The following is a 144179-nucleotide window of genomic DNA, read 5'->3' on the forward strand; positions in this document are numbered from 1 at the left end:
CATTGACAAGGATGAACTAATGAATCCCCAAATTATTTTGTCCTATGGACTCTAATTCTACACTTAGCTCCTAATTATTCCTCTAAAGCCCACTCCATGCCACTATAGCTTTTTTCATCGAAACTTAAATGTGGAATATAGGATTCTGCAATTCAAAAAGCTTTGAGGAATAGAAATTATTTAACAACTATCCAATCGTAAATACGAGAATTCATTTCTACTTCAAACTTTAAAAATAATTAGTGTACTAGAGTGAATTCTGCGAAGGAAAAATTGAATCAATCACAAGTATTGATATATTTCAATGAAGAATTCTCTCTTGGCAAACTAAAATCTAGAACTTCAGCATTTACCCAAATCTAATGTTCTTCTATTGTATGAAAATGGGGCGAATTGTGCACAAAAATCAAAATTAAATTTAAGCTACCACAAAAACTCCAAACTCCAAAGCACTTAAATGAAAATTACTTTAGGGTTTTCCATAGACGTTTTCATTGAGTTTGTGTTCTGTGATTAAAGTTTGGTAAGACATGAAAGACAAAACTCTAGAGATCAAAGGATTAAACTATCAGAACACAAAAAAAAAAGATTAATGACATAATAGAAATATGTTTAAATTTAAACTATGGGCATTGATTTTAAGTTTTTTTGCATTAAAATTCTTATGCCAACAATGCTGAATTTTTTAAGTCACTAATCCATTTTCCAAAACTTGCATCTAAAATTTAAGATACAAACAAAAGAGAAAGGAAAAGAATAGAAATATGCTCCATAACGACCTTAGGAACAAGAAAGAAATGATGAGCGAAGCAGAGGGTTGAAAAATACATACTTCTAGCAATGATATAATCATTTCCTGTGTTGTTGTCAATTTTGTAGGGAATGAATTTGATGCAAAATTTTCAAAAATACCCATTGAAAAAAGACACTAAAAGACCCAAATTCAAATGCACTCAAACTCAACATTGATATATCAGATAACCTAAAAATAAACCCCTCTGTTTAACTAGAAATTGTGACACTGATGTCAACAATTAGATTTCATCAAGATATTAAGGACAACACGCTCATTCAATAACATTAAATGGTATTAATGATAAAATAAAATGCAGTGACACCAGGGCAAATTTTTAATTTTCATGATAACAGTTTATTTTTTTTCTATATTCTTAAGTTTAATAATATGAATTTGATACTTTTACCTATATTTTCACTAATGGAGCGATATTTTAAATTTCTATGAAACAGTCAAGTTAAATTTAAAGAAAAATGTACAACCATTTGAAAATATGAGATTAATAAAATAAAATAAAACTGGATAAGTCTAATAACATGATTAAAATTTTGAATTATAAATAAATTGATAAATATTTGTAGATTTCAAAAGAAAGTAATATTTACTATTATTTTTTATTTAATTATGTTGTATATGAATAATACAAATAATAATGTATGAACTAAATTTCTACTACTTAAAATCATCTGAGTTCTTCTTCATAAACTATCCTAAATAATAATTTTGTTTAAAATAAGAAATGTATTTAACTCTATATTTGATTAAAATATCTATATTTGAATAACATTTTACAAATTACAAAAATAAACATCAATTAAAACTGATTGTTTTTTTTTTTTTTTAAGTTTATCCACTTATCACAAATGTGGAAAAGATAAAATTGAAATTAATGCATTCATTAATAGAGGTGTTAGAAAAATGATTGTTTTTTAAAAAGTCTATCCACTTGTCACAAATGTGGAAAAGATAAAGTTGCAATTAATGCATGCATTAATAGAGGTGTTGGAAAAAATAGTTGTATTTTTGTTGAAGAAAATTGAATTTTTTCATTGCCTTTTTCATCATGAACCAATAGAATTTTTTAAAAATTGTATTTTTCAATTCCAAAAAAAATGCAAATTAATAAACCTTTTGCAAACATTAATATATCAATAAAATTTTTAGATTATGTAACTAATATGGAACCTCATGATTCCATTAGTTTCTTGAACTAATAATCAACTAAATCAACACTAGGATAAATTGAAAAATAAACTTAATATAAAGTCATACAAAATGATATGATAAAGTAAGAAATTAGTAACTTAACATAAAAAGAGCATACATCAAATAGTAAATTAAATGAACCAAAAAAATATTCTTAAAAATATGTCTTCAATATTCCTTCCCACCTTATCCAAACATGTTATACCAATCGAGAAGCGTGACTTCTTAGACCAAGTTGGAAACTCACTTTTATAAGTAAGGATTTTGTAATACTAGAGTGAAGGTTGTTTGTAATGACATGTTTAAAATCTAACATTTCTAACTAAAGAGTGGTGTTATTAGGATTGGAATTAAAAATTATATCCTTTATTTTTAAGACAAAAGGGGTAGTTTTGTTATTTCCTATTTCTCTAAGAAGGCAATGGACAACTTACCAATCTTCTTTTTTAGTTTGTATAGATCAAATCTATGAAGATTGATTGTCTCCTTGAGTGTGCCATTTTTTTGAGACCAAGTTCAACTAGGGACAACCCATGGTTTATGATCATTTAACGTGACTAATAATCTACTTCTTTAGCAATTACCTAAGCTCTTTTGACAAATTATAATTTATTAGAGTTAATATGCTCAATAATGGATACCCTAAGGATGACCTAGCTGGAACACTCTTAGTAGGTAAGGAAGATCAGATGAACGAGGTGAGAGTATCCACATAATGATTGACTCTTCATTTTTCTTCTTAGAAACTTTAGTTCTTTTGGACAACATAGAGACATTGAACTAGAATTGTAAATATCACCTTTAATTGTTGAGAGACCCATATTAATTCTTCTTGTATTAAAATCCCATTATTTAATCTCATATTCATTCTTATCCATATTAGGATGGGAAATTTCTAACACAAGGTTTTCAATTTGAGGGTCTACTAACATCCTATCCATTTGTCTTTCATTCTTGCGCTTGGGAGTCTCACCTAACATGTCTATAATTGTATCAGCTTTAGTTTCTATGATTGAGGAGTATTATTTCTTCTTCTTTTCATTGGATTTTTAAAGCCATGGTGTGGACAAAATTCTTGTATGACTTTAATTGACAAACTATTAATACCATAATTAAATGGCAAGACAAAATATTTGGATACATGAGTTTGTGGCTCATCATCTATCGAGGAGACTATATAACTATTTTTTCTTAATTGGTTATACAATTGAGTTTCCTCATCATTTCATTTTTTTTTCAAAAGTGTTCTTCTCTTCCTATACACTTTATTAATGCTCACTTTAGACACAAATTATTAATTTATGAGTCTTCTCTAGGGCCCATCATTATCTCCACTAGATTGTGAATCTATTCAAAAATCTCCTTGTGATATCACGTCCCTAGCTATTTTTTGGAGTATTTGGAGGATAGAATTTTCTTCTTTGGGTATTCCTATGTAAGATAAAGAACTAGAATGAGTTTTTGACAAAATTATGTCACCAAATTCATGTGATTTGGATCATAACCTTAGTAGTTCTAACCTTGATATTTCTTTCATCTTCATTCTCTGACCATTGAAAAGGAGGTAGAATAACATTATGATATGAATTATCAACTATACATGTCATATCATCTTTAATACTTTCATGAACAAAGGAAATGACCCATTTGGGTGTTCTTGTGTAAGATGGAGAACTAATATGATTTTTTACTTTATTGTGTCACCATAAATACGATTTTCTTAGAGCCTTAGCAATTCTAACCTTGATATTTGTTTCTTCTTCATTCTCTAGACATTGAAAAGGAGGTGGAATATAATTACGATGTGAATCATCAATCATAAATTTACCATCATCTTTAATATTTTCAAGAACAAAGGAAATGACCTCAAAAGAAGCTATTTGATCTAAAGTCAGCCTCATAAAAATTCTTGTAAAAACTTGATTTTCTTTAACACAATATTCTCAAAATTCCTCTAATTTTGGTAGAGAACATATTGGGTGGATTCACTAAATATTTTTCTAAAATTTCTTTTACTATAAAAAAGAGTTCTCATAGGTAGATAGTGAGGACCAAAATTAACCAACAATTTACTAGAAATTTTGAAAGTTCCATTTTTTCATGAAAATGGGACAACCCATGAGAAAAGAGTATTTCATCTTCCTTGCCTAAACATATTTAATGTTTACAAATTTCATTTGGCAAAGAGGAAAACAAGATCATTCAAGAGGCATATCTAATCATTTTTAAGGGTATCTTCTCAAAACCTTCAATTCTCAATTATGATTATAACTTTTGAATTGTATGTAGAAACTGTCATGTAATTTATTAGCAAGGCTTTAGCCTCCTCACAAAATATCTTCTCAAGGCACTCCTTAATAATTCTTTTTATTGTCTTAAAGAAAGCATCACGAACACTTGAAAAACATTTCATACCTTCTTCTTTTGATAATTGAGGAAAACAAATGTAAATAAGGGCACCCTCTATGATGTTACTTAAAGTCCTAAGGGATTGGATTATTGAGAGGGAGGGGAAATCAATAATCAAATTTTCAACCGTTTATACCTTTAACCAGCTAGTAAGAAACTTGGTAGAAGCACATAAAATAATTCATCACATGAAAACATCCACAAATTTGACACAAATATTTTGGTATCATAGAAACTCGACTTGGATCAAAATTGTATTAGGGATTAGTACTCATAAATTGTGTACTCTTTTGAAGTACACCCTATTAGGAGCTTAACATTGTTAGAAGTTACAAAGAAATTGTTAGGTGTCACCATGTTAAGGGATTTATCTATATCCTTGTTAGAAGCTTTACCCTATTAGGGGTAGCCTTGTTAAAAGAATTTGAACACTAGCTAAAGTATTACCTTGTTAAAGGATTTACATCAAAAGACATGTAAGGATCAACCTGGTTAAGGGATTTTGACTGTTGTAACTATTAGGGAACAAAAATAATAATGATCTATGTAATAAAACTACCTCTTCCTGATTATATCCACTAAAGATAAACCTCACTTCTCAACACTCCCAACTTCTTCCTAGTTGGATTGCACCTTACACTTCTTCATTGCACTTGCTTGACCATGATCAACAACACAAAATTTTTCATCCTTTACATGTATATATTATTTTTATAATTACATTTCCTTAATCAAACCCTAAACATGTTATTGATATGAAATTCAATTATCCCTCTTAGATCAAACCACTAAAAGAAAGACAATATGTTATGCTACATAATACAGTTACATGGTCACACCAACTAATTTGTAGAATTTTGTGCTAGAGGTCAACCACTTTTTTCTCTAGAATCTTCTCGATATACTGTCCTCAAACAATGTGATGCCAAATCATCACCTCTAAATGTTCATCTGCATTACTAGATCACTAGTGACTCATCCAAAGCCACTCCAACCTTGATATTGGTCGCCAATCATCATCTCACTAGTTGTTACTGAAGAACTCATTCTTCTCTAACTTGTTCATCAAACTTGTCATTGCTTCACTAGCCACCTTTCCATCTTGGAACTACTTTACCTTTAATGATAAGGAATTTTTATCATAATGACATCAACGTTACTATCTCATCCACATTATATTATGATCGCTCCAATTTATCCAACATTGATTTGAAAAACCAATCAAATCACCTATTGCTTGTCACTAATTATTCTAGTATTTGTGTTGTGATTTTAGTGATAATCTCTCTCTTCACTTTAGCAACAACATTCACCATATGCAGTTCAAGAGGCATGCCTAATGCTCTCTTAATGATCACACCCATTTATCCTTACTACAAAACTCATTTCATCATTATTATGCTCAACAACATATAGGGAACACTAGGTTAATAGTTGACATCAATAAAAAAATGATAATTGATCATCATGCTATCAAATTTGTATCATGGCATTACTAGTTAACAAAGCTAGTCATCACACCATCAGTTATATTAGTTACGCCAACAACTATCCTCTTGTCTTAGGTCTGGCCAAGATGGTCTATTGATAAGAAGTACATAGAAGAGTGTAGAGAATAGGTGAAATTAATTATTAGTAAACTCTATAAGTTTTTCATGTAATGAGTCACTTATCAACTTCACCCAATTAACCTAGTTCTTATCACTGCAAATAGTAAGAATAAACTAGTGTATCAGTTCCACAAAATATATAGATCTAGGCATGTCAACCACATGGAACAATATAATAATGATATCCATAATTTCTTCTCAAAATTATTATTATTTTATTCAAGGGGTCAATTTAGACTTCCTTGACTAGGGAATTTTTAATATTGTTAAGGCAACAGGCTACCTGAATATGGAAGAATTCTGACTCTAACTATAGAGACAAATTTACTCCTTCTTACCATCGAGGATACATATCACAAGAGAAATATATTCATGTCAATTTTATCTATCAAATTTTGGTCATAATTGCAAACCTCACAAGAGTTGGAGTGATAATATTGGGTATAGGTGAAGACTAATTTTGGACATGCAATGGTAGAAGGATACCACTCGACTTGAGACAAGGGTGACTCTATAATTTTATGAGTAATGGAGTAATAATGTGATTTATGAAACCTTATTTTGATGTCATTCCTTACTTATGGCCCCACCTTAGAATCTCTTATGTGATATAATTTGATTTCAATGGGTTGAGAGGCTTTGGAAGCCATGGGAATAGAATTTTAAAGTACTAGGGTTTTTAGAAAAGGGTGAGAGTTGAAGAAGGAATATAATGGAGGTTAATTGCAATAAGAAAAAGTGATTATGAATTCCATTTTATAAATTTCACCTTTACCCTTTCAACAAAAATAAGGAAAATTTAAAAAATCTCAAAAAATTTAGTCAATACAAGAGAGCTCATTTCAAACCTTGTTTTTGCATTCTCCTTTAAGTGTTTCTTCAAATTTTCTAAAATTAATAAATGTTAATGATTAAGAAAAGGTGGCATATACATTTGTGCCTAGAGAAGTTAATCACTTTACTTCACCAATTGTAGTACAACATTGAAATTTGATTTAAAAAATAATAATTTAAGTTTGGTCAATTAAGTGTTAAGAATTGGTACTTTGTTGACATCACCATACAAGTTAACAATCATGAGGTTGCTACCATTAATTAGAGCATGGGGCTATCACATCATTTAAGAATCATGGAATAAGAGAGTTGTGTGCAAAAGGAAAAATAAAGTATGATCAACCAATAGAAGACTAGTGAAGAACCCATTGACATAACATTGTCAGGGATCAGGTATCAAGTGGAACAAGAGATTAAGAGTTATAAACTAATGAGAGGAATTTCTACTAAATGGTGATAGAGAGGTAAAACAAGGATTGGGCCCCTTTATACATATAAAAAAAACTTGACACCTAAAAGAATGGGTTAATTGATCGATCAATCAATTTGAGAACCAATGAATGTGGAAAGATAGGGATGAGGAAAATTAACAACTTACAATGAGATAATTAAAATTTGACAAAGAAAAAAAATTAACACATGTCAAACCAAAGTATGTATTACACCATCAATCCTCTTCACTTTACTATTAGAGAACGACTCTTCTGTGACCAACAATTTTGAGAGAGATTAATCATAGAATTGCACCTTTCCACCACCATTCTATAATGCCCCACCAAGGGATCCAAAATAATTAACCTAAAGTTTTTATTAAGTTTTCCAAACATTTTTTTTTATTTAAAGAAAGAATAACATACACATCAAACATAAACTAATGGAAGCAATAACATACAAGCATACACGAGCAAACATAACAGATTACATTCCTTAAGGATCCCAAGATGTTGAGTCACATTTAATTTTAAATTAATACTAAGTCTAATAAATAACACATCCACATGAAAGAATAATTAAAATTCCAAAGTCCATTTAAATAATATACATTTATTCCAAATGCCACTTGGTATTAAAATTTAGAATGCTCAATCATCCACTGTACATGTCACACGGTATGAAAGGCTAAAAGAATATACATTTGTAAAAATAGAATTAAATTATCCTCCTCGGATCCATGATACAAGGTACAATACAATAAAAGAGACCATCCATCATAAAAGATATAAACATCCATCATAATGATACAAAGATAGAATAAAAAGGAAATGCAGACTTGAGGAAACTCCAACCACGATAGCAATGAACCAATCTCAATGGTAAGAGTAAAAAGCACTACCACCTGACCGTGTGGAACCTAAATGGCCCACTCCCACCACACTGAGGAGATAGTCTCAAGTCCCAAACAAGATATCAATCCAAATATCAAAAGTACTCTCTAAGTCCAGAAGTCCTAAAAGTAATCTAACTCAAAGGTTCCAAGATAAATCGACATCTAATCCTAGAGGCACACAAATACACATAGGAAACCTACTATGTTAGTGGGAAAGTGTCATCACACAAATCATGCTAGAGTTAACCTAGTAGTCTCTCAGGACCCCGACCCCCTAGTGATCCCTATGCAGCCACTAGTATCCTCTCATACTAACAACGCATATTATAGATGCAAGGTCACAACCGAGCATTCTCTCTACTCTCATCCTAGTCTATACTAGCACTTGAGGCATGGGAGAGAACATGCAACAACTCTTATTATATTCATTTTATTCCCATTTAGTGTAGTGCTTTCACTTATTAAACAACTTACAATGGGTTACCCTAGCAACCTCAAGGCCCTGGCCTCCATTGCAAGCCACTTCCCAACATCACATACAAATAACCTACCCTAGGCTCATAAAAGTATAAATCAAAGAATCATATAAAATCACCTCAGCCCTATACAAGTGACTAGAAAGCATCAAAAGATAATTCATTATAACACATTAGTTCTCTATGAGCAACTAGAAAGCATCTCAAAAATACTGATCGAAGACTTAAAATGGTCAAGTCAATTATGTCATAGCATGAAATCACCAAGAAGAAATGATACAAACACCTCAGTCCTATAAAAGCAACTAGAAAGAATCCAAATTCAATTGATCGAAGACTCAAAATGGTTATATCAGATAGGTCACACCTTTCACCTCAGTTTCACAAGAGAACACTGGAAAGCAATAACAATCAATAGATCAACACACATCATAGAGCATACTAGACACATTACCATGTTTGAGTATAAAAGATCAAAATCAAATCATCATAACCTTACAAACTTAGAACTCCTAAGCCTTTGGTAACATCCTAAGATTAGTCAACAATCTAGTCAACTCAAACCCAAAACATAGACAACATAGAGATAACAAAGTGTAGATTTCATTGTTTGGTTTGATTTGAAAACACATTGTTGAGTTAATAGTAAGGTTTTAGTTTTCATTTTCTCAAAGTATTATAATTACTAAGGTTTTCAAATTATAAAATTTCCTTAGTATTACAAACCATTTTCATATATATGAACCATATAAACACATCCAAGTTTATAAAAGAAAACATTAATTCTCCTAAATAAATTTCTTTGATTTTTAGTTTACTTCAGAATTATATTTAAATAATAAAGTAATAAATAAAATTTTCAAATAATAAAATTTCAAATTTTAACAATACTTGTTAAAATTATTTATAATAATAATTATCAATTATTACCATAATAATTTTAAATTAATTAAACTTTGGAAAAATTTCCCAAAAAAGAAACCTACTAAAAATAGAAACTTCCAAAAATAGAAACCCGCTAAAAATAGAAATTTTCTAAAATGGAAACCTACTAAAAACAGAGACTTTCTAAAAATAGAAACCTACTAAAAATAGAGACTTTCTACAAATAGAAACTTGCTAAAAATAGAGACTTTCTAAAAATAGAAACCTACTAAAAATAGAGACTTTCTAAAAATAGAAACCTACTAAAAATAGAGACTTTCTAAAAATAGAAACTTGCTAAAAATATAAACTTTTCTAAAATAGAAACCCACTAAAAATAGAAACTTTCTAAAATTAGAAACCTGCTAAAAATGGAGACTTTCTAAAAATAGCCCTGACATAGAAATCTGAACCAACCAGTCAAATTCTATAAAATGAAATTTGTTTTCTTTTTAGAACCCAAAAATTGATTTAACAATTTCATATACAATACTATGATCCACAAGCTTGTCTGGAATGATAATGGCACAAGATCCTTTCTCTACTTCATATAGAATCTTAACAAGTTGGAAAGAGGATTTACCTGTGGGCTTGACCCCAAAAAGAGACGACCATTTAGCAGGGCTAGTTAGACCCACTTTGGGAACCAAAGGAATCTTGACCACCACCTTGGGGAGAGCATCTAGGTCCCCTTCATCTTTCTTTGACTGATCACCTGTACCAGAAGATCCCTGACTGATCTCCTTTTGCAACCCATGCTCCAAGCCAGCGATCTGATTCTAACATTCTAGAGGAAACCCACCCTTCTCAGAATTCAAATTTTGAAAATCACTCTTCCCTCCCTTTCCAGTGCTCACCATCTTTCTATGAAGGTTTTCTAAATTCCTACATGAGTGGTTCAGGCTAGGCTATAAACTAGGATAAAAGCTCAGTCTACTTTATCAACACACCTTTGGAGAGACAGAGGAAAATTGCTCGTATCCTAGGATGTGGTGTTGGGTCTCTTCGAGCAAGCTATCTTGGAATGCCATTGGGGTCCAAACCTTCAGAATCCTTGTGGAAAGGTATCATTGACATATTTAATAAGAAGTTGGTTGGTTGGAAAGGTGCCTCCCTTAGTCAAGTAGGTAAATGTACTTTGGTGAAATCTACCCTTCAAAATCTCCCTACTTATGCTCTCAGCCTCTTCGAGATCTCGATTAAGCATGCTAATAGAATGGAGAAGTTTCAAAGAGATTTCTTATAGACAGGTGTTGAAGATAATAAGAGATATCATCTTATTGCTTGGGACCATGTCTATCTCCCTAAATGTTATGGTGGTCTTGGCATTAGAAAAATTAGACATCTCAACAATGCCCTATTAGCCAAGAAGATATTGGCACATTTTTCAGAGCTCAAGAGAATGGAGGGACATAATTGTAGAGAAATATCTAAGAAGGTAGTCCCTCAATTTTTTGTTTAGTGAGGCTGAGATGCCTCAAGGATCTTACATATGGAATGGGAATCTTAAGGCAAAATTTTTGGCCAAGTCTAAGGCAAAATGGAAAGTAGGCAATTGTGAAAATATCTTTTTCTGGAAAGATAATTGGCTATGCCAGGGATCTCTTATTGACCACCCTAACTATGGGAGATGGATAGAATTGTGTATATGAAGATTTGGCCTAAAAGTTAGAACCTACAGAGCTGGTCAAGGATGGCAAGACTCATCCCTAGTTTCCTAGGACCTCAAACCTTTGATGATTACTTTAAATGCTATGATCCTTAATAACAAGAGGGATGAAGTCATTTGGGAAGACAACTCAAATGGGAAATTCTCTGTTGCTTCAAGTTACTTCTCAATGTGGGACAGAATGGAGAAACCCATCTAGGCTAAGGCATGGATTCCTAGTCTTACCCCAAAAATTAACATATTCTTTTGGCTTCTTCTCCAAGACAATTTCTTACCTTGGATAACTTGGCAAAGAGAGGTCAGATTATCCCTAACAGATGCAACCTTTGTAAGCAAGATTTGGAGATGGTTAACCACCTTTTTATTCATTGTCCCTACTCTTCCAAGGTTTGGAATCTTTTGACCAGGGACTATGGGGTTAGTTGGTGTATCTGGAAAACATCTAAGATTTCTTCAAAAAATGGAATAGTGTGCACATCAGAATGAAGACTCGAATGTTATGCTCCTGGTCTCTTCCTCATTTTTTTTGGAGAATATGGAAAGAGCGAAATAATCATATTTTCAGAGACAAGGAATCCCCTACTTTTGTTATTGTCGAAAAAATTGAAGGATCAATGAAAGAGAATTTTGCCATCAAAAAGGGAGGAGACATAGAAGAAGAAGGAAACAACATAGAAAAGAAAAAGGACGAGGATAGGAAAAGACAAGAGGTTAGGTGGCTTTTTCCCCCTAAAGGCTAGCATAAAGCCAACTTTGACGGGGCAGCCAAAGGGAATTCTGGTCATGTTGGCTATGGAGGAATTATCAGAAACAATCATGGGGGTGGTGTTGCAGCTTTTTCTTATCCTCTTGGGACTCAGTCGAACCATTTTGTTGAGGCCAATGTAGCTTATCACATTGTTAAATTGGCCCTGGCTTCTGGGATCAAGAACCTTTGGCTAGAGGGGGATTCTTTAAATATTATTAATTGTTTAAATGGTCAATCTTTGCCCTCTTGGACTATTGCAAATGTGGTGAAGGAGATCAAATTTGACTTGGACAAATTTAAATAGGTCCACATAAGCCATGTGTATAGGGAGGCCAACTCATCCGCAAACTGGTTTGCAAACAAAATGGTAGTCAAAAACACAGTGACGACGTGGCATAATGACAATAGCTTTCTTGAGGTTGCGAAAGATTTAATATTGTTGGATCATATCTAGGGAAGTACAAAGGCAATCCAATATTAATTATGGAAAGATTTGTAAGATTACACGTCAAACAAGGCATAAATGAGAATCATGCGAAGGTATTAACTTTTCATCATATCAAGTACGTGTGGCACACTTTATGGGTCAATTTTCCTTCAAACATTATATTTTCCAAATGTAAAAAAAAATTGGGGGTTCAAAATTTGAAGGAAGATGAAGTTTGTGAGAGAACATGGAGTAGGTGCAAGTTTTTCAAACTAAAGGACATTATGGCTGGAGAAAGAAGCAGGAAGGAGCCAATGGGGGAGGCAGAAAATTGGAGGAATAACTCGAAGGTTTGGCATAAGCTGAAGAAGGGTGGTATTATGAGATTAATAGAAAAACTCCATGGATTTGATAATGAGATCACTAAGATTATGGTGAATTCTTGGAAGGACGGGTGTGTTAAAATCAATGGGGTTACACATCAGGTTAATGTGAAACTAATTGCCCAGGTCACAAAGATCTCCTTTGAGGGGATAATTTTCTTAGAGACAAGAAAATGTCGGCTAACATAGTCAAGGACTTTGTGAAGGATGAGGATGAAAGGAAGAAACTCATGAAGACTGAGACATACTATGAGACAAAGTCGATTAAAAAGATTTGGAGGTATGTCTTAAGGGTTATTATCAAATATATATCTCTAGATACTAGATTCGATAGGGTCATAACACATCACTTCGTTCTATTAAATCACTTTAGGCATGGAATAAAGATTTCCTTTCATTTTCATCTTTTGACTTCAATGAGCAAGGGCATTGAGGGTTTCAAAAAGAAACCCACTGCAAACCCAACCCTTCATGAGGGTTTGTTCCTTCTGGTATATGAGTATCTAAAGACTCAGACCAGGGGCAAATCCCTTAGTGAAATTGAGGATGTTTCTAAGGAAACTGAGAGCTCATATTCTGAGGAAGTTCAAAGCATAAATTCGAAAGATGAGGATACTTCCCCCTCTAAAGGCAAGAAGTCAAAGGAAGGGGAGAAATTTTCTCCCTCTACTAGCATTGTTCCTAGCAGAAAGAGCCCTCGGGGCTTAACCTCCAATCCCCCCAAGTCTAAGGAACAAGAGGAGGAAGAGCATAGCATTGAAGAAGAGGAAATAGAGTAAGAGGAAGAGGTGAAGGGGGAGGACAGTGAGAAGGTTGAGGAGGATACGAAAATTATGCCAGGGAACCCCAAGAAAAGGAAGGCTAAGGAGGATTCGCTACTAGAAGAAACAAAAGACCAGACTCCTGCGATCTTGGGCCCTGTCCCTTCTATTTCTTTGCCTCAAGGGAAGATAGTTTCTCTGGTGGAAGATAGTGGGGAGATGGTTCTGAAAGATAGGAGGGGGTCATGGAGAAATTTCAACTCTAAAATGATGAAGATGGGGATTGTTAGGGAGATGATGAACCCCTAAGTGATGGAGGATAAAGATGGAAAAGTCCATTTTGATGAACTGCATGATCCGACTCTAGTTGCAATCTCTGACAATGTAAGAGAATATGGGCTCAATCTACTCAACAATGCTAAAAACAACATGATAGATAACTTTCACTCTATCAAGTGGCTATTTCATGAGACAAAAGAGCTCAAGGAGAAAATGAGCCAGAAGGATGGCCATAAGAGAAGCAACGACCAGGGACACCATGCTAACTAGGAGTATCAAATCTCAATGGTTGAAAAAAGAGTTCTAAGGATGGAGACTTCTAATCAGAACTTGGCTAATCAAGTGATTGCAACTTTGAACACCCTAAATGAGAATATCAATAGTTTGGGTGAATCACTAAAGGAAGTTGGATTTGGTAGGGAAAAAGAAGATAAGGCCAATATGGACTTTGGGCAAGTTGAGGGAGAAAAGAAAGAGACCAGGGGATCGATAGATGATCAGAACTAGGACCAAGTGGGCACGGACAATCAGAGGGCCAATGAAGCTACAGAGACTCTGCAAGTTTTAGATAGGGAGAACTAATAGTTTTAGTTTTCATTTTTTATTTTATCCTTATCTAGTGTTACTGGCTTTTGTTTCCTAGTGGCGGACCTATCTTTTGGTTTTGGATTTTTATAAGTAGATGCATAGTAGTTGGACTTTAATTATTATTTCTATTTCAGATATTAAGTAAAAACTTTTGGGTTTTAGGATCCCTATAAAACCTATTTTACTTAATCAAAAATAATTTTGTATACAAAACCTCAATTTAAAAATAAGGGTTTCAATTTAACTCTTTCATTGATGTATTCAAGAATTGAGAAAATAAATCTTAACATGAGGGTTTTCTAGTTTCCAAATTGTATACAAATGTTTCCTTAGAATGATGAACAACCAAATCCAACACAAGGTTTTCAATCATTAAATTGCTTACAAAAGTTCCAAAAAATGAAGAACAATAAATATGCAAAACAATGGTCTCAACACAAATTTTTTTTGAAAACATAAATACAAGACACGCGAAGAAGACAGGAATTCAATAGATGGAAAACCACTGTACAAATAAACCACAAGATCCTACCTAGATCTGATGCTAAAACAACAATCACATGAAGCACGCAAAACAATCCCCTTGCTCTGAAAACTTCCCTCTTCGAAATTACTCCTCGAAAACATGTGTAATTGCATAATGAGCTCTAGATCTCTGATAAAGAGTTCCCTCTTAATTTGGGGCTTTGATTGTGCAATCGTACAATCTTTCATAAAGAGTTCTCCCTTAATTTGGGGCTCTACTTGTGCAATCATGTGAGGGAACTTGCTGATCAATTACTGTTTACTACTTGTTATCTTTTACCTTTTCATGCACAAACTTTTAGATATTAAAATATCTTTATTAAGTTAATTAGCTTTCCCACTTTATTTAATTTATTATATTTTAATTTCATGCATACACTTTATGCAATTTAATTAAAATAAACTTTATTAAATAATTGTTTACTCTCTCTTTAATTAATTTATTATATTTTAATTTCATGCATAAGCTTTATACAATTTAATTAAAATAAACTTTATTAAATTATGTTTTCTCTCTCTTATTAAACCATGAGACGCCTTAATAATATATTTATTAATTCAACTAATAATATTATTAAGAGTTTATTAATTAAAATAGAACTCCTAAATAAATTATTATTAAATTAAATAAATATAAAGTACAAAAATTAGAACTACAACTTTATCTTTTTCATGCACATTTATTGAATTATAAAGTAACTTTATTTAATTTCACTTGACTTCTCTTTTTAATTAATTTATTAAATTTTAATCTCATGCACACTTTATGCAATCTTAAAACTTTTAATAAATTCATATCTTTTCACTTCTTAATTTATTTTTGAAACATTAATTGATAAAATATTTATTAACTTAAATAATAATAGTATTTAGCATTTATTTAAAAATGAACTCTAAATATATTATTATTAAATTAAATAAAAACTATCATGTTCTAAAATTAAACTTATAACTCTTATCTTTAAATTTAATTCTTTTTATGTAATTAATTTCTCAATTAATTAAATATAATTAAATATTAAAAATACCATAGTAAATTTCCATTAAATTAAATCATTAATTTAATAATTTAATTTGACATAATTAATGGAAAAATCACCAAAGACTCCTGAAACAATATACGAAAATTCATCATAGAAAAACACATACAAGATCAAACTAAAGGGTTATAATCACAAATTCACATCACTTGATGAATTCAGATGGGTAAACTAACTTAGATACTTGTCCTATTTTTCTAGGACAAATGGATTTAAAGGTTAAGATTTGGACTTAAGAATTTATCTCCCCTCTCTTACCATTGAGATAATATGATAGGGTATGCTCATCCTGGCAATTCAAGCAAGTCGATACCTAGTACCTACAATCTGAATAAAATCCACGCATGTACAAACACATATATATGCTAAACTAAACATGCAATGGCAAGAAGTGGTACATCATGTAGATCTCGAGTAGTAGGTGATTATGATTCCCTTCCTTAACCACATCAAAAAAATCATACATAAAGAAAATATACACGCACACCATACACATGCAATATGGGGTAAGTATCCATAAGAAGACACATAATATTCCATCTAACTAATCATCGTCAATTACTAAAATCATTGAATAATCATTATGCATACATGAAATATAGAGTACCAGGTAATCTCATCATAAATCAACTAAATCTAAAACAATATTTGATAATCTCAAAATAATGCTACTAATCATCAAGTATAAAACTGGCCTAAAAGAGTTTAGCAAAAATAACAAAATGCAAACTAGGTGCACGCACTACACATTCTCTTTATGCTTTGTGAACTAACCTCTATAAGAGGTCATGTGACAAGATTCTCTTAAGTAAATAGACCACAAATCCTCTAATGCATGTGTTTCCAAGGATGTAAAGAGAGTATTTTTTAAAATATGAATCAAAGGAATTTTCTTTGTGTTTTTTTTCTTCAATCCCTTCATTCTTCACAAAAATGAATGGTCTTGTCACAATTGCAACATTTGGCCTTGAGCTTCTTTCTAGGAGACTTAGATCACCCTACAAACTTAGATTAAAAATTCCCCTTTATCTTGTCTTTATCCTTCAATCTACCTCTATAAACTTGGCCCCCTTTACCATCTCAAACACTTTCTTTGCATTTATATAGACAATAGAAAATTAGCTGCATCATTCATTTTGAAAGTAGTTATGTTATTTATAATGATCATTACTAAGTGGTCCCGCAAGTCCAACAAAGAAAATAGATAAAGTATGTAATGATCCTTGTCCTAAACCTTCACAATGACAAAAAAAGAACTGATAAATCATCATATTGAATGCATTTTTATGATCAGTAGTCTGATCGTCCTTTATCTTCACAAATAAAAACTTTCTCAAGAACAACTTGTTTACCAAAGAATACCTCTAACAAATGACTCCAGGTTATCAAAAATCCTAGTTAATGGCAGCCTCTAATCAATGCTTACCTCCACCCCAATGAAACTAGAATCCTAGAAGAGTGCAAAGGGGGATCTTACACTAGTGCCAAGTAGAGGAAGCAATCTATGTAGCTAAACCAAACTCATTCCATACGAGTCTAGTTAAGTAATTTGCCTCTTAATTGTCATCTTTACTATTGGAAGCATGGATGAAAGCATTGAATTCTTGATATGGTTAATTAGTCATAGTTCACTAGTTAAGGTAGTTAGGTTAGGTTTCTTCTATGTTTAAATTAGTTTCTAAGAATTGAGAGTTTGAAGACCTAGATTTGCTAAATTATTGCCTTGTTGACTGATGGATGAAAGGTCTAGATGTGTTTCCATCTTACAATTACATCAAGGTTATGTGAAAGTCCTACTAAAAAAGAGATTAGCCAAAATACCCTCCCAACTAACCACTTGATAAAATATTTGGCCACACTCCTATGCACTGAAAGGAAGCCAAGACATGGAAAATATTTCTGGCTCCAATCTAATAAGGAGAGTGAATGTGAAATTTCTTTGAACCTTTAATTATTACAATTTTAGATTCTCATAAAAGTAATTATAAATTTTCAAGACAAAGAAATCAAAACCATAATACAATATATATGCAAGAAAAGATTTATGGCAAAAATCCCCACACTCCAAAAACACAAACAAATTGTATTATTTGGAAATTAAGGTTATAGTCAGAACATCTAAAAGTGTTTTTAAGGAGTCTTCATCTATAATGAGATTACAATGGAATTATAGCTACATAACATTATGTCAACATAAAGTATCTATGAACAAGAAACATGGGTCCCCATGACTACCATGTATCATTCCCACACTATTTTCATGCATGAAATAACAAAATGGAGAACATGTTCAAATCCCAATTGACCTACTATGACGATATCACTATCCTCAACATGCAATGAATCCAACACATCACTTCATGCACATTTTCAATCCAAATGGTATGTGAGGAGTTAATTTCCTCTTGCTATGTGAAAATAAATTCCAATCAACATACTTATAAGTACAAATTACCACTTGCTACATATACTCACATTCCCAAACATCACAGATAACCTCTTATGTTGAATTGTTTTTGTCTCTTTGACATGCATGGCACTTAGATCATGTGTAATAAATGCCAACTACTAGAAATGACTCCTAACTCTTACAAGAAATTAGTGGTTCTCATAGTTATGCTAAGAAACTATAACAACCAATATAGTTACATGTCATAACTTGTCATAGTTTACTCATTCAACTAATGAAATGATACACAAGAATATAATACAATATATCTTCTCCAAAGGCACCAAGTACATTAAAAAATGAAACTTGTCATAGTCATTAATCTCTATGTAGGATGCCACATTACCAAGAGATTCGCCAAAATGACATGATAAAGTAAGAAATTGACAACTTAATATAAGAATAGAATACATCAAATAATCAATTAAATCAAAATAAGGACTCTAAGATAGATACACTTTGATCTCAACATACCCTAAGGTGAATTTCATTTAGTCTTGATAGATGTAAATTTGTAGAAGCCTTGGGTAGCTTTGTATTAATTCAAAAGAGAGAAATAACTAATAATTAGTAGAGGATTGTGGTATAATTAATGATACTAGCCTTTAAAGAAGAACTCAAGAGTGTCATGAGGGGAGAATAGGATGAGGGCTTTGATGAGGATATAGAGGACGAGGTTGCCAAAATAGAGGGTAAGAAGAGGAAAAAGCTTGATCCTAGAAGCTCGTCTGGGAAGAAAATGAAGATTAATGAGGTTGATTCTGAGATGGATGTAGATTTTGAAGAGGAGTTGGAAGAGGGTAATGGGAAAAGTGGCATTGCTAGTAGGGTTTATAAACAAGGGGAAGAATACAGATAGGGTTTCTATAAACAAGGGGAAGAATACAGACAGGGTTTCAAACATACCTTCTAATGATGAACCTTTGATTAAGAGGATGGAGCAAAAAGGGAAGAAGGCTCTTTCTCAAGGGAAGGTGGATGTTAAAGGGCTTGAGGAGACTGGGTATGAAAGAGAGAATTTGGGTGGGAATGAAGATGACCTTACTCATAACAAGGTTAATGATGACTAGGGGTTTTTGAAAGGGATCTTTGGTAATCCAAGAATTATGAAGAAGGACATCAATAGTTTGTAGTAGCAGATGCAGGACATTTTGAGAAAATTTGACCAGCTCAACAAAACTACTAGAGGGGAGAGAACTCTGTGACAACATATTGATAGACTTTCTGAGGTAATTGGTAATGCTTAAGGGGTTAAGAATCTTATGAAATGTGTTCCACCCCTGGAATCCAAGAACAGAGCTTTTGATCAACTGATTAAAGATTTCCAAAAAAGTTTGGATGGTTTGGATAACACAATGGTTAATATGGAGAAGATGGTTAAACAACTGGTTTATCAGAATTCTTCTATTCTAAAGGCTATGGCAAATGACATTAATACTTTTCTGAACAAATTTGAACAAGGGAAAGGTCAAGGCTTCAAGGAAGTGAAAGATGACCATGGAACTAGCAAGCGCACCGCGGCCAACTCAAAAAAGATAGAGGTTGTCAAAGCCAAAGAAATGGATGATTTGAAGGCCTCTATATAAAACATGAACATCATTGTAGACTAGGCAACTGAAATACTGAAGACCCTGTAGTTGATTTCGTTAGGAACTTTTTCTTTCTTTTTACCATCTTTTCCTGCTAGTTGTTTTTTGGCTACTAGTTTTAGCTAGTTCTACTCTTAGGTGTTAATGCACAGTTCTTCTAGGTTTTTCAATTTTTGTTATCTTGTTACTATGTAGAAGGTTTTGAGTCCTTTAAACCTGTTTTTATTTAATCAAAACTCAAAGAGTGTCAACATTATTGGTCATAGATATTAAGATCATTTTTTTTAGGCAAGACAAAAATAATATAATCCATCATCCATAGCCATGGAAATTAACATCAATTCGTCTAAGAAGAATCAAAGATAGTGTAGCCCATATTCATAATTGATGATTTCAATTGCATGCAAAAGGGTTAACAAATCTAAGAGGGACAAAAGTAGATAAAATTAATTTAGAGCCAAGGAGCATGGGGAGAGAGTGTATGGTAACATAGTAGCTCTAAGTTTGTCCAAATCTAGTTATATGTCAAAAATAAGATTAATAACAAAGATGAATTTTTGTATCTAAAAACATATTTATATTAGCAACTTTACTCTTTAGGACTAAAAATCATACTTTTAGAAGTTTCTAAAAAATAAGTTTTATTCTCCTTTTTTCAATATAATTTTATATTCTTAATTTTAATTTGTTCACTTTAAAAATATTAAAAATTAGAAATTTGCAAAAAAAAAAGATCTTGCTAACATAAACATGTCCATAATATTAATGATTTTATAGCCAACTTGAAATGTTTGCTAAAAGATTTTCTTTTTTCATTTCTCATCAATTTTTTGAAATTCTCAAAAATGGTACTCAAGTGGCTGTGTTCTGCATACTCCATTAAATTGTTCCATGGTTTTCTACAACTCACTAATATTTTTCTTTTGAGTTAGTTATTTTGTTGCCTTTGAGGATGTATGTTCTGGATGTATCACAAAACAATGTGTGCTTTGTGGGAGCTTATGAAGTTCAAATGCATTGAGTTTTGAGTTGCATTTTAGGAGTTATTTTTCAAATAAAAACAAAATCTCGATACATTGAAATTGAAATTGTTTTAATGGCTAAATTTTGGCATTGTTTCTAGATCTAGTTGTATAGCACATAGTGAATATTAGATTTGACAATGGTTTTTTTGTTTTTTGTTAAGGAGATTTGAACTTGTATCATATATAGATAGAATAAAGAAAATAAGTCTTTTTAAGATCAAATTTATGAAAACTTTGCTTGCTTTTTAATTTTATTTTTCAATTCAGTTATTTTATTCAACCATTTTAGTGGCTTCAATTTATAAAATAATTTAATTGTTTTGTCACCCATAAAAAATACTTATAAAGGAGGTGTTATAAAAAATATTAAATATTTGAAATCCTTTTCAATTAAGCTCAATTGTTAATAATTGATTTTTTATGTTTAACCATATTTATTTTAATTAGTTAAAATATTACAATTTCATAATAATGAGATAGTTTAGTTATATAGAGAAAATTGTTATAATTTTTTATTAAAATAAATAATAATTTTATTTTCATTAAAATATTGTATGGAGCTTTTAAACAATTGATAAAATTTTAAATTCTCTTGGTCATTGTATAGTGAAGTATAGATCAACAATTACTGAAAGTTTAAAAAACTAAAGTTTTTAAAGCAATAATTTATTTATTTATTTTATCACCTCTTCCAAACGTATCTTTCAAGCTATTCAGTTTTTTTGTATTTTTGTATTCAATATTTCTGAGCTATTCAGTTTTTTTTTGTATTTTTGTATTCAATATTTCTGAGCTATTCAGTTTTTTGTATTTTTGTATTCAATATTTCTGGAGTAACATATGTTGTAAGCTTAATAGACATAATTAATGAACACCATTTATTTTTGTTTAAATTAACATTTGTGACAGATTTTCTTCCCTTTACAAAATAAATCAAATATTTCCTATCAGCTTTTTGTTGACGTCTAGTTATTAGTAATTTCCGTTTTTAGTAGATTCATAGGGTGCTCAGATAATAGACAATAATGGTGGTTGAAGAAAGAGAGCTATACAGGAAGTGTTATTTCCACTCAATGAGATTGGACAGAATGCATATTGATTTTTTCAAAATAAAGAATCTTTGAAGAAAATTTAACAAATCCACGTTTTTCAGTTATCGTGTTGCTTAAATTTAATAATTCATCTAAAAGTTACTGCAGCTGTTGCTGTTACTGTTTTAGACTTCAGTATTTTGTAGGATCAATTATCAATTTCTGGTGCTAAATTCACTTTGTTTACGCAGACTATCTGGAATTGAGTCGTATGGTTTCCAAATTGCTTACCATCACTTTACCTACAATAGAGATCATTTAACCTATGCTTGGTTTATACTTTGAATAGCATGCTTGATAAGTTTCATCAAAACGGATGGCAAAAATAGTAAGAATATTAGAGTGCTAGAAAAAACGATTGGCAATGAAGTTAAAATTTAAGCTACTCTTGACATTATTACATGTATAACAGTGACCCTAGTTGAATAATAGATGCATCTCTGATCTCTCATACATTTTTCACATTTCAACTCTCCAAATATAAATTGACACCAAACCTGTGTGCTTGGTACCATGCAAGTAAGATACATGAGAGTTATTTTATTACTGAATAAGATAATCATTTGTGAATAGCTCATCAACTCTTACTTGGGAAGCCTGAATACAATCACCACAACTGCCATCTCTCAAATCATCGAGAGATGCACTCACACCAGAGACTGGGTTACGAGATTGTATCAACGTTGTCAGAATACCTTCAGTTGAAAGCCAATCAAGGAACTTTTGCCATGTATTTGGATCCATCAATCCCCAGTTTCCTTTTTTGTCCAGTAGATATTTTGATAAGTAATCCATGGAAGCTAGTACCATTGGCGGTTCAAGTGGGTCAACAGATGTGGGATTCTCTTTATTAGCAGTCTCCTGCAAATATAAAAGAAAAGCAAATGGAGATTTAAGCCCTTTCGATGCAAATCAGCTAGAATGAAAGCAACGTAATTTTTCAATTCCATGTGCCCAAATGATTTCCATGGTGTCTACATCTCCAACTTTCAATAGGTAAGAGTAAATCTCTACCGTTTTCTTTCACTAAATAATTGAGACTATACTATATGAAAATAAAATAAAATATACATAAAGAGGACATCATATCACTATCCTTGTGTACTCGAGCATATTTCACAGGCAGAAAGAGTGGAAAATATCTCTGATTGCACACCAAACTTATTATCAATATCATATCCCCTAAGCTTTGTGGCACAAGTATATAGAAAACATGGGAGTGGAAAATATCTCTGATTGCACACCAAACTTATTATCAATATCATATCCCCTAAGCTTTGTGGCACAAGTATATAGAAAACATGGGATGATACGACCATTGGGTACACAATGCATGACTCGAAAACTTGTGACAGTGAGTCTCTGGAGACCCAATTTTGACTCAGACTTAGTGACTAAGCAAAAACTCAGCAGAACTCTCCAGAACTTGGCTAGGCGAGCTAATGGGTAATTTCCTCAGCTGCAAAATAACCGACATGTTTCCGAAGTACCCGGTGATGTTTTGAACTGAAACAATGCTAACAAATTCACTTCATTTCTGAAATTGGCTAAGAAATTCGATGGTGTATGGTACAACTGACTAGTTGCTATGCTTTATTGCATCATCTAATCATTATTATTGACTGATTTCAGAATTACCTCAGCTGTAAAATAGCTAATGAGTTTCCTGAGTAGTGAGTGATATTTTAAACTGAAATAATGCTAAAAAATCCACTCCATTTCTTAAATTGGCTTAGGTATTTTATGTTGTAGGGTACAACTGACAAGATGATATGCTTTACTGCATCATCATTATGTTATGCATGATTTCTGAATGATGAGACTACAACATCTATTAATAAACTAGAAATTCAGATCATAGTAAAGAAGGTTTCGAAATGCCTTGCCATTAATAAGATATCAGGGATGATAGAAGAAATCCATCTCCAGTGTCAAAGGACAGAATCAACCAAATGGCACCTCTCCATTTCCATTCCATGATTTTCTGCTATAGGGGACTGATTAAGCAAAATATTCTCATCCACTTTGGATCCTAGCAAGTATGATTATTTTTTGGTAACTAATAAATTGTTTAGCCAGGTCAGCATATGAAAGCCTGTGCAACCTTGTCTAAAATACTGGTCTTTAATACTTGAAATTTCTAATTTATTTAATCAAGTGTCTTAAGAAGCTTGAATAACTGAAACTTTAGAATCATCTCTTTTTTTATTTCATTTGTTGCTTACATATCAAGTCTGAAAAAAGTACTATGTATGGATATTGCAGTTAATGAAAGGAGTTGCTATCTTATGGATCTGATTTTTATATGTCAATCAAGCATACTAGAAATCTTACGAATGCAAGTGAGCTTATATTTATCTGCCACCTGCACCTTGAAGCTGCACTCCATGGTGTTTGGGGACAAAGATGGGGGAAGGACAGGGATGCATTTTAAGGACTGCAGTCCAAACGGCCATTTTTTGGGGATAGTGGAAGGACACACACACATATATATATATATATATATATATTTTGAGAGAGAGAGAGAGAGAGAGAGAGAGAGAGAGAGAGAGAGATGTCAATAACTGATGGCAACAATACCAAAATGTAAACAAATCATGAAAGTAGTAGTTAAACTTCAACAAAGTAGTATAACAGCAGTCTCAGACATCAGAATACTGTGGGTTAGCAGTATTCAAAAGTGTCAAACATCAAAATACATCAATCTATGAAGCTAAGCCTTGTTTGGGATATCCATATCCAAAGAACTATCTATGTTACCATTACTGTCTACCTGAATTGGATCATCCAATGGTACCTGTGTTAGAAATATTAATTTCTACTTAGAATCAGTCATCCATCATTAGATGTTTCTAGATTATTAGGTTTAGGTTTAGGTTGTGTCGGCTGAGGTATTTTCCAGAAGCTTGAGTTGGCTGTAGCATTTTCCAGAAATATGTAGATATTTTGTCTTGTTGGCTAATGTTAGATTTCTTTAGGATATTGTACGCTTGCCTATAAAAAGGCACTATGTATTCATTTCAAATCACGGTGAATTGAATACAATATATTTCTATTGTGCCGCAGCACATTGTGTTTGGTGTTTTGTATTTTCCTGTGTCTCTGCCCATCCAATAGTTTGGTATCAGAGCAGATTTAAGATCTTGGTCTACCTCCTTCAGATTGGTATTAGAGGCTGGTTGGATAGAAGATTGGAGAGAATTTCAGATTTTGATAAAAGAGCAAGTGGTGTGTTGGTGCTGCTAAATGGTGGAGGATTGTTTGTGTTATGAGAAAGATAACTGTTTTGAAGAAGACCACACAAGAAGTGTTGAGTAGGAAAGAGGGCAAGTCGGCAAAAAAGGTATGGTGTGAATTCTTATAATTATTTAATTACATTTGAGAAATTATAACAGCAGAAGAATATTGTGAGGAGTCTAGCTGTCTAAAAGTTTGTTTCAAGTTGTTTGAAGATTTAATTCTGGAAGTAAAAAGGTATTTAGAATTTTCTAAAAGATAAGAGTAAGTGTGTTAAATTGTTGATTTCAATGGGAAAAGCTGGTAGAGTTCAAAAAGAGAAGACAAATAAGTTAGAAGAAGAATTAGTGATGGTGAAGAAAGAAAATGCAAGATTATTGTGTGAAAAAGATATTTTGCAAAAGGAATTGGAAAAAGTAAGAAATGAAATGGGAGAAGAAATCTAAATTGTTTAATGAAATTAGTGTCCATATAGAGGCAATTGAAGAGCTAGAAGATAGGCTAAAATTTGTGAAAGAAGTACATAATTGGCAAGTGAAGGAAACATGTAAGCTTAGAGAGAAAAATAAAGAATTAGAAGAAAAGTTAAATTTGTTTGATGATGTTGAGAAAAAGAACAAAGTTTTAAAAGAAAATGTGAAGAAATTGGAAGAGAAAAATAATATGTTAAAGAACGAATTGTCTACTTTGGAACAACAGAAAGAATGTTTGAATGTGAAACCATTTGTATGTGATGTATCTTGTGACACAAATGATTTAAGTGATTATGGGATTCAGAAATGTGATTTTGCTAAAGCTGAAAGTGTTTGTGATAAGAAAGTAAATGACAAGAAGTTTGCAGATTTTGTTTGTTATGATAATAATAGTATTGGTTTGAAGATTATGGAAAGAATGGGTGTCAAAGGTAAAGGTTTAGGAAAGGATGAACAAGGATTAAGAAATCCGATTGAGATTACAATTAGGCCAAAATATGTAGGTCTTGGATATAATGCAAGCAGTGGAAAGATAAATAAAGGTTCAAGAGGATCAATTGAAAGCATAGAGATTGTGCAATGTTCACACTGTAACAGGAAAGGGCATACAAAGGATAGATGTTGGGATATACATCCTTGTAATATGTGTGGTTTGAAAAATCATTGTGATAAGACATGTTGGAATAAAGAGTGCAATAAAGATTTTATGGCAGGTTGCATCAAAATGGATTGTGGATGGAGCTATGGATCAAAGTGGCAAAGAATTGCAAGAATGATTAGAGGTTTATTGAGGTACAAATGTTCAAGTATAAGAAGGAATGCAGCAGCATTGGGAAACAGATTAGAGCAAGGCATCAAAGAGGCAAAAGGTCATTAGTAAACCTTGTCACTGGCATTTGTGACAGATGAGGCAAGATTATCAAGATTATCAGTGGATCCTGTGAAAAGAGGAAATCGTTGGCAGCCGTTTGCTTACAAAATGTTTGTAGAAATTAAAGGCCATAGCCTTGGAAGACACTACTCATGCATTAATAGATATGAAGATTACATGGCACATTGGAATTTGTATGTGACAAAATTTGATAGTAGAAATTAGGGGGGAGTGTTAGAAATATTAATTTCTACTTAAAATCAATCGTCCTTCATTAGATGTTTCTAGATTATTAAGTTTAGGTTTAGGTTGTGTCAGCTGAGGTATTTTCCAAAAGCTTGAGTCGGCTGTAGTATTTTCTAAAAATATATAGATATTTTGTCTTGTCAGCTAATGTTAGATTTCTCTAGAATATTGTACACTTGCCTATAAAAAGACACTATGTATTCATTTGAAATCATGGTGAATTGAATACAATATATTTTTATTGTGCCGTAGCACATTGTGTTTGGTGTTTTGTATTTTCCTATGCCTCTGCCCATCCAACAACCCTGACCATTCCTAGTTGCACATCCTTGTCAATCTTCCAACATTTTTAGGCTTAACGTCCCAATGTACTATTGGAGTTGGCCAATACTAAGTAGTTTTTCAATCCTAAAGTGGTAAGGCACTATGAACTATAACTGACTGTTCACCTCGTTTCGAGGTAATCCTATTTCTCTTAATGGAGTGGATGAAGCCATAGGTGGATCATTACCTCTTTGCAAGAAAGGATCTAGTAATCTATTTGAGTAAACAATTGGAAATTTAGTTCAACTCTAGTGTCATTCCCATGAAGTTTTCACCATCCAACAGTTTTTTTTGTGCAATACTGGCTCCATCCATCCTAACATCCAATCTACTAAATGTACGATCAAAAAACTAAAGCTACTGCTCTTGAAGAATGGTTCCTCCATTATGCTATATATTTTATAAAGGGATTTCATAAACTCCTCCATCACCTCATTGTCCTTGGAAGGAAGCATTTGACCTTTTCTTGGTGCATAAAACCTTGGATTAGAGCATGGGTAGCCAAATGAAGAGAGGTGTTCTTTGTGTTCCACCTCTTTGTGACAATAGACCTAATATGCTCCTCATAGAATTTCAATCTAGGATCCTTGTTACAAATTGCTTGCTTCATTTGAGCAAGAATTCTATTAAAAATTTCATAGATCTCTCCAAGGCAAGGAAAGTCTGTTTCTGCATACTTGACTTCACCCACAACAAGTGCTAGGATAGGGTAGATATGCCTACAAGAAACCATCTAAACTTTAAAAATTCTATGACATTAACACTATTAATAATGAAAGGAAAAACAAAATACAAAATCAAACAATTTTGCTTTACATATTGTTCCAAATTATTTAAGAACTCTTTCTTTTACCACCTCCCTTTCTCGTCTTTGACCGATCTCACTTTTTCAAGTCTCCAAAAAACACCATGGATTGTAGAGTATCTTGCACTTCCAACATCCTCTCAAACAAAATAAACTAGCTAGCATATCTAGTTTCAACTAGTTTGAGTATCTTGCAAGTAAAGTAGTTACAAACATTTGCATGTCTCTAGCCTCTACCACTGCTACCTTCCCCCAATCTATTTCACTAGTGTCTTTCAAAGCATTAGTCAAAGCATGTACACAACACAGAGTCCAAAAAATATTTTTGTACGCACTCTCAATCATAACATCTAACTTACAAACACAAGCTAAATTTGTTAGGACCTACACAACTTCAGAAGACCCAACCACCTCTGCAAAAGGGCAAATTGGAAATCAACATCTACACTTATCTGAAAACAATAAATAGCTCTAAGAAAGTATGAACCAAAAAGGTATATAAAAATAATATTAGTGAATAGTCAATCTTGAATACCAGTCCACACATCTATAACAGTAGAACAGCCAATCCTAATCCATGTTTGTCTCATCTCCTCCATCAATGTACTGCATTTTGAATATTGTTTGTTAAGGAAGAAGGTACATGATTAATGCTCGCCAAGGGAGCATAAGAAGGTTCGATTGCCAATGCATCTATTAGCTTTGAAATAAGGAGACCTTGCAAAATGAATTGGAATAGCATGGATGTAAAAAAATTGGCCATCAAATCATCTTCTTGCCCACTTTTTGCCATATTCATTAACCCTACCACTATATTTTTCTCACCTTCAGCTGAAGTGGGCTTCCTCTTCCCTCCATTACAACTCTATCCAACCAACTCCTATAGTGAGTTGTACCAATTATCTTGTCCTTACTCAGTCCAACCAACTTTTTTATTACAACCTATTGTTCCAATGTTATATCCTCACAAACTCCAGCATCATGTCAACACACCCAATAGATAAGGTTCTAACTTTGGCGCCAACATCCTTTTGAATACTTTGATTATATCTTACCTTGGGTTATATGTTTATGTGTGTGTGTATTCGTATATGTGCAATTAATATATGGGCAAGGTACCATGGCTCATAATTAATTACATATACATATATGTGTGTGTAATCTTTTTGTTTATATATATATATATATACTTTTGATAATAATAAGACTTGGGCCTTTAAAAACAATAATATAATTCTTTCATTGCAATTAAAAACATTTGATATTATTATCAAATTGTAAGTTGGCTTGACCACCTATCTTAGCTCATGATCAAGTTTGATTTTAAAAGGATAAGAACTTTAAAATTTATTCAACAGTTTTATTATTGAGAACACTGACTGGTGAACTCCCAACATGGTGAACACATTGGAAAATCCACAAAAAGTTTGTGCTAAACTTTGGCAAGGAAGCCGCATAAATAAATATATTTGGAAGGGAGCTGAGATATGCTGAATAGCCATCTCTTCACTCACAATGAAGGGTGGCGACAATGTAGTGCCTTGTCATCTGCTACGATGGCAGAGATTGTAGATGGAACAACGATTTTTGAGATAAGACTTGGGAAACATATAAGCAATGAGAATGGGTTTTGTTTCCTTATTCGCATGGGGATTTTCACATTATTTTCTAGGCTTGGTTTAAAAACATGGAGTCGAAGCTCATTCTTGGAGCTGAAGCTTTTGATTTTCCATTATTTTCCTCTTAACTTCCTAATGGAATAAGATTCACAGAGTTCTTTCATTTTCTGAGCTGTGCTGGAGGAAGTTTAGGTAGCAAATTTGTAGGTGTTCTTTCTTGGAGAATATTTGCAATATCTTTAAACTCTGTAAGGCAGCTGTATTTTTTTCAACCTTGATAAGAGTAAATGTATTTATTCATTGATTAGCAAAACCCCATCCTTTTTATGTGGTCAGTCCTATGAAAACAATCTGACTAACTCCTGTGAACATAGGTGCAAATTCAGACTGTGAATGCTGTAGTTGATTGTAGGTGCTGTCCAGACCATGCTGCTTCAATACTATAGAATTCTCAGAAGGGTAAATTTGTGTTTGAGAGCAAAGTAATCTTTCAGCTGTTGAAGAATGATTAGAATTTCAGGCTATTACTCAATGCATTGAGACATAGTTGAGAAGATTAATAAGACTGGCAACTCCTTAAAGTTTGAGTAAAAGCTACCCCAGAGAATAGGCTCTTCTTTCAGAATTTTATTTTTAAAAAGATTAAAAGAGGTTTTCCTATAATGGATTTCATTAGAGATCTGCTGCGATAATTAAACTTGCTGATTATAGAACTACTCTATGAACCCATTGGAGTGGATGGAGAACAACCTGTGCAAGCAGCTCATGCACATGCTTAAGTACAGATGTGCAAACTGATTGAGTGCATGGCTTGAGAGATTGCAATGTGCATATCAGAAATTGAATAATAGAACTAAAAGTACACGAGAACTAGGGTAGGTGGTCAAATGTTTATATGCTAGACAAGGGTGTCTAGACATAAAGGGAATTGTTAGATAACTGAGAGGGGGGGTGAATCAGTTATAACCAGTTATCCTACAGATCTTAAAAACACTTTTCACCAACTTAAACACTTTTATCTTTCAGATCATAAGTTCGGTAACCAGATCTAACATCAAAATATAAACTGATATAAACTTTGCATTAAATTGTCATCTTAATATACCAAGTATTAGAGTTATCTTTTAGCTTATACTGATTTGTAACGATATACAATAAACATGAAATAAACTTGTAACATAATAAGTATTAACACAATTTGACACAAGTATTTAACACGGAAACCCTATAAAGGGAAAACCACTTGGGAACCGACAACCCAAAATTTTCACTCTTCTAAAGTGAGTTCTGTTAGGAACTAACCTTGTTAAAAAAAATTCACTCTTCTGAAGTGAGCTCTGATAGGAGTTAACCTTGTTAGAGGATTTTCACAAAAGACCATCTAGACCTTGTTCACTCCTTGAAACTTCTAAATAGTGGCCTTCTCTAAAGGACATATAGAACATTCAACATAATGTCACCATATAGGATTTCAAAAGATTGTTAGGTCCACTCGGTTAAGAGACTTTCTAATACAATAATTAGAGACTAACACTAAAATGATTTGTTAGGTTTTAGAGCTAACTTGCTTGTTCAGATCTTTATGTCGCTCAATCTCTTTCCTCTTTCAACTTCTCGTTGTTTTTTGGCTGATTCGCACATTGACTTAGCACTTCATTTTCTTGATCTTCACAATCCAATTCTACTCAATTCTCCTTATGTTTATCACTTCTTCAACTTCTTCAGCAACATTAGCATCAATCGACAACAATAAACATTGTGGTCAACCTTTAAATAGAAAACTTTTTCTGTTCCTCTAAAATCGTCCAGGTTTTTTCTCTTAATCACAATCATCAGATCTTCATCAAATTCATATTCATTGAATCTAGATGCTCAGGAAATATACTTCCACCTTGAACTTTGTGCTCCATTTTCAATTGTTAAATCTCCTTCATCAGATCTTCTTTGAATTTCTCCAATTGTTGATCTCATAACTAACTTCATCCTTATCTTCAAAACTTCACGAACAATATTTATTTTCATCAAATGTCGACCTCAAATTAAATCTTTGCTTCCTTTTCACGCTTGGTTATCATTACATCTTGCTTGGTCAACACTATACTCCGTTAACACTGAAATTGCTCAGTTGACACTACACTTTCTTTACTTCTTCATCAAGTGCTTAGTGACAACTATAATAGCTCAGTTAATACTATGGTTCTTCATTCACCGACCAAACTGTCTTGGTTAGACATAATCTCAACACTTAATCAAATCATATAAAACAATCAAACCAACATTATACTGTCAGAGCTTAACTCATTCAAATGCCCATTTATACCATACACTTTTCAACACTTACATCATCTTCATACTTTCTTAAAATCCTCTTTATCAATCAAATGATATGGCACTCTATAGAATTAACATAATGTCTGACCAACTAAGGCTTGACATCAATGACAACATAACAACCAATATGACTTTTTCATATACATTAATAACACTATCAGTTGGGACTAACTATCATCCCCTTTGGAATTGATGGAAACACATAAGATATTACAGTACATAATATTACATCATGAAACAATAAACATCAAATGCCAACATGTCTTTAGCTTTCTAACTTCATTCAGTTCCTCTACAGTCTTCATGATCCTGCATCAAGATCTTTAGCTCTACCTCAGTCCACTTTGACAATCTCTCCCCCTTTGGGTGTATTGCATCTTCAACAGTATCAACTTCATATCAATAACTTGTAGAACTCTCCTATTCCTTATAGGTTCTCTCCCGTGCAAATTATCTCCCCCTTTGACAACAATCTTGTTTCATAATCATACTTCCAATCACTCCCCCTTTGATAGCAATGCCAAAGGTAACTATAAGTTTCAATGAGAAAACTTATAATGCCTTTTAATCATACCTTGTATCTTGCATGTAATGATCTCATGTGCTTCATTACAATCACTTTGACAACATCAAGAAACAATCCTTAAAGAGCGAACTCTTGTATGAACTCCACAAAGATATTCTAATAATCCATGAATTGATTTAACATGCATCTTCTCCTAATGAATCTTGGATAGGGGAAGGACCCCTAACTTACTTCTCAGATACTCAAAAGCATCCTTAGGCAATGGCTTTGTGAATATATCTACAATTTTCTCCTTTGACTTCTCATACTCCAATCTTACTTGTTTCTCTTATACTTGCTCCCTCAAGTAGTGATACTTGATAGATATGTGTTTGGTTTTTGCATGCATCAAAGGATTCTTTGATATGTTAATAGCACTTGTGTTGTCACAATAGATAGTAATAGGTTCGGTGACTTCTTGCATACCTTCCAATGCTTGTTTCATCCATACAATATTTGAACAATTAATAACAACATACTCAACTTCAACAGTAGATTGTGATATACAACTTTGTTTCTTGCTCAACCATATAATCAACCTTCCTCCTAAAAAGAAAGCTCCACCACTAGTGCTCTTTCTAAGCTCAAAATCACCTTCTTGCTTTTACCATAGTATATAGTCTTCTATTCCTTTTAGGTATTTGAATATCCTTTTAACTATAGTCATATGTGTCTCCTTAGGATTAGATAAAAATCTTTCGACTATTCCAACTGCATGTGCAATATTAGGTCTATTGTGTACAACATATTGCAACTTTCCAATCATTGATTTGTATTGTGTCTCATTCACTTCGGTAGTGTTTTCTTCCTTGGATAATTTACATCTAGTGACCATAGGGATTCCAACTGACCTTGACTCATCCATGCCAAATCTCTTCAATATCTCATTTATGTACTTAGATTGGGTCACATATATACCACCTTTTCTTGATGAACTTGTAAACCAATGAAAAACTCAATCTCACCAAACATAAACATCTCAAATTCTTTGCTCATGTGATCAACAAATGATTTGCACAACAATTCATTACCACCAAATATTATATTATCAAGAAATATTTCATCTATGACTTTGTTTTCAACTTCACTTCTCAAGTACAAGTTACTATTATCACTTGTTCTAACAAATCGAATCTTGATCAAATATGAATGCAACTATGTATACCATGCTCTTGGTTCTTGCTTCAACCCATACAGTGCTTTGTTCAATTTACATACCAAGTGCTTTTGATTTGGCTCCACAAATCTTTCAGGTTGTTCAATGTAGACCTCTTCTTTTTGTATTCCATTTAGAAATGAAGACTTAACATCCATTTGATAAAATTTAATTCTCTTGTAAGTTGCATAAGACAAAAGTGTTTGAATTCCTTCCAATTTAGCTACAAGTACAAAGGTCTCTCCATAATCAATTCCTTCTTCTTGGGGATAACCTTTTCAAACAAGTTTGGTTTTGTTCCTCACAACTTCTCTTTTCTCATTCAATTTGTTATTGAATATCCACTTGGTTCCGATCACATTTTTGTCTTTGGGTCTCGGTACCAATGAACATGTATTGTTCTTCTCAGTTTGATCTATTTCCTCATTCATAACATTGATCTAGTCATCATTATCAAGTGCAACTTTCACAGTTTTTGGCTCAAATTCAGCAATCAAACATGTAATGTCCTTCACCTTACTTTTTGTCATGATTCCAACACTCTTGTCTCCAATTAATTTGATCTTGTGAATGATTCCTTCTCACATACTTTGCTAAGATAGGTTCAACTCTATGATCTCCAGCATTATCATTTCTCGATTAGGGCTCAACATTCCGCTCGGGTAGTTCTATCTGTGACTCGAACAATGCAAGTTGTTGCTTGGTAGTTCCCTGTTGTTTCTCAATGTACCATTGTAATGAATTATTTGGTGCTCGGGTTCAGTAGAAGATATATCATTATAGACATACACAAACTTGCTGTAATTCGTAGGTTCCTTATTGCTCTCCTCATCATTCTTATCTGCAAACTTATCAATCTAACATTTGCATTTGCATTTCCATTCATTGTGTCAATCACTTTGTTCAAATATTTGTAAGCCTTGCTCCTAGTAGAGTAACCTAGAAATATTCCTTCATCGTTTTGAATCAAACTTCCCATTCCTTGCATCTTTATGAATATAACACCTACTTGCAAATATTTTGAAATAACTTACATTCAGTATGTGACCATACCAAAGTTCATATGGTGTCTTGTTTGTTCCTTTCTTCAACTTAACTCAGTTGAGGGTGTAAACAACAGTGCGTACAACCTTTCTCTAGAACATTTGTGCAACTCCCTTTTCAATTAGTAGTGTTCTAGCACAGTCAACAATGGATCTGTTTCTTCTCTCCGCAATCTCATTCTGTTGTGGTGTCCTTAGTGCAAATAAGTGTCTCTTAATTCCATGCTCAACACAAAAGTTAGTGAATTCATCAGACATAAACTCACAACCTCTATTAGATATCAAACATTTTAGTTGTTTACCACTTTCTTTTTCAAATCTAGCCTAATACCACTTGAACATTTGAAAAGCATCATATTTCAATTTCAGAAACATAACCGTCATCATCCGAATATAATCATCAACAAACCATATGAAATATCTATCTCCATATTAGCTCTCAACTTTCATAGGACCACACAAATCAATACGTACCAACTCCAGAATGTCATTAGATGAATGTGTCTTACTTGAAAAACTACACTTAGTCATCTTACGAAGTTGACATTGCTTACACAACATTATCAGGTTTATGCAAGTTCACTAAGCCTCTCACTTTCTTCTTTCAATTCACTTTAACCGTACCCTCAAAATTTACATATATAGTCTCTTATGCCACAACCAAATATCTTCAATTCTAGCAAATAAGCATGTACTTATAGTAGAATCTAGGTAAATAAGATTACCTTTTTTTTTCTCTCGAGTACTAATCAAGTTTCCATCATCATAGATCTTCACCTTTCTATTCTGAAATTCCAATTTGTGAGCTGTATTATTCACTAGTGCAACAGTCAACAAATTGTACTTTATTACTTGGACCCAATAAACATCATCACATCTGATTTTATCATTTAGCATTAATTATTCACTACTTTTCATAGGACATGTAACATCATTTCCAAGTTTAACAGTTCCTCCATCATATTCCTCTAGCTTATCAAACTTAGTAATATCACCAGTCATGTGATGTGAACATCTACTATCAATAATCCATGTATCATTTTTTGTCGAGTTTTTCCTGTAGGATGTAAATGTACTAACACTATTTGTAATATCTATGTGTTCCAAATTACATTCTCAAGGCATATGCATATGATATTTAAGAGGCATGTCTCCATAGAGACATGTCTCTTCAACTCTCACTAGTTATCGATAACATATGTTTACTTTGATTAAGAATGTGATGATAACTCTTATATATATATTCAATAAGTTTTATCCAAAAGAAGCTACAAAACATTAAGACTCCCTCTTAGCTATAGAGGATAAACACATGTATTACACCATTGGTAATATTAGGTATGGAAAAAATATATGTTTGTTCCGTTGATATCTATCATTTTGATATCACAGTTGATATTACGAGTATTGGCCTCCCAGAATATCAATGATATTTAACAAGTACTGAAAAGGTTTTGATATCACATCTAATATCAAGAGTATTGGCCTCCCAGAATATCAACATCTGATACTCAACAAGTACTCAAAAAGTTTTGATATCACATCTGATATCAAGAGTATTGGCCTCCCAGAATATCAAAGATATTCACCAAGTACTCTTTGAGTAATGGCCTCCCAGAATGTTGAGATGCAAGACATTCACCATATACTCAATTTGATCTCATAATACAAGTTATTGTAAGATCGTCACCTTACAATAACTTCTGCAAATACAAGTGACATCATTTGGAAGTCGTCACTTCCACATGATATACAAAGGGGGTAGGCCCATTAAAATGACATAGTCAAGAGGCATATTCGTGAATCGTTGTCCTCTTGTCTACTACAATTTATTGATCGTGAAGAATCATCACAACATGATTTACTCCCTCTTAATCAATATGACTGAGATTGCCGAAGGTTGACAGAATCACATTCTCTATCTTCTCCCTCTCTTTCAAGGTTGCCTCTAAAATTTCAGGCTCCCTCTAAACATCAATCTTGAGAGCTCTTTTACCTTTGAAGAAGTTTTAGACTCCCTTTGAATATGATATTAATTCTCCTTTTCCTACAAGAACATTCTTGGAAAAGATCAAGGCACATAATTCTTATAACAATAAAAATACTTTTAATAATTAATCTCAAAAATTATAAGAATGTTAAAAAATTATTGTTGACTGAACCTTCATATTTGAAAAATACTTTCTTAGAAAATATTATATTCACTTCATAAAATATGAATAATTTCTCTAATAAATATTTATACATCTACAATAATATATTCACAATATTATATACAAATGTATAATATTAAACATAGAAATGAATATTCATAAAAATGAACAAGAAATATTTAAATACATAGTATACCTTCCACGAACCTTTATTCACGAGGCTTGATGCTTGATGTCGTGTCACCCTAATTTTCCAACTTGACATGCTCCATTCTACAATTTCATGTTTCAATCAAATTAATTTTGTGGTATGCGCATGTCACACTCCTTTTATAATCCTTTTAAATATCAACCCAGGAAAATAAGAAAAGAATATAAAAGGGAAACCACCATAGGGATTTGACCCAAGTACGATAACTATGGTAGGACCATCACACACACTGTCAGACACTATACACATGCATAAATACCACAAATGAGAGGGAGAAACACTTCAGGTTTGTCATCTTATGTTCCATGGGAGAACAGATGGTTCTAATGGCTACTAAAGAGATTCTTATGACAAATGTTGATGATCTTTTAGAGCATTTAATTTGTTGATTTCCGCACTTTATGCAAAGTTAAAAGAAACCTAATATATGTCTGGCCATCAGGAATGCATTCACACCATTTTGCAAGGTTTTCTATCAAGTCAATGCAATCTCTTTTATTCTCCATTAACTCAAGAATCATTTGTTTGATCTAGCCATTACGTAAATGTATGTCTGCAAAATATACACAATAAAAAATTCTTCTTAATGTTGTTTATATCACAGCTTTCATAAATTATAATTTTCTTCCATGCTTCAGGTTTTTCCACCAAAAATGATGATTGTGTGCTCCATCCTTTGTCATTGTCTTGATAATTAGTCCTTTAGACACAAAGATTCAACTACAATGATTGAGGAATGCTCCTGCAGAAGAATGGGCAAAAATGTGCACTTGAGGCACCCACTAAGTTACCAAAAAATCTCCTTTGTTGCATGCATGAGTCTTCTAAGTCCAATGCCAAGACACCAAGCTCTTGTCTGGAGAGAATACATTCATTATCAAAGTATACCACCACCATCGAACAAAGCTTCTACACAACCAACTAGGTTAAGAAATGATTATTTGCTAGTGGCATATATATTTGGATGGTTCTTTCTGGAACTTCTAATTCTGTGCACGAATTAATGATGACTACCAACCCCCACTAGTCTTAAAACAACATGCTCCACTACTCAGCCAGATCCCAGAGGCGTTCATCCTGCTCTGATACCATGTTGAGTTTTTCCTACAGGATGTAAATGTACTAACATTGTTTGTAATATCTGTGTGTTCCAAATTACATTCTCAAGGCATATGTATATGATATTTAAGAGGCATGTCTCCATAGAGACATGTTTCTTCAACTCTCTCTAGTTATCGATAACATATGTTTACTTTGATTAAGAATGTGATAATAACTTATATATATATATATATATATTCAATAAGTTTTATCCAAAAGAAGCTACAAAACATTAAGATTTTTAATAACTTGAGAAATAAGAATTTTTCCTTCCTCATACCTTTCCTCATATGGATCTTCTTTAACAACATATACCACTTACTCACCTTCATTCTCATCATCAAAATCTGAGTCGGTGTGCTCCTCCTCAACAATAAAACAATACTTCTTTCCTTCGTCCCTGTAGTCCTTGTAATCCTCGTTCTCTGTGCATTTTTTCTCATTGTCATTCTTGTCACTCCTATTCTTGTTAGGACATCTAGCAGCAATATGAGCAACTTCACTGCATTTAAAATATATCACAAGCAATTTATCTTTGAATCCTCCTTTACCTCTTAATAGCCTCCTTGCTACTAGTTCTTCAATCTCATCCATCTCTTTCTCATCTAAATCTGAATCACTCTCATCCTTGCTACTCTTCTCTTTCTGAATTTCCAATGGTTAGTGATGTCTTAAAAGAATTCTCTATCTTAGGTGCACTATCATCAAAATTACTTAACTCAAATGTAGTCAATCTACCAACCAAACCATCAAGAGTAAGATCGTTATAGGTATAGCTCTAAATTCCTGAATAGTAGATACTCTTATAGCATAAATAGATAATAATGTTCTAAGGACTTTACTTACAACTTCTTCATTACTAATGAATCCTCCAGTAGCTTTGATGCTACTCACAATTTCTTTGATTCGGCTAACTTATTGAACAATGTTTTCTCCTCCTTTTATCCTCGTAGACTTTCTGCTTTGGATCTCAATACATTTTGATATCCACCATGCACAAGTATCAACTTATTGCATATCTCTTTAGAAGTAGCATAGTTCTTGACATCATCAAACTCAACATCATTTAGTGCAGAAGCAATCTCAATCGTTAGACTATTTTTCTCTTTCTTCTGGTTCATCTCCTCAATTGTCATAGGAGGGTTTGGAGGGGTGTATAGGTTGTCTAGAAAATATAATGCATTGTCTCCAATCCTTGATAGATGCAACCTCATCTTACTTTTCCATGAAGAGAAGTTCTCCTTGTTCAGCTTCGGTACCTCTCTCTTATACATCTTCAGATCCTTAGCTTAAGTCCCTTCAAACTTTTCCTTGAAGAACTCAACTCTAATACCAATTGTTAGATAACTATGGGAGAGGGGGGGGGGGGGCGGGGGGGGCGGGGTGAATCAATTAGAACCAATTATCCTACAGGCTTTAAAAGAACTTTTCACGAACTCAAACACTTTAATCTTTCAGATCATAAGCTTGCTAACTAGATCTAACATCAAAATATAAACTCATAAACTTTGCATTAAGATGTAATCTTAATATATTGAGTATTAGAGTTATCTTCCAGCTAATACCGAGTTGCAACAATATACGATAAACATGAAATAAATTTGCAACATAATAAGAATCCAGACTATTTGACACAAGTACTTAACATGGAAACCCTACAAAGGGAAAAACCACCTAGGAACCGACAACCCAAAATTTTTACTCTTTTGAAGTGATCTTTGTAAAGAGCCAACCTTGTTAAAGATTACATACACATTGTTAATGTGACCTTGTTAGAGGATTTTCACAAAAGATCATCTAGAGCTTGTTCACTCCTTGAAACCTCTAAAGAGTGGCCTTCTCTAAAGGACTTACAAAACACTCAACAAAATGCCACCATATAGGATTTCGAAAGACTATTAGGTTCACTCAGTTAAGAAATTTTCTACTACAATGATTAGAGAGTAATAGTGAAATGATCTATTAGGTTTTAGCACTACCTTGCTTGTTTAGATCTTGGTGTCGCTCAATCTCTTTCCTATTTCAACTTCTCATCCCTTTTTGGCTGATTCACACACTCCACACATCAACTTAGCACTTCCTTTGCTTGATCTTCACAATGTAGTTCTCCTCGATTCTCCTTCTATTTATCATTTCTTCAACTTCTTCAGCAACATTAACAATAATACAATCAGCAATAATAAACATTGTATTCAACATTTAAATAGAATTCTTTTTTCGTTCCTCTAAAATCTTCCAGGTTTTGTCGCTTAATCACAATTATCAGATCTTCATCAAGTTCATATTCATTGAATCTATATGCTCAAGAAAAATACTTCCACCTTAAACTCTATGCTTCATTTCCAATTGTTAAATCTCCTTCATCAGATCTTCTTTGAATTTCTCCAATCATTGATCTTATAACTAACTTCATCCTTATCTTCGAAACTTCTTGAACAATGTTTATTTTCATCAAATGTCATCCTCAAATTAAATCGTTCCTTAAATTGTTCTTCCTTTTCATGTATGCTTATCATTATATCCTGCTTGGTCAACACTAGACTCAGTTTACACTAAAATTGCTTAGATGACACTACACTTTCTTTACTTCTTCATCAAGTTCTCATTGACAGTTATAATAGCTCAATTAATATTGTGATTCTTCATTCACTAATCAAACTACCTTGCTTATACATAATCTCAACACTTGATCAAATCATGTAAAAAAATCAAACCAACATTATACTATCAGAGTCTAACTCTTTCTAACAATCCATATCTTTGATATTGTTGATGTCAGTTTTGTACCACTACATAACATATAGCAATTGAAAACTTGATATGGAATATCAAACACTCAATCCCTCTCTTGAAAAGTAAATACTCATGAAGACATGGGAAAAATTCCAATGTTCCTTACACTTGTGGATACTAACTCAGTTATATTAATGTGATTTGTTGGTTAATCATGTAGGCGGCCTTACATTGTTTATTCAAAGATTGTCAAACTCTCGTTGTGATGATGATGATGATGTCTGGCTTTGTAAAGTATATAAGCACCAAATAATGTTGATGGTGATGATGATGGAGGTTATGTCTGCCAATGATGCTTCTACTTTTCTAACTTTCTTCTCGATTGAATTCCAACTACTATACTACGTGCTGCCTTACTCTTACTCCTATGAATGGAAAGATTAGAAAATGGATAGGGATCAAATTTGATGAAAGCTTACCAGTGGCTCTACCTCCATGATTCAAGGGAAAAAGATTAGATTACCACGCAAGGCTTCCTAACCAGCCACTAGGATGCTAGTGGCCTAGTTTGTAGATCCCTATCAAACATCCACTAATATCACCATGCAACTATCCATTTACTCTTACTCTTTAACAACTTTCTTGAAATAATATCTACTTTAACAACTTCAATGAAATTTAACTCTAACTATTGGAAGTAGAAACCATGCAATAACACCAAGTGTTCTTAATCACCATGCAAGCCACAACAATGATCAAGAGGAGCAATTTTGGTATTATCTTAAGCAACAATTTTCTTCGACCCTTTACAAATGGAGAGAAAATGGCCTTATAATAAGGGCCAAAATTACAACCAATGGTAGAGATTAAGAGGCAAAATTGACGATCCAAATCAAATCCCAAAAAATCCTAATTAAGGTTGTCATCCCATCAGCAAATGAGAAGATGCCACCTCATCAATGGACCAATGAAAAAAAGGAAAAGTGGCAACCAATGAGAAGGCACCAAAATGGTAGCCAATAAGAATCAGACACCTATCCTACCCAAATGAAAGGAGAAGTTTCCACTTGGGCTTACATCAAATGATCTTCTAATATAATTCTACCCTTTTCTTTCATCTTCTTAGCTAAAGCAATGAATTTGGCTAGCTCGTCATTAACTTCCTTCATGAGAGGGAAAGGCGTGTGCTTCATCTTGAGCTCAGCTGAATTCATCATGTTGCTTGCTGCTTGCAATGTCTTCTCATGATCCTTCTCATATTCTCTCATATATCCAATAAAGGCATTGAGGGAGGCGAGGGTGCCCAAATGCTTCTTCTTGATAGCAACCTTCCCCAACTCATCCAATCTCAATCCAAATTTTTTCTCATTGATGTTCTCTTTGATATCTTCAAAATCAAGTGCAGCCCCAACATCGCTCATCGTGGTTGAAATAGAAGTGTCAATGAGTAGGCTGTGTTGTGCATCTCATTTTGTATCTCTTGAAGTATCCTCAATCTAATGGTCAAGGCAACAAACCAAGACTCCACCATACTCATTCCTCCTTCATTTACCAACTTCGCCCTTTACAAATATCTCTCCAGTAGCTCGATAAATGCCTATAGCCTAGGAATTGCTAAGTCTTTGACTGGAAGGAAATCCTTTCACTCCCCTTCAAATGTTCTGAATTTGTCTCTAATAGCCACCAATGATCAAGAAATTTTGCCCATCTTGAATCATAGTATGGATCCAATCCTTGACTTCGTGCAACTGAGCCGATATCTCTTATTTATTGCTCCCACTGTCTTGCGGAAGGGCTTCTTGATGCAATTGTTGGATAGGCTAGCAATCTCTCCAATACTTGTTTTCGGCCTCCAACTTAACTATCATCTCATTTGCCTTCCTTAACCTTTCTCTAATTGAAACCATGCCTTCCTGGATCTCCTTACGTTCCATGTCATTCATGATTCTTCCCAAGTTATGCTCTACTATCTCATACTCCTGAGCTACAATCTCGTTCATTGCCTTGCTAACCTTTGGTATAGCAATCTGAATTTTTTGGTGACCATCATCATCGTTCTTGATTACCTTTGCCACCGTTTTTGCAATTTGTTTCTATTTTTTGCTATCTTCCTTTTCCACTAACCCTTGAATATCTTCAGTTGTTTGGATAGTCACCACCTTGCCTCTTGGCATAAGCATTTTCCTTAACCATAACAGTGCAGTGCATCTTCCCAAATCTAGATTCGGTCCGACTAGCAAAGCATCACCAACAACCTTGGGCACCTGGCTTATTTCCTCAATATCAATTGGCATATCCTCTTCTTCACTATTAACTATCACATCATCTCCATGTTGGTTCTTCGAGAGTGAAGAGTACTCGATACTGTTATTGTAACCACTTGATTCCAAATCAGAATTCAACTGTACCGTGGCCCCTTGTCCACTTGTATTATCCTCTTGGCCTCTAGCCTCAATTATGCTCTCCCTTGATGGTGTTGCATTCTATCTCTTTGCTAGAGGTTCATGATGTTCTTTACTTTTCTCAACCTCCAAATTTCTTTTCTTGCTCTTAACTACTCTTTGTTGCTGGCTACTGCCTTCACCTTTCTGTCCGACCGACTCCACTGGACATTCCTCCAGTTTCATCTTCTCATTAGTAAGGCATACCTTCCAACTCTGTAATTGCCTTAACTTCTCACTATACCACGACTCAGTGTGTAGATCAACTATCTTTGTAACTACCTCTAAGGAAGGATCCTGATGATCATCCCAATTCACTGGACCCAATTCTGTTCCATCCACTGTATCATAATCTTCTCTTAGCACATTTTCATCCTCTTCCAGTTGATCGAGAATATCAAGGCCTCTCCATTTGATTTCCCTCATCATGCCCACTGACAATCTTGAGAAAGCTAGCTTCCTCACATGAAAGTCATCTTGTGTATTGGCCCAAAAATCTTCTATAGTAGTAATATGTTTGAATGCATTCTCGTGAGATGCCTTGATGAGACCAGTAGGATCGAATCCTTGTCTTGTTGTATACCATCCTAGATGATACCATTCTAATTCTTTCTCCACAATTGCAAAGGTGACGGGATTGGGGCGTATCATTGCCTATTCCAAATGAGAAGGTAATCATTGTCTTATCTTTAAGTTTCATCATTTTGTCATAATGCTCAAGTTACCTAACCAACTCCATCAAAACTATCTTGTCGAGTGGGTACCTTGGAAGTCTCTTGGGACAAACTGTACTTCCTAATATTGTAATATATGTAAATTGTGAAAACTGGATAAACCAACTCCCATACTTCTTAACTTTTACTTCCGCTTCCATTGAGAGCCTTCTAGCAAGTGTTCCTTGTAATATCCTTACCATCTTCATGGAAAAGGTGTCATAAAACATCTTATAATCTCGGGTATTGTGCAAATGAAGTTGTGGATAGCACTCATGCACCAAACATTTCCCCAGTCCATTGCCAATCACTCCTAAGGCCTTAAGTCCAGGATTTTCATATAGTCTCGCAATCAGATAGAAAAGATAAGATCCCATATAGAATTATTTTTGATTTTGCATTGTCCTAAGTTGCAACTCTAAATTTTCACTTATAATTCTAGCCCAGTCAAATTTTCTCTTTCCATTTTTAATTTCATCAATAAAATAGTACATCAAGTTCTCAAATTGCATACCTTGAGCCACACCCATGATCCAACTGAGAAGCACAATTAGATTGCTATACTCTGATTTGAAATTTGACCAGGTGAGCTTTCACAACTTGGTAACTCCCTTCTTGCCTTCGTGTAACCAATTCTTCTTTAGATGAATGAAGTAGGCCTCCTGGTTACCCTAAAATAGCTTGGCCGCCTGATCCATCATTACCACTGTCATGCCTTTATACTGGAGAATATTGAATACTTCTTCGACCACTTGTTCGCTGATGTTAGCCAACACTCTCTTCACTTCATCAAAAATGGACTCGGTAACAATATCAAACCAGGATGCACACTCCATTATCAATTCCGAACAAGGCAAGGTAGGAGGGAAAGCCGCTGAATGTACAATTCCACTCTTCCAGATCTTCTTTGCCATGGGAGATTGTCCTTCCTTCAATTTGTCCTTCAACGGTACCATGTTCACCACGCCGATATTGGTATCACTTATTCGCCTCACTTTCGAGAAGAAGGTGGTCTTAGGCATCATGTCTTCCTTGTTTTTTTTGGTATTTGTTCCCTTTGGGTTCTTGTTTGTATTAACATCTACCATCCTAAACACCTATTTCTGCCCCTTCCTTCTAAATGATATGGACTACACTTATCAATCTCCGACCTTTTTCTATCAATAGAATCTAGCTTATTTCTGCCTCTCCAAGTCCTATCTCTACACTTATCAATCTCCAAACTTCTTTCCTAGAGTTTCTGCCTCTTCGTTACCTTAGGATGGACTACACGTATATCTCCCAACTTCAATCCTAGGGTGGTCTAGCTTATTCCTGCCTCTCCAAGTGTTCTATCATGAAATCTACACTTATATCTCCCAACTTCAGCCTATCAATGGAATGATGAAGTGGTGGATGATGAGTGCAAGAAAAAAATAAGGGAAACGAACCAAGCAAGAACAAGGAATATAATCCACCTTTAAAACCAATTTCCACCTCTAAAAATGAATAGAATTTCACCTTAAATCTGCCTTTACCAATAATCGGGTCCTCTTCAAGTTCGGATCAGATCTTAGAAATTTCAATTCTCCTTGCAAATAATGATGCCCTAGCAAAAATCAGAATTTCGACACCCTTGAAATTGCCTACACTTGCCAAAAATCAGACCTTAAATCACATTGTCCTTTCACCAACTAAAATTGCCAAATTCTAGAAGAGAAATCAGACTTCAAAAAAAATTGCCCAAGCTAGATCCTAGGGCAGAAATTCACCCAAGCAAGAAGGGGAAAAAGATGCTAAGAAATGGAAAATCTGCCCCAAAAATCACCCAAGTTGAAATTCGCTTCTCTTAGAAGAAAATTGCACATCCAAGGAGGACAAAGGAATGACGAAATAAGAGGGGAGGAAGCCCCTCTTATACCACACTTTTGCCTCTCCAAGTGGGCCGACCTGCCTAGAGGGAAAACAAAATTAAATTAGTCCCTTAATTAATGGCCCAAATTTAAATGTAACATTAAAATTACTTATCCCATAGTAAAATTGGCCCATTTAGTTGCTAGTTTTGATTAGAAATTGCAAAATAGAAACAATGTAAGTTTAGGAGATGTTAAAATTTTCATTTATTAATATTTTGGCAATTAAAATATCATTAAAATCGAATCTAGCAAGCCAAAATTGATTTTCAATTCTAAATTACCGGCGTCCTTTAACATTTCTCTAATCCTCTAGGCAAAATTTCAACCAAATTAATGAGATTTTGCAATTTAATTCAATTTCAAATTTTGCTATACGATTACAAATTTTTTTAACAAAATAAATCCTTTTACTAGTAGAGAAAAAACTTCAAACTCCAATTTCAATTTCACTATCAAAAATTTCCTTTTTCACCAAAAAATTCAATATTTTCCAAAACGACTAATTCTTAAAACTTCATTTTGAAAATGCTCAAGCTTATACAATTATTTCAAATTTTCAAAAATCCATTCAAGTCCAAAAATTTGCAAATTTATCCTATTGGATATTGTTCTAACCATCGAAAAAAAGTTTTTTTTGAATTCTGTTTGACCTAAGGATAAAATTACATGTTCTGGAAAATCAAGGTTCGCACCGGGTGAAAAAACAAACCTAATCCCCTCCTAGCCCAAAAGCGTCCAAGGCATAAAATTATCAATCCGAAGCCTCTAGAAAACTTCCAAATTTTGCTAAGGCAACCGAACAATTCCAAAAAAAATCCGCGAAAATTGCCAAGGCTTGCCAGAAAAAGGGGGTCCCCAAAGTTTTGGGGCAATGGTGTGAAAACCTCACAACAAATATGCTATAGAGTTCAAACGTTATGGGCACTTAGGACAACCAACAACCACATTCTAGAAGCTACATAATCAAATATATCAATCAGCAGTATTGTATGCAACAAGCAGTGCTACAGATGTGAGGGAGAAAATAATAAAAACGAAGTAGTTACCATTGTTGACTTGGCATAGCAAGGAGAAGAGGAAACATGAAGATGCAATTTTAGAACCACCTTAGAGGATTGGGAATCTAAAGCAATAAAGATTGGAAACAATAATATGAAATTCACTAATCAGAACCTACCATCTAAATAACATCATATGGCAATACTGAATGGGAGGATCTCATTGACAATTGTATCATATTAATTTATGGAATGGAGGACAAACCAAGAGACACAAAGTAAACAACGAGAGGAAAGAAATAAATTTTAACAATTATGTCAACATACAGTATGCACCATAGTATCATATATAATACGGATCACTTTATCAGAATGATAGATTAGCAATAATTTAACAAGCATAGTTGGTCCATGGAATTATAATATTACCCATCAAATATAGTTTAGTGGCCTTTGTCACATCCAAGAAGAGTATCACAGCAATCAAAGAGGAGAAGAATAGTTGTGGGAAAACAATAAAGAGGAGCAATACCCCAAAACAATGATTGGCTATATCTCAAAAAATTGTGAGAAGACATTGATGTGGAACATCAATTATAATTGAGAAGCATGAATCCCAAGTTATATAAGGACTATAGTAGGTTGGCTCATATATAATGAACAATTAAGTCCCAACTACGGAATTTATCTATCAGTTAGATCCTTTCATATACATTCTAGACTATAGTGTAATCAATACACTATTACATTGTTGACAAGATAAGCAATAAGGACACCTATCATGAATAGCAATAAAAGTTGGTGCATATATATTTGTCCATAGACAAAGCATATATTTCAAATACTTAAATCAGGGGAACTTCACAACAAATAAGCATGTCTCTTAGTCCCAACATGGGCATTATAGTGGTGACATCAATCATAAACAAATTAAGAACAATTATTATCAAAGAGGTGAAAATAGTCTGAAAATCAAATTACAATGATTTATTAAACTTCCATTATGAAATCTGAAGAGATGACTTATAAAGGAGCCACTAGTATATACAAGACATCAGGAAGGCCTTGGTCTATGATATACTTGGAATTCCTTCAAGTATTAATTGAGAATACAATTGTAAATGATTGAGGGTTCAAACTTGATAGAACATTAGCTACTACTTGCATCTACATGAGGGAACAAGTCTAGGATGGTAATCTTTCATGCTTCACCAGTATTCCACATCAATTGAGAACAGAAGTGCAGCTTCAAACTGAAGAGGAAGAATTGCAGCAGGAGTTTTGCATGACATAGGTACAAATATATTGACCTGCAGAGGAACTTGCCACATGATATCCTTACTCATACGAGGGTCCATAAGAGATACATCAAGCTTGTCCTCAAACTATGTGAGATCTGTCCTCAAGATTTTAAAGCAAGGTAACACATTTAACAATGGGTAGAAATACCAAGTGGTACTTCAAACAAGGAGTACTTGGTCGCTTGGACAAAGAAGTACTAGGAGGGATGTTAATGAGCATATTGAGGGATAATTCCTTGCAAAGAGGAAAAAGGAGAACATAAAGTTGTTCAACGATATAAGAGTGGTAATAATGAACAATGTTGCATCCCCATTTGAACCATCCCTAGAGGGGAAATGTCTCTCAAACAATCTGAGATAAGAGCAAGGACAAGTATTCACATTGTTTGGCAAATGCTTATATGGAGGTATTTTTTGGTTTGACTCATATGAGATAAGTACTTATCCTTGAGTATTGCATTTATCTACTCAAAGTATTCTCTCTCTTAATTGTATTGATATACATACTATGAGAGTTATTCGCCTTGATCATTTCCTTTATGTCTAAGAATGTTCTTGTAGGAGAAGGAGGTTGGAACTTTACACATGCTACCAAATATTGTGCAAGCTCAATCTTATGACAGTAGCTCCAAAGAAGCTATGATCTAGAATTCATTAGTCATTTAATGATCATACTAGATAGAGTGAGAATCCTGAAATGAATATCCTTGATGATTGAGAGGGAGCAGATAGAAAACATGCTTTAGTCAAACTTTTTGATGACCTTGATCATATTGATTCAGATGGAGTATACCATGTCAAGATGGATTCTCCAATGATCATGTATGTAGGTTGGAAGGCCTTATACTATTAGGAGACTTGTTGAACTACGGAAACATGACACAACCTGCTGCCAAGAGATTAGAAAGATGATATCAAATTTAAAGGGAGTCTAACACTTCATCAAAGACAACATTGTATGAGGAGGTCAGAAGGTTGATATCAGTTTCAAAGGGAGTCAAACATTACCTCAGAGGCAACCTTGGACCAAAAAAAGTCTACAGATTGAGAGGGAAGTTCGAGGTGAAATTATTTGTGTTACATTCTTCTCTGTGAGAAAGAAGTTTGAGGTGAAAACCCTTGTTCCACCTCTATGAGAAGCTACGGTGGATCCACCCTCTAACTTGGTTCTTGGTGGATATCATGAGAGTTACTATCTTGCATATGTGGATTATGTCATGAAAGGTGACATTATTTCATTGATATATTTGTAAGGTCGCTATTGTAGGATGACAATCTTAACAATAGCTTGACCGATTATCATGATTCACTACATTAAGTTGTTGTCTCGAAGTGTTGGATATCATGATAATGAACGTATCATGATAGACTACACTAAGTAGTTGTCCCAGAGTGCCAGAGATCATGACACTTGTCATGATGGAGATCGTGGCATTTTGATTACTTTAGTTGTTGTCTCTTAGTGTTGGAGATCATAACTCACATCTTTCTAACATATTCTCTTGGTAGGCATCACATATTTGATGCCAGTGCACATACCAAAAGAATATAAGTATGATGACATCATATGTTTGATATTTCTTGTTGAATCATACTTCAGATGATATTGAAAGATAACATCTAAGTTGATGGATATATGTTGATATCTTTAAATATGTCATTCCAAGACTATCATATTGAAATGACATATCTCTATATGCTCTCATGTGTTTTATAACAATCCTCCGTAGCTAAGGAGGAGTGTTAATGTTGTAGCTTCAATCAAATTGAATTGACCTTGAGATACTTCTTCTATGGTTATTGGTCAATCATAAATTAGGCAAACCTTCTTATATATATATATATATATATATATATATATATATATATATATATATATATATATGATTATTTATATTATTGTTAATATATTGTCTAATGATGATTAACTTAAAATTTACCATATAGAGACATGTCCCCTCTTCTCATAGTTATATGACATTCAAATCTGCATTTGGTATACACGGAAATAAATGGCAGTGTTATTACATTTGTAGAAAACAATCCTATAAAAATCTACAATCAACACCTATGAAGAGTTTTCTAGGCAATTGAACAATATATTTAACTTGCAGAGCTCTGTGGAGGCCTATGTTGTTAATTTTCAAAAGAGTGGTAGTAATGATACCTGATATATCAAAAAGGATTTTGGTCTTTATTTTCATTAAACAGGTTGAAAGAACCACTTAGAAGCCAAGTTGAGGCTCTTGAACCCAGTTTATTGCAGGCTACCATAAAAAGATCCATAGACTTTAACCCTAGAAACCACTTCCCCCTGTCGATTTTCCAAGGGTCAACTTTTAGTAAGGTTGTTACAGTAGCAACAATAGCAGGTTCTGTACCAGTAACAGAAGGTATGGCAGCCAGGAATGCCATATAAATATTTTCCACAGAAGCCAAGGGAAAGCCCCTCTCAACCCAATAAGATCTAAGGATCTGGGCACACATTTACAAATCAGCACTCAGGAGATATGGGCAGCAAAGAATTGCAGAGGAAAAAAATCTTCTCCAGCTCTAAAGAACATTGGAATCTGAAATTAATATTCTTGGGAAGAGGACAAGTTCAATTGGTTGAGATATATTTAGATGATGAAGGAAACCCTGATTTACATAAAGAAACACAGAGTTGAGGAAGATGGAGTTTCACCAATATGAATAAGGAATTGAAGGTATAAAGTACTACCTGAAGAGGGAACGCATCCATCCATTACTACTTCTTTGTCAAGAATATTAAAGTGCCATTCCTCTTTAGTTGAAGGAATGATTGGAGGACAACATTTACTGGCACTCATTGATGGGGAAGCAACCTATAACTTCAATGATCAAAGTGTGAACACATTTCAAGTTGAAAGTTAGAAGGTTTTGCAAGGCTTGAAGTGGTATCAAATTTCAATAGACGGGTACTTATTGTCCAACAAGTAGTCAATCTGATAGTTACATGCAGAGTTGAATAGGCATACTATAACCCATGAGTTTTATGTCATTCCACTTGGGGGTAATCACAAGGTTCTTGTGTCCAATGGCGTGCAATCAAAATGAATTCAAATGAGTTTGTTTTATTATTTCAAATGTTTTAGTTGGCACTTCTAGGGTAAGAGATTCAATTTAAGGTCTCACAGTGAGCAACAGATGTGAGAAATTAATAATAAATAAATAACCTGTCAAAAAGCTGGAATTTATGCTGTAGGTCAGTTTTGGTTCTATTAGATTTTCCCTGGGCTAATCCAGGAAGAACCAACACCTTGCACCTGCTCCCAAACACAATCCACACGAGACCTGAATAGGACCACAGATCCAATTCAAACCAGACTCAGATCTGGCAACAAATCCCATGGATCCGGCAGCATAGATGTATCTGCGTATGTGTATGTGTGTGTTTAATTTTTGAAGGAAACATTTTTGAAATGGAGACTTTCGAGGAGGAAAAAAGCCATGAGGAGAGTAATTATAGCTTACGCATAAGATAAGGGATGCCTTATCAATATTTGTTGCAGCATAAGTGTAACCTTTGGCAGTTGCCCTCAAGAAATGCTTAACCATGTCTGGATAAGATCTGAAAATTAAACCAGGCGTGACCAATTATATTTTCAAAAAAACACAGTATTCAAGTACTTTTTAGTCTTTTCTAAAGATTTTACTTACTTGACAGTATCAGGGTGAGCAAACAACACTGGGGAAAAACCGTAAGGAATCCTGCAACAAATAGACACCATTTGCATTCCAATGCAGAAGTTAAAGAAAACTCCCCTAAAATTTTCAAATCACAAGATTCTAGAAATGCATCTATCTCATCGTTCAATTGAACATTTTACGATTTCTCCTTTGGAAGACAGCAAAAGAATGGATAGAAAAAAAGCCTAATCTAAATAAAACAACTGCAGTCCTCTTTCATACAAAAGAAATGGGGAGATATCTACCCATAATCTGTTAGTCTGAATTCATTAAGTTCAATATGCTTGCGTTTAGCTTCAACCCCTTCCCAAGATGAAAATATCCATGTTGCATCAGCCTTTCCAGTTACTAGAACATTCCATATTCCCAATTTATCAGGAGTGATCTCTGTAAACAGACCTTTCCCTCCATCAGCCTGAATTAGATGCTGCACAATGCGCCCTTCAAAGCGTGCGGCATAAGATGCATACTTTTTACCATCTAAATCTCGAGGTCGTGAAATATCAGATCCTTTCAAAGTAGCTGAAACCCAAACACATAGCATGTATGTTATTGGCAAATGTTTTTCTGATTTTCCAAAATCTTTCATTCAATAGAAAAGAAACAATGTGATAATGCATTTCAACTTCAAGTGTTGAGAGAGAGAAATTATTGTACATTGCACTGTATAAAAAGATTGCAGATTACCAAAATTAATGCAAAAAATTTGCCACTTTCTTGTAGTCTATCTAATGAAGTTTCTAAATTAGAAGGATGTGTCATGTTGGCTGCATCTAAGTTTGATGTTTAAAAAGTAAAGCTCATAATTAATAAACTGCAATTAATATCTACTAACTATTTATTCAGATTCATCACATTACAAACTAAAATAGACTGAATCTATTGTAAGATGTTTAATTTGTACTTGTAACAGTGGGACTCATGGCTCAAATGTTACTTATTGTAACCTTTTCACACCATCACCCCATTGCAAATGGGAACCCCTCTTTTGCTAGCTTTTTTAGTGGTTTTCTTAGGTAGGTCTTGGCTTAGCAGAATTTTGGCAAGTCTCTAATGATGATGAAGTAGAAAATTTGGACAACATAGAGGTTAGAGAGGTGAGGAGTGAAATTGGGTATGGAAATAATGAAAGTGGAAGGGAACTCTCAATCTATGAATCCTCATTAGAAGTAGTCGAAGAGATCATATTGTTAAATCATTTGTCATTTGAAAAATTGATAGATACATGAATAAAAAGCAAAGACCCTTGTGATTACCAGAAAGTTACATCATTAAACTGAGTTGTGTCCAGTTGTGTCCAACTCTACAGATGCTAGTACACATTGTAAACCTTGGGATTGCTTTACTTGATCACATAATTTCACATTTTTCAGCATCTGAAGCTTGCTTTTTCAAGAGTGTACTTAGTGTCATATCCTGCAGATTGGAGAGGTCGCAAAACTCACATCAATAGAATTGGCACTAGGAGGGCCTTGTTCAGGTTCATTTGCATAATTATCAACAAGTTAAGCTGACATAGAATGGTATTATCTCATCACAATATCTTTCCAATTGTACAAACAAGTTTAGAGATCGAAGGAAGGCAAAAAATTATCATTTTAGGTTTGAGTAATTTAACTTGGAGGGGAAGGAGGAATGCTCTGGGGTATTCACAAGATCAAGCCATATTGGGAGAAGAAAAAGAGGCTCAAAGACTTGAAAGGTGAATCCAAAGAAGACTTCAACATGAAAGGAAAATCCAAAGAAGAATTCAACATGAAAGAGAAACTCAAAGGTTGGTCTAGAGACCCTAGTTTGTTGTTGCACCAAGAAATCCAACTCCTACTCAAGAAAATCAAAGGAGAGCGAACCAAAATTAGTTCCATATCAAGTCTATCTTTCCTACAAGTCACAAGCTAGATAGAATCAATTCCTTTTTGCCAAAAAGTTACAGAAGTTAGAGAGTCTTGAGATCAACTCCAAACCAACAAAAGGATCTGATAGAGTTACAATTCCACAAGAGAAGGTGAAGCAATCGAACTACTGATGCTAGTGAAAGTGATTCTTCAACCCAATAAGTTTCATTTCAAACAATTCAAGTTCAAATGTCTAGTAAAACAAGTTCATACAGCAATGGATAAAGGTGCTCCTAATGGTACAACTTGGTTGGTTGACAACCCCTCTCCATTGATTTTCTTTGACTACCATGACATGCCTAAGAACTCAAAGAATTAGTATTCCAAGTTCCAAATCAATGATCCAAATTGAATAGCTGAGGAAAATATCAAGAATTTTGAGGATGCTGTAATGTTCCCGTTATAAAATAAATCATAAATCAAACTATTGTAACAGGCCAATTGATTTAATGTATCTCAGACCCATTTTTATTTTTGTTTCCATAGTTGTGTTGCCGTCGGCTATCTTTGTACACCCTCGGAAAATTGTCTCCGACGAGTATTTAAGCATGGCATGTAGGTTGTCTTTAGGTATGCTTTTGGATTATTCTCTATGTACTATGAATTCCTGTTGGAGTTTTGAGTCATTCGCTATTTCAAAAGTGAAAGATCTTCCCTATTTGGCTCATGCAATTTTGGTGGGATTCAACCCTCACCCTATTCCATTGTTGCATGTCATACTTTGCTCAGATCTGGCAAATCGGAGCACCATCTTTTGCAATATATTATTCGTATTCAAGTTCCTAATATTGTGTCTAATCTACTTATTTTGTGAACAAATTTGCATTCATCGTTGTGACACAAACACCTAGTTGTGTGGCTTTCAGCATTTCCATACAGTTCCTTGGTTTACCCGTACGGCCTTCTGTATGACCTATCTGTTCTACCATACACTGTCCTTTCATTGACCATTGTATGGCCTCATAAAACACTGTATGGCCTCCCTTCCCCTGCTTCCATTGTACAACTTCAACACCCCTACCCATACACTCTTACACTGTACGGCCTAGTAGGCCCCCACAGTACGACCTTCCTGTATTCTCCCACAATACAGTCACAATGCAACCCACATCCACTGTACATCATCCTAGTCATCCAGTATGGCCCGATTTTGTGTCGTACACCCCCTCCTAATTGCATTTTGAAATCATTGTATGATAGCCCTAGACATCATTGATAGACATCTCTAGCAACAATGGAATGATCTCCTTGTAGGGTTGTCATGGAAGGACTAAAGAACATCACAATGGTATGAGAGCTCTTCGATCCTGCTAGCCTATGGACAGTAAATGAGAGTTTATAGCTGGAAGAGAAGGACACATTCTATTGATTGAATGGCTGTTGAACTGGAACTAATAGCTACCGAACTCGTGGCACTTGAGGGAACTTGCCAGGAACCAGGCATAGATCACTGATATATAGTGACTCATGGAAGACTCTCAAGAAGTTGGCAAACAATAAAATATTCAGAGAACAAAATGGTCACAGCTCGGACTTGGTGTTGGGTAAATCAAACCCTCATCCAGTATGCTCTTGACCTTTCATGCCAACTTTTCCTCCATGGACAGAGGCACAACACGGAAGAAAACAACCAACCTTTGAAGAAATGCAAGAACAATTGAGAGAAGACTAGAAGAATGAAACTCTTGAGGAAGATATATCCTACAAAGATTATGTGGATCTAAGAATGAAATATGCAGAAGGCGAAAACAAGGGATATTTTAATGATGATCTTAGAAGAAAGTTGAGTAAAGTAAATCTATGTCCATTTGATGGATCCGGTTCCATATCTGTGCAAGCGTGGGTAATAAAAGATGATACTTCTAGCTGAATCCTATGCTAGAAGAAGCAATCAAATTTGCAGTGATGCACTTGGAGGGAGTTGCGCATGAGTGGTGGCATCACGACACCATTACATTAGGGCATGATCAAATAAATACTTATGCAGAATTCATGGAGAGATTGATAGAGCGATTCGATGGTAAAGATCCAGAACTCAATTTCAAAGATTTGGCACAGCTAAGGCAAACTGGATCGGTCGATCGGTACATTACGGAGTTTCAGAAACTCTCTAATTTGGTTATGAACATTTCTGAAAGAAGACGGGTAATACTCTTCATAGATGGACTGACAGAACCTCTGAAAGGTTGGGTAAAGGGGTTCAACCCTACCACCCTGTCGGAGGCTGTCATTAAGGCACGGAGTATGACATCATCATCCACGTCATCCTCTCAAAGTTACTCACACACCAAACCGTCGGCGTTTCTGAGGGAAAATAAACCTCCGCCCAAGAAGCCATCATTGGACAAAGCTACCAGACAGGAACTCCGAAGGAAGAAACTATGTTTCAATTGCAAGAGACCTTGGGAGCTTGGCCACAAATGCCTTGGAAAAGGGAAGATCCATTACATTTAGGTCATATCCGATGATGAGGACGAACAAGAAGAAATGTCGACTAAAGACAACCAACCTCACTACACTAGCATGGTTAGTTTAAACTGTATGGAAAGAATTGCAACTTTGGTACAGCGTGGAGGAACCATTGCCCTAGCCAATAGCCCGAGGGGCTCAGTTTTTCTTGTATAGGGAACCCTTCAAGGACAAAGGGTTACGGTGATGCTGGATAGCTGAGCCACTCTGAATTTCATAAACTCATCCTTGGTGAAACGAAGAAGTCTACCTACAGAGACGCACGTAGGCATAGTGGACTTGGGTGACATGGAAGTTATTCTAGGCATACAGTGGATGGAGACACTTGATGAATACACTCAGAGTTTCAAACGGAGGGACTTCACTTTTGTTCTCGATGGAAAGAAGGTTGTCCTCCGTAAAATGGCAAATGAAGGTCCGAAGGAAGTTTTTGTGCATCAAATGGAGGCAATTTTTCAACATGATGATGTTGCGTGGGCTGCGCATTGTTTTATCTCGGCAGAACATATAAAAGGGCATCAAACACCTCTACAAGATGATGAACTCCATAATATTTTGAGTAAACATGATAAAGTTTTCATTGACATTCCTCCTAGCATATCGCCTCATCGAGGATTCGAGCATACTATTGAGTTGGAAGCAGGAGCTAAGCTAGTCATAACCACACCATACCGCCATCCGAAGAAATTCAAAGATAAGATCAAAAAAACGATTCAGGAACTACTAGAGAAGGGATGGATCCATCCCAATTCCAACCCTTTCGCATCATCTGTGGTTTTGGTCAACAAGAAGGATGGGACAATGTGCATGTGTGTGGACTACCATGCGTTGAACAAAAAAACAATAAAGAAGAGATATCCCATTCCAAGGATAGATGAGTTGCTAGATAAGTTGCATGGCGCAGTTTGTTTTTCGAAAATAGATCTCCGTTTTGGATACCATCAGATCTGCATGAGCGAGGAAGACATAGAAAAGATGACCTTCTGTTGCCACTACAAACATTATGAGTTCTTGGTCATGCCGTTTGGATTGACGCACCTGCTACATTCCAATCATGCATGAATTACATTTTCAACAAACAATTGCGTAAGTACTTATTGGTATTTTTTGATGATTTTATTTATAGCAGGACATGGGAGGAGCACCTAAAGCATCTGAATGAAGTCCTAAAATTATGGAGGAGCAATCTTTGTTCACCAAGAAATCCAAATGTGAGTTCGGCATGACAGAAATATTGTACCTAGGGCATGTTGTCAGTAAATACGGTGTTCAAGTGCATTAGGAGAAGATTCAAGCTATCCTTGATTGGCCTCCCCCAAAATCACTCACAGATTTGTGAAGATTTTTTGAGCTATGCAGTTATTACCAAAGGTTCGTCAAAAGATTCTCTCAGCTTAGCGCACCTTTGATGGATTTGACAAAGAAGGGATCTTTCTAGTGCAACAAAAAGGCACAACTCACTTTCAATAAACTGAAAGAGGCAATGAGCACTTGTCCTGTACTTGCATTACCTGACTTCACTCGACCATTCATTTTGGAGTGTGATGTGTTTGGATAAGGCATTGGCGCAGTACTGATGCAGGATAGACACCCCATAGCTTATGAGAGCAAGTAAGCTTACGCAAATGGAACGCCTCTATTCCATCTATGACAAAGAGATGTGGGCCATTGTACATGCACTAACCAAGTTCCGGTAGTATTTGGTAGGTGCCAAGTTTTTTGTCTGCATAGATCACAATAGTTTGAGATATTTTCTGGAGCAATGGGATTTGAATGAGAGGCAACAGAAATGGGTAAGCAAGGTTCAGGGCTTTGATTTTGACATTGAATATGTAAAAGGAAAGAATAGTGTGGTTGTAGATGCTTTGTCCAGAAAGCCAGCCGTCTCCTTACTAACCCAGATTTCAACTGATTGGAAAGCACAATTGTTGGTAAAATATTCCAAAAACACATTTTCCTATGAGTTAATGGATGGCATCGCCAAGGATGACAGGTACAGAGTAGTAGATGACATCATTTACTATAAGAGTTCGATATTCCAAGTGCCTAAATCTAAATTGAAGCGGATAATCCTGAAGGAGGTACACGACTCACCCATGGCAGGACACCCAGGCTTCCTCAAAACATATAGAAGTCTATGGCAGAGGTTTTCATGGAAAGGATTAAAAGGGGACGTGTTGCAATATGTAAGAGAGTGTGTGGTCTGCCAGCAAAACAAATCCAAACATACTCTACTTGTCGGGTTACTACAACCGTTGCCAATTCCATAACATAATTGGGAAAGTATCTCGATGGATTTCATAACGGGGCTCCCCAAAGTGAACGGAAAGGATTGTATTTTCGTAGTGGTTGACAGGTTGACAAAGTATGCACATTTCTTCGCCATCTCCTCAGAATTTCAGGCTGCATAAGTTGCCGAGCTATTTTTTTAGACAAGTCTTTCATTTGCATGGGTTACCCTGAAACATTGTCAGTGACCGGGATGGGCGATTCATCAGTATCTTCTGGACAGAACTATTTCGGATGGAAGGGACAAAATTATCACCAAGTATTAGTTACCACCCACAGACAGATGGACAAATGGAGATTGTGAACAAATGGTTTGAAGGTTACCTTCGAAACTACGTTTCGGCACAACAAGAAGCGTGGGTAAAATGGATCCATCTGGGGGAATATTGCTACAATATCATGTACCACATGTCTATCGGAATGACACCATTCAAAGCTCTGTACAGGTACGAACCCCTTTCCTTCATCGACACAATTCTGGGTGATAGTCGTGTACCAAGGGCGAGGGACTGGCTTTAGGAAGGACAAGACATTTTGAGATGCTTGAAAAACAATCTATAGCGAGCACAAAATCAATAGAAGATGTACACCGACATACACCGATAGACATCGAATGGAGAGGAGTTTCGAAGTAGGGGATTTGGTCTATCTCCAACTCCAGCCCTATCAACAATCCTCATTGAAGGAGAAAGGAAAAGAAAAACTGAAACCCCAATTCTATGGCCCCTATCGTGTAACTCACCACATTGGGGAAGTTGCTTATGAGTTGGAACTTCCGAAGGGTAGCCGTATTCATAATGTCTTCCATGTTTCTTGTCTAAAGAAAGCTGTAGGGCAAAAGGTCACAGTTGCTACCGACCTTCCGCCACTCTATGAAGAAGGGAAGCTCATTTTGGAACCAGCCGAGATCATTGAAGTACATAAAAAGACCCTACGAAACCACACGGTGAAGGAATATTTGGTGCATTGGAAACATTTTCCATTGGACGATGCGATGTGGGAGGGCGAGCGCATTCTCCAGCACCTGGCTTTACATTTGCTTGAGGACAAGCAAAATTTGGTACGAGAGGACTGTAATGTTCCCATTATAAAATAAATCATAAATCAAACTATTGTAATGGGCCGATTGATTTAACATATCTCGGACCCATTTTTATTTTTGTTTCTGTAATTGTGTTGTCGTTGGCTATCTTTGTACATGCTTGAAAAATTGTCTCTGATGAGTATTTAAGCACAACATGTAGGTTGTCTTTAGGTATGCTTTTGGATTGTTTTCTATGTATAGTGCATTCCTGTTGGAGTTAAGAGTCATTCGCCATTTCGGAAGTGAAAGATCTTCCCTATTTGGCTTGTGCGGTTTCGGTGAGATTCAACCCTCACCCTATTTTGTTGTTGCATGTCATACTTCGCTCGGATCTAGCAAATCAGAGCACCTTCTTTTGGCATATATTATTCGTATTCAAGTTCCTAATATTGTGTCTGATCTACTTGTATTTTGTGAACAAATTTGCATTCATCCTTGTAGCACAAACACCTAGTTGTGTGGCATCTAGCATTTCCGTATAGCTCCTTGGTTTACTTGTATGGCCTGTTGTACGACCTATCTGTTCTACTATATGCTGTCCTTTTATTGACCACTGTACGGCCTCCCTTCCCCTGCTTCAACACCCCTACCCGTACACTCTGACACCATACAGCCTAGTAGGTCCCCACCGTATGGCCACAACGGAACCCATATCCACTGTACATCAGCCCAGACATCTAGTACAACCCAATTTTGTGCCATACACCCCCTCCTAAGTGCATTTTGCAATCATTGTATGGTAGCCCTAGACACCATTGACAAACATCTCTGGCAACAATCAAATGATCTCCTTGTAGGGTTGTCATGGAAGAACTAAAGAACATTACAAATGCATTATGATATGGCCAAATTGGTTCTGGAAACATGGCATGTTGACTCTTCACTAACTCCTTGGGAGATTATGTTCTTCATTGGTTTATATCTTTACCTGCATCTTCTATTAACTCATGAGAAGTATTCAAATTAGCATTTGTAAATAAGTTAGGTATTCTAGTTTCACCGTCCAAATTGTATTCACAATTCATCCAAGTCAAAAGGCATGAATACGAACCAATTTTTCTTCCTTCAATGATCAATTTCATTAGGCTTATACGAGGTTCCAAGCTCCCCATATTGTCAATGATGCATCAAGAAGGGAAATTTATTATTCTCCCTTGGATCATCGCACTTCTATGTTTATGAGATAGTCCCATCTTCCTCCTACAGACTAAAATGAAGCCTATGCTAAGGCTATTGAAGTAAAGGATAAAATTTGTTAGAACCATTGATTCATATGGGATTAATTACATATCAAGTCCTACCAAACCAATTGGAAATTCATCTAGGAGTTTCTATTCCTCAAGCACCTCCATCACAACCGATATATCTTCAAGGTGCAACATCTTCTACATAGAATCAAGGAAAAAAGGATAAGATAGAGGAGATTATTGAGCAAATGAGAAAGTTGTTGCATATTTGAGGAATCAAAACAATCGGATACAAAGTATGCAAAGGTATTGTCAAGGACAACAAAGTAGTTATCAAGGAAATTTATCAAAGAAACTACCAAGGAAATTACCAAGGAAACAATCAAACCAATGTTTAAGGGAATAGCCAAGGATTTAGTGGAAACAATCAAGCATTTCAAAAAAAGACATGGAACATGGGATCAAACATCAGAAATGTGCCATCAACTTGAGATAATCCACCAACTTCCGAGAATCAATTAGAAGATAAAGTGTTCCTAGCTGAAGTGGCGTTATCAAGTTGGTGTAGACTACACAACACAAACAGCTTGGGACCCATCATCACGTCCGTCATCCCCAACAGTGGATATGAAATATTTCTACATCATCACGCCCCTCATCCCCAACCGTGGAAGAAAACTCACCACCAACCATAATATGTAACTAAACAAGGTCTGGGGCTGATGTCGACTGTTCCCACTCTAACTCTACTAACCTCATCCAACTGTGACTGCGACTCTTGAAGAGCCAATTGAGTATACTGAAGAGAGTCCACAGTCAACTCAAGCTCCTGGGTAAGCTCAGCTACCTCCTCCTCTTTCCCTAACGTCATCTCATAGCAGGTGCTACCCCACTCCAAAAGGTAATCCCTATTGGCAACTAACTGAGAGTAACTATGCTTCAAGATCCTGATAGCCTCTCGAAGCGTATGAACCTCTGCTAGGAAAATACTACTATCACCGTGCTCATCTAACACAGGAGCACCCCAACCAGATGTAGCTAGCATCTAACAAATAGCATAATAATGCTCGAGAGCTAAAGAAATGTCGCTATCACTCACCTTCAACTAAAAACTCACATGATGCCTCTGTAACCCCTACCTTCTATGCAAGATCTTCGTCTCACTAACTACACTGTGATAGGAAATCGAATCAAAACTGCCCACCACAAGATCACTCATTGCATGTGTGCTATCGACCTTGCACAACTCTACATCCAAGATACAACTGCTATGTACCTCAATCAACTCCTCATCTGAAGGAATGGAAGCTCTCACAATATCAATATCCTTACATGTCTCAGCTTCCACCTCAAAGGATAGATCCTGTAAACACTAATCCTGGGACCTATCCAAAGCCTCCTTGGAGTCATGAGCTGATACCTGGTGTAGTGCCTCTCCCATTTGACTTCTGTACGTCATCCTGATGGATGCAACCTTGTTGATCTTTTGTTGTGATGGGATCATGATTGTGACCCTGAGTGGTCTACACCGTCGAGGTGTTTGGATTTATGTTTCTATATCAGTTGCTTTGATTATGCTTTTGACTGATCTATGAGATTATGATGTGATTTTTGGTTCACTGAGGTTTGTGCCAGTGGTTACCAAGATCGATGAGGTATCATGAAGTTGTTCTGTGATTACCTTGAGATGTGTGCAGAGATTGCACTATGTACTTTTTACCATGCTACACTGGACTAGGTTCCTGTAGCAGTGATTAGTCATGTTTATGACTGTGTTTGCTTATGTGTTTTAAGTGCCTTTTTGTTGATTCTTTAAACAATCATTATTTAATGCTTAAGTAATTTAAATGGGTTGTTCTTGTTGGATTCTTTGGGTATGTGTTGCAGACATTTACCTTGTTATATTTTGATCTGTGAGATATTTGTTACTTATGTGATATTTTACATTTGAAGCGACCCGAGGGTCAGATGTTACACTTTGATTCTAGTATCATAGATATTAGACTACTATGATGTTCAGTTAATCATATTGCATGATGATGCCATTTTGAGATGACAGTGTGTTTTATAATGATATCTGGTTATCTGGTATTTGGACATACCTCTGATTATGTTAGGTGATGGATTTAATGCTATGGTTATTTACTTCATTCCTACGTTATTATGCTTATTGCAAACGTGAGTGATGTAAATAGATTATTCTAATATAATTAATAAATAGTTAAATTAGGTGATCTAATGCATTTATTGCTTCGGCTATGTTATTATATGCAATTGCACTTGATCGTGTTGTTTAGTGTGCAGGATTTATATCCCTGGCAGTGGCACATGGAGTTAGTGATTCAGCCTTTCATATTTTACCAATGTCATCCTTGTATGGTTGACATATCTTTAATTAAATGTTTAATTTAAACCTTTCGGTGATTATTAAATCCGAACTCATTTGCATTATGTGATTTGACTAGTGAGCGTGTCTGTGCATTAAGAGTTTCGCATTGTCGCGAAAGTTGTTAAGGAGATTTTCGTATTTTGGGTTTTCGGGCTTTTTAATTGTTTTATTTTAATTTCTGACAGCGTTGCCATAGATGAATTCCTATTTATAGGAATAGCCTATTTTCATTTGGGTCGATTCGGAGTTTAACTAGTTTGGCTGGTTATTTTCCCTAATCGATTATTCACCCAAAAAGTGAATAAGTATCCAAAAAAGAATTTAATTCCTCACTTCTCACTTTTGAATTAGAAAGTTGGAGAGTAAAACCCAAAATCCTCTTCATGAGGATTTATTGTTTTGTTCGTTGTGGGAGCTATGGGCGTGGGATCGTCGCGAGGTTGGGCTCGTTGGATCCAGCTCAGGGAAACCTTGGATTGCCGCGATTTTCAGCTAGTTCTGCAGCATATTTATTTTATGGTTCAGATTCTCGTTTTGCCCTTTGGCTGTGAGGTAGGACTTTCCTGTTTTATTGTTTCTGCTCCATTTTTGCTTCTGTTTTTGGTAGCCATTTGTTTGGAGGCTGAGAACTAGTGTTCCCCTCCATTTCTGTATGCTAGTTCTACCCGGTTGGGCGAGTATGAACATTTCCTTGTTTTTCGAGATGAGGGTTTGGAGTTTTACGCCATTATGCTGGCCATTTTTTGCATACGGTGTTCGAACTTGATTATTTTTGGACTTTTGGGGTTTTTGTGCCCAAATTCCAAATGGGTTTAAATGTTGAAGTTTTTCAAAAAAATTGGGGTTTTTACCTCGTTTTGTGCGCCGCCCTGTTTTCTCGGGTTTTCTTGGCAAAATGTGGGTCGTGGACCTTGATGATCCATTTGGATATCAGTCAAACCACTATTGCACTTTTATGTTGCATTGGGATGCATGTTGCATCCGTACTCCCAATGTCGTGTTCGGTTGAGTGATTTTATACCTAGAGTTATTGTTTCTTTTAGACCTTTGCTTTTGTTTCATGAGCGCTAGGATTCGTGTAGAATCCATACTCTCGAATTGAGGCCGATTGAGTGAGTTCATGATGTTTGGTCTTGTTGCATCATTGGGATTTGTGTAGAATCCATACTCTCGGATTGAGGCCGATTGAGTGATTTTATGATGTATGATTTTATTGGCTTTGGGATTCGTGTAGAATCCATCCTCTTGAGTTGCTTTCGATTGGGTGTTTTGTTTTGCATTGTGTTTTGATCTTGTCCTTGTGTTTTGATCTTCGGGATGGTGGTGCGCCACACACAAATACGTGAGCGTACATTTGTCGAGTGACTTGCGAGGCCCGATCTTCCGTGGTACTTCCGTAAGTTATGACCATTGGGGTTGGGATGGGAGTATGTATGCCCACGGGCACTTGTCGTAGGATGAGCATGGGTAGGGTAGGGTAGCATATGGAGGGGGCTTCTATCTCGCAGCTCGGTGTTTATGGCATTGGAGGTTGACGGAGGATAGGAAGTTTTAAGTAAGTGATAACTAAATTAAAATGTGTGTTAATAAAATTTAAGAAAATGAAAAGATCGACATTCGTGTGACGGTTCCAAGGGAGTCCCTTGAGAGTGTTGCCACACGTGATCCGAGCTTGGGCTTTTGGATGCCAAGCGACTCTCCATGATGTCAACCCCTACGTAGTAGCCCACTGAGATGTCTGACCAGGACCTATAGTTTATGCATTGCCTTGTCTGTGGTTCAGTCATCATACTGTCTAGTGTGAGTGTTCACCATGGATGTTGTTTTCTATGTTTTGTGGTTGGATCCTTATCTCCATCAGCACAACGGGTGTGGACCTATGGCTTCCATGTGGTTGGGAGGCGTAGCTACCTTCACCACTGCTAGGGACCGGTGTACAGAGACGGTCTCTTATCCTAGTGCGACCGTTGCTAGATGTTTTTACTTGATGCTTCGGGTTTTGGAGTATGCTTTCCTGTGATTTATGCTTTCATTGGAATGTTTGGATATCATGTTTAGATGATGTTAGTTTATTTGACGCATTCCCATATTATGATGTTTAGAATATGCCTAGATGATGTGAATTGTGGTATTAGTTTATCTATTGCTTATTGGTTTAGCATGTTAGATTTCCTTATTACGATGTTCAGCATGTAATAGGGGATGTTATCTACTTGTAGGATTATCTGATGCTTTACTACTAGCATGTTAGATTTCCTTATGCTTATATTGTAGCATGTTTAGTAGTGATGTCCCTATTACGATAGTACCGACGATCAAATCGGTGGCTTGGGATGTTACGTGCGGGGGATGGCTAGGACCCACGATGGTCTTATGATGCTATTGACGGTTGGGAGGAACCGCTTACTTAATTTGGTTGTTTTGTAATTGTGATATTATCTGTGTACATTGCGATGTTGCTTATGTTCACTATGATGTTGCTTTCAGTACGTTCTTTTCTGCTGTAGTTTTTAGATGGATAGATGTATCTCCTTCTTGATCTTGGCATCTTGTTGATTATGCACTCGAGTTTTCGCTCCTCGATTTACGTGGATCCGATACTCCCCGGTGTGGAGGTTTCCATGTTTTTATGCTTTTTGTTTGCGTTTTGTTGTCGTGCTGATTTGTTTTCTCGTGTGGAAATGCATGTCCTCGCGTGAGACTATGCAAGTCCTCGCGCGAGAATGCAAGTCCTCGCACGGTGCGGAGGGAATCCTCGCGCGAGAATGAAAGCCCTCGCGCGATGCTCAGAAGTCCTCGCGCGAAGCTGCGCACTTTCTCACGCGTAGCGGTGCAAGATCTCGCGCGAAACTCGAGACTAGTGTACTTTCTCGTGCAATAAACAGGGGTTATCTAGGCTTGTCGGATGAAAGTTCGGAAGTTGGTTTTGGACACCCTTTTGGTTTTGTTTTGAGTGGTGACTCAGATCGTAGGTCTTAGGTTTTCAGGGCTTCAGGATTTCAGAATTAGCCAAATTTCAAGATTTTGCATCTATCTTCCTGCATGGTGTTTCGTTGATGAGTGGTGGTTTCTTTGAGCCCTCATCCTGTGTGTGGTCTTTGTGGACCTCTTTTGTGTTTCTCTGTTGGTTGTGACATTCGGAGATTCGTTGGTTACTGGGATTGTGGTGAAGTCTTCCGTTGCGATCTTTGTGATCCCTGTATGATGTTGTCATGTGCATTCATACTAGGAAAATATATATATATATATATCTTGGCTTGATTTGAATCCTTGTTTCCAAGGATCCTCGGGCGGGGCATTACACTTGGCAAGGGATATCGTACCCGGTGCAACTCATAGCATCATCAAATGTATTATCAGATGTGTCCATACTATCTACATCCACATCTACTGACTCTACTGTAACATACAAATCACCAACATCACAGTTGGGTGACTCCATACATGCATTGGTCCCACTTGAGGAAGCAGCTACCTCCTATATTGGAGCAACACTATGATAACTCACATACAAATCTCCAATAATAATCCCCTCCTCGAGATAGTATAAGTGTTAGAAGTAACAACTACATCAACTATCTCTACACTAGCTACAACAACTCTGGGAGCCTCAACCTGCTGAAATTTAATGTCGCTATCCACCAAGGGTATTGATACATCTACCTAATCTCTATGAAATGAGTCCATCATCAACACTATGGATGGGGCTAGCAGGTCTCATACTAAATATAGGTACATCAGCATCATGGACACCTGTCAGGGAAAACTCAAGCTTCCTTCCCTGCAACCTCAATGTCGGCCTTCTAAAGGTGGAAACCATATACCTCGCCGCCCTCTCAATTGTCGCAAGATCCAACAAGCTCTCTGCCAACCTTTGTTGATGAAGCTTCAGTTTCTCCAAACCCTCGTACAAGGCATTCATTCTTATGCTAAATTCTTCATTACTCCACTAACTTCTAGAACTGCCAGTCCTATGTTTGTCTATAGCTGGAGAAAATAAAGTGCTGGTCACTCTAGAAATCAGATCTGAAAATCTTCAAAGTCAGCACCAAACAAAATAAAAATTGAGCCCAATTCTTGCAAGATGGTAGGAAACCACTCTGATACCATTGTAAAAACCCTCAACAGGCTAGAAATTGACTTCTAACAGATGAAATATGGTTTGCAGCTCTCAAAAATTAATCCAATTTACTTGCGGGTTCAAAAATACATGCTCCTCGCTTATAATCATAGGTGCTCTAGAACTTGATTGTTGCCCTCCAATAATTGATTGCAACCTTCCACAAAGTTTGAAATCGTTGCAAAATATAGGAACAACAACCATAGTACATTCCTCTTTAACCACGCCTAACAGCAAACAATAATGACATTCCAAATCACAAATTCTCCAGCCACAATGAAATTCCTAGGTACAATACATAATAGTCGGGAAATACTATAATTTAATTAAGACAATTCTCAGAATTAATTCACAATACCTCAGTTGTGAATTACCAGGCACTTCTCAATTCCAAACCCTTATACTTCAGTAAGGGTAAAGAAATCAACAAACTCAGAAACTCTTTGCAGGCAACAAAAGAAAATAATCAATCGGATCCTATACTCATCAAATGGGCTCATATTTATAATCTCCAAATGGAACGAAGTTTCCCAAATGAACTTCACTTAAGAAGTTTCCCACACACAACACTAAAACATAATAAAGTGTCCTTATAAACTAATTTATTAATTGCTTTTGGCTCCGAAAATGACCTTTCCCACCATAACTTCAAATTCTGACATGTAAGGCCACTGTTTCTTGTTCCCATGATTTAAAACTTTTTGTCCTGGTTCCAATGAGCTATGATACTGAGGTGACCAACCAATAACAATAACAAAAATAACAACCCCAACATATTTAGATGAATAATAATAATAATTCACCCATCTTGCAAAACCAACTAAAGAACCATCAGAATCAAAATCTAACAACACCAAAGTGATCCTGATGATGAAAGACGATGAATGAACCTAACGGGGTGACTTATTATAAATAGACGCTCCCTCCAAGATTCATGGAGCCCAAACTGGAAGCCTGAAATTAAAACTGAGAGCATCCTCCAACTCCTTTGACTCAACTTAGCTCATCAGAACCAACAGATTGACCTACTATAAATAGTAAGTCCCTCAAACTAAGCCAAAACACACCATAGGCTGCTGGAAGGCCTATAACCACACAACTAAGACCCTCAAATCCTATTGTCAGCTCACAAGGGTCGTGATGGTGAACTGAGCTAGCCAACTATAGGAACCTACTAAAATGGGGACATTATAGAAGCGTATGTGGATTTAAAGCAGCTATACATATTGGTTTGAAGAGAAGAATTAGTGCTTAGAAAGCATCCATCATCAATTGAAGCAAGCAACAAAGTCAAGGTGGAAAAGTAGTTTGTGCGCATTGGGTTGGCACTCGTGTAGACAGCAGCAGGAGTTGGAGCTTCTAGTGAGTTAGTGCTCATAACCATAGGGGTTGAAGCCTCTAGTAAGTCGTAGCCTACAAAACATTGTAAAAGGAAAATTTATATAAGAAAACATTCATTTGTCATAGTTTTCTCCCGCATTGGATTTTCACATAAATCTTGAGGTATTGTGTTCATGTGCACAATTGTTGATCTCAGCATTAAAAGTAGTTAAAGCAATTGTTTGGATAAAAAGTTATAAATAGGGAAAGTTGTTATTATACTAATTCACCCTCCCCACCCTCCTCCCCCTCCTCCCAGTATAATCGTGTATTCTACATGCCCTTGTTTGAACTCTTGAAAGTACCATAGAGTAGAGAAACTCTCCTTAAAAACTTGAATGATAATATTGTTCAAGGGAGCATTACCCAGTGTATCAAATACAACGTAGAGTACATCAAATATCCCTTAAAGAACATCCAATGCAGTTCCAGATACAAATGTTTCTCAAAGTGTGCAATGTGTTGACCAAAATATGCATAGTAGTTCTCAAGGTGTGCCAACTCCACTTTATGTTGCTCAAGTTGTGCCAACTCCACTTTATGTTGCTCAAGCTTCACAAAATGTGACCAAGAATACAAAAAAGGAGGAAGATGCAACCACCAGTCAAAACACAATAAAAAATGGAAATGCAACAAGTACAAAAAAACTTGACAAGATGAAAGAAGTGAGATCGGACACTCATAAAGAAAATCAAGTTGTCTTCTATCAAGGAAAAAATGCATCATCTCCTTTCCTTTTTTCTCTTTATGATTTTTTGGAAAATTTTACATGACAGCTTGATAGATTCAAGAGCAACAAGCAATGTAATGCCATTAGCTACATGTAGGAGATTAGGCTTGATGTCTACCAAGACAAACAAGAAAGTGACACAATCAAACGAGACTGAAGTGCCAGTGATAGGAGAATTGAAAAAAATTCACATTAAATTAGCATTTGATCCAATAATTGAGCAATTCATAGACATTTCAATAGTGAACATTCTAGATGGATATTACATACTTTTGTGAAGTGATTGGTCCAGAAGATTGAATGGGTATATGGCGACCAAATTTTTACACGTAGTTTCCATGAAGAGGTATTCCAAATCAAATAAGGATAGAGAGTACACCAAGATTGAAGCTGATGATTACAAAATATGGTGAAAATAATGAGATTATTTTTGGAAATGGACCTTGGTCTTTATAGGCCAAAGGTGGAGCAAGTATTGATGTTGCATTATTTACACAAGGAAAGAGATCTACAAGAAACTACAAATCACACAAACATTTTCATAAAGCAAAACCCCAAAGCATCCAGTGTGGGGACAACTCGGGGATAGGTACTTAGAGTACCCAAGCACCCCACCTCTGCCATTTTGCAACCCAAGCACCATTGAGATGCATTTGGAATGTGGGGATGCCTTGAATGAACTACTTTTTGATAATTTGAATTTCTATTTTAACTTTAATTTTTGAATGTTACTATTGGGTATGATTGTACTATGTTACTATGTTGAATGTTCATTGGTTTTGGTTCGTGTTGCAATTTTTCTATGTTTAATTATTTCATTTTGATATGTTATACTAAAATATCATTTCATAACTAGTGTTTCAAGTTCTATATGAATAGAATACAATATCCCCCATCGTCCACCCCAAGGCTGCTGTCCCCCCACCATCCTAACATTGAAGCCCTTTGTCCACCTATCTCAAAAACTCATCATAACACCCCCTAGTGTTGGTGTTGCACTAGTTAAAAGATATCAAGATCCATCTTCCAGAGAAAACAAAAGTACATTTGAAAACTTCAGGAATCTCGTTCTCAAAGGTGTAAAGTAGGGTATTGAATTTGGGAATCACACTTTGTTTAAAAAAAATTGTTATCTAGGTGGTGCAAGAAACATGAAATATAGAACAGAGTCCCCAAAACATTAGGATTCAAAGATTTTCAACACTTGAAAACAGTAAGTATAATTTCAAGCACGACATACAAAAAGAAGAAAAGGATGAAGTTGATGAACTTGAGTCAAAGCAAGACCCAATTCTATAGGAAGCGTGTAGTAATCAAAGATCAACTTCAAATAACTCAAGAAGGTAACCAAGTGTATACATTGCAAATTGATGGGCCCTTAGCAAAAGAATGAAAAAGTGAAAGCATCATGTGAAGAGAAAAGACAAATTGAGATATGCATTCATGCGGAAATTTGGTACACTAGAAAGAGAAGATAAGCTTCAAGATATTACAAACTTTTCTGGTGTAGTTGCAAGGAGCTATAAAGACTCAAAGATATATGATGACTACATCATTTCATGCACATCTCTTCTCAAGGATGGAAGAAAATCTTTCAACAATGTTGAAAGTTACATAATCAACAGACAAGGCTGATCATTTATCAAGAGGTGAAGGAGTTTGTGCCAGCAAAAAGTTTCTTTCCAACACAACACTTGACGTGGGTAGCCAAACAAGAAACTTTTTGAGAGGACCATACCTTACCACTTGAGTTGGTGATCGAAGTGAGACATTTTGTGAAGTGTGAACAAGACTATATTGGTATGATCAATCCGCCTACCTTTGCACAACACAAGTACCTTCTAACCAAGCTTTTGAAAGAAAATGTTACTGTAAGGTTTGGATTTCTTTATACTTTCATATGTGATAATTATCTTGTACTTTCTCTTAAATTTTCAATTTGGGCATTTGAATCTTCATAAAAGAGTTGTTAAACAAAATACCCAAAAATTAACAAATGTGGCTGAAAGTTTCTCTTTGGATAGATAAAACCCTAGCCCAAAATTCCATAGGGACACCCATCCTACTATTTGGCCTATGGATAGGACACTGCCTTAGGTAACTTTGCAAAATATTATGGAGTTCTAACTTTTTTTTACTGATCCAGTTTCAATTAACAAGCAGAAATACTACAAATGATTCATATACACAAATGCATATACAAATATTATCACAATGAAATGTCTATTACTAGAAATTCCAAATGCAAATGTTGAATGTCTATGTGCTTCAAGAATGCAGTATACAATTATGAAGGTTGTATTTGATGTATGTAGGAACCCCTGTTGGTTTTGACTCTGACAAACACCATATTGCATTACTTTTCAAATGTTTGACATTTCGTCAAAAGCTTTACATGCAAGCTATATCTCACTGTATTTTATTTTCAAGTTGTATTTTCTTACTTGGAATGGTCTCAAATGAAGTTAGAATGTTTGCAAAAGATTACCAAGAAGTCAAGGCAAAGAGCTAAGTTACAATTCAATCAGTTTTGACCCTTTCAAATGCATACATATGAGTTCTACAAGTAAAACTTGCATCTACACCCAATAGACATTTTCACAAACACTTTGCATGAAAGCTTAGCTTCAACCCTTCTTATTCAAACCGATATCTAATGGACTGATTACCAAATTTTGAGAAAATATCAGATTACAATGGTCAAATTCAAAGCATGCGAAATTTATTTTAAAACCATTAGAATGAACATGTAGGTATGCATAAATTGAAACCTTAAATTGATATCCCTGCCTTTCAAATTGTTCCAAGTTGACATTGAAGCTTAGAATTAATAAAAGAGGCACCCCAATTCCAAACCTGCCCAAATATCTGTCAAATGCTGCCCCAGTAATTAAACCACAGCCTCCAAATAGCAGTCATTGCCTATGAAGTGTGGCAGCTTCTCAAACACCAAATGATGATCTTACTAATGGTTGTGATCAGCATGAACACAAACCCACATCCCTGCAATGTATTTCCTCAAATTAAACAATGAATTCACCACACTACTTCGATTGCCAATAAACTCTATCATGGCCTTTGGTTCAAGCCATCACTGCACAATTCCCTAGTATGTTGCAACAAATTCAAAGTGCTATAACAGTGAAGAATTGACAATTCCTCAAGATGATATTTTGAAACCCTTGCTTCAATTTCTTCTCCACACAAATTATTAAAAGGAGATATCAATAGCATAAGAAACATAATGAAAAAGAACTCGTGAGTATTTTATAACTTTTGTGGGAGAACTCACAAACTTTTTCACCCAATGTGGGATAAATAGATCTACTTTTTCTCTTTAATAATTCATTTACTCTAATACTTTATTTAATACCTTACCTTAATCTTTCACGAATTAATTGAATAGATAGCCCCTTCCAATGATGACTCAAGCCTCAAGTGAAGTGAAATTATAAAGTCATATTTTAACTTTATAATAAACCATTTAATATTTTGATAATAGTTTGGCCACTAAAATTATATTAACTCCCAAAATACTTATCCTTTGAATAAGCCATCTAAAACACGAGTCATGCCTACTATTTCCCCACGTAACCAAATGCACTTTCCAAAATAATAAAGGATCCCTCTTTATCATCGCCAAACTTACCATAAATAGTAAGTACATGAAACTAAGCCCAAACGAAATCCAACCTGAGCCAAACAAAGACCAAACTAGAACATACTGAATTGTGGAGAAGAAAAGATCCTCCCATAACCAAGCCTCTGCCTTAAAAGTCCCTCTATCCACAATAATTAGCCTACGAGAGACACAATAATAGGCTAACAACTTGTCCTCTGACACTAGCTAAAAAAAGGACATTATAGTCCGTTCTCCCTAAAATTGTTTGTCCCCAAGCAATTTCAAAAACAAATAACACACCAGTCCACCCGGATCCCAAGAGTAGAACTATGTAATGTCTTTGTGATCACAAACTAGCTCCTATAGCATCATCACTAATCTAACTAATAGAACTTGGCAAACTGAAATGGATCAGACTATAGATATTGTAGGAATGAACATCTCATTGGGAAGAAACTTGGAAGGCTAACATAACTTGCTTCCCAAAATTGTGCAAGGTGATTTGTCACATACACTGTCCAACACATGTGCAACTGAATTGTGCATTTGAAAGAGATCATGCACATGGGAGTCAAAAGTAAAACCATATGCACTTTGCACTATGTACACATTCCACAACTCCTATGTGAGCCTTGTCTAAAAATTGATGCACTAGATGGATCTCAAACACCAAACAAAAGCCTACCATGAAGAACATCCTCTGACATATGTGTTGGCAACTACAATTGAGACAATTGTTATGTTGTCGTTGATGTCAAACCTTATCGGTAAAACAATCGTATCTAATTTGAGTGCCATATCAAGAATGATTGATGAAGATGATTTGAGAAGATGGACATAAAAAAAGCACCTAGACGAAAGGTTGAGTTATAAAGAAACTACAATGGGCCCTTGATTAGTTAGACATTGACAAGATAAAGTGATTGTTTAAATCATGCTACAAGTGAAGAAAATAGTTGTACTGAAGCCCTGAAGAAGTGATCAAAGAATGACCAAATGCATAGACTTGACCGAGCAATAGAGCAAAAGATTAAGACACTTGAAGCTTATGTCATGTGATGCTAGTGCTGACCGAGCGCTAGTATGTGCCGAGAAGATGTAGTGTCAACCGAGCATCAATATCGACTGAGTGATAGTATATGTGTCGAGTTGAACTAGTTAATAGCAATTGAGTGACCCAATGATGACCATGTGTTAGTCCCAGTGTTGGCCAAGGGACAACATTTGACAATTTATGAGGAAATCATGATTTCCAACCAATAGAGTTGATTTCTTGGAATATGTAAAACATGATGAAGCTAAGGATGGATGACCTGGAGCATTTAATTCAACGGAAACCATGTTTGAGCATTCCTATGTAAGAATTCAAGGTGAAGTTTGGAGAAGTTTCTAGAAGAGAAAAGAGGAGACAAAATGTTGGAAGGATTTGATGAATCTAACCAAACCCTAAGATCTACAGTGATGTTAAGCGGAAAAAGATCAAAATTACCTTTAAGGAGGCATAAGGGCTAATCTAAAAGAAATAGAGGGAGGTTAGCAGAGCTAGTGAAGACCTAATCAAGACTCGAACAGTCGTTGATGCTATTGATTGGCGAATTTGACTAGAAGGATGAGAAGTGTTGTGAACAGTTGAAGTGTGATTGCTTGAAGGAGTGCCAAGCAGATTAGAGACAAAGATGAGAATGAAGGTCACTCAGTGGATCAACATGTGAACTGAACTATGATCTGTATGTGCAAAGTGACTTGTATTTTTCAGATCAAACCTGTTGTTACTTTCTAACCATTGTATCAGTATTGAAATCCTTAAATCAAGGTTAGCACTCTAATGGAATGTTCTAAAGTCCTCTAACAAGGCCACTCCTAACAAGGTGATTAAATCCTCTAACAGAGTCACACCTAACAATGTGTTTTGTAACCTTTAACAAGCTTGGCTCCTAACAAAGCTAACTTTAGAAAAGTAAAAAATTGGTTACATGTTACTAGTGATTTTTCTCAAATTGGGTTTCCACGTTAAATTCTTGTGTCATACTTGTATATATGTCATTTGAGATGTTTTATAGTTAATGTTTTGCATTCTACAAGTTCAATAAATATTAGGACAATGTACTACAGGTTTATGTTGTTGATTGTTTCCTATAGAAACCAAGCTATTGAATGGTTACATCTGAATTATTTTAAGTGATTAAAAGTTCAATTGGTACATTAGGACCTTGGATAACTAATTCAAACCCCCCCTCGCCGCCCCCCCCCCAAAAGAAAGCTCTTCTAAATCATTCTAATAATTGGTATAAGCGCTAAGATGCTTGTAGAAAAAGTTTGAAGGTTCTTAAAGCTAAAGATCAAGATGTACAAAAAGGAGGTGCCAAAGTTGAAAAAAGAGAACTTCCCTACATGGCAAAGTTTGATGAAGTTGCATCTAGCAAGAATTGAAGATGGTGCAATATGCTATACTGAAAATGCATATGTGGCAATAACAATAGTTCCTTTGACAGCTCAGTAAATTAAAGAGAAACAAGAACACAACTAGGTATGTTGGAGATTGCATCAGCCTTAGCTATATTGAGTTTGATGACATAAAGGATTGCACTACTGCAAAGCAAATGTGGGATACATTGTAGACTATCTATGGAGGAGACACCAATGTTTTGAGAGGTAAATTTGATGAAATGAGAATGATGGAAGGTGATATTATTGTTCAGTATTGTGGAAGAATCAAAGAGGTGGTGAATGCTATAAGCGGAGAAAATGTAAAGATTGATGATGAGACTATGATCAACAAGGTATTGAGAACTCTACTTCCTATCTATGCTTATTAGAGTTTCTGCAATACAAGAGTTGAGATATACTCCTGGTAATAACCTAACCTTGGAAGGTGTAATTGGTAGGCTTACTGCTTTTGAGATGTCAAATTTTGATAATTTCACTCCTACTGTTGAATTTGCTTTCAAATCACAATTGGTTATTAGTAAGAAAGGAAAAGGAAACTGTGTGAAAAGTGATAGTGATGTTTTTGGTGATGAACTTGATGCGCTTGAAGCACTGATGGCAAGAAGACTTTCAAGAGGCAAAGGAAAATACAAAGGTTAACTTCTTTTAATCTGTTTTTCATGTAACAAAGTTGGTCATATTGTTGCAAAGTGTCCCAACAAAAAAGAAAAAGATGAGAGAAGGGTAAGCAAGTACAAAGGAAGAAGAGATGACCAAAACAATAGGAGAAATAAGGACTACAAAGATAAAGGTAAGAAATTTTATTACATTGTTGAAAATGAAGCTAATAATGAGTCTGAAAGTAATGATGAAAAAGTTGTCTCTATTGCTATGAAAGAAGATTCTGATGAAGATGAGAAAACTGCATTAGTCTCATATGTGAGTAAAGGTGATAAGTGGATAATTGATAGTGGTTGTTCACATCACATGACTGGTGATAAAAGTAAGTTTGAACAATAGAAACATACAAAGGTAGCTGTGTTAAGTTTGGTAATGATGCACCATATCTTGTGAAAGGTAAAGGATCAATACAATTGACTAACAAGATCAAGTGTGAAAATGTTTATTAGATTGAAGAACTTAACTATAATTTGTTGAGTGTTTGATAGTTGAACAAATCAGGATACAGAGTTGAATTCCATCACAGGAAGGCCAAGATATTTGATGTTACTAGTGAACTGATTGGAAGTGGTGATCAAACAAATAGTAACTTGTTCTATCTAGATTTCTCTAATGAGACATGTTTTTTTGCACAAAACGAAGATATATGGTTATGGCATAATAGGTTATGTCATGTGAACTTTGATAATTTGGTAAGCATTATTGAAGAAACTTGATAATGCTATGTGTAAACAATGTCAATAGGAAAAATGACAGTCTAGTTTCAAGAGCAAGACCTATTCATCTAATGATATTTTGGAATTGGTTCATACCGACCTTTGGGGACCTACTGGTGTTCAAAGCTATTGTGGAGACAAATATTTCATTATATTTGTTAATGACTATTCTATGATGATGACTATGATGTTTCTTAAAGAAAAAACTAATGCTTTTTAGTTATTTAAGTGGTATTTGGCCAAAGTTGAAAAGAAAATAGGTGAGAGTCTAAAGTGATTGAGATCTAATAGAGGAGAGGTTGTCTCTAATGAATTCAATATATTCTGCAATGATAAGAGGAATCAAAAGAAAGATGTCAGCACCTAGGATCCCTCCCCAAAATGTAATAGTTGAAAGGAGAAACAAATCAATCATGGATTGTACTAGAGCACTGATGATGGAGAAGAATGTGTCACAGGAATACTGGAGAGAAGTTGTAAGTACAATAATTTATATTTTGAACCAAGAACAAGTCAAGAAAGGTACAAATGTTACACTTATCATGTCCCCTTTTTAGTGACATGTTATTTTTCAGTGAATTTTCCTATCATGGACTCGTAGATAGATGATTTTGGTGAGAGAGTCATTCTGATGATTATTTGGGGATTAGATGGTCCTATTTGCTCTTGGAGAGAGATGGGGTTTATCATATTTTTATTTAATGTGTTATGCGGGGCCAAAATATTATAATTTTGAGTTGAGTTGCACTTTTTATTTTTATAAAGTTACTTTTTATATAAAAGTGCATTACAAAGGGATTTCATAAGAATATTTTATGGATACTTCTAAAAGTTCTGAGTGGCTTCTTAGAAATGAGCATAAATAGAGTGCTTGGCCTCTCATTTGGACATCCCATGACTTGAGTTTACACTACTTTTCTCTTTGAGCATTTGTGGCACCATCTTGGTCTATAGATTGTCATTTGATCATTAGGAACGGAGTCTCCTAAGGATTTGCATAACTGAGGAGCTGAAATATCCTTTGAAGGGTTGCATTTTGGAAGTGGTATTCAGCTACTTCAAGTTAGGCTTATTTGGTATTTAGACATTTCCAGCAGGGTTCGATTTTCAGCCTGAAGATACATTTTTGCTCATATATTACTGTTGGCTGGGAGTTTGATTTTTATTTTTTGGAAGAATTTTCTTTGGAGCCTGGCGATTATTTCTATACCATTTTTGGCACCTTTCAGCTTAGTATTTAATTTTGCTAGGTGTCGTACCAAACCGTACATGTACGGTTGTACCTGCTGGTCGTACGGTCAGCAAACCGGAGGGCAATTTGGAGTTGCATTTTCATCATTTCATCTTCAGTATTCAGTCTCCAGCAGTTGCTCAATCCAAGTTCTTTCATTTCAGTTTTTAATTGCAAGAAATTCCCAGTTGCATTCAACCAGTAAGGGTTTGTTTGTAATGTGACATGTTGTAATGCTTTGAGTTGAAAAATCGCATATCTTATGTAAAAGCATTTGGTTATCATTGAATGAATAAATTGGCACTATTTTACATCAGCTATTTAAATAGATTTGTTACACAACAATTTCCTTTATTCAGCATTTTACTTTTAGCAATGTATTTAGTTTGCATGTCAAGTGTTTGATGAAATTACACAGTTCAGTGTTAGTGGTAATTAGTGGCCTATAGGCAAGGGCCATTACAACACCCTTTGAATTGTGGTATGGATATGAAGATTTATGATTATGGCATAAGAGGTTATGTCATGTGAACTTTGATAATTTGGTAAGCATTAGTAAGATGAAAAGAGTAAGAGGATTATCAAGATTGAAGAAGCCTGATAATGTTATGTGTACACAATGTCAATTAGGGAAAATGACAAAGTCTAATTTCAAGAGAAAGACCTATTCATTTAATGATATTTTGGAATTGGTTCATACGGTGAAGTTTGATAATTTGGTAAGCATTAGTAAGATGAAAAGAGTAAGAGGATTATCAAGATTGAAAAGGCCTAATAATGCTATGTGTAAACAATGTCAATCAGGGAAAATGACAAAGTCTAGTTTCAAGAGAAAGACCTATTCATTTAATGATATTTTGGAATTGTTTCATATTGACCTTTTGTGGACCTATTGGTGTTCAAAGCTATTGTGGAGACAAATGTTTCATTCTATTTGTTGATGACCATTCTAGGATGATGACTGGGATGTTTCTTAAAGAAATATTTAATGCTTTTCAGTTATTTAAGTGGTATTTGGCCAGAGTTGAAAAGAAAACAGGTAAGAGTCTGAAGTGATTGAGATTTGATAAAGGAGGAGAGTTTATCTCTAATGAATTCAATATATTTTACAATAATAGAGGAATCAAAAGGCAGATGTCAACGCCTAGGATCCCTCCCCAAAATAGAATAGCTAAAAAGAGAAACAAATCAATTATGGATTGTACTAGAACATTGATGATGAAGAAGAATATGTCATAGGAATACTGGAGAGAAGTTGTAAGTACATCACTTTATACTTTGAACCGATTGCAAGTCAAGAAAGGTACGAATGCTACACCCTTTGAATTGTGGTATGGATATGCACCTAATGTGAAGTATTTTAAAGTTTTTGGAAGCAAACGTTATATACTAGAGGATAATAGAAATGGAAAACTTGATGCTAAAAGTGATGAAGGCATATTCCTACAATATTCCATCAAGAGAAAAGCTTATAAGTGTTTGAACTTTGACACTAATAAAGTTGTGAAAAGTGCAAATGTGAAAGTTGATGAATTTGCAAAAAAGAATGAAGTTGAATGCAAAACAAAATCTGAAGATTACATCACATTCATTTATGTAGATGAAGGTATTCCCTGCACCTTACTTGACCAAGAGAATAAAGCTACCTAGCAACAGCAAACAGTGAATGTCGAGTTGTAGCAGCAAGCTGTCATGCAATAGATTGCAGGTGCCGAACTTCAGCAAAATGATGCCGAGACACAGGTAGTAGATGTCAAACACTAGGAAGACAATGTCAAGCAAGAAGAGCCTGAACTAGAACTTGAAGCAGAGATACAAGATGGACTTGAGATCAATTCTCAAGATGAACCTGTGCAAGAAGTAAGAAGAAAAGAATCTGTACTAGCAAAATATGTGAGAAGACACCATACACTTGAGCAAATCATTGGAGACAAAGAATCTGAAGTTATGACAAGGAAAATACTTAGAAGTGCTACATGTTTACTTTGTGCATTTGAGACTAAATCAGTAAAAGATGCTTTGGAAAATGAAGATTGGACTCAAGCAATGAATGAAGAAATTGAACAAATAGAGAAGAAAAAAACCTAGACACTTGTACCTAGACCAAAGGACAAGAATGTTATTGGAACAAAGTGGATATTCCAGAACAAGCTAAATGAAAAAGGTGAAGTCACAAGGGACAAAGCTAGATTGGTATGCAAAGCATATGCAGAAGAAAAAAGAACTAACCATGGGGAAACATTTTCCCCAATTGCAAGATTAGGAGTTAGAACATTACTTGCCTATTCTGCTTACAAAGGATTTAAAGTGTACCAAATAGATATCAAATCTACATTTTTAAATGGAATGCTTAAAGAAGAGGTTTTCATAGAACAACCAGAAGGATTTGTAGATCCCAACAAGAAGAACATGGTATGTAAACTACATAAGGCTTTATATGGTTTGAAACAAGCCCCTAGAGCATAGTATGAAAGGTTGCATAATTATTTGGTAATAATTGGATTTGTAAGAACTAATGATAATAACAATCTGTAGGTGAAGATTGGGGGTAACAATGAGATATTGTTATCTGAAATTTTTGTTAATCATATTTGGAGGAAATGATACATTATGCAAGTCATTTGCAGATGAGATGAAAGAATTTGAAATGTCTATGTATGGTGACATCAAATTCTTTGTTGGTTTACAAGTATATCAGATGAAGCTAGGTATCTACATTACTCAATCAAAATACATTAAGGAGATGCATAATTTTTTTGGAATGGAAGATCTAAGACCTGTGAGCACACCTACGGCTATAGGGCATGAGTTATCTAAGAATTGTGATTCAGCTAATGTGAACCAAACATTATACAAATCAATTATTGGCAAACTACAATATGTTGTTCACACCAAACCTAATATTGCATTAGCAGTTAGGATTGTTGCAAGATTTTCTGCAAACCCTAAAGAGAATCACATGATGACAGTGAAAAGGACACTAAGATATGTGAAAGAAACAAAAGACTATGACTTATATTATAAGAAGAATGACAGGTTTAAACTAAAAGTATACATTGATTCTGATTTGGTAGGCAACTTTGATGACAAAAAGAGTACAAGTGGTGCAGCTTTCTTTCTAGGAAAGAGACTAATCTAATAGACAAGCAAGAAATGGAATTGTATTTCACAATCTACAGCTAAAGCTGAATATATGGCAGCAATACTGAATTGTTCAAATATTGTATAGATCAAACAATTGTTGAAAGGTATTAAAGAAGAGATCATTGATCCAGTTGTTATCTATTGTGACAACATAAGTGCTATAAATATATCAAAGAATCCTATAATGCACACAAAGGCTAAGCATATTGCTATCAAGTATATTACTTGAGAGAGCTAGTTCAAGACAAAGAAGTGAGATTGGAGTATGTAACCACTAAGGAGCAAATAGCTGATATTTTCACTAAGGCTTTAACTAAGGATGCTCATTAATATCTAAGAGGTAAATTAGGGGTGATTCCCCTGGACAAGGCTACTTAAGCTAAGATGGAGCTCTGCATCAAATAAGTTGATCATAATATCTTACAAGTTGATGCAGAAAGTCATACTTTAGGAGCTTCCTAAAGTAGCGAAGGAAGAAGAACAAAATGTTGTATTAGTCATTAGACAAGATGACAGATGGTGAATAATATTCAAATGTACTGACATGAAGATATCTACATAATGAAGATGTATGAGACAAATGAAGTGTCTTTGGCATTGTTGTCAAAGAGGGAGAGATTCAATAACCATATTGTAATAAGAAAGAGGGAGAGTATATGTCAGTTACCATATGAAGATGGAGTTATTTAGTAAGGAGATGGTATTGCCAGCAATACTAAGAAATCTGATTGATTTCATGATCTGATATGATAGAAGTTTGTGTTACATATCAGAGTCACATGGATGAGAATCAAAATGAAATTGAAAGAGAGAGATTGTTGGACACAGAGATGAGAATTAGAATGAAACTAAGGATATTAATGAATATCCGTTACACAATGGGAGATGTTCGAAGCAATACATATTTTGGATTGTATGGTAACTAGAGGTGTTTCCATCAATGCTAAAGAAGGAGGTTATTGGAAACTACAATTGAGACAATTGTCATGTTGTCATTGATGTCAAACCTTATTGGTAAGACAGTGCTATCTGATTTGAGTGTCATATCAAGAATGATTGATTGAGATGATTTGAGAAGATGGACATAAAAGGTTGAGTTATGAGGAAACTACAATGGGCACTTGATTAGTTAGACTTTGACAAGATAAAGTAATTGTTTAAATCATGCTATGTAATAACCCCAACCATTTATAACTTCATCAAACACCATATTCTTGTCTAATTCAGTTGTTTGACATATCGTCAAACACTTTGCAAGCAAGCTCTGATACCACTATAATATCCATGCAATTCTGATTTTTATTTCCAAATTGCTAACTTGAGAATTTCGTCAAACACTTTGCACACAGGAGATATATTGTAGATCTAAACTCTGATTTCTTTCCAAAATGCCAAACTAAAAGAGATATGCTTGCAAACTCCAAATCAATAATAATGGTGATGCAAATATTTGTATTTTATCAGAACATATAAACATTGGTTACAAATGAGAAAATATAAATCTACATCAATAAGACATTAGGGTAACAAATTATGATGTAAAACTCTTATATAGATCATATTACAAATGATTTCTAAATTCTTACACATGCCCTAAAATATTCAAATCTATCCTCCATGCAATACAAATGAAATAGACAGGAACCCAGAAAACTGCTCAAGGGAATTTAAATTTTCATTGTAGCAAGTTCCTGTAGTAGCATCACTGTAGCAGTAATACTGTAGCAGCGATACTGTAGCAGTGGTATTGTAGCAAGGTTACTATAGCAGTGGTACTGTAGCAAAGATACTGTAGTAATATCTGGCTTATTCCTTCAATCTTACTCCACGAATCTAGCCATAGGCCACAAATTTGGCACAATGAAAAGACTGATTTGTCTTCTCCAACAGCCGCAACCCTTTAGAAGATATTTCACCACCTCGATTATGCAAATCAATGGGAGTGTTCGTTCCCAACGATCAATGTAGCAACTATAGAAGCCCTTGGCTCCACAAGTTATCCGACAGAGTAGATGGCAACACATTCAATGATCAACAATGAGGCTGCCCTCCCTATTTATTCTCTTCCTCCAATAGATGGACCTCCTAGAAGAAACAAAATTATATTTAATTCCTCCTTGTAGAAGATTCTTTTAATTTATTTAATTAAGTCACTTTTAATTAAATATAATGTCACCTTTTAATTTTAATTTATTTAATGACTTTATAAGAAATTAATTTAATCAATTTCTCCTTATTCCTTCACTTAGCCTTCGAAGAATATAAAGGCTAAGAACTCCATTAAGAGGCTAAAAAAATGGGGACATTACATGCTACAAGTGAAGAAGACAGCTATATTGAAGGCCTGAAGAAGTGATCAAAGAATGACCAAATGCATAGCCTTGACCAAGGAATAGAGCAAAAGATTAAGAAACTTGAAGTTTATGCCGAGTGATGCTAGTGTCGACTAAGAGCTAGTATGTGTCGTGCAGAGGTAGTGTCAACCGAGCATCAATATCAATCGAGTGACAGTATATGTGCCAAGTTGAATAGTTAATAGCGACCGAGTAACCCAATGATGACTAAATGTTAGTCACAACATTGGTTGAGGGACAACATTTAACAGTTTATGAGGAAATTGTGATTTCTAGCTGACACAGTTGATTTCTTGGAATAAGTAAAACGTCTTGAAGCTAAGAATGGATGACCTAGAGCATTTAATTCAAGGGAAACCTTGTTTGAGCACTCCTATGTAAAAATTCAAGTTGAAGTTTGGAGAAGTTTCTAGAAGAGAAAAGAGGAGACAAAATATTGGAAGGAATCGATGAATCCAACCAAACCCTAAGATCTGTGGTGGTGTTTAAGTAGCAAAAGGTCAAAATTACCTATTTAAGGAGGCACAAGGGCTAATCTAAAAGAAATAGAGAGAGGCTAGCAGAGCTAGTGAAGACCTAATAAAAGTTGGAACAACTGTTGATGTTATTGATTGGCGAACTTGAGCACAAGGTTGAGAAGTGTTGTGAAGAGTTGAAGTGTGATTGCTTGAAGGAGTGACAAGCAGATCAGAGATATAGATGACAATGAAGGCCAGTCAGTGGATCAACATGTAAACCGAACTATGATCTGTGTTTGCAAACTGAGTTGTATTTATCAGATCAAACATGTTACTTTCTAACCATTGTATCAATATTGAAATCCTTTAATCAAAGTTGACCTAAGAATCATATTGAAATCCTTTAATCAAGGTGGCATTCTAATGGAATGTTCTAGAGTCCTCTAACAAGGCCACTCCTAGCAAGGTGATTAAATCCTCTAACAAGGTCACACCTAACAATGTGTTTTGTAACTTTTAACAAGGTTGGCTCCTAACAGAGCTCACTTCAGCAAAGTGAAAAATTGGTTACATGTTACTGGTAGATTTTCCCAAATTGGGTTTCCACATTAATTCCTAATGTCATAGGTGTGTGGATGTCTTTTGAGATGTTTTATTGTTAATGTTTTACATTCTGCAAGTTTGATAAATATTAGGATAGTGGACTAGAAGTTTATGTTGTTGATTGTTTGCTATAAAGACCGAGCTATTGAACGATTAGATCTGAATTATTTGAAGTGATTTGTTACATCCCAAATTTTTTCCCTAAATTTTAAATTGATCATAGCTGTTGGTTTAACGAATTATTATCATGTGAAGTGAATTAGTTAATTTTAGACGTTGTATCAATTTATTTCTTCCTAATCATGTGAAGTGAGTTAGTTAATTATAGCCGTTGTATCAATTTATTTCTTCCTAATCATGTGAAGTGAGTTAGTGAATTATAGCCATTGTATCAATTTATAATGAGATATTTTCATGATCATGTGAAATGAGTTAGTTATTTAGACGTTGATGAAATCTCTAATGGTCACTAGATGATCGACAATGGTTTTGAATTAACAATTAATATATCTTGAATTAATGTCTTGGCGAGAATGTTTGTTTGAGTGATTGCAGGAAGAAGATTGAAGAGAGGGGAAGCATTGCTAAACGAGATCATTGAAAAGGGATGGTCGAATGGTCCAATCATCAGAATCGACAGGTTTGACCTAAGACTACCCTGGCAAGGTTACTAGGATTCGACAACTTTTTGCATTGTGGAACCACATGAGCTATTAAAGGAACAATATAATAAATAATATAAATTAAAACATAATTCATACCTTTAAAGAATTATCAATGAATTTATTATTTAATCATTATTACACACTCTCAAATACGAACATATATATATAAAAATAAGGTGACACCAATAAATTATAAGTTATAATCTAATGATGCCACTTTATCAATACATACACATGAACATACTTAAGGATGCATAATAATAATAAAATAATAATAAAAACTCTTTAACTTCTTATTTTATTTTCTTTCCCTCCTCCTCTTTATTTGTTTTGAATAGCATTTGAATGGCTTCTTGTAACTATTGGTAGCCGGAGAGTCAAGTTATTCTTTTTATATTAGAGTCTCATAATCGTATCGAACACATTCTATCTTCTCCTTCTTTGCTATTGGTGGCTCTCTGCCCCTACAATTATTCATAATGAGGAGAAACAAAGAATAACTTCCGACTTCATTCTCTGCTCTTCCACTTTCCTATACTACCTCCACGTCTCCATTTCCGCAGGTTCTAAGCAAGAAGCCAAGTCCATTATTCTTGCCGCAGAAATTCAAGAGCAGACAGAGGTGTCACGTAAGATACTGCTAAACCTTGTTTTTAATTCCTTCCACGTTACTATGCTTGTTGTAAGTTTTTTTTATCATAAGAACCGAGTACTGAAACCATTGAATCATGTTTTAATTACTTTCATATTGCTATGCCTACTATGAGTCTTGTTTATCATAAGAACCAAGTATAGAAACCATCGAACCCTAACTGTATTCCTTTCATATTTCTATACTAGTCGTGTATCTTGTTTTGTATAATATACAAAATATTGATGCCAATTTATTACAGACTAAATCGAGGTGGATATTAATAGATTTCTAGTCCATTGAATCTATCTATTATGTCGTTGATGTTCTTTATTCATATAGAGTATCCACCATGTGCATGAGGGATGGATATGCAATGATAACCATGAACAACTAATTCTACTCATAATTTACTACATTCATTTATACCATATAGAGATGGAAATTATATCCAACACTGAGGAATTCACCGTCAATAATGTCATTATAGGTGAAGAGGTGTAAAGCAAACATGGTGGATATGACTCGTGAGCACCTAGGAATCATCGGCATGGTAGCCTGAGAAGGTGAGGAGGTGTAGAGAGTCTACACAAACAAGAATGGTATCAAAATAAATTAATAATAAACAAAAACTATAATAGCTCATGCATGTTCTAGTTATGAAATATGTTAAGTCGAGTGGTGGAGATCGGGTTTACAAACCCAACGTTGAAATCCATGGCCAGGGTAGAAATAGGCAAATGTGCCAAACATGTGATCATTGTTGTTTGTCCAGATGCTTCAGTTATTTTGGAGAATAACTGTTGGGGCACTCAAACCACCTGATTACTCAAATGGCTGAGCTTATGAACATCCCAACCCTGATCCCGAGGTAGGGAAGGCCGTTCTATTAAGTTAGGATATGTGGGGATAAGTAATGGTCCGAGGTTGGGAGGTTAAGCCTATGTCAATGCTTCTCCTCTCACCAATGCCGAGGCTTGAACAACAAGATAAATGGACGCTTTCATTATTATTGTATGTCTCTTTTACTTCTAACCCTTAGAAGTATAGTTAGATATTATAATTGCTAGATGGAGTAAACATTTATTTTTATGTTGTATAAGCATTTCAGTTAATATAATTAGTCGTTACTTTATTTTCAGTTAAATATGTTAGAAGTAGTTAAATTGTTAGCAATATATATATATATATATATATATATATATATATATATATGTATGTATAAAATAGTTAAATCTTTATATATCTTTATTGCTCATGAAATCAGCTGATATGTAAGATAGTTAGATTGGGAAGAGTTTCTTTCAATTATAATCAGTTGGTAGAAAATCATTGTCATGTGAATTGGAATTAGTTATTTATAAAATGATTAATATGAGATTTAAATTGGTTATGAAAATTTGTATGTTACATATGGTATCAGAGTGTTGGGTTTGACACTGAACCTAGGGCACCCTACCTTCTTGAAACCTGAAAGATTTTGAAATGACTACAGGATGTTAGTACGTAAAACACACTGCAAGAAAACTCAGCATCCCATCTTTCCCTATCTCATTAGAAACATGACTAAATATAACTACACCTGTTGTTTTGTACCCCGAGATAATGAAACCTTGAATCAAGCAATTTGGCGGATGAAGAAGGAAAGGGTCAGATGGACTCTTGCCAGAAAGGCGGCATACAGAAACAAGCTGATACAAAGCTGGAATGCTCAACGGAGCAACCCTCTTTTACAATTTCATAGATCCTAAATGGTGCAAAATATGTACCAATCTAAACCAAAATGTAGTGCTGCAAAGCAAGATTAAATGTTATGTTGATGTAAACCTCCTCAATAGAGGAAATTTTGTAAATAAGGTTGCTTAGTGAAGCAATGAAATAAATTAAGTTATTTGAAATCATGTGATTGTAAGACTTTTTCTTTATTGTTAAAGATCTCTTCTATCCACATAATTGACACAATTGCAAATTAACAAGTGGGAATCCTAAACATAAAAATGAATAGCAGCGAGAACATTGAAAACCAAGATCTAATACGCAAGAACCTTCAATCTTCCAATGAACTGCTACTCCAAATCTTACAAGAAACACAATTAAAGTTAGAAACCATGAAAAGGGGATGAGTGAAATGGCAGCCCAGACAAGGCAGAACCGCAAGGAAGTCCAAACCTCACCACCTCCTAGAGCAGAGACAAAACTCTCTGAATGTAACAAAACTCCCTCTCCCAAGCAATCGGAGAAGCAAAAGAAGAAAGAGATAGTGGCTGATTTATCAGCAAACATAAAAAAAATAAAACCTCCTAAGTTTTTCAGTTCTGAGCCCGGGGAGGAAGCAGAAGCATGGTTAACTAAGATGGAACAATATTTTCAGATTAGGAATTTCTCTGAGACCTCAAAGGCAGTTTGGGGAATATATCATTTCAGTGGAACAGCTGCAACCTAGTGGGGAAATATAAAGGTTGAACAAAACATTAGGACTACTAAAATCACTTGAGAGAAATTTGTGAACATATTTCAAAAACGTTGGCTGCCTCAAACCCTCTACGACCAGAAGCTTCTAGATTTCCAAAATTTAAAACAAGGAGACATGTCGGTACATAAGTACTAGGAGAGATTCACACGATTGCTTAAGTACGTGCCACCTTATTAGCAAGACACTAATCTGAAGGTGAGAAAATTCATTATGGGGTGAACAATAGGATAGGAGGAGCTATTGATGTTCTTGCAGCTTGAACCATGGAAGAGGCCCTAGAGAAGGTTGTTCGACAAGAACACAAGATCAGAAAGGATGACTCCATCCAAAGACAACAAAAGAAAACTACTTGGAATTCAGATGGTGCTGACTTCAGACCTCAGAAAAAACAATTTAAGGACTATAAGAATAACAAACCCGAGTTAAAAAGAAATGGAGCAAGGGATGTCAAAAGCAATTATTATACGAATAAGAACAACCGAAATAATGAGAAGGGACCACCAGGAGGATGTTTTAACTATGGAGGGGATCATTTTATGAAGCAGTGCCCCATTAAACCCAACCTCAGCTAGCCACAATGACCACCTTTTCCCTAGCAACAACAAGCCTTTCAGCAAAGGATTCATGCAGCCCTAGATAATAGACAAGCAGAGCAGCAGATAGGCCCCATTGAAACTTTGGGTAAGATATACGGGAACCTTGTATCCATATTAATTGATACTGGAGCATTTGAATGTTTTATATCACCTAGACTATTAGGTAGGTTTCCAAAAAGATCTAGTTTTATGGAAAAACCATGGACAGTCAAGTATGCAAACCAGTCAAGGGCTAAGGTGGAGCAATGCCTATTTGAAGCTCGGGTTGAGTTTCTGAATTTATCAACGGAATTGAGCTTATATGTAGCACCGCTAGGGTCATATGACATTATCATAGGAATTAATTGGCTCAGTGAACATAAGGCAAAAGTAGATTGTCTTGCCAAAACTATAAATTGTGTGGATGATCAAGGTAAATCAACAAGCATTTCAGGGATTAAACATGAAATCAAATCAAAACAAATTTCTGCAATGCAACTTAAGAGATATAGGAGAAAAAGCTATGAGATTTTCGCAGTTAGAATTGAAGATACAAGGGAACCTAAAACAACCACATATGGGGATGACTACATTTATGAAGAGGGAGAAATCAGACAAAAGTTCAAAGAATCCTTTGAAGAAAAATACCCCTATTTGAAGAATTATTAAGATGTGTTTCCTGAGGAACTTCCTGGACTACCCCCTTCCCAAGCATTTGATTTTACCATGGACTTTATCCCAGGAGCAGAACCCATATCCCGAGCTTCATATAGAATGACAACTACAGAGTTAATGGAGTTACAGATTCAACTTCAGGATATGCTAGATAAGAAGATGATCCGGCCTAGTGTCTCACCATGGGGAGCCTCAGTGCTATTTTTAAGAAAGAAGATTGGAACCATGAGATTATGTATAGATTATAGGATGCTTAATAAAGTCACCATCAAGAACCGGTACCCTTTATTGAGGATAGATGATCTTTTTGATCAAATGAAGGGTGCGACAGTATTTTCAAAAATTGATTTGAGGTTAGGATACCATCAGCTTCGAATCAAAGATGAGGATATACATAAAACCGCATTCAAAACCAAGTATGGACATTATGAGTTTATAGTGTTACCTTTCGGGTTAACCAATGCCCCAGCAGCTTTCATGAATTTAATGAACTGTATATTTCAAGATTGTCTAGACAAGTTTGTATTGGTTTTTATAGATGACACTTTAATATACTCTAAAAGCGAAGAAGAACATCAGAGACACTTAGAAATAGTTCTGCAAAGACTAAGGGAACACAAGCTATATGGAAAACTATCTAAGTGTGTGTTTTACCAAAAGAAAATTCAATATCTAGGGCATATTATATCAGCTTAGGGTATAGCAGTAGATCCATCTAAGATAAAAGCGATTAAGGAATGGCTCATACCTAGAAATGTATCTAAAGTTAGGAGCTTTATGGGGTTAACTGGGTTCTATAGAAAGTTTGTCAGAAATTTTTCAAGGATAGCCTATCCGATCACTTCACTTCAAAGAAAGGGAAAGAAATTTATTTGGACAGAGAAGTGTCAATCAACCTTTGAGTTTCTGAAAGAAAACTTGACTATTACACCTTTTCTGAGGGTACCTAATCCACAAAAATAGTTTGTAGTTATAACATATGCATCCAGAGAAGGCTTAGGAGGTGTGTTAATGCAGGACGAACAGGTCATTGCTTATGAATCTAGGAAACTGAAAAATTATGAATAGAATGACACACCCCATGATCTTGAATTAGCAACAATAGTGCATGCCTTGCAAATGTGGAGACATTACTTGATCGGAAAACCTTTTGAGTTTAGACCTAATCACCATAGTTTGAAGTATATTTTCACCCAACCAAATCTTAATGCTAGACAAAGGCAATGGTTGAAATTCTTAGTAGATTATGAGTTCGACATAAGTTACATTAAAGGTAAGGAAAACAAGGTGGCAGATGCCCTAAGCCGAAGAAGACACATCTCAGCGATAACTACTATAAACATCAGGTTGAGGGACCAAATTTTATGACACCTAGAGCATGATGAGTTTTATACAAAAATCAGCTTGGCTCTTATCAAAGACCTGCAAGATCCTAAGTATTCAAAATTTAGCTTGGAGGAGGATGGATTATTAAGATACCACCATAGAATCTATGCCCAACGACCCTGAACTCCGAAGACAGATTTTAGGTGAATTTCACTTAGCCCCATATTCAGAACATCTGGGAGTAACAAAAATGTTATTTGATATAAAACCTTTATATTTCTAGAAAGGGATGAAAATGGGAGATAATCAAGTTTGTAGTAGGACGTTTGGAATACCAGAGGGTAAAGGCAGAACATCGATGCCCAACGGGCTTGTTACACCCAAATGAAGTACTTGAGTGAAAATGGCAGGTGATATCCATGGATTTTGTACAAGGGTTACCTATGACTCAGAATCGACACAACACTATTTTGGTCGTGGTTGACAGATTGACTAAGGTTTCTCATTTCATACCTGGTAATTTATTTGATGGAGCACCCGAGATTGCCCATAAGTTCATAAACGAGATTTTCAGGTTGCACAAAATTTTGGAGAAAATTATTTCAGACAAGGATGCTAAGATAACTTCTAGATTATGGAAAACATTATTTACAGCTTTGGGCACCAAATTGAATATAAGTTTAGCCTATCATCCTGAGACAGATGGTCAGACAAAACGAGTAAATCAAGTATTAGAAGATCTCCTAAGAATGTACTGTATGGACCGACAGTACCAATGGGAAACATACTTACCCCTGGTAGAATTTGCATATAATAACTCCTATCAGTCCACAATTAGAATGGCTCCTTTTGAGGCTTTGTATGGTCGTAAGTGCAAAACTCCAGTGAGTTGGAATCGATTAGAAGATAGACTCATTGTTGGGCCTGAAATACTTGAGGAGATGGAGGAACAAGTAATCTAGATTCGTCAGAGGTTAAAGGAAGCAAACGACAGACAAAAGAGCTATGTTGATGCCAAAAGAACACCCAGAGAATTCTCAGTAGGGGAAAAGGAGTTATTAAGGGTTAAACCTCATTAAAGTACTATCAAATTTGGCAAGAATGCTAAGTTAGCCCTGAGATATGTAGGACCCTTTGAAGTTTTGGAGGTCGTAAACCCAGTAGCTTACAGGATTGCTTTGCCACCAGCCCTTGCCAAGATGCATGATGTCTTCCATGTGTCATATCTTAAAAAGTATATTACCCACCATGAACATATGATTGATTGGAAATTACTGCAAGTGCGAGAACTAGGAGTGGTAGAGGTAAGACTGCTCAGAATACTAGAGGTACGTAAGCTACGCTTACGAAATCGAGAGGTAACATAGTGCAAGGTCTAGTGGAACCAATATGCTGAAGATAATGCCACCTGGGAGGATTATCATGATATTTTTCAAAGATATCCCTATCTTTTCTCTGAAATTGAAAACTGAATATTTCTTTTCTTTTTATATAAGTAAGTACTACTTAAATTTGCTATTATTTTCATCGAGGATGATGAAAAATCTAAGGGGGTGGGTATGTTACATCCCAAATTTTTGCGCTAAATTTTAAATTGATCATAGTTGTTGGTTTAACAAATTATTATCATGTGAAGTGAGTTAGTTAATTATAGCCGTTGTATCAATTTATAATGAGATATTTCCATGATTATGTGAAATGAGTTAGTTATTTAGACATTGATGAAATCTCTAACGGTCAATACATGATCGACAATTGTTTTGAATTAACAATTAATATATCTTGAATTAATGTCTTGGCAAGAATGTTTGAGTGAGTGATTGCAGGAAGAAGACTAAAGAGAGGGGAAGCATTACTAAACGGGATCATCGAAAGGGGATGGTCAAATGGTCCAGTCATCAGAATCAACAGGTTTGACTTAAGACAACCCTGGCAAGGTTACTAGGATTTGACAACGTTTTGCATTGTGGAACCGCACGAGCTATAAAAGGAACAATATAATAAATAATATAAATTAAAACATAATTCATACCTTTAAAGAATTATCAATGAATTTATTATTTAATCATTATTGCAAATTCTCAAATGCGAACATATGTCTATAAAAATAAGGTGACACCAATAAATTATAAGTTATAATCTAATGATGCCACTTTATCAATACATACACATGAATGTACGTAAGGATGCATAATAATAATAAAATAATAATAAAAACTCTTTAACTTCTTATTTTATTTTCTCTCTCCTCTTTATTCGTTTTGAATAGCATTCGAATGGCTTCTTGTAACTATTGGTAGCCGGAGAGTCAAGTTATTCTTTTTATATTAGAGTCTCATGATCATATCAAACATTCTATCTTCTCCTCTACTATCAGTGGCTCTCTGCCCCTACGATTATTCATTGTGCGGAGAAACTGAAAATAACTTCCGACTTCATTCTTTGCTCTTCCGCTTTCCTATACTGCGTCCACGTCTCCATTTCCGCAAGTTCTAAGCAAGAAGTCGAGTCCATTATTCTTGCCGCAAAGATTCAAGAGCAGACAGAGGTGTCACGTAAGATACCATTGAACCTTATTTTTAATTCCTTCCACGTTACTATGGCTGTTGTAAGTTTTGTTTATCATAAGAACCGAGTACTGAAACCATCGAATCATGTTTTAATTACTTTCATATTGCTATGCCTACTACGAGGTCTTGTTTATTATACGAACCACGTATAGAAACCATCGAACCCTAACTGTATTCCTTTCATATTTCTATACCAGTCTTGTATCTTGTTTTGTATAATATCCAAAATACTGATGCCAATTTATTACAGACTAAATCGAGGTGGATATTAATAGATTTCTAGTCCATTGAATCTATCTATTATGTCATTGATGTTCTGTATTCATAATAGAGTATCCACCATATGCATGAGGGATGGATATGCAATGATAACCATGAACAACTAATTCTACTCAAAATTTACTACATTCATTTATACCATACAGAGATGGAAACTATATCCAACACTGAGGAATTCACCAGCAATAATGCCATTATAGGTGAAGAGGTGTAAAGCAAACATAGTGGATATGACTCGTGAGCACCTAGGAATCACTGGCATGGAAGCCTTGGAAGGTGAGGAGGTGTAGAGAGTCTGCACAAACAAAAATGGTATCAGAATAAATTAATAATAAACAAAAGTTATAATAGCTCATGCATGTTCCAGTTATGAAATATGTTGTCAAGTTGAGTGGTGGAGATCGGGTTTATGAACCCAACTTTGAAATCCTTGGCCAATGTAGAAATAAGCAGATGTGTTGAACATGTGATCTTTGTTGTTTGTCCAAAAGCTTTAGTTATTTTGGAGAATAACTATTGGGACACTAAAACCCCCTGATTACTCAGATGGTTAGGCTTATGAACATCCCAAGCCTGATCTTAAGGTAGGGAGAGTCGTTCTATTAAGTTAGGATGTGTGGGGATAAGTAATGGTCTTCGGTTGGGAGTTTAAGCCTATGTCAATGATTCTCCTCTCACCAATGTCTCTTTTACTTCTAACCCTTAGAAGTATAGTTAGATATTATAATTGCTAGGTGAAGTAAACATTTATTTTTATGTTGTATAAGCATTTCAGTTGATATAATTAGCCATTACTTTATTTTCAGTTAAATATGTTAGAAGTAGTTAAATTGTTAGCAATATATATATATCTTTATTTCTCGTGAAATCAGCAAGATATATAAGACAGATTGGGAAGAGTTTCTTTTAGTTATAATTAGTTGGTAGAAAATCATTGTCATGTGAATTGGAATCAGTTATTTATAATATTAGATTAATATGAGATTTAAATTGGTTATGAAAATTCGTATGTTATATGTTACATGATTAAAAGTTCAATTGGTACATCAAGACCTTGGATAATTGATTCACCCCCCCTCTCAGTTATTCTAAATCATTCTAACAACATGTTGCTCAACTTTGAATTGAACTCACTAGGCCCAAAGTGGTGAAGCAAATCAATGAGACCCGACCAAACTTCAATGCTAACCATGTTAGCACTAGGGACCCAAAGCACATTGAATGCACGCCTATCCATACTATGGAGATCAGAACATCTAAAAGTGGCTGTATTACTAGCACCATCTCCATCCTCTACAAGGATCCCATGGATGTGTTGACTCTACAAGTAATCCAACTTGCAACCATTGATCCCATCTAGTGCAGAGGCAAATTCTCATTCCCTAAAGGATTATACAACCTTAGTACCAATCTACATTGATGCATCATCAAATCCTCAATGTGTGGATCTGAGAAATCGTGATGAATACTCCTCCCTAAGTAGTCACAATAAAAATCTCCCACCTTGGTCAACCATTGGTTTTCATAGCTCTGAGTGTAACCCTTTGTATCTACCTCATCACCAAAAACATTTGCAAAGGATGTAACCATAGGAGAACCTGATGCAACATGTGGGTTCTTTCTTCTCTCTACAAATGCACTCATCCCAACTATACCATCTACACTTGTAACTGTGATATGTGTGGCCAAATCCTCAACCTTCTCAAAACCATTGCCTCTGGATATCAATCATCAACATCTTCCACTAAAGATGACTAAGTTGTAACTGTAGCTAGTGAAGATTGTGCAAACCTTAGTTCCATAGATTACTCCTCAATCTGTGACTGAGACTCATGAAGGGCCAATTGCGCTCTCTCCAATGAATCCATAGTCAGTTCTCGCTCACAGGTGAGCTTGTCTACCTCCTTTTCCCTTTCCCTTAGAGCATTATAGGAAGTCTGATCCCACTCGAGAAGATAGTCTTTGTCAGCCAATAATAGTAAATAATTTTGTTTCATTATTTTGATAGCTTCTCAAAGTGTATGAAACTCTATAATAAAAAGGCCTCTATCATCATGCTCACCCAACATAGGAGTATCCCAACTAGATATGGAAAACATCTGACGGGAAGCATCATAGTGCTCAATGGCTATGGCAATCCAACTATCACTCAACTTGAATTACCCAATCAAATGATATCTCTGCACACCCTAACACCCATATAAGCTCTTTGACCACAGTCTGCACCGTGATATGAAACTGTAACAACATCACCCCTATGAGCATCACCTAGATCCAATGAGTGCTAAGTGTTCCATTTATTCTCATGAGAGATGGATTCATGTTGAATCACTCCTCATAAAACATGGGTCAATGAGTTTGACTCAAAATCACATAGTTAAATCTTGATAGCAATATCAGAATTTGACTTGTGGGAATTATCTCCTACTTATCAACATCACTCACCTCGTAACAAATAACATGTGTAATATTATCTCTGTACACATCAATAACCAAGGTACTTCTACTAAGAACCTCAACAAGTGGTTCATCTGATAGAGTGAAATTTGCTGCTATGACAATGTCCTCATACACTCCCACTTTCCAGGTAACTGTAAGTCCATCCAACTCACTATCCTGAGATTCAGTATCACTAAATGAAACTTCTAACTTATTTTCTAAGGTCTTATTTGAGAAATCAGACTCATCAAGACATGAATCCTTGACAGACTATACATCATCAGTACCTAGTTCTTGAGTACCTTCATGTGATGACTCACCCGTACCATCATGCGCATGTGTAAACATTGTTGTCTCATAAAACAAAACTGTGATGGGATAATATTTTCATGCAATCCTCACGCTTGGCACTAATATCATGAGTACCAATACCCAAGGTCACCCCTATAACTCTTTATGGACTTGCCATAACTTTCAATCCTTCTTCATACTCAAGTGGAAAACTACTGTACGAAAAATCAGAATTATTATGGGTTAACCTTTGCATCCACTCTTTATTCTGCTGCAAGCTATGAGCTAATCTTTGTTGTGAAAGCATAATTTTTTTCTGGATATTTAAGATGCTCTTCAGACTTGGATGCTTACATTTCTTTGACTTTCTTTTTTGCTTGTCACAATTCATCTGATACTCCATATAGAAGTCAAAGGAAAGTTCATTTCTAATATTTTTTTGAAGAGCAAGGTAATCTGTATAAGCAAGTATAACATCATCTTTGAAACCCATACTAAAACAAACAAGTATTTTGGTTGCTCTAATTTCAAATGTGTGATCAATATAAATTTAAGTTTTCAACCCAACAAGATTGCTGGAAACCGCTCTGATACCACTGTAGGAACCCCTTTTGGTTCTAACTTTGACAAACACCAAACTGCCTTACTTTTCAGATGCTTGACATTTCATCAAACACTTTGCATAGAATCTCTATCTTATTGTATTTTATTTTCAGATTTTAATTGCTTCCTTGGAATGTTCTCAAATGAAGTTAGAATGCTTGCAAAAGATTACCAGAAAGTCTAAGCAAAGAACTAAGTTACAACGCAATCCTTTTTAATCTTTTCAAATGCATACATATGATTTCCACACATAAAATGTGCATCTACAGCTAATAGACAATTTCACAAACAATTGGCATGAACGCTTAGCTTCAATCCTTCTTATTCAAACCGATATCTAATGGATTGATTACAAATTCCGAGAAAATCATATTACAATGCTCAAATTCAAAGCATATGAAATCTATTTTAAAACCATTGGAATGAACTTGCAGCAGAAAAATGCATAAATTAACACCTTAAGCCAATATTGTTGCCTTCGAAATTGTCCTAGATTGATGTCGAAGCTTAGAATTAATAAGGAAGGTACCCGTATTCCAAACGTGCCCAAATATTTGTCAAGTGTTGCCCCAATAACTGAACCGCAGCCTCCAAATAGCAGTTTTGCCTATGGAAGAGTGTCAGCTTCTCAAACACCAAATGTTGACCTTACTAATGGCTGTGATCTGCATGAACACAAACCCACAACCTTGCAATGTATTTCCTACAATTAAACAGTGAGTTCACCACACTACTTCGATCACCAATAAACTTTTTTAGAGCCTCTCGTTGAAGCCATCGTTGCACAATTCACTAGTATGTGGCAACCAATTCAAAGTGCTATAACAGTGAAGAGTTTACGATTCTTCAAGCTGATATTTTGAAACCCTTGTTTCAATTTCTTCTCAACACAAATTATCAAAAGCAAATGTCAATAACATAAGCAACATAATGAAAAAGAACTCGTGATTCTTTTATAACTTCTATGGGAGAACACACACTTTTCTAGCCAATGTGAGATAAATAGATATACTTTTTCCCTTCAATAATTTATTTAATCCAAAACTTTAATTAAAGCCTTGGCTTGAGCTTCCATGAATTAATTGAATAAATAGCCCCTTCCAATGATGACTCAACCCTCAACTTAAGTGAAATTAAAACTTTATATTTATAATAAACTCTATAACATTTTAAAAATAATTTGGCCACTAGGATAATAATAACTCCCCAAATACTTATTCTTTAAATATGTCATTTGAAACAAGAGTCACACCTATTATTTCCCCGCGTGACAAAATGCACTTTCCAAAATAGAAAGGGTGCCTCTCAATCATCACCAAACTTACCATAAGCATTAAGTACATGAAACTAAGCCCAAAAGAAGTCCAATATGAGCCAAACGAATACAAAACTGGAACATAATGAATTGAGAAGGCAAGACCCTCCCATAACCAAGTCTTTGCCTCAAAAGTCCCTTTATCCACAATAATTAACCTACGAGGGAAACAATAATAGGCTAACAACTTGTCCTCTAACACTAGCTAAAATGGGGACATTACAATGTAACAATATAGACTATGCACAACAACTTGAATGGCTGCCTTTGATCTTCTTATATAGTCCACATGGCAAATACAGGTTGGTATAATGTTCTCAAGCAAAGATATATGTCATCTCTAATATTCTAGAATTATCTATGCGTTGTTTCTCTGATATTATTAATAATCATTTATGCTCCTCCAATAGATGTTGTCTCTGATATATAAATGAAATACCTACACCAATTGTTGCTAACACAACCCTCTATGCTATGAGTCAAGCATCGTCCACAAGGAAATATATCAATTATCAAATATCAATTCTTGACTCCTCTTAGTGAGTCAACTGGCTTGTATATAAATTTACATCAAACCATGACAGGGTACAAGTGGAAGATGCCATCCTTCATAGTTAACTATACCACTTCTTCAAAAAGTAATCGATTCATTATCCATCCTAATCATAGATCTTTATACTTAAACTTATGATTGTATCCTTACATAATCAATTCTTGATTGGTTATCCATCAACTTAATCGCATGTTTTAACCAAATTAAACTTATGATTGTATCCTTACATAATCAATTCTTGATTGAATAGCCATCAACTTAATCGCCTGTCTTGACAAAAATCGAAACAATTATGATTGGTTTATTCATTAGAATGAAATCTCTCTCTTAATCATAATAAATCTCTTTCGATTAACTAGCCGAACCCAATAGCCTCCACCTATGACTGGAAACAATCATTTGATGCCAAAGACAATTAGTGAAGTCTGTGTCTGATGTGGAAGAAAGCAATACACAAATAGAAAAAAGAAAGGGGAAAAATGAAATGGGAAAGAAATATCAAGAAATTTGGCTTTGGGAATTTTTGAATATATCTACCAGGGCTATAAATGCTTGGCTGGTAGTAGAGTAATTTTCATGGGAATTATAGGTGAGAACTACAGCCGCCTGACTAGTATCAAGGCAAGGTCCAGAATGCTTTTGAAGTAGGGATAACTCACGTAGCTATCTCCGATTGATCTTAGGGAGTTTTCGATTGTCTTGTTGAGCAGGAATGAACACATTTGCACACACTTAGGCAATCAAGGGAGAAAGCTCCTAGCTCAATTTGTGATTTTTCTTCCATTCTAAGTATGCTTCCTAGCCATTTGATAGGTGAAAAGGTATTTATCAGAGATTTAAAGTTCCAAACAAGTTTTTCCCTTAAAATATTTAGAAACACTTCCTTAGAGGAGTTGCCGGATGCTGTGAGCTTTTTCACCATCGCCCATTACAAATGAAGACCCCCTCTTTTTATTGGTTGTTTAGTGGTTTGCCTTGGTAGGTCTTGGCTTAGCAGCATTTTGGCAAGTTTCAAACGATGATGAAGTAGAGAAATTGGGCAACATAGAGGCTTCAGAGGTAAGGAGAGAAGCATTTGGGTGGTGAAAGAATGAAAGTGTAAGGGAACTCTCAATCTGCAAATCCTCATTAGAAGTAGTTGAAGAGCTCCTATTGTCAAATCATTCGTCATTTGAAAAGATGATAAATCCATGAATGACAAGCATAAGTTCCTTAGTGATTACCAGCAAATCACATCATTAAACTAAGTTGTGTCCAACACTAAAGACGCTACTATGCATTGTAAACCTTGGGGTTGCGATACACAATTCCACATTGTTCAGCATTTGAAACTTCCTTGTTCAAGAGATGATAGAATGCTTGGTTAACAGCCCTCCCTCTAGTGCTAATTCAAAGTTCAAGGCACGCCTGCAGAGAAATTATCCACCTGGGAGAAGGTCAGGTAACCCATTTTAGTGGATTATTACACATAATTGCAAGAGGAGTAACCAGAGTCCATCTAAAGTTAAAATCCACATAATCTCACCTCTCCATTGCATGTAAGAGGGTTTGCCTGATTTGATTCATAATACCTATGGAAACGTACTAAGTTCAAAAAAGAAATAAGGTGATCAAATTTATCAGGATTTCATTATGTGTCATAGAAATGAACGATGTCCTGCTACACCTGAGTATGTGTGAAATGAAAAATACGAAAAACAAACAAGATCACTTACCAATTGCACTAACATCCTCTTGAAGAATAGTTGCAATGGCAACAAGTTTTGCTCTGGTTGGGCTTGAAGGAGGCAAATGGTGCCCAATCACAGTCTCTGATGGACCAAGTGCGAATGCTGACAAAAAGAATAGCAAGAAGTTAGTCATATATCAACATGAGAGATTTTTTTGTTCTACAGTCCATATATATGAGAATCCAATTTCTGGTAAAAGCTCTGTATTTTTAACAAGAAATTGTGTTTCCATTTTTAAATAAATGTTGATTTGCGACAAAATCATTCTGACGCAGAAAGATTTATGTAATTGTAGAACATGTAACTTTATCAGCTAATCAAAACAAAAATTTCCCCGAAGAGATGACTTATTTGGAAACCATAAGAGTTACTTCTCCATTTGAAAACTACACCTTGTCGCAGCAATGTTTTCGTTTTCGAAGTCAGAAACAAAAGTAGTCTAATCAGGCTCAAGAAGAGTATAAATGATGCTGATGAGAGCAGATGGCTTATTAGTTTTCTCATCAATGTTTCAAATCACGCTCTGTGATGTAACAATCAAAATGAAGAAAAGTAAACTATGTGAATATATCAATTTAAATGAAGAAAATAAAGAGATTAATGACAGGATGTGATCCAAAATATTACTAAGCAATTATATCATATCCAAAAACTCTTCTCCTCATTAAGTAATTTTATATTTACAGTAGATTTTTTCTCATTCAAACATAACAATTGCCTTAAAATAGCTATATTAATTTTGAAATCTGAACAGCAGTTAAAGAGAAAAATGGAAATCATCCTCAAATGCCAAGAGCAGTTGGAAAACAAAACTAAATATTATCACTAGCTTATGAGCTATTTTGTAAAGGAAGATATCATCTTATGAGCTATTTCTGGCCTCCAGATTTATCCTCTTGTGCCATAAATACCAATTCACATAAAAGATATTGAGAGTCACAAGAACAGAGGTAGAATGAAATCATTGCAGAGTTCATTTTTTTTAAGGGCAAGGGTTTCATAATTAATTTTCTGAATCTACCAAATTATGAGCAGAACCATAAAAGAATTTTTTAAGTTTTATGAAAAATTCCCTCTGCCCACCAAAGAATTTAATAAGAAAAATAAGCTAAAGAACTTTGCAGTTGCATTTGTACTTACTGGCGGATTTGGAAGAAACTTTGAAGGCCGGTGTAGTTGAATAACTATCTAAATGCGGGCTGATCAGGTCGACTTTCAAGCCTTCCTGTTCATAGAATTTGAGTGCCTTTGCCACGTAGAATCCTACGTGGTTGCTGTTTGGTGTCCAATCAAGAGCCACGGAGATGGAAGTTAGATCCCCCTCCATCTTTGGCCTCTCGACCAGCTCAACTTAATTCACTTCATCCGATAATTTAGCCATATATTCAGATAAGAAGTAGGCTGCCTCTGCCAAGTGGCGGTTGCATTTATTGCCATCCGTTCAAGTATAATTCTCTTTTAGTCAATAGTGATTTTTTTCCGTTGAATGTAACTATGTTAATATGTTAACTATAATTTTATATGAAATGATTAGTTTATATTCGTGTTGATTAAATGAAGTGAAATCTTATTGCAACCTTCACAATATCTAATGCAAACATTGACTTAAGGTTCAAATTTGCAAACGTATAAGGTGCAGAAACAAAGCTTTACACGCACTTCATATAGGCTGAGAGCATGCTTCTAGAGTTGATGGGATATCCATAGCAAATTTTCTTCCACCTTGACATATATTTTCTAAATGTCCAACACTTCGATTTTAAATTAAGTTGGCAACATAATTGCTTATTAGTCATATGGAGATAATGTAGTAACAAAATGTTTTGTTTCGATGTGATGATCATGTTAATCAGGGAAGAGAGGCAGGAAAGAGGCATGGATTAAGGAATGTGGTTATCTTTTATACAAGATGTATTATTCGTCAATTTTTTTTTAAAGAAAATAAAATAGATTTTAATGAAATTATCAACATTTCTTTTTCATGATTTATAAAATTTGTAGACGAAAACAACAAAAAAATTATTGTGTTTTTGTGAATTTGGGAATAAAAATAAGTTTGACTTTTTTTGAGTCTTTATTTCATTTTGTCTCACGATTAGTAGTTCAAAGACTAATAGTTGGTTAATGATTATAGTATTTAATGATGGAGATTAAGTAATACAATTTATATGATTGAAAATTGAAGTAAAATAATAATATATGATCATTATAGCTTCATAGAAATTATATGCCTTGTAAATTTACTTGAGTTAGTCTAAAAGAACAAAACTAAAGAGATCTTGCAAATCAAAACATGCATAACATGTCCTTTAACACAAAACTATAAATCATCAAGCTATTATTAGTGTGATCTTTATTAAACCTCAAGAAAATAATTATCTATGTTTGACCATAACGAAGATTTTAGCCTCTCAAACCAAAGGAAGGTCAACTAAGATAATCCTTTCATGAACCAAGGGAACAAATGCAAAACATCCTCTGCACTCCTCAAATAAGCTCCATACACATTATCATGAGAAGACAAAGGAACAAACAAGTCATGCCAAGTGAATCTCAAATAAGTACTCTAGAAAATAGAGCTCAAAATAAAATGTATATAGAAACAAGGTGGGTAATGCTTTTCAAATGTTTTACTATTGGGAGGACCAAGAGTGGAGAATGAGAATTATCCTCCAACATAACCAAGTCATTATGAATCGATCTAACAACAATCTCAAATCAAAAGGTTCATGTTCGATTCCTTTCCAACATAGGTGAAAGCTTCTTGATCTTCTTGTTGAAACCTTGTCAAAGAGTATTCATCTCAAAAAATGTTTCTAATTTCAATAAAACTACAACCTTGCCCAAGTCTTTAAGTATCCATTAGCACCTACAAATGATCAATCCATGCTAAGTTCCAACTACAATATTTAATACTAAAAAAATTCCAAAAAATGATGAATATACTTAATTTACCAAGAAAACTATCCATATTAATGTCAGCTCCAACCATAGAACTAATGACACATCATGATTTACATCTCTTCAAAGAAGATCACATTTTCCTAATCAACATATTCAATCCTAGCAACATACATGCATCAACCTATAATCAAGTGTACATGGTGGTATAATAGCATACCATCCTTTGAACAAGGCAATGAGTTCAATAATTAGTGCCTTTTTGGGTAGTTTAGGTTTAGTTGTATGATATCAAGTATTAGACTCTCCTAAAGACTATTGGACACTTACGCATACTATGATGGATCCACTATTAGTACTTATATGCATAATATAATTATATATATTATAATCATAATTTTGTGTGATATAATAATCAATTCTAATTTTTATGTTATTTTGAGATCATTAAGTATGTTTTTTTAATCTTCCTAATTATTAGCTAATCTACAACTTCAAGAAAAGGAAGGCGAGCTTCAGTTAATGGGTGTACAAGTTGATCTTATTATGGAGGGTGTGGTTGAGACCTACAATTGGTAACCATTCATGCAACATAATATTCTCAATTCTACTACTTCTATATGTAGTTCAAGTAGAGAATTTATTATTGGCAATGATCATCTAACTAAAAGATAGTTTGTTCCTACACAGCCATATGTTCCACAATGGAATGGTGAATTCCATTCAACACTCCATATTTTAATTTTTTTAAATTAGTTTTCTATTTTTATTTTGGAATAAGTCAATTTCCTTGTGAAAGATGACACTTGCGAATGAAGCTTTAAAAGCTTTTGTTACTATTGCTCTAAGGATTTACCTATAAATGCAAGATGTTCATGTGAGTCATAGTGCCTCCAATGTTTGCATTTTGTACCATGGCTTGTTTTGGTTCGAGAGATATACTTTATGATATTCATGCATATGTGCATTTGAGACGCTTCAATGGTTTGACATTATTCTAATTTCCAGTATCATAGTTGATAGATGTTAGATGTTCTATTGTTCAGTTTGATAATATGTTCATCATGATGATAGCGATGTGAGATGATTCGTTATGATGATATCTAGTTATTTTGTATTTTTGGATATAAACTTTGTTTATGGTTATTGGATGGTTTTTGTTGGACTCGTTGTGATGTGCTTAAGCTATAAATGTTTATATCATTTTGTTTGTAAAACTCATAATATATGATGCAATGATTGAGTTAAATGAAGTATTTTATTGAATATAATTAAATATTATTTATGTGGTTTCGCACATTGTTTCTTTGGCTATATTAACTAGTGTGCATCTACACTTGATCGAGTTGTTTACTATGCAAGACTTATATCCTTGGCAATGGCATGTAGAGTTAGTGATTTAATTGTTCATACTAAGCCAATGCCATCCCTATATCGAGGCAATGTATCTGTTTTAATTAAAATAATAAACCCTCTAATCAATTGGTAAATCTAAATTCATTATGCAATTATTACTAGACCCATGAGCCTATTTGTGCATTTAGGAATCCATAGTAGTCACAAAATTTGTTAAATTATTGTGATTTAATTATTTAATGGGGATTTTATATTTGATTTAATTGATTAACTCTTGACTAATTTTTCATAGTTGAATTCCATTTATTTGGAATTTCTTGATTTTATTTGGGGAAAAGGGATTAATTGGATTGTTGTATATTTTATAATCCATTTGATGTGTGACTTTGTAAAAGTGCATATATTAGCCAAAAAGTGGGTTTATACTCACTTATCATTTTCTAATTCATGTTTTTTGAGAAAATCCTCCAAAAACCCTCTTGTGAGATTTTAGTAATTTGTTTATCTCATTGGATCTTCACGAGAATAGGCTCATTAGATTCATAGTAGGAATAGCTTATTTTGTCAAACTTTTCATTGCATTCAGTGGTCCCATTATTTTGTGGCTTCAATTCCCATTTTAGCCCCTTCAGCTACGAGTTAGGGCTCTCTCATTTCTTTTTTTTCTTCTTCATTTTACCTTTCATTTTTTATTACTTATTGGTTGGAGGTTGAGAACAAGTATTTCCCTCCATTTTGTTATGTTGATTATACCCAATTGGGAGGGAATGAACATACGAGGGCTTTTGATGTTTAAATTTGAAAGTTTAATGGTGTTATGTTCAATTTTGCATATGATCTTGTAGCTCTCAAATTTTATTTGATTTTTGAGTGTTTGATCCATTTTTGACAACTTTCAATTTTGAGCGATTTTTACTTCATCTCATTTGGCATGTCGTCAAGATTTCATGGGTATTTCTTTGCACATGTTTTGGTCATAGAGTTGGAATATATGTTAGGTTTCCAATCTGACCATGGTTTTACTTTGACTTCATTGGGATTGTGTCAAATTTATACTCCTAAAAAATATACGTGGTTGAGTGAATTCTACACTTGCTATTGTCTCGTCATTTTTCATCCAACCATTGTTTTGTCTTGATTTTGTGAACATGGTTGTGCCCTCACATGAGCACATGTATGTGCATATGATGGGATCTTTCAAGACTCAAACTCCTAGATATAGGTCGATTGAGATATGATTCATTTGGGGTTGGATTGGAAATTACATTACCTATAGGCACTCATCGCATCATGAGCATGGGTATGTAGGGTAGACATGTGGAATGGCTTCTCTTGTGTACCCTGGCTCAGAAGCAGAAAAAAAGATAATGTGAAGAGCTTTAATCAAATGATAACCAAACTATTAACTGGGGTAGTAAAACTTAATGATAAGATAAGATATGTGTTGGGATTCCCAAGGGAGTGTGTTACCACACTAGGTGTTATGCCTCCTGAGGGATCTTGTTATCATGCTAGGTATTGGGCCTCCCAAGGGGAGTGTGTTACCACACCACATATAGCTTGGGATTTCTAATGCCAAGAAACATAAACTCCACTAAATTCCCTACATAATTATCCCACAGAGTGTCTGACCAATGACTTGTTGTACTACATTCTCCTTGTGACCATGGTGATGGTCTCATGTTCTACCTGGTGTAAGTGTTAGCCTTGGATGATTTTTCTTAGCGTTTATGGTTAGATCACTATTTCCATCAACATGGTGGGAGTGGGCCTATGGGTACCATGTGGTTGGGAGGTGTAGCTACCTATACCATTGTGGGGGATCGATGTACAGAGTTGGCCTTCTTCAAGTTCAGGACCAAAGCTTGACGCTTCACTTGGATTCTTCAAGGATTTAAAAGTATGTTTCCCTTATGATATATGTTATTTTTGATACTTTTTTATCCTATTTAGAGATAGCATCTATGTTCCTCATTGCGATGTTGCTTATGTTTACATTATCGTATTGATAGTTCTTATGGATTAGTGTAGTTTGGATCTTCATGGTTAATATCATGTTAAAGTTATGGTTTCATATTGATATCTTTATGTGTGGATCTAGTACTCCCTGGTGTGAAGTTAGCTTCCATTTCATTTCGTATGTTGGTGTTGACATGCTCCTTTCATTTATTGTTCAGGGCACCATCCTGTTACAAATCTTGGTGACTAGGATCACTTGTTTAGACTAGGTTGGATTACTTTTTATGGCATAAAAATATGCATATCCTAAGTTAGTTTTATCTTCTCCATGTTGTAGATCTCATTGAGAGCTTTCTAGTGCATTTTGAACTGAGTCAATTGGAGTCTAAACACAAAAGTTATGGCCCCTAGAGTGAAGGCAATTATTGGTTGCTATTGAAATCTCGTACAAGAAAACAACTTATGATGTGAAATATCATATGGGATTAGTTTTTACCCATGTGGAAAGGTGAGAATCCTTATATGAGACCCCTATGATGTGAAATCTCATACGAGAAATGGTGGGTACTTTCTTGTAGAAGGTAAAAATTAGTGTTTCAGATACCCTTTTCAGTGCTACACCTTCCTAATCCTTAACATATAGTTAATCTTCACAATCATGTGATTTTTCTTTACGTTTCATTTTACTTCTTGCATATTAGTTGTAAATTAACATGTATTCTTAATTCACATAGATGGCAATGAATGCATTAGTAAGTAGTGACGCTTAGGGATCTCTGGTAGTTTCATGTTTAGTCTTCTATTGAAATCTTGTGTTCAATTGTATGGCTATAGTTGCATGCTTTAATGTAATTCTTATAAAAATAATATGTTAGTCTATCTTCATCCTTGTTTCCAAGGATCCCCAAGCAAGGGATTACATGAGCGATAGTTACAATACCTTAATTGATTGTGTACTAGATTACAACCAGTGTTACAATCTATTATCACATTATGGTAATTTCATCTCTAATGAATAGAAGTGGGTGACAATGTTTTTAGTTAAACAATATATTCAATTAATATGAGATTACAACTCCTCAAAAACGGGCCACTTGAGGTGACATAACTCTTTGTTAGCATAAGAGTAGTTTTTTGTCATTTTATTTATTTTTATATAGTTATTAACCTCTGGTATAGTTCATTTGTATTAGTTTTATCTTTTTTGTGATGCATGGTTAATTTGATGAATGTTAGTTCAACATACAATGAACATAGTAAATGTTAGTTCTCATTAAGATTCTTGACCGAATTTATATATTAGTAGTTAATATCACATAGATTTGTGTTGAAGTTGTTTTTCTCACACATAACCACATTGTCTCACTCACAACCAAAGTTATGCAAGGAATTAGTGTTAAATTACTTTCAACATACTTGCCTAAGCTACAGTCCTATACTTCCATAAATGCTAGAATAATTATTATACACATGAATTGTAAGTGTAATCCAAGTATTCACAATTCTAGTCAATAATTAAATGATCTTTTGTTAGGATGAAGAGTTATGTAATAGGGGATTAGTTTCTTTGTTAGGTGATCATAACATAGTTAGGATGGTCCAATGGAGGTTTGCACAATCAAAAATGGAAAAATACTAAAATCTAATTTTTTGTTGTTTCCTACATTTTAGTAATTTGTACTTTTAGAGGTCCTCAACACATCTTAGGGCTTAGAAACATTTGGCTTTATCACTTAGAAACTAAATGTATAAGTATAGGGGACCTTTTGAACAAAGCAAATAGATTGTAATTTAGAGTTGGGGGGAGGAAGCTATGGCTTCTCCAAGTAGACCTGACTTTGTATATAATATTTTTATAGTTTTGATAGTTTTTTTAGTTTATTTTGTAATATATACTATATGGAATTTTCATTTTCATATCCAAGGGATATTGGTGACCCTTGGGATCCATTAGACTTTACATAAACTCCAATCTTGAATGAAATGGACCACTCTTTTACTTGTTAAATTTGTTGTCAAATTTTGTTATTTTTATTTAACCTAACAATACCATAGGTATCACACTTGGTATTTTATTTCTAACTCATAATTTGAATCAATGGTTTTATATAATGTTTTCCCATGTATGTTCCATCACATGTAGTTAGATTACCAAAGGTTAGGATTGAGCATGGAGATCCCTCATATTACCTTTCTTTGATATGGACACAGGTGCAAATGGAAAAACAACTAAATAATGGGATGGAAGAACACTTCAAAATGATGGTGGTTAAGGAATTAAACAAGAAACATGAGGAAATGGTGGAGTAATTATCACAAATTCTTTTCAAAAAAAGAAGCCTGACCAACCCAAAGAATTTAACATTTGGCGAGAAAACCCCATTCAAAGTGTAGGTAAATTTTAATATTCCAACTTTTCAAGGAAAATTGGATCCATTTGTTGTTGATAATTGGTTTTCCAAATTGCAGAGATATTTTTTTGTTAATGATTTCCTAGGTATTGAAAAGATCACACGTGCCCTCAAATTTGAAAATAATGTGAAATGGACATGGGAAGTTCACACACAACAACTATAGAAGCCCAATATGGACAAGAATTTAGTGTATTATTTGATGGTAGACATGCATGGAAAGAACTCATGTAGCATATAAAAGAAAAATATTGCCTTGAAGATGCTTATGAACATAAATATATGCAATGATAGTTGTTTCAATGAAAGAACTAATAAGTTCAGTAGTATACCAACACATTTCATGTTCTCTCCATGAAGCTTGGTACCAAATACTCATAAAGATATTAAATTTTGTAGTATCATACTAGTCTTCATAGATACATTAAAATAGAAATAAATTTCTTGCATATAGAGACATTGTCTAGTACTTTTAAATATGCATCAAAATCTAAGAAGTTTAACAAAAATAGATGAGGGGAGAATTCCATGAACAACAAATGGAAAGGTGAAAGTAGTAAGCCTATACGAAAATTAAAAACCAAGGAGTCATCTCCAAATTCACTAATAATAAAGACATGGGGTGTGAAGAAAAAAGGGCAAGAATCAGGTATGTGGTGTGAAGTCCATACAAGTCCCTCTCATAACACTAAAAGTTGCAAATATGTCAATATAAAATGGATACCCATGAAGAAACTATTGAGCTTGATTTGATAGATTCCTCCAAATAGGAGGAAGAGGAAAAAATCATTAAGGTTGTCCCATATGCCAAGGTATTGCCCAAGGATGAGGAAGAGTGATTATTCCATTCATAGATTTTGGCTAGAGGAAAGCCTTGTATTTTATGTTTGACAATAGTAGTCAAAATAATTTGATATCTATCGAGACTATAAAAAAGATTGAATTTGAATACAACATCACACCCAAAACCATATTCTATGGGATGGAACAGCCAAAGATGAGATATTCAAGTGAACAAGAAATGTTGTCTCACATTCCATAATCATTCATAGACAAGGTGATCTATGATATAACTCCTGTTGATGTGTGTGATACTTTGGGGAATATATACATGTATCAATTTCATGGGGTGTATGAGTCTAGGCCATAGAGTGTGACAATCGAATTGGGTGGATATAAGTACCAAGTATGAGAGGTAAGTCCTACACAATTTGCATCTGTGATTAGTGAAAAATGATGTAGAAAATTTATTTCCAAAACTAGTAAATTTGTGTTAGCCATGATTTGTCCTGAGGAAGAAAAACTATCTATAATTCTCATACCACCATGAACATCACAAAAAAAAGAGAAAAGGTCAATGGATCATATTTTAACAAAAAATCATAATGTGTTTAAGTTACCAACAAAGCTACTATCACACTACCGAGTTAGACATTCTATTGATTTAATACCAACGATTAAATTTCCTAATGAGCCATTATATAGGAGTTTAGTATTATAAAATGATGAAATCAAAAGGTAGATGCGAGAACTTATTTAGCAAGGATATATCTACCCAAGTGCATCTCCTTGTGGTATCACAGTTATCTTGGCCTTTAAACCAATCACAATGAGGAGGAGTGCAATAAAAATTCAAGTGGATAGGTTCTCAACAATAAGCATTCAAGGTGTTAAAATAGAGGTTATGTTCTATGCCAATTTTATCTCTTCTAGATTTACACCTGTCTTTTGAAATATAAACAAATGCATTAGAATATGCCCTTGGAACAATCCTCGTGCACCATGGACCTCTAGTTTCCTACTAAGGTGAGACCTTTTATGATAAAGTGAATAGGTATCCCACCTATGATAAAGAATTATATGTTTTTTTTTACTTTTTTAAAGAAAAAGTGGTCAAGCCACTATAATATTTTACTTATAAAACTGATTCAAAAGCTCAACTGGGAGAGAATTAGGAAGAAAAATCAGAATTGTTGCTGAATACAAAAATTTGATTCATCAAATATTACATGATAAGTGTAGTTTGAGGATATTAAAAAGAAGCCAGATTACATTATGAAGAAAATACTAGTTCCAAGCATACGACTAAGAGCTAAAATACAAAAATTAGAGCTTCAAACTTTCATTCTTCCATTTCAACACAATCCCGAGTAACCTACATTATGTGACCCTCATCATCCATAGCTAGAATGTAACCAATGGTGATGGCAGCCTGAACGTGTGAGTCCCACCCTAAACAAAAGATTGAGCTTCCACCTAAAGCACCCAGTGGAGGCATAGCCAAGTCCCAATTGTTGCATGTATCAATAGACTATTTTGGAGACCAACTCGATATTTGTTGCTCATTACATTGAATCTAAAACCCAAAATACCCCTACCCACATGGATCATGCCAAGCATTCTATACTACATCAATTGGCCTAACCGAAGACAATTGTTGTGAACTATGGTAGGAAGGGACATCAAAAAACCTTAGAAAATCCAAGATGGCATGCCCAGTTTTTCTAACACGATCTTTCAACTGAAAACCAAGTGCTCAATCTATGACTTGTAGTGTGGATTTCATATGAGATGGGATTTTTTTATAGGTCTTTAGAGTGCCTCATATGTGACTAGAGCTTCATGTTTTTGCATTCGTTGAGAGAGAGAAAAAAATCCACCCACTAAAGCCTTCCCTGCCCATAAGTCATAATGTTGCATGGTGACTGTGAACTTGTTATCAACCAAGAAATAATGTATGAGAACCTTGGTGGCTAATGATTGTAGGAGTTGTGGAGATTGCATAATATCCAAAACATTGGAGAGGAAGATAGACACCATGTTCGAAGGATAAAGGAAATGCTTCGTTGTTGGGCAGAGAATTTCTTCCCTAATTACCTATTTAATCACCCAACATATGGAAGGAGAGTGAATAAAAAACATCAAATCTAGGGCAACATAATTTATTTGCATTGGTAGCCCATATTTTTCAGGGCTTGGAGGGATCCAAATACGATAGTTCTTTGGAAATATCAACCTATGCAACCTTTAGCAAGCCTTGCACATAGCACAAACATCCATTGAAGTCACCATTTATAGAGAATGATACCAAGCTAAAATTGACAAATTTTTTTATAAATGGGAGGTGTACTTGGGTATTTAAGAAATAATATGTTGTGATTTGCAAAATCACTACCATTAAGTACAGTTATTGAAGTGGCACAAAGTGATCAGTTTGGCACATGAGAAGCCATGTGAAAATTGTGTAATGACTGTAATTTAAACTCTGCAATGTGTACTTAAAATACTATGTGTCAATGTTATCACAAACTACACAAGGAAATGATATGGGAAAAGAGGACCCCAAGTTGAATGTACATCATTACTTCATTGTGTATGAGTTAGTGGATTTCATGATGGCAGGCCTCCATATCTTCCACAATCAAATTTTTGAGATCATCATGTTGTTCAATCATAAACATTAGATGTAGAGAATGTTGGAAATACAATAGGGAAAGTAAACTTTGGGGGGGTGTGGTGGGCATGGATGAATCATTCCTTCAAAACTTTAACCATAAATTCATTCACTACACATTCATCTCATAATTTGCATGTAAACCGAAAAAGTAACATTCAACACATGTATGACACGAGATATTTAGTTACCCAAAAACCCTTCAATAAGAAGGTAAAACTAGGGTGGGGATGACACCCACAAATCTCCACTACTGTAGTAATAAAGTGTATCTAATGAAGGTTACAATTTTTGACAATGAAACATGATCTACCCTATGAAAGGTTTTCCCAGTTAAAGGCTTACAACATTGTTAGATCTTACCTTGTTATAAGATTTAAACACCCTATTAGAAGTGTGCTTGGTAAAAGGACTTTAAGTTACAATGAAGTAAGCACCTTATTAAAGGATTTATAAGACCCTATTAAGACTACTCTATTAAGAGATTTAACTGATTCACCTATTAAAATATCTCAGCAATGATCTTGCGGTTAGCACTCTATTGCTAGATAACTAATCACCTCTTTCCTGACATGTACTTGATCCTCACTAATTAGATGTATCTCTTATGCCCTCTAACTCATTTCCTCTATTCTTATTTAACTGGTTCTACAATGTATTTCAATTCACAATACCTTAGTCACCATGAATTCTTTGTTTGTGCATGCAAACTTCTCTCTTTTCTCCTTCCACATACATTCATAAAAAGTTTAGGGTTTTTCCTCCTTAAGAAGAACTAGGTGACTTAGGGTTAGGTATGAATAAATGATTGTAATTCATCCATCTAGCCACTTAAAACATCCCTTCAACTAATTGGCTACATGTATTGCATATGGATTCTCAATAAAGATTTTCCCTTTCACAAAACAATCCTTAAGTCAGCTCCAAAAGGGTTTACATAGTAGTTTGTGCCATTACAAACAACTATGTCAAAACTGTATTACTCGACACTTGAAGTGTCTGATGCTCGTCATCCACTATCTCTTCAATGTTGTAACTTAACCTCTAAATGACTCAAAATCCACTGATCACTCGGCATCTAAATGACTCGACACTTACTATTTGCTTGGCACTTGAGTGACTCGGCACTTACTAGTTACTCAACATAAACTATATATCTCTTATTTGGCATATACTATCTGACAACTTAAGCTCAACATACATTACTTGTTCGACATGAACTAAGTAAATGACTTAAGTATATTGTCACTCATATGTCAAAACTAATATGAGATTAACAATCTCCCCCTTTGACATGAGTGGAAAAATACTTGGTCATGCATGAATAACCTTAACCTTTCAAGCATAACTTAGATAATATCCATTTAGTATATTTCTTACATACAAATTTTTGAAAGTTCAAAATTTTGCAAAACTTATGACTCATCGGTCATACCTTAAAATTCAATAACTCCCCTTGAGTTGATTATTCTATTTTGAACTAAAATTGAATACTCCTACTGAGTAGATTTGTTACGTTGACTCTGTCTCTATTTGGTCTCCCCCAAAACTTATCTCCCCATTCATGCATTCTCCCCCTTTCTTCATTCTCTCCCTTCATTTGTTCTCCCCCTTTTGACACTTATGTCATGGGTGGTACATGAATTGTGTGTTTGTCCAAGAAATTTTTATGGACCTCAAGTATTATCTTCATAGTTGCATCCCAGTTATCACAAGCTACTTCCAATGATTTGATTTGGATACATAACTTGGTAGTAAGGTGAACTAAGCCTTCATGTGTAGAAAGATGAGGATCTTTCTTCATCATTATTTTTGTAAAGGCTAGTTCTTGGTGTAGTATCTCCCTATGTGGGGTCAACATGGACTAGATACTGATCAATGTAGCTCAAATATTTGCATCTTGAGCATGCGAGGCTTCCAACTAACCTTGGGAGTTCATCGAAGTCCTAAAGTGATTTTGACTTTGTGCTAGAGAATTGGATAGAGTAATACCTATTAGCTTCATATCTCCTTGCAGAGTGTCAATATGGTGTTGCACTTCTTGTGTGAATAGAGTTGTATTACATAACTTGGTGTAAAGAGAGAAAATATTCTCTAATACTTTCTTCACACCCTCAATCTTGGTTGCTACTTAACCTGGTGTAGTACAATGGCACTAGATATCTGTTCATCCACCTTGGTTTGAAATTTCTTCTCAAACCATTCCAATAATTTGACATTGGTATCTAGGTCTTCATCATTGATTTTCTCTACAATGTTTGTCAACTTCTCAATGATGGGCTTGGCTTCATCAAGTGCAGGGAGGCTAAATGCATCAAGAAATGTATCCTTGATTTCATGAAGTTCTTGCTTCTTCCTTTGATCCCTTCTAAGTAGTTCTTGGTGTTTCTTCCTTGCTAGAGCATCCTACAATATGCTCATCTACTCTATTGTGATTGTAGTAAGATCATACTTTGGTAACAGAACTACCTATCTAAGTTGATGTCACCATAGGATGTAACCTCATCAACCTTAGGTGTGTTAGGACTTGGCCTTGATGCTTGCAAAGGTGTGGCTTCAATACTTGGCCTATGAAGTGGTTGACGAGGAGTAGGAATAGCAATGTCTGGTAAGGTAACCAGTGTGTATATTGCTATTACTTCCTCTAACTTCATAGTCAAGATTGAATCTTTAGTCCTATCTTTCTCCTTCTCTTTGATCTCTTCTCCACCTTGTGCTTGTGGTGTAGGTGTAGGATTGGCTTCCTAACCTATTTGAATTAATTTCCTTTCTTTTTCAATTATTGTAATTACAGGTACCTTGGTGCTGATATGTGAAGGCATGATGTCCTTCCTGTAGTATACTACCATATGCATGGTAGGTTTCACATATGTAGATTGAGAGGGGGCACTTGATAATACTTGAGTTTTCTCTCTTGCAAATGACAATTCCATCTTCTCAATCTCATCCACACTCACCAACACACGATGACTACATAATTGTGCCTTGATGGTGGAATCAGTTAGTATCTTTTGTATATCCTCCTCTGTTAAGGGATTGATTTTCTGAGTGGTGGTGTCAAACACATCCTTAACCTTTACTATATCTATTTGAGGATTGGCACTCGACATTTGTACTGCTAATACATTCTATTCTAGTTATTGCTCTTCTTCAATTGTTGCCTTTGTAGTGCCTCCCCCATGTACTTCCATCACAAATTCATCATTTGTTGCTTCAACTACCTCTACCTCTATTTTGTCTTCACCTACTTCTTGAGGTGCTTTCTCAATAGCCTTTTGTGTTATCAACCAATAAATTACCTTCCATATTTGTGTGCTTTGCTAGACAATAACTTCAATCTTATTTGTAGTAAAATGTTAAAAGCTCAGTACTTCGGAGAAAATCCTCCTTTGTACTTATTAATAGCTTTTGTCATCTCAGATTTGTTTGAATCTAGCATCACTCTTGCAAGTGTGGTTTCTCTAATATTTCTTTTTGTTGTAAGACTATATTTTCACCTTTTCTCAACTCTATCATATAGGCTCTTGGTAGAGAGTTGGAAATCTCAATTTGTGTCATCTTAAAAGTTACCATCATGGAATTTATAAACTCTTCTACTTTATCCATATCTAACTTCCCAATTTTATCAAACTCAACATGTGTGAATCCACTTAAATCAATATTATTCTTTATATTTTCACACAAGTTATCGAAATTAGAATAGGGACAATGACTTACCACTTTGAACTAGACACCATTACAACTAACTAGGGTTTGTGAAAATTCAAACATCATAGCTTGACACACAATAAATACCTTCTCAAATATGATGACTAGTGTTGAGTAGCAATTGAAATCAATTTGAAAACACTTGAATCCTTCTTTCCAATTTACCTTCAACTCTTCGTGCTCTCTCCAAATTTGAATGTTTGCAAAAGAGTCAAAAATTGACCATATAGCCCTTAAAACTTTGCATTAAATTATTAGTGCTTACATACTTGTAAGCTTGACTCCGATAGTGATTCTGACTCACTTGGCTTCCATGTATTTTCCTTCACACTCAGAAACCACTATGAGCTTGAACAACACTATCACCTATGATAGCTCGGCATCAACTATCTTTTACTCGGTAACCATAGTGAAACTTTTCATGCTTGACAACAACATGATAACTTATATATTTCTTCTAAGCTCTAAACAGTACTTTGCATCTTACTTCATGCATATATGATCTTTTCATAACCTAATCCTTGGAACTTATGTATAATTGAACTTTGAAATATCAATCCCATACATACCTCTTAATTTTCTAGTTGGAGATGGTGTGATCACTTGATTCATTAGATGAAGTGATCTCATTTGTACTTGATGTGCTACAATCTTCCTTCTTCTTCAATGACTTGTTCATCTGTACTTTGACTTCTTCAACATCAACCTTTCCTTTTTCCTTTTGAACTCACTACTAGGTTCTTTTTACCTTGTTGGACAATTTTTGCTTATGTGACCAATCTTCAAATAGCTAAAACATGTAGTTTGACTCAACCATCTTTTGTAGTCACTTCTAAAAAGTGTTCTAATGCAATTTTCAGTAACATGTCCATACTCTTGACAATAGTGATGACTATACCTTATATTATAATCCCAATTATAAGAGTTTCCATTGTGCTTTACCTTTTTTACTTGTTCAATGACCTCTTGGGCTTGGATCTACACTCATATGCTCTATTTCCATACTTCTGATAGTTATAGTAGTATCCTTCGAATCTCTATGTGCTTATCGTCTTGGTTTTGAACTCATGTGCTTGATGGCCTTACTTGTTGCACTTGTGGCAATGACCCACAAATTTCTGCTTAGGATTTTGATTTGTAGTCTTGCTTCTACAAACATTAGTAGTATGTCCTAATTTTCCACAATTATGACAAGTAGGTTTGGAGTTCTTACCATTGACATTCCCTTGTTCACCACTTTTAGATGATTCTCCTTCTTTAGTACTAGTGTAACCCAATCCAATAGCATCATTGTTGGATCTAGGAGATCTTGTCAATTGCTCAAAATACTTGATAGCTTCACTAGGTCTATTGAAACTTTTAGCAAATTATTTTTCTCTTTTTAGATCATTTCTCAATCGTTCATTTTGTAACTTTAGTGTTGTGATCTCAATATCTTTTCCATTCAATTCATGATTTGCAATCATTATTTGATTAATTTTTTCCAATTACATTTGAGCAATCCTACTCACCTCTGATGTCTTCTCTTCTAGTCTATTGGTCAGTATCCTTTTGTCACCTTCAATCATGACTTTGTCTTCTTCATCTTTCCTTTTCTGCTCAATCACCTCACATAGCAATACTAATTGGACTTCTTGTTCTATCTTAAGATTTTTGACCTCTTTAGTTACGGATCCATTCTTTTCCATTAGATCTACAACTGCTGCATCAAATTCACTTGTGTTTCCATCTGCAAATAATCTAGTAGTGTCAATCTCTTGGTAATGTATGCCATTCTCTTCAATAGCTATCTCTTTCCTTCTTTTCAATGATCATTTTAACGTATCTCTTTCTTTTTTCAACTAATGTAGGGCAAGATGTATTTCAATCTTCTGGTTCTCAATAGTCTTTCCTAGCTTGTAGACTTCCATCTTCAGATCTTTCCTCAAAGTTGCAAAGCTTTCCTTTCTAGATAACTTTTGCTTTGATACCAATTGTTGGAAATACAATAAGGAAAGTAAACTCTGAGGGTGGGAGGTGAATCATTCCTACAAAACTTTAACCATAAATTCATTCACCATACATCCATCTCACAGTTTGCATGTAAACTAGAATAGCTAGCTAAACATATTCATCCATAGTATGAATGCAAATAACATTCAACACATGTATGACACAAGATATTTGGTTACTCAGAAACCCTCCAATGAGAAGGTAAAATTGGGTTGGGGATGACACCCACAAATCTCTACTACTACAATAATGAAGTGTACCCAATGAAGGTTACAATATTTGATCATGAAACATGATCTAGCCTTTGAAAGGCCTGCCCTGTTAAAGGCTTACAAGATTGTTAGATCTTACCCTATCAAATGATTTCAACACCATGTTAGAAGTGTGCCTGGTAAAAGGACTTTAACTTACAAGTAAGTAAACACCCTATTAAGGGATTTACAACAACCTGTTAAGACTGCTCTGTTAAGATATTTAACTGATTCACCTGTTCAAATATCTCAACAATGATCCTAAGGTTAGCACTCTACTGCTAGATAACAGATCACCTCTTTCCTAATGTGTACTTGATCCTCACTGATCAAATGTATCTCTTTCGTCCCCTAACTCCTTTCCTCTCTTCTTCTTTAACTAATTTTACATTATATTTCAATTCACAATACCTTAGTCACCATGAATGCTTTCTTTGTGCATGCAAACTTTTCTCTTTTCTCCTTCCACACACATTCATAAATTTTTTAGGGTTTGTCCTCCTTAATAAGACCCAGGTGACTTAGGGTTAGGTGTGAATCAATGATTGTAATTCATCTATCTAGCCACTCAAAACATACCTTCAACTAATTGGTTGCATGTACTGCATAGGGATTCTCAATAAAGATTTATCCTTATTGTCTAAGACTACAAAAAAATCCTTAAGTCAACTCCAAAATGGTTTACATAGTAGTTTGTTCCATTAAAAATAACTATGTCAAAATTGTATTACTTGACACTTGAAGTGTCTGATGCTCGATATCCACTATCTCTTCAATGTTGTAACTTGGCCTTTGAATGACTTGGCATCCACTGATCACTCAACATATGAATGACTCAACACTTACTATCTGCTTGACACTTGAGTGACTCGACACTTACTAGTTACTTGGCATAAACTTTATAGCTCTTGCTCAACATATACTATTTGACAACTTATGCTCGGTATACATTGCTTGTTCAACATGAACTAATTAAATGACTTAAGTATATTGCCACTTATATGTCAAAACCAATATGAAATTAACATAGAAGAAATAATCAATCCATCACATCCCAAATTTGAGAGAAAGTCTGTAACTTTATTCTCTTCCCATAACATGTGAGAAATACACACTTCTTGGAATGAATCTAAGAGCCACCAAATTTGATTATGAATTAAGATGCCAAAGAGTGTGTTCATCTATTGATGCAAGCATTAATGATGATCAAGGAATCTCCTTTAATATATAAATGACAATGATTCTCCTGTTTAGCTAGGATTAGACCTACGAAGAGAGTTTGTGCTTTAGTAATGTTATTAGTGTCAACAGGTAGAGGGGAGGTAGTAAGAGAAAATACATTACCCTAGTAGTCACAGATACATGCCCCCAAACTTCATATTCCTAGATTTCCTCATGAGGTTCCATCAAAATTGAGCTTCATAAAACCCTTTATAGGTGGATGTCAGTGGACAATAGACTAATCTACTGGTGTTGGGGTAGACTTTCTTGCACTCCAACCAAATGGGATACATAACTTTTTCCATTCCTACAACATCCTACCATACCATGGAGTAACTATAGGGTTAAATTTGCATCTGCTAAAGCTCGCATTAGTTACTTTTGAGATTGATTTTTCAATTTATTAATCTCCTATTGCCAAGGTCTAGAAAACAAAATGGCATTCAATTTGTATGGATTTTATGTAGGGTCTTCCTACCACTATATCTAGGCATGATTATGTATATGTTGTGGTAGATAGATTTTTGAAAATAGAAATCTTGGTTGCCAGTAGAAAAGAAATATCTATATAATACGCTACAAATATCTTATTTGAGCATGTTTGGGTTCATTTGGGTTGTCAGAAAACATTATTTCAAAAAAAACATAGTCTATTTCTTAGAAAACCTTGGTCTACATTATGGGTAAAGATGGATACAAAACTAACAAAGTCCATTGCATTTCACCCTCAAACAGATGGTCAAGTTGAGGTTGTCAATCAAATGATCATTCAAATTATGTACATATATCACTCAAAACATCCATATACATGGGATGAAAATCTCCAATATGTGCAACATAGATACAAAAAGGAAATTCACAATTCAAGTAGGTCAAAGCTTATTTAAAGTGTTTCTTGCATGTTAGTCATTAGCACCAATAAATATTTCTATCTCAATGGTGTAGCTTAACTTGATACTATGGGTGGCTAAGAAGAAGGATAAAAAATGATGGATTTCTTTGACAAACTTCATCATTTTCATGAATAGATTCATGAAACTTTGGAGAAACCCACTAAGAAGTATAAACATGGGCATGATGAGCATCATATTCATAATTTTTCAGGTTAGGGATAAGGTATGGTTGCATTTTTAGAAGGAGCGATTAGAAGTCCCTCATAGGAAGGTTCATCATCTTTTCTATTGTCCATATAAGATCAACAAGAGAGTTGGTGAAAATGTGTTTGAACTCAGCTAACCTCCATTTTGGGTATTCATTTAGTCTTCAACATAGAACTATTGAAACCTTACTTCCCTCCTTTACTAGACATTATAGATGTTGTTGAGGAAATCAATCATATAGAACTAAATATAGAATTTTACAATCCACTCCAAAGTGATCAAGCTATATAATTTATTGTGAATAACTTAAAGAACTTGACTATTTATTTATATCATGTGGTGCAAGTTCATTTTATCATGAGGTTAAGTGTCTTATGTGTGAATAAATTTATCTTTGTTTTAGGAAGTTGCTACAAAGTATGGATGAATTGGGTATTATATTTTCTCAAAAGGGTAGGAATGATCAAAACAATTTATGGGATGGTCCAGATGAGGTTGCACAATCAAAAATGAGAAATTCCAAAATCTTTTTCTTTGGTATTTTCTAGGTTGTAAAATATGATGGATAAAGAGATTGAGATTCTCATATATCTTGTTACCTTTGAGTTCCCAATCTTAAACTAGGAGCAAGATGTTACTCTTAATAATATAGCCCTATCTATTTTGCCTAATTTCTATGGCTTATTCATATAATATATTCATAATTTCTTGCTTGATTTTTTGTTCCCTATTGAATCTAAGACCGTATGATTGGTGCACGTAGGTTAAATATCTTACTGACAACCTTGAAGGACATTTGTCTAAAATTTTTTATGGATCTTGGAAGGAATGTTATTAGTAGTTGGACAACAATGAAAGATATTTTTTTGCAAAAGTATCAATACTTTTATAGAGGTAGAGATTCAACAAAAGAGGAAATCTTCAAGATGACCTAGGAGGATGAACTATTGGAATATTATAGAGGTATTTTATTTTTCTCTCTAGAAATATCTATTGAATTGACTTTCCTCTAAGTCCCTAAATCTTATTTTCTTCGGAGGAGTGAATGATGATTCTAGTGATGTACATTAAATTTTATGGGAGGAGACATTATATAGTTATATTTTGAAGACATTTGCAAGCTAGTTGAAAACTACTCAAGGTCCATGTTGATAAAGAAAAATAGTTGTCGACTATTACCTACTTCCAAATCTTGAAATGGGGTCTATCACATGGAGCCTATAAATTTATTCTAGAATATATCATAAGACACATGTTTACACAATTGGACACACTACATATTAAAAAGTAGGATGGGGCCAATATTAAATATTGTTTGCATTATTGACAAACAAAAGCATCTTGTAAATGCAAAAAGGTGGTTTCCATATCTAAGGAGAATATTTTATGATCAAAATATATAGTTTTTGGTGACAGTGATGACAATGAGATACAAGCAGCATCACAAAAAATTAAAATATTGGAAGATTAATTATAATTGTCACAAAATATGAATTAGGTATCTATACAGAATGTGAAGAAATTGAAGACAGGGGTTAACTATGGTTGAAGAAAAATGAAATTAAAAAAGAGGGCATTGCATGACTAGATATTGTTACTAAAATAACACATATCCTTAAAACAATAACTCTTGAAATGGTGAAGTGAAGGGAACATTTGATGTTTGAGTGGTATAAGGAATAGTGAGATAAAGAAAAAGAAAAGCTTTAGATTTCCCATAACATGTAGCTAAATGAAAAATAATCATACATAAAGAATTTGAAGGTCACCCTATAATATATGGCCAACCTAGCCAAGCATATACAAATTTGTGACCTGCTAGAAAGAGTTTATTCACTTTACTTATCGGAAATATTATTTTATTTCCAAATTAGTTAATTGTTAAGTTATCTTTACATTTCATTGGCTACCCCAAGATCATTTCTTCTTGGTATTTTAAAGTACGACAAGAGATGAAAGACCATATTTGTGAGTTCTTATTGCACAATCTAGTCGTTCCCTATAATTCTAGTTAGAATGAACTCTTTACATAGGATATTTATAGATAACAGAAATAATCTCTTATCTCAAGAATTAAAAAGAAAGAGGCAATGTAGTACAAATTTACAAAGAAAGATAGAAACGACACCCACTACATATCAAAGTAGTGGCTTAGAAACTTGGGAAAATTATTAATGAATGGGTGGATATGTTATGCAAGAATTTTTTATAGAGAAATTTAATCAATGAAATGTTGGCCTCTAAGTGTTGTAGACTAACCAAAAAAAATACTGGTAGAATTAGTCAATAAAAGTGTTATCATTGCTAGACACACTCACAAAGGAAGGTGAACCGGCAGTAAGGCACAACCGGTGAGACACAACAATGTGCATCCCTCAATCAGAAAAGTAGTCTAAGTATGAGAAGATATGTGAAACTCAGAAAGGTGAAGATAAAAGTTGATCCACTTAGCCAAAGGATGCTAAGTAAAGTTTGTATGTATAGTAGGCAACCAAGAAAAATAAATAATGGACAAATCAATAAGAAGATCTAGCATGGACACCATGATGGACATCAAGAAAGAAAACCATGACTTAGTCATCCAAAGGGTAACAATGCACTCAACATCATGTTTAATGATTATGGGAAAAGAGATCAAAAAATAGCTCAAAGAATTTGAATTTGAATTCTTTCAAACCAAAGCAAACCACAAAGACACATGACACCCATGACTCTTGTATGAACACACTACATTTGACAAAAGTGGCATGTCAATAAAACATGAAGATAAACTATTAGTAGGGGTGAATTAAAATTTTGAATTCAAAGTCTAAGGCTTCCAAGTGAAGTTGAAAGGGAAGTATTTAAAAGACGATAGAATGAAAAGGTGAAAGGTTAGATTTCCTACTAATTAGCCACAAAGTCAGAGTGAGACAAGCTAAGAGGAATCTCAAAGAGAAGGAGAGTGATATGGGAGGTCATTACAAAAGAGCTATTATGTTAATGAGATCTTGGGAGAAGCTTCAAAGGACAAGTATCACAAGGTTATTGTGTGCAAGTGTGAGGAGAGCCAAGCACATTAGTGATCAGAAGCTGAAGATTGTAGAGCCAAGAGAAGGCACAACATAGTGGAAGACTAGTCAAGAGATCCAACAAGAGGATCCAAATCAAGATAAGTTCATTAGATAAATAGCTAGATCAATTTTATGTTCTTTACTCACCTTCACAATAGTAAATCTTGACAAGGGTGGACCTTGGTAGGTTCTTTGTAGAAATCCTCTAACAAGGTGACACATTAACTTGTATTATAAAGTCCTTTAAACATGATACTCTTCATAGGGAAAGATATTAATAGGTCTAATTCAAATCCCTTAATAGGGTGACACCTTGAAGTGTCATTGTAATCTTTTAATAGGGATAATCTCTTGACCAAGTGCACTTTAGAAGAGTGCAAATTTGTGAGGATTTACTCACACACCATGGTTTTTACCCAAGCCAAGTTTTCATGAGATAAATAATGTGTTATGTGTTGATAATTTTATATGATGAATTTCTTCTTAGCCTCGATCAGTTGAGTTATAGCTTGTATATACCATTAGATAGGTTTAAGTCTAGTTCGAAGGAAAAAGGTTGAATGATTCACCCCCTCCTCTTAGTACACTAACATGTATTTGGGACCAACAATTGGTATAAGATCCTAGGTCCTCAAGAGAACATAAGTTTAATACATTGAGGAAAATATCAAGTTGTTCAAAAGAGAGGTGCCATTTTTTTCTAAGTAAAACTACAATTCATGGTCCAAGAAGATGCACCTACAGCTAAAGATTCTTGGAGATGCCTATGAGAGGCATATAGAGGTAAAATATGTTGAGCCAAAATGTCAACTCTCTATTAATGAGTTGAAAGAGAAGGAAATACACATGACCAAAAAATATGCCCTAGAAAGCACTTTGTCATACTCCAAATACAAAGATGTGGAGGGATTGAAGACAACCCATGAAATGTGGGAGAAAATTAAGGTTGTCTATAGTGGACACAAGCACGTCATGAGGGATAAGGCTAAAAGTGTATGAGGAAAATTTGATGATATGAGAATGAAAGAAGGAGAGGAGATTGAAGCCTATGACAAGTAAGTAAAGGAGATCATGCTAGCCATCAGAGAATGTAGTCAAGTAATATTAGAAGATGAGTGTGTAAGAAAGATGTTAAGAACCTTGCTACCCAAGTATTCCATAAGGGTGTCAACCATTCAAGATCTTAGAAAAATATACAAGATGGATGTATGACCTGATGCATTGATAGGAAATCTCACTATGTTTTAGCTTAACAATTATGACAATAATCAATAGGCAAGAGTTGAGACAACATTCAAAGACTCGATGGCTCCAATTGGAACAATAAGGGAAGAAGGAGAACTAGGCACATGTAGACACATAATGGTCAGAGGAAAATGAAAGTACAAAGGTAAGCTTCCTCTAAAATGTTTCAACTACAAAAAGGTAGGACACTACGCTGCTAGATGTCCTGAACCTATTATTATTTCCTAAAATTGTACCCTTGTTATGTTTGACAAAAGGAAACATTGAAACACTCCTAAGTTGTGGGTCACTTTAAAAGGAGTGAATCTCCGGATAAGACCAACTCCTAGCTCCTAAACTATTGAAATTTCTAGGACAAGGACTAGAGAAACTTGAAATTAAATGACGATTAACTTAAGAAACATGAAAACCTTGAAAATTCCACTGCATGAGCCTATAATGAAACAACTTTATGGAAATGAACACTTTTAGAATGACACTTAACCCATTTGTAAACAATAATTTGAGAATTAAAACTCGTTATAAATCCCTTACACATAAATATTTCATCAACTGGTTGTGAATGACAAAATAACTAAAAAGGAGAAAGCTTCCACAAGAGAGTTCTTGAACATTCAAACCAATAACATAGCTAACAACCTATGTAATGATCACTTACAAAAAATAATAATTATGAGACAAAGGTCTAGTAACACTTTGAAATTCCACCTTATGAATCACTTGATTTAATTAAATTGTAATAACAAGTAGGACAAGATTTATATTCTATCGAATGGTAGCCCTTCAAAATATATTCACTTCAAAATCATGCTATAGAAAATTGATGCCAAAGAGACAAAGGATCATAAAAATCACTAAGTCCTCTTCTCTCAATAATCAGAACTAAATACAATGATGAATGAAAAAATACTAAGTCCTCACCTACAACAACCTTGGGTTAGATTCATTAAAATATCTAGCATAATAGGGACTAGAACCTTCCAAAATGAAGTTGAACCATTCAAAACACCCCACTAAGTCATAATGACACCTATGTTGAAAATAATTGGTTAATTGTGTATTGTCTTTGTTGTTACACAAAATGTCATATCATTACCATTAAATGTATTCCAAGCTCACTTGGGCAATGAAGGTAGTTTCCTGTGTCTATCGAGCATTCTAGAGTTTGCCTAGTTTATAAGATAGTGTCTACTGAGTTCACTTGGGTGACAAAGAGAAGATCACAAACATTGAGTGTTAACTAAGCTCACTCCTTTAATCAAGGAAAAGTTTGATGTAACTAGTGTTAACAGAGCTCATTCAGTTACCAAAGGAACTTTCTGAATATGCAATGTTAACCAAGTTCACTTGGTTAATACAAGAAAATCATTCATGAGTTAGTGTCTACTAAGTCTTTGACATAATGTGTTTCAAGTTCAAGGGCTCTCAGATGAGCCTTAGAGATACTCTTCTTGCTAGTAAACCATGCAATGGGAGGTTCCAAAGACAAGATGCAAGAATGCAAATGTCCCAAGGAGTTCCTCAAGAACGCAATGCAACTAAAGATTAAACTAGAATGAATATGAAAAATACAGCTATTCTAAGCATGGATGAGAGTGTTACAATACCATTAATAAGCTATGTGAGATAGATTATTGCAAAATAGAAGCTAAACTAACATGCAACATGAATTTAAGCTAAAATGCTATGGTATGAGAGAATGTAGACAAGAAATAGAAGTTCTCCACAAAGCTCCAAAGAAACCTGTTAGAAAACCAGCAGCATAACAATATTCAAAAGATGGATGGATTGAGGGGGAAAGCTCTCTCCCTTTTAAAGATGTATGGACGGTGGAGATCAAGATGAAGATGGTGGATGATCAACGGTGGAATTCGAAAATAGGAGTGATCCATGTGCACACACAAATCAACCAATAGAATATAAGTTGACTTGTCATATAAGACAAAAGTCACAAAGCCTTTTCTTTTAATTGCAAAATAGAAAAAGGACTTTATGTGTGCACTTTAAGTGGGTTATAAGAATGGGGTCTTTTATTTAATTAAAAGGGGACATGTTCTTTTAATCAAATAATGAACTTAGGATAGCATTGTCAAACTATAGGTTATAATCAAATAAATTGATTATTAGCAATTTGGTCTAGGTAAATGATTAAATTAATTTAGCCAAAATGCTGAGAAGGGGGCTAATAGTCTAGATGACCATTTTTAGATGATTACACTAAGCAGGGTTGACTAATGAAGGATTTTCTTGTTTTAGCATGTTGAGTTCAATTAATTTGTTTTTTGGTTCTAGCCGATTAAGGAGATGAATATTATGTATTCTAAGTTGTATTCAAGTTGACTTGACAATGTGTATGGTATAAATATAAGTTCCAATTGAGGATTGAATGTGAGTAAGTAATAGAAGATTTGAAGATTCTTAGAGGAAGTGAATTAGAAAGATAAACAAAATATCCTTGTTGAGTTGCAAAGATACATTTGATCAAAAAGGATCAAGTACACAAGCCAGAATTGAGATATATAATTAATAATTTAGTTGTATCAGAAATTAGGTCATCTCATTGTTACTCCCTAACGATTGTAGCAGTGATCTAAATCTCTTAATAGAGTTGTATTAAATATTTATAAATCCTCTAACAAGGTAGCATTTCTAGATTGAAGTGTCTAAAGACCTCTAATAAGACCACTCCTAAGAAGGTGATTAAATCCTCTAACAAGGTCACACCTAACAGTGTGTTTTGTAACCTTTAACAATATTGGCTCCTAACAGGGCTCACTTTAGAAGAGTGAAAATTAGTAACTAGATGCAATTGGTGGTTTTTCCCAAATTGGGTTTCCATGTTAAATCTTGGTGTCACTTGTGTTCATTTCTTTTATGTGTATGCAACTAAGTTAAATAAGGCTAATTACTAATAATATCTTAATATTTGCATTTGTCAAGTTACTATTGCTATTTTAGTATTTTCCAAGTTACAACATTTACTAGTGTAAACCGAGTGCCTGTGTATTTATCGAGCATCTATATCTTCAGTGAAATTTATGTTATGTACTGACATCTAAGGGATCTAGGATTTATTTTAGGAGTAACTAGTTCACCCCTCCCCTCTCAGTTACTTCTCTTATATTTCCAAGAATTGGTATTAGAGCTTCTTGGTGCTTGCAGAGAAAGGTTTCAAGGACCTAAGCTAAAGATCAAGATGTCTTACAAGAGAGAGATTCCCAAGCTGAAAAAAGATAACTTTGAGGCATGGAAGGAGCTTATGAAGTTGCACTTGGTAACCATTAGTGATTTAGGTTTTGAAATACTTGGAAAATTCTTACAGGCTCCTACTGGAACATTTACTATTGAAGAGATTGCTGAAAAGATAAATCATAGAATCATGATGATTGACATTGCATCAGCTCTCAACTATGCTAAGTTTGATGAGGTCAAAGGATATGCTACTACTCATGAAATATGGACAAAACTAAAGGATATCTATGGAGGTGATTATAACATAAAAAGAGCCAAGGTAGAAAACTTGAGAGGTTAGTTTGATCAGATGAAAATGAGAGAGGATGAAAATATTTCAAAATATGTTGAGAGAATCAAAGCCAGTGTCAGTGCTATCAAAGCCTCTAGAGGAACAATTGAAGATGTAATAGTGGTAAGAAAAGTACTCAAAACCCTTATTCCTATCTATGCAATCATAGTGTCTACTATTCAAGAGATGAGATGTGATCTAAATAACAAGGTAACTTTGGATGTTCTTGTTGGAAGATTGATTGCATTTGAACTAGATAACTATGATAATTATACTCCTAGTTCTAGAAATCTTGAGTCTACATTTGAAGCCAAGGTATCACTCAAGAAGAAAGCTAAAAATTCTAAAAGTAAAAGCAAATAATCTAAAAGTGAAGAGGAAAATAGTTTTGATAGTGATCTTGAAACCATTGAAGCATTTATTGAAAGAAGGTATCCTGAAGGAAAAGGAAAGTATAAAGGTAAAATCCCTTTAACCTATTTCTCTTGTGAAGAAGTTGGACACATTGCTTCAAGATGCCCAAATAGAGAAGACAAAGATGAAAAGAAGCACAAGAAGTACAAAGGCAAGAAGGATTTCAAGAACTTCAAGGACTACAAGGACAAAGGTAAGAAATCTTGTTTTATGGCTAAGGATTCATATAGTAGTGAAGACCATGAAATGGTATATATTTCTTGTAAAAGATGAATCTGATGATGAAGGAGATAAAATGGCACTTATCTCTCATGTTAGGAAAAATGATACATGGATTATTGATATTAGCTGCTCACATTATATGATTGGTGACAAAATAAATTTTGAACATATGGAACATTATGATGGTGGAAGTGTGATATTTGGAAACAATGAACCATGTTGCATAAAGGGAAAAGGTTGTATCTCACTAACCAATGAACTTAGATGTGATAATGCTTATTGGGTAGAAGGACTAAAGCATAATTTGTAGAGTGTGGCATAGTTGAATAACATTGGGTTCAAGGTAGAATTCATGAATGGGAAGGCCAAGTTGTTGGATGGAAAAGGAAATTTGGTTGGGTTTGGGAAACAAAAAAAAGGTAACCTATTCTACTTAGATCTTAGTGAAAGTTCATGTTTTATTGCTCAAGTAGAATAAATTTAGTTATGGCATAGAAGGTTATGTCATGTGAACTTTGATAATCTAATCAAGATAATAAAGAAGGAAATAGTAAGAGGTATTCCTAGTTTGAGGAAACCTAATATAGGCCCATGCAAAAATTGTCAAATTGGTAAGATGGGAAAGACAAGGTTCAAAAGCAAAGACTATCATTCTAAAGAAGTCTTGGAGCTAGTTCATATAGACTTATGTGGACCTATTGGAATAGAGAGATACAATGGAGATAAGTATTTTATTCTTTTTTTTTATGATTATTCTAGAATTATGATTGTAATGTATCTAAAAGAAACGTCTCAAGAATTTCAAAAATTTAAGTGGTATTTGGCAAGAGTAGAGAAAGAAATTGGAAAAAACCTGAAGTGTTTAAGATCAAGTAGAGGTGGTGAATTCATTTCCAATAAGTTCAATGAATTATACATTGAAAGAGGAATTAAGAGACAAGTATCAGCTCTTGGTACACCACAACATAATGGTATAGCTGAAAGAAGGAACAAATCCATCATGGATTGTGCAAGAACTTTAATGATAGAAAAGGGTGTTGCAAACAAATACTAGAAGGAAGCAATTAGTAGTGTCATTCATACCTTAAATAGAGTACAATTGAAGAAAGGCTCAAATCAAACTCCTTATGAACTATGATGTGGGTACAAACCTAATGTAAGTTACTTGGAAGTATTTGATAGTAAATGTTATATCTTGAAGGAATCTAGGAAAGGTAAATTGGATGTCAAAGGTGATGAAGGCATATTCCTAGGATACTCTTGCAGAAGCAAAGCATATAAATGTTTGAATTTTTCAACTCATTATATCATAGAAAGTGCACATGCGAGGATTGATGATTTTTCCAAAAAGACCGAAGAAGAGAGTATCAAAGAACTTGAGGATTAGAAAAAGTTTGTCTACTATGAACCTGATATATTGTGAAATCAAATTGGAAGTAAAAAAACTTCACCTTCCAAGTCCCCAAAATCTCCAAAAGCTATCAATTTGCAACTAGTGCAACCTGAATCATAGACTGAAGGACCTGACTCACAGTCAAAAGCCACCGAGTTGTTACCAAAGAAAACCAAGTTTGATGGACTTGAGTCACAGACAGTGGGACCTGACCTTGATATAGAAGATCATGGTGAGGTTAGTGGAACAAATTCTAAATCCAAAGTACTTGTGATAGCAAGATATGTTAGAAGGCACCATGCACTTGATCAAATCATTGGAGACAATTTAGATTGAACAATGACAAGAAAAAAATTGAAAGTTACATGTTTGCTTGTTGAATTTGAACCTAGATCAATAAAATATGCTTTGGATAATGAAAGTTGGATTGAAAATATGAATAAAAAAAATAGAACAAATATAAAGGAATAAGACTTGGACTCTTGTTCCTAGACCCAAGGATAAATATATAAGTGGCACAAAGTGGGTTTTTAGAAATAAGTTGAATGAAGGTGGAGAAGTTTCTAGAAACAAAGCGAGCTTAGTATGCAAAGATTATTCTCAAGAAGAAGGTATTGAATACGATGAAACTTTCTCTTGTATTGCTAGATTATAAGGTGTTAGAACTTTACTTTCTTATGCTGCACATAAAGGATTTAAAGTTTATCAAATTGATGTAAAATCTATATTCTTGAATGGAATTCTTGAAGAGGAAGTCTGCATAGAACAACCTGAAGGTTTTGTGGATCCTACAAAAAGGGATATGGTCTATAAATTACACAAAGCATTGTATGGTCTCAAGAAAGCTCCTAGAGCTTGGTATGAAAGACTTCATAACTACTTGATAACGACTAGTTTTCAAAGAACAAATGATAACATCAACCTATATATCAAAGAAGGACCAAACAAGAAGAGTGTGTTGGCTGAAATATTTTTGGATGACACTTTATTTATAGGAAATGATGATTTATGCAAGACATTTTTAGAAGAGATGAGTAAAGAATTTGAGACTTCTATGTTTGGAGAGATAAAATTCTTTGTTGGATTGTAGATCTAGCAGAAGAAAGATGATATCTATATTACGCAATACAAATATATCAAGGAAATACTATATAAATTTGTAATAGAAGATTCAAGACAAATTTGAACACCTATATCTACTAGACACAAGATTTCCAAAAATGATGATTCTGAGGAGGTAGATCAGACCACATATATATCAATGATTGGAAAATTACAATATGTAGTGCACACAAGGTTTGATATTGCATTAGCAGTTGGTGTGGTGACAAGATTCTTAGAAAATCCCAAAGAAAATCAAATGATGGCAATCAAAATAATCATGAGGTCTATGAAGGGACTTAAAACTATGGATTATGTTACAACAAAAGAGGCAATTTGGATTTGAAAGCATTAATAGATGTTGATTGGGCATGAAGTGTTATTGACAAAAGGAGCACCAGTGGTGGAGCATTCTTTCTTGTTAAAAGACTAGTGTCTTGGAAAAGAAAGAAACACAATTGTATTTCTTAGTCTATAGTAGAGGCAAAATATGTGGCAGCAATAGTTAATTGTTCCAATGTTGTTTGGTTCAAGCAATTGTTGGTAGGTATTAGGATAGAAATCAAGGATCCAATGGTTATATTCTTTGATAACACTAGTTCAATTAATATGTCAAAGAATCCTGTGATGCATACCAAAACCAAGCACATTGCTATAAAATATAATTTTTTGAGAGAATTGGTACAAGATAAAGAGGTAAGATTGGAATATGTGAATACTAAAGAACAAATTGCAGACATATTCACTAAGCCATTACCTAAGGATGCATTTTAGTATCTAAGAGGTAAGTTAGGGGTCATTCCCCTCTTTGAAGCTCCTTGAAAGGAAATTTAGTGATGCATCAACTAGTGCATGTTGAAGATCAGCCAGTTGCTGCAGTATTGAAAAGGACATATTGCATGTGAATCAGTACATGAGGTACACTGATATTCTCTAAATATTTTATTTGGTATGAGATGTCAAAGAGGGACAGTTTGTTGTCATATCACAAAACTTTTGTTTGAAGATGTCAAAGAGGGAGAACTTGGTCTGATATCAATAGATAGAGTTTGTTATCAGAAGAAGATGTTGAAGAGGCAGAGTTTGTAGATAGAAGGAGAAACTGAAGATAGAAGGAGTTCACACTAATAGAGGGAGTTCTCATGGATGAGAGTCAGGATGAAACTAAGGATACATTCCTTACTTTATTCTTGCTCTAAAATTTCATTGTATTATGACATGTTGTGTTGCTAGCTTTTGCCAAAGAGGGAGATTGTTGAAAATAATTGGTTAATTGTGTATTGTCTTTGATGTTACATAAAATGTCATATTATTACTAGTCAATGTATGCCAAGCTCACTCGAGTGATGAAGAAAATTCCCCATGTTTACTGAGCATTCCAGGTTTCCTAGTTCAAAAGATAGTGTCCACCAAGTTCATTCAGGTGATAAAGAGAAGATCACAGAAGTTGAGTGTTAATCGAGCTCACTCGGTTAATGAAGAGAAAATTGAATGGAACCAATGTAAACTAAGCTCACCTAATTATCAAAGAAACTTTGTGAATATGTAGTGTTAACCAAGTTCACTTGGTTAACATGAGAAAATCATTTTTAAGTTAGTGTCTATCGAGCAAGGTCGGCTAACAAAGGATTTTCTTATTTTGGCATATTGAGTTCAATTGATTTATTTTTTGATTCTAGCCGACTAAGGAGATGAATATTAAGTATTCTAAGTTTTATTCAAGCCAACTTGAAAATGTGTATGATATAAATATAAGGTCAAGTTGAGGATTGAATGTGAGTAAGTAATAGAAGGTTTGAAGATGCTTAGAGGAAGCAAATTAGAAGGATAAGCAAAATATCCTTGTTGAGCTAGAAAGATACATTCGATCAAAAGGATCAAGTCCACAAGCCAGAATTAAGATTTGTAATTGGCAATTTAGTTGCATCAAAAATTAGGTCATCTCATTGTTACTCTCTAACCATTGTATTAGTGATCTAAATCTCTTAACAAAGTTGGCTTAATAGCTATTTATAAATCCTCTAACAAGGTGGCATTTTTAAATTGAAGTGTTTAAAGACCTCTAACAAGGCCACTCTTAATAGGGTGATTAGATCCTCTAATAGGGTCACACCTAATAGTGTGTTTTGTAACCTTTAACAAGGTTGGCTCCTAAAAAGTCTCACTTCAAAAGAGTGAAAATTAGTAACTAGTTGCAATTGGTGGTTTTTCCCAAATTGGCTTTCCATGTTAAATCTTGGTGTCACTTGTGTTCATTTATTTTATGTGTATGCAACTAAGTTAAATAAGATTAATCACTGATAATATCTTAAGATTTGCATTTGCTGAGTTACTATTGTTATTTCAATATTTGCCAAGTTACAACATTTACGAGTGTAAACCAAGTGCCTATGTATTTACTGAGCATCAGTATATTTAGTGAAGTTTATGTTATGTACTAACATCTAAGGGATTTGGAATTTATTTTAGGAGTAATTGATTCACCCCTCCCCTCTCCGTTACTCCTCTTGTATTTCCAACATGTGACTCACTCAAAATTGCCCACAAAATGCTCCAACTAGCCATACAAGCTTCTCAACTATCAAGATATGAAGGTCAAATTTGACCAACAAGTAATTCCTCAAATCACTCCTCATGTCTCCAAACTAATTCAACTACCTAGTCCAAAAAATAATAAAAAATGTAATTTTTCAAGACAAAGTGTGAAGTCACAAGGAAAGACTATACATGTTTGTATTCTTATTTTAATAAGAATATTGCACACAATGGCTTATATGCATGCCACTTTAGAAAATATTATTTTACAAAGTTTAATAAATACAAATATGAAAGTTTTTAATAGAAACATGAAAGCACATTACTTAAACAATTAGAAAACCCTCCACATCATACATAAATGAAAAGAAATAAAACCCCACCATAATGCATTGGGCATTAAAACATATATAAAGGAATTGAGGGAAGTATATGTTATTGATTTTCAACCCTAAATGCTTCATTTCTATTAGCTTGTGGCAACTGATCAGGGAAGTACTGTACATACTTCATAAATTAAAAAAAATTGGGCTACTATTTTCCAATTGGCTAATATTCACCAATTGGCTATTATTTATTTGCCAATTTATGGTTGACATGTAACTAATTTTAACCCTAAAGCACCAAAAATACTTGTATAAAAGGGCTTAGGGTTAGGGATTGTTTCATAATGTGTGATGTGAAAATTGCTTCTTGCGGTGGTATTGAGCTATAAGAGATTATAAATTGTAATCAGGTTGTAATCTATAGATCATAATAATATTGGATTTGTTGTTTGGTGGACATAGCCTAGGGTTTGGGTGAACCACATTAAATCTTGGTGTCTTATGTTCTCTTTTGTGCAATCTATTATTTTTTAATATTGTTTATATTTACGTGTAATTGTTATTTCTATTCGTGGTATAATCCTAACAAGTGGTATCAAAGTGAGGTTGTCTTTTAGTTATCCTCTGTACGAATGTATCATGATTGAGTGGGAGTCTCACAGTTGCGTGGGACCAATGGTAGACGAGGGTAAGATGAGGGTTGACAAGTTTAATGGGTAGAACTTTTAGTAATGGAAGACTATCTTTATCAGAAGGATATATGGAAATCGTTGGAAGGAAAAGCCAAGAATTATAAATCTATGAAAAATGATGACTGGGATCTTTTAGACAAAAAGGCATTTGGAAGCATTCGATTATGACTAGCACCATCAATGGAGTTTAATATTACAAAAGTGAAGATGATAGAAGAGTTGATGGAAACTCTAGCGAAATTGTATGAAAAGCCCTTCACTTTAAACAAGGTATTTCTCATTAAGCATTTATATAATATAAAGATAACAAAAGGTGGATATGTTGTGGATCATTTAAATGAATTTAATACTAATACTAGTAAATTATCTTCTATGGGTATTAATTTTGATGAAGAAATTAGGGCTCTCTTGATCTTGTGTTCTTTGCCTGAAAGTTGGAATGGCTTGGTAATGGTTTGAATGCACAAAGTTGAAATAGAACAACTAAGAGAGGAAGTAATTCTAGAAATCATGGAAAATCAAGAGGAAAGTCAAAAGGGAAGAGGTCTCAATCAAGAGGAACAAATGACTATTGGTACTATGGGAAACTAGGGCATAAGAAGAAAGATTATTGGACTCGAAAGAAAAATGAAGGGGAAAAGCAAGGTGGAGACAAGGAGGCAAATGTGGAAAGTAACAAATCTGAAGAGGATGCTTTTCTTTTGTCTTTAGAAAGTGTTGATGATTCATGGGTTTTTTTGAGCTATCATTTTGTATGATGCTTAACAATAGGAACCCTTTCAAACTCCTTTCTTGAAAAGCTAATCTGATGATCAACTCCAAGGTTTTGGGAAATCTTGTGACCTGCTAGAATCTTCTCAATTGAAGATAAATGTGAATGCTTATGAGGATATCTTTATTGGTTTTGAAATTATTCGGATAAGATGTTGATGCAAGGAGGGCATGGAAATCACTAGGGCCAAAGGCACACCCAACAATCTAAACCAACCTTGCAAGAGTTAACATAGTGGAATACCAACACAAAGAACATCTAAAGAAGGGAGAAGAGAGAACACTTTCATTGATTCATCAAATAATCAGCATACATGCCCAGCCATAAGGGCTTCTGGGTTATGGCCAATTACAATATATAACATATAGATTCACTATCCAACTCAAGTTTGCATTCCAGACTTATATGATCCATTTTAAATCTTCTAAGTTCTACCCCTTTAAACTCAATCCTAGGCTTCCTTAAATACTTGCCAAAATGGCTTACAAAAGATTCTAGAATATAGAAAAGCCCCAAGTCAGCTCTCAATCATTATTAACTACCTATACATAAATTAAATACAAGCAAGGTTGACCCATACATGAACCAGACATAGATAACTCAACAAATGAAAGATTTTCAAAACTGGCACTCAACATCCACATAAACTTGGTGTCTAGTGGAATCAGTTGGCAACTACTATGACCTTAGCATCCTCCAACTCTTAACAACTATAGAGGACTTGGCAACCAAAGGGTTACTCAACAACCGAAGGAAATCATTCGACAATAATTAAGAACTTAGCAAGGATTGGCATAATGAACAAAAAAGTGCAGGATTACAAGGCAACCTAGGATGCTCCTACATCAGACAACCAGGGTTGGAGAAATTATTCTCCTAAATCATATAAGTGTCACAACCTAAGTCGAATCCAACTTAGATTGAGAAATCTATGTAGCATCTTCAATTGGTCTGTTCCTCCATTTCACCAAATACTCATAGTAATCTTTTCCGCTTGTACTTTTACCAACTCTCTAATCCAATATCCATTCAACTTCTTCAATCTACTTCTTAGGATAATCATCTGATACAAAAAAATCATCATCTGACTCATGATACTTATATACATCAGTAACATTGAATATAGGAGATATATCCATGTCATCAAGTAACGCAACTTCATAAGCATTGCCACTGTCAAACTTCTTCAAAGATCTTACAAGGTCCAAACTTCTTCATTTTCATCTTACTGTATGTTCCAAAAGTAAATCTTCCTTTCTTTAAATGAACCATCACCTCATCACCGAATTCAAAATCATAATGTTTTCTAGACTTATCAACATTATCCTTATACTTCTGATTACTTTTTTCCAATCTCAACTTCACTTCCTCATGCAAAGATCTCACAAAATCAGAAAATTCTTCTCTTATAGCACTTCTCTTTTCCTCATCAGCAGCATCCCTCAAATATGATACTCCTCTAGGCTAAATTCTAGTAACAATCTCAAAAGGTGTCTTCCCTATACTCCTATTCAAAAAATTATTATATGCAAACTCAACTTGTGCTAACACTACTTCCCAATTACATGGCTTATCTCCAACTAATCATCTCACAAAATTACCCAAGATTCTATTCACAACCTCTATCTATCCATCAGTTTGTGGATGGAGTGTAGAAATAAACTTCAACTTAGTGCCCATCTTCTTCCACAAAGCCTTCCAAAAATAATCAACAAACTTACTATCTTTGTCATAAATAATACTTCTTGGTAATCCATGCAATCTCACAAGCTCTTTGAAGAAAAGTTTAGCTATATGCTTAGGATCTAATGTCTTCCTACATGATATAAAATGAGCCATTTTAGAAAATCTATCCACCACAACAAATATAGAATCATACCCCTTCACTATTTTAGGCAATCCAAGAACAAAATCCATACTGATGTCACTCCAAGGTTTCTTAGGAACAACAATAGGTGTGTACAAACCAGTATTCTGACTTATTCCTTTTGCAACTTGACAAACTCCACAACTATTCACAAATTTTTAAAAATCCTTATATATTTGGGGCTAATAATACTTCTCCTATAGAAAATTCAATGTTTTATCAATTCCAAAATGTCCAACTAATCCACCACTATGCTTTTTCTTGATCAAATTAACTCTCGTAGAACTTCTAGGGATACATAACTGAATTCCTTTAAACAACATACCTTCTTGAATGAAATATTCATCATACTTACTAATGTTATCTATTGAATTTGGTACTCTGCACTCTCTTCACACCTCATAAAAATCAGGGTTAGTATCATACAACTCTTTCAATTCATCAAATCCAAGAACTTCAACCTTCATTTCAGTCAATAAAGAACATCTTGTGCTCAATGCATCAGCAACTCTATTAGTAACTCCACTCTTATGCTTAATTAAAAATGTAAAATTCTATAAATATTCAACCCACTTCATATGTCTCTGATTCAATTTATGTTGACTTCCCAAGTATTGTAAAGCTTTATGATCAATATACAACATAAAATCCTTAGGAATCAAATAACGTCTCCACTTCTTCAAGGCCTGAACAATAGTATAAAATTCTTGATCATACACAAAATACTTCCTTTTAGCATCATTCAACTTTTCACTAAAGAAAGAAATAGGTTTTGTTTCTTGACGTAATATAGCTCCTATTGCACTACCACCTGCATCATATTCAACTTGAAATACCTTGTTGAAATCAGGCAAAGCCAATACAGGTAACTCAACAACCTTTTGTTTCAAAGTCTCAAAACTCTTATTAGCTCTATGTATCCACCTAAATTCCTTTTTATCTCCTCTCATTGTCTCAGTCATCGCATTACAAATAGAACTGAAATTTCTTATGAACTTTCTATAGAAACTAGCCAAACCATGAAATGATCTTACCTCACCCACATTCTCAGGTGTAGGCTACTCCAAAATTTCTTTAATCTACTCAAGATCCATTCTCAAACCATGAGCTGGAATAACAAATCCCAAATACACAATCTCCTCTTGCATAAAAGAAAACTTCTTCAAATTAATCAATAACTTCTCCTCTTTCAATCTCTGCAATACTTGTCTAATATGCTCAAGATGTTCTTCCTTAGTCTTACTAAATATCTGAATATCATCCAAGTAAAAAATCACAAACTTACCCAAATTTTTTTCAGAAGTTCATTCATTAACCTCATAAAAGTACTAGGTGCATTAGTCAAACCAAAAGGCATAACCTACCATTCATACAAACCATCTTTTGTATTGAAAGTAGTCTTATGTTCATCATCTTCTTTGATTTTGATCTGATGATAGCCACTCTTCAAATCAATCTTGATAAAATACTTTGCTCCACTCAAACAATCCATTATGTCATCCATCCTTGGCATAAGAAAACTATATTTCATTGCAATCTTGTCAATAGCTCTGGAATTAGTACACATTCTCCATTCTCCATTCTTCTTAGGTGCTAATATAGTAGGTACAACACATGGACTCAAATTTTTTCTAATCAATTCTTTCTCTAATAATTCATGCACTTGTCTATTAAGTTCTTCATTATCTATAGGTGTCAATCTATGTGGTTCTTTATTTGACAAATTAGCTCCAGGAATCAGATCCATACAATGACTTATACTTCTTACTGGTGGTAAACTATCAGGTATATCCTCTACAACAATCTCTTTATACTCGTTTAGAAATTTTGTAATTTCCTTTGGTACTTGGCTACCACTATCTGCTATCACTTGGTCATTACCAGCTTCTACTGCTTGGTCATTACTACCAACACTCGGTCCTCTAGGAACTATAGCAAAACAAACTTGATTCTTCTTTATTTCCTTTTCAAATTTCTTTCCATTAACCATGAAAAATTTTATTGTAGTACAACTAACCTCATCTAGACTTTCAATCAAAGGTAACAATATGACACAAAACTTCATCAAAATAATGTCCAATCTTGAACTTCACAATACATTGCTCACTCACCAATATCTTATGATCATCTTTGATCCATGAAACATGATAAGGTTTGTCATGGTTCAGCCTCTGCAACTGCAACTGCAGCTTTGTAACTAGTTCTTCTAATGCCAAATTTGTAGAACTTCCACTGTCAATGATCACTTTGCAACATTTTCTAACCATCTTTCATCTAGTTTTAAAAAGACTTCTCCTTAAAATAGGTTCCTCATCACTTCCCTTATTACATAAGGTTCTTCTTACCATTAGATTTTCTGTAGCCTCAGGTCCACTTGGTGAACTCTCAATGTCTCCTTGAATCAAAACATTTCTATTATTTTGCCTACTTTTAGAGGATCTACAATTGAAAGATCTATTCCCTTCTTTACCGCATCTGAAACAATTACCATGAAAAACACCTCTAGAATAAGAATTACCTCTTCCTCAATAAGAGCCAATACCTCCTCATTATGAACTACCACCTTTCCACTTGATCTTGTCTTTGTCATCATTCTTCCATTCATATTTTCTTTTATCATGCACAAAACTATTAGATCTACCACCTTCTCCATAAGATCTACCTCTGCCTCTCTAGAATCTACCACCTCTACCTCACTGTCCTTGTTTATGCTTCTTTGTCAAGATCTCCTCAGCCTTCAAGGCATATTGGTATGCTTCTTCCACACTCTCCAACTTCACAAAACTTATTTCATCTTGATTTCTAGATCTCAATCCATTTATGTGCCTTACAATTTTCTCAACATCATCATCCACACGTCAAGATCTGATGTCCAATCTATAGAATTCTTCGGTATATTCTTTCACAGTCATGTCCCTTTGTCTCAAATTTGGCGTCTTTCTCAACAAACTAACTTGGTAATCAATATCAAGGAATTTGTTCTTTACCTTGTTCACCACTTTCACCCAAGTTCTAATCTTCTCCTTTCCTCTCCTTTCTCTATCAATTTGCAAATGCTCCCACCATAGTGAGACATGACCTTTCAACCTTGTAACTGCAATCTTCACCTTCCTATTATTAGAAGTGTTTTCATACTCAAAGAACTTCTTCATTTTAGAGATCCAATCCAACACAGCATTAGTATCCAATTTTCCATCATAAGGAACAACTTCTACAGTAGGTTTTGAATTTTCCCTAGACAATACTATCTACAACCTTGCTTCATCTTGATCTTCTTTAGGTTCTAGATTAGGGTTTGGTGCTATTGCTTCATCATCACTTACATCATCAAGATGTACTCCTCTCCTTTGGGCTATCTCCACAACATCTAATCTAGCTGCAATTTGTCTCAATGTATCCAATATTGCATTATCAACATTTCCTCTACTAGAAACCATCTTTACAAATCAAGTTTTCGTAAGATCATAACCCTCTACAAGTTATAGGTCAAATCCATAGATCTACAACCCTACAACCAAGTTTACTTAAGGTTCTACATGATCCAATTACCACAAGGACAAACTTCTACTCTGATACAACTTAACACAAGGAGGGCAAGGAAATCACCAGGGCCAAAGGCACATCCAATAATCCAAACCAACCTTGCAAAAGTTAACACAGTGGAATACCAACACAAAGAAGCTCACTCGATAAGAACTGAATCTTCCAAAATTTCTTTGATGACCTAGTGAACTGGGTAAGAACTGTTACTGTCATATTTTCTTTTCTTACCGTGTGATCTCGGTAAGAACTAAAATTCTTTGATTACCTTGAAAGCTCGGTAAACACTATCATTGCCTTGTTGACCTTCTGAGCTTGGTAGACACTATCCTTTGTTTTGCTGACCTTTTAAGCTCGATAGACACTATCCTTTCCTTTTCTGACCTTCTGAGCTTGGTAGACACTATCCTTTGCTTTGCTGACATTCTAAGCTCGGTAGACACTATCCTTTGCCTTGCTGACCTTCTGAGCTCGGTAGACACTATCCTTTGCCTTGCTGACCTTCTGAGCTCGATAGACACTATCTGATGACTAATGTGACATTTGTGTGATATCAAAGACAACACACAATTGAACAATTGTATCCAAAAATCTCCCTCTTTGCCATTGATGGCAACACAACATGTCATAGAATAAAATTTGAAAACAAGTCTTTTAATGTCAGAATACAAAACTCCCTTTTTCATAATAATCTCTCCCTCTTACACAAATTCTTATTATTTGCAAATTTCAAATATTCTCCCTCTTTAACAACACATGCCAAAGACAACTCAAAACAACTGAATAGTACTGTACTTGATGTACTGATTCATATGCAATGTCTTCATTGATTTGCTGCATCAATTGATAGATCTTCAATTCTGTTCCTATTGATGCATCACTAAAACTATATTTTAGTGAGCTTCAAATAGGGGAATGACCCCTAACTTACCTCTTAGATACAAGAATGCATCCTTAGGTAAAGGCTTTGTGAATATGTCAGCAATTTGTTCCTTTGTATGTACATATTCCAATCTTATTTCCTTTTCTTGCACCAATTCTCTAACAAAGTGATATTTTATGGCGATTTGCTTGGTTTTTGAATGCATCACTGGATTCTTGGAGATGTTTATTGCACTTGTGTTATCAAAAGACTTAACAACTGGTTCTATGATTTCTTGCTTCATACCTTTCAATAATTGTTTAAACCACATAATGTTTGAGCAATTTACTGCTGCTGCAACATATTTAACTTTTGTTGTGGATTGAGATGTACAATTCTTCTTTTTGCTTGTCCAAGAAACCAACCTTTTTTTGAGAAAGAAAACTCTTCCACTTGTGCTCTTTCTATCATCAATATTTCCTTCCCAATCTACATCAGTAAACACCTTTAAATCTAGTTTTCTTCCAAATTTATACCATAATCCATAATCTTCAGTTCCTTTTAAGTATCTCATGATCCTTTTGATTGCCATCATGTGATTTTCTTTTAGTTTTGCTGAGAATCTTGCTACAATTCCTATTACAAGGGAAATGTCTGGTCTTGTGTGCACTACATATTGCAACTTTCCAATCATAGATCTATACAATGTCTTATCCACTTCCTTTGATTCATCATCCTTGGTGAGTTTTAATCTAGTACACATAGGAGTCCCAACTGGTTTGCAATCTTCCATACCAAAGTTTTTCAGTATCTCCTTGATGTATTTAGATTGAGTGATGTAGATGCCATTCTTATTCTATTGAATTTGAAGACCAACAAATAATTTTATCTCACCAAACATTGACATTTCAAATTCCTTGTTCATTTTTTTGAAAATTCTTTGCAAAGATCATCATTTCCTATGAACAAAGTATCATCTACAAATATTTTAGCCAAAAAAATATTATTATCTGGTCCTTCCTTTATGTACAAATTGTTGTTGTCATTAGTTCTTTGAAAACCAATTTGAATAAGATAGTTATGCAATCTTTCATACCATGCTCTAGGGGCTTATTTCAGACCATATAATGCTTTATGCAACTTGCAAACCATGTCCTTCTTATCTGGATAAACAAAACCTTCAAGCTACTCAATGTAAACCTCTTTTGCCAATATGCCATTGAGAAATGCTAACTTGACATCCATCTGATAAACTTTGTATCCTTTGTATGCAACATATGCAAGTAAGGTTCTA

At 34.6% G+C, this 144179-nt stretch overlaps 1 protein-coding gene across 1 annotated transcript; it reads right to left on the reverse strand.

Moving 5' to 3' along the window:
- Positions 1-22514: 22514 nt before the first annotated feature.
- Positions 22515-102340, reverse strand: LOC149537999 (uncharacterized). The gene is made up of 6 exons (XM_089799391.1): positions 102128-102340; positions 100973-101089; positions 52329-52605; positions 52054-52104; positions 51868-51964; positions 22515-23017 (listed from the first exon to the last, which is right to left on the reverse strand). Exons 1-6 carry the CDS (start codon positions 102312-102314, stop codon positions 22700-22702), a joined length of 1047 nt encoding a protein of 348 aa, XP_089655517.1. The 5' UTR covers positions 102315-102340; the 3' UTR covers positions 22515-22699.
- Between the last annotated feature and the right edge of the window lie 41839 nt (positions 102341-144179).

This window comes from Cupressus sempervirens, chromosome 9 (genome assembly GCF_028749045.1).
Source record: "Cupressus sempervirens isolate cs-2001-9-10 chromosome 9, ASM2874904v1, whole genome shotgun sequence".
NCBI classification, from domain to species: domain Eukaryota; kingdom Viridiplantae; phylum Streptophyta; class Pinopsida; order Cupressales; family Cupressaceae; genus Cupressus; species Cupressus sempervirens.

Bases quoted from the DNA above. Each gene is read 5' to 3' on its own strand.
- LOC149537999 (XM_089799391.1), bottom strand. From the start codon at position 102,314: ATGGAGGGGGATCTAACTTCCATCTCCGTGGCTCTTGATTGGACACCA. The intron at 101,090-102,127 runs GTAAGTACAAAT...TCTTTTTGTCAG, and splicing joins AGTTTCTTCCAAATCCGCCA to CATTCGCACTTGGTCCATCA. The intron at 52,105-52,328 runs GTAGATATCTCC...TATTTGTTGCAG, and splicing joins TTCAGACTAACAGATTATGG to GATTCCTTACGGTTTTTCCC.